Source organism: Hypomesus nipponensis, chromosome 19 (assembly GCF_054491055.1).
Source record: "Hypomesus nipponensis isolate SF chromosome 19, ASM5449105v1, whole genome shotgun sequence".
NCBI lineage: Eukaryota > Metazoa > Chordata > Actinopteri > Osmeriformes > Osmeridae > Hypomesus > Hypomesus nipponensis.
The window spans coordinates 6,689,879-6,834,057 of NC_140379.1; the positions used below are offsets into that span (position 1 = coordinate 6,689,879).

The 144,179-nt window shown below is 45.5% G+C and overlaps 3 protein-coding genes and 1 long non-coding RNA gene across 6 annotated transcripts; 3 read left to right on the plus strand and 1 right to left on the minus strand.

Annotated features, from left to right (window-relative positions):
- Positions 1-10,565: 10,565 nt before the first annotated feature.
- LOC146246720 (uncharacterized) lies at positions 10,566-13,003 on the minus strand. Its single transcript, XR_014732260.1, has 3 exons — positions 12,827-13,003; positions 12,411-12,538; positions 10,566-10,731 (listed from the first exon to the last, which is right to left on the minus strand). It is a non-coding gene; the product is annotated as an uncharacterized LOC146246720 (long non-coding RNA).
- On the plus strand, positions 12,572-22,768 carry aktip (akt interacting protein). Of its 3 annotated transcripts, none has more exons than XM_084682367.1 (10): positions 12,572-12,590; positions 17,371-17,495; positions 19,030-19,238; positions 19,333-19,397; positions 19,517-19,617; positions 19,949-20,037; positions 20,916-21,014; positions 21,096-21,203; positions 21,373-21,433; positions 21,638-22,768. In XM_084682367.1, the coding sequence occupies exons 2-10, from the start codon at positions 17,448-17,450 to the stop codon at positions 21,743-21,745; spliced, it is 888 nt and encodes a 295-aa protein (XP_084538493.1). In that variant the 5' UTR covers positions 12,572-12,590; positions 17,371-17,447; the 3' UTR covers positions 21,746-22,768. The 3 variants fall into 3 exon arrangements, with proteins under 3 accessions (XP_084538493.1, XP_084538491.1, XP_084538492.1); XM_084682365.1 differs by lacking the exon at positions 12,572-12,590 and adding an exon at positions 16,270-16,570 and having other exon boundaries at positions 17,368-17,495; XM_084682366.1 differs by lacking the exon at positions 12,572-12,590 and adding an exon at positions 16,270-16,570.
- A 626-nt stretch (positions 22,769-23,394) lies between these two features.
- On the plus strand, positions 23,395-77,001 carry chd9 (chromodomain helicase DNA binding protein 9). The gene is given in 40 exon segments (XM_084682363.1): positions 23,395-23,569; positions 26,547-28,216; positions 42,254-42,669; positions 50,275-50,386; positions 51,556-51,702; positions 51,939-52,007; positions 52,139-52,194; positions 52,348-52,465; positions 52,675-52,761; positions 53,091-53,228; positions 53,492-53,613; positions 54,920-55,163; positions 56,323-56,499; positions 56,610-56,753; positions 57,128-57,383; positions 58,276-58,486; positions 59,839-60,034; positions 60,181-60,372; positions 60,875-61,060; positions 61,238-61,348; positions 61,519-61,727; positions 61,889-62,088; positions 62,215-62,374; positions 64,461-64,550; positions 65,991-66,094; positions 66,214-66,331; positions 66,580-66,637; positions 66,833-66,881; positions 67,004-67,244; positions 67,366-67,571; positions 68,041-68,973; positions 69,159-69,322; positions 69,443-69,673; positions 70,560-70,737; positions 71,705-71,853; positions 72,055-72,285; positions 72,442-72,585; positions 72,682-72,786; positions 72,892-73,267; positions 73,270-77,001. Coding segments are annotated over 39 exon segments (9,069 nt in total). The 5' UTR covers positions 23,395-23,569; positions 26,547-26,665; the 3' UTR covers positions 73,860-77,001.
- A 1,534-nt stretch (positions 77,002-78,535) lies between these two features.
- LOC146246723 (retinoblastoma-like protein 2) lies at positions 78,536-84,530 on the plus strand. The gene is made up of 15 exons (XM_084682364.1): positions 78,536-78,765; positions 78,975-79,112; positions 79,307-79,416; positions 80,169-80,272; positions 80,445-80,582; positions 81,194-81,358; positions 81,548-81,638; positions 81,759-81,956; positions 82,138-82,328; positions 82,443-82,619; positions 82,803-82,871; positions 82,952-83,027; positions 83,385-83,530; positions 83,752-83,919; positions 84,232-84,530. Exons 2-15 carry the CDS (start codon positions 79,039-79,041, stop codon positions 84,454-84,456), a joined length of 1,932 nt encoding a protein of 643 aa, XP_084538490.1. The 5' UTR covers positions 78,536-78,765; positions 78,975-79,038; the 3' UTR covers positions 84,457-84,530.
- Positions 84,531-144,179: the final 59,649 nt, after the last annotated feature.

Here is a 144,179-nt window from a genome sequence, read left to right on the forward strand (position 1 = left end):
CCACCTTGGGGTTTATCACCCTTCTCTCTCTCTCTGTCTCTCTCTCTGTCTCTGTCTCTCTCTCTCTCCTTCTCTCTCCCTCTCTCTCTCTCTCTCTGTCCTTCTCTCTCCTTCTCTCTCTCTCTCTCTCTCTCTCTCTCTCTCTCTCTCTCTCTCTCTCTCTCTCTCTCTCTCTGTCTCTCTCTCTCTGTCTCTCTCTCTCTCTCTCTCTCTCTCTGTCTGTTTGTCTCTCTCTCTCTCTCTCTCTCTCTCTCTCTCTCTCTCTCTCTCTCTGTCTCTCTTATTCTCTCTCATCCAGGGGGTGTCTGTGCTGTGTTAGAGGGCCTAATTAGACATGTCTTGGTGGTGTGATTCAGGTTGAGCAGAATATTATCTTTAATAAAAATGAGATTTACCAGAACGGACGCCCGCAGTGGAATGAATCTAGGCACAAGGTTCACCCATGACTGTACGCAATAAGACCGTATGATTGGGCCTGGTGGGAGATGGAAATTTTGGTAATTCAGTCAAATCCACCTCTTATTGGGTCTTAGCTGAAACATTTTGTGGATTTTGGCAACGTATTGAGTCGCATTATTCTGCATGTTGGACGATTTATTTGGGTAAAATTTGAATATAATCATAATCTGGACATCCTGGACGTCCTTCACTGGGATCACAATCATTCATATTGAATGTTTCAGTTAAAAGGCCCATGTACAACTAAACGCCATTGCAGTGTTCAGATGTCCATTGTCTCCTACGAGTGTGCAATTCTGAGACACTGAGGTTCCTTGCTATGGCCAGAACATCTGTTTTCTACTGTCTCATCAGAAGTAACACAGACTGTGTTTGTTTGTGTGTGTGTGAGTGTGTGGGCATGTTGCAGGAGGTTAAATCACTGCTGTTGTCAGAGGCCGTGCCATGGTCAGGCCACACAGCATCATAATCAGCGCCTCCTGCTGCCAAAGAGCAGGCATTAAATCCCCTCCACCTCCCCTGCAATTGAGACTGTCACCGTCATTAACCTGGGCTGACATACCTGCAGGCCTCTCAGCCCACCGGCTTCCATCCCCACAGACAGCAACACACCACTCACCTGCTAGTGAGAGACACCTCCTTCCACATGACATACAGATCTGAGACTGTGCCTGTTTCTGTCACTGCTAGCAAGCTGGCTATCCGCGAGTCTCTCCCTGAGTCGGCTGCAGTACAGTGTAGTCCCAAGCTTCCCAAGGAGTTCTGCATGTGTGTTTTTGGTGGATAGTCTGATGGTCGGGTTTGTGTCATGAAGCTGTCGTGTGTGTGAAGCTGAATATATAACAACCACTGTCCTGCATCAGCACTGTGTGTCACTTATCGTGGCAAATAAAACGGAAGACTGTCCGTCATCCATTGTTTCCCAGCCAATATCCTCCACCATCCCACAAGGGCTTTTACGGACTGAACAAGGATGCTAAAAGAGAAGGTTTGTCCCTCCAGAGATCCTGTCCCCTGCTCCCTCTGGCCCACACGGCAGTCAGACGCACCACCAACACAACACCAGCTCACTGTATGGGTATATCCATTGACCTATCCCAGGGATGAAGATCAGCCGGCCTGGGGTTTCACCTGTGCAATTCAGACCCAAGGCTTTAGATTCACTGGCTTACTGCCACATTCATATCCTTGTGACTGGACGCTACCCTGTAGCCCTGCCGGTCACCGCACACGGCTCTGTTCCCTCTCAAACGGAGTTCTTTCTTTTTCTGTCAGTGAGAGATTAAAAAAAACAGCGTCGTTGCCTGGTCAGAGTGTGGACGGCGACACCCTTTTTAATGAAGGCTTGTACAGTAAAGTGTAACACATGATTTACTGACAGTGAGTTTATTTTATGGTGTTCCACTCCTGCCTGGGGCCTGATGAGGTGGCAGTGAACCGTGGGGGAAGGAGGGGGGGGCGGGGGGCGGGGGGGGGGGGGGGGCGTCTCCCGAGGCTGTGACAAGACATGGGTCTTGTCCTCTCTCTTTACCCCGACAATTATAAGCGATATTCTCCCATTCGTGTGATGGCTCTCTCATCTCCGGCAAGATATATTTATCGGAGGATAATTGGCCATTAAATCCTCACTTGACAACTGTGAAAATGCCACCCCAAGAGTAATCTGGCTGGCAGAAAATGACAACGGTTGGCAGAGCTGTAGACTGCTGGGAGTCACGTCCGGAGCGGATGGTGTGTGTGTGTGTGTCCTCACACATACACACACACGTACATTGGCATACAAACAAACACACACCACGTGCAACAGACCTGGTCATGCAAATTGAACCTGCTTCCAGCCGATCTGCTTTCCGGCCTGTGATATCTGAGAAAGAAACGGATGGATGTTGTCCTTATTTAAACACAGGCCTTTGTGCTTGGATTCGGACTGCAACATTTCCTATCGTTGTTTTCAGTGGAGAAAAGCTTTGATAGTTTTATCACAAGTACTCCATATTCAATTACTGATGTCGGCCGTTCTTTGACAGCCGTTATGTACAATTTGATTCCATTTAGCTTTGCGTTTGACTGACATAACTAGATCCTTATCAAGAGGTTCAAAGCATGCAAGCTTACCAGCGTTTCAGGGCTGTCGGGATCCCAGCCAAGGCATGTCAAAACACAAGTTTGTTGCTTTAAATTTTTGTCCCTTAGCCAGTCCAAACGCCTTGGCCATTGCTCAAGCAGCTAATGAAAATCAGACAGCAGATAGCTGTCATTATATACGCAAAAACAGAAAGAAAACAGAGCCTCAATATCATTCAAGTATGAGCCCCCTGGGTGAAACTTTCCTTTATCAATCTTGTTATCCTCATTCAAATTCATAACAGATTTTTGATTCCAGTAGTCATTTTCTCAAGTGGGGGAAGGGGACTACCAACAATGAAGCTTGCCGTTCCCTAAGAATGGCATGGCAGCATGTTGTTGGTGTTGCTCTTTATTCATATTTTCGATGAGAGCACAGCATTTTTGGGGGGGCTGACCATGTGGGAGTGTACATTCATCCTTTACAGAGATGCTCTTGAGCATCTGTCTTTCCTCTCTCATCCATTTATCTGGGGAACACATGTTGGAAATGGAAAATCTATCCAAAGATGTGTTTGTCAGTTCAGTGTTTGAGCTCCCAGTTTGCGACCCAGCCCCTGTTGGTTGGGCGTATGCTGACATCCAAACACTTGGCCCATGTCTCCATCCACCATTTTGACTCGACACAAAGGCACCTCCTTGATTGGTAGCTGTGCTGCTGTCTCTCCAGGGCAATGCAGTGGCTGTGGACAAGTCACAGGCTTTCAGACTAATTTAGCAATGGGGGGGGGGGGGTTGGTGAAGTTTTTCTGGTGTGTCCTCTGTCTGTTCAGATGTCACCGCTGTTGCACATCGAAGGGTCACTTAAGTCACAGCATCCCACTCAAACGTGTTTCTTGGAACACTCGGTCGGAGGCCCGTCAAGAGTTGAAAGCTTTCTCTGATATACAGTTGGGCTTGTAATCTGGAGATTGTCAGCGACAACGCATGAAGATGAAATAATAATAATCTTGCTAATAATGTGATTCAAAAAAAGGTATGGGATGGATGGGGGGGGGGGTCATATCTAAAAGCTCCAGACTCTGTTGTTTATTAATTCAGAGCGGTGTTTCCTTTTCACAATCCATGTTATAAAAAATTCCGACATTGTCTTGAGTGCAATACCATGTTGGAGTGAAAATGGGGCTGGGAAAACAGGTGAATGGGAGAGACCATCAACTGTTCACCAGGAAGAAAGAGACAGGGAGAGAAAGAGACAGAGGTATTTTTGTATTTTTGAATCTCTACCTGGTAACAACAGCCAAAATCGACCCACTCTACATTTTAACAGTTTGTCGAAGAGAGCTTTTGTTTGTTCCTTTTTTTTTCTTCTTTTCCTCTTCCACATCAGTCTTTTTCTCCCGAGACTTCCTTCCCTCCTCGCAAACAACAACTCCCTCCCAGTCGACTCTGTTTGATGGCCTACATTACATTCTGTGTACGTGGAGGTACAGCGGGTCTCTTACATGTTGTGTGTGCATAAAAATGTGGTGTAAATGACTCAAACAAAAGGAAAGAGCAGACGTTTGGGGAGGGAAATGAAAGCGTGTTCCGTTGTGGGGGACATGTTGCATCACGAGATGCTCAGTGTAGACTAAACATCGCCAGAGAGAGTTCATGTCATTGATGTTTTGCTGCGTGGGTGCGCCGCGTTTGCGGGAGCGCCGCTCGCGTCCCTCACACATGAAACGGCGCTAAAGCTCCTCCGGGACCTTGTCACTTCCCCCTCTGTTCCAGACGAGACAATGATCCTGTTTGAGCACCGTGAAACACAAGAGGCTGTCTCGCTGAAGGAGCATTGATCTCAAGGCACTGTCCCATCAGATGGGGAACTTTAAAACCTATCCAGAACATATCGACTCAATGACTCAGTAGAGTCTCATCTGGGCCCAGGGTGAGCATGGAGGGGAAAGGTTTGATGTTCAAGCATTGCACTGGTGCTGTGTAAGCCTTCCAGTCCGTATCAGACTAACATCATGCTCGCTTCTGGACAGCGTATATCCTTTTCAGCAGAAACACAAACTTCACATAGTAGGTTCACAAGTGCGGAACACCTACTTAATAGTGTTCCGCCGCAAGTTTGATTTCCCTATTCGTAGGCCCAGAGGGACTCTTGGAAAGTGTTGCTGGGGCACATCTGAGCTCTACCACCCCAGTGTTACACATCTCCCTGCTGTAGGACTGCTGTAATGTGCCACGCAAGTATCTGTTCGTTTCAAGTAAAACCTCACTTCTCAAAGAGTCGTCACAGGAATGAAGCCCTTGGTTCTCCTTCTGAAAACTAAAGGTTCTGGTGTTATCCGTGAAAGCGTCACTAAAGGAGAGCGCCAGTTAAGCCCCATTAGGAGCCTGTGTGCTGTGACGATCTCATTGGAAGTGCCGGATGAAAATTGCCTGGATTAATGCGTTAATCCACCTCTTTAAAATGCTAATGTCCATTTTATGCCCATTAAATCTCAGTGTGCGTTTTCTTTGATGCATGCAATTTCTATCAATTAAACACAGAGAAGAGAAACAGGCAGAAGGGAGATTAGTTCCCTTGCTCCAAGCATGAATTTCTCCATTTGGTTCCATATTTATCTTGAATAGGGAGAGGAGGGGGTGTTTAAAAAAACATGCCAGTATATGAACAAGGGCTGGGATATTAGAGCTCTCTGGGTTCCAAGAATGTGTGTGGCTTTCTAATGCAAAATATATTTCTCTGTTTCATCATATAATGTTCATAACATTGTGAGTGAACGTATGTTAGTCAAATTGGTTTGTTGCTGACTACAGCAATAGACCACCAGGTTTAATATTAAATGTCATGTAAAGTGACAAATTGATTTCAATGAAGTCTCATAATCAGTTATATGGTTTTACAGACTCAGTTTGTCATATTGTGGTACATAGTATCATGCAATTTCACAAGTAAATCTTTCTCAGGTTTTGAACGACTGTAATGAGGAAACTAAATATATACAATGTCAGAGTAGCTAAAAAGAAAAGGCTTTACCCAAATGGAAATGAACATTCGCAGGATGCAATGAATTCCAGACACATTTAAAGGTGCACAATTACGAGAAAATGATGTATGATTCAGAGGTATTATCCTATCATTGAAGAATCAATTTCCAGATTGTTCTGTGCCCTTTCTGCGGTCAGCACCACTAAGTCATGTATATTGATCATGCACCACACACACAAATGACTGAGCCGCTTCATGTGTCTGTTCAGAGCAGTCGTTGAGACAGGATAACCACGTGAATAGGAACGAATGGCGTGGTGGATCTTGTGGAATTTCCTGCCTCCACAGATGTAGGGATGACTTTCTGATGCCCTCGCTCTGTGCAGACCAGGAGTGACATGGCTGCTCCAATCACAGACTTGCAGTGTGGCTGGCCATAAACTGCTTCCAGATTTGTCACACATACACATGCACACACACAGACACACAGGCTCATTGTTCACAGTCAAAATGGTTCCAGTAAACTTGCATTTATCATGAGAGCGCTATTTTCGAGGTGGAACACTGAGAATGATTTATTGAGATATTTTGACTTCTCCCTCCCAGCAATCTCTGTCATAAGTAAAATACATTGCCGTAAAAGTAAAATGCATTTGGTGCAACATGGTATAACAACTTAAACCCATCTTTTATTTACTCTGGCATTCTGACATGCGTGAGTTCACGGTGTGCCGATGTTGTGTGTGTGTTTGTGCCTGAGTGTGTGTGTGTGTGTGTGTGTGTGTGTGGTGACTGACTGAGGCGTTATAACATGGTTTCCAACCAGATAAACTTGTGAAGGTAATTGCCCATTTAGCCTGTGGAAATGATTGAAGCCAAACCCACAGCTTTAATTGTTCCTTCTTATAAGAGCTCCCAAGTTGCTAGGCACCAAAAAGTCCTAACACCTTGCCAGTTGTTCGTTTAAGGGTTGCTGATATACCCCTGTAAGGCACACACTTACACAAACACACACACACACAGTTACCCCCCTCTAATGTTCATGTTAAAACAACTGGCCCCTCCACAGATGCAAACATTGCCTCCTCCACCAGACCATAAGCATATGTGGGCTCTTCAACAGGATGGGTCATTTATTAAAATCGACCTAATTTTCCATGATGTATTAAATCTCTGCCTCCATGATCGTGAGCCCATTTCATTGAGCGAATTAGGTGCCCACTGCTTCTGTGTGATCAGAGCCCCAGAAAATGAGTCCTGTGCTGGTATTAGACAGTGTTCACAGCCTGCTAATGGTCAGGAGATGGAATGGATTACCACGCTCTTCATTATCGTTCTCCGACAAAACTGAGCACCTAAATATGCGTGCATGGTCACAGCCATCTGTGAAGCAGCCCCAACACACACATTAGCAGTAGATGCCTCCTCAGATTACCATACACACTGTATTTATGACTGGATGGCGAAAGGCAGAAGGGAGTATAGCCGTGTTTTGATGGTTGTTGTCCATCAGCAGTGGTGAGTGTTGCCACTAATGTCTCTTACTGGCCAAATATCAAACTAGCTAATGACACGTGACTCTACAGATTGCTATTTTTCGATCCCCAGGAACCCTGGTACTATGGCAACATCCTCGGTGCCCACCTCAGCGGGAGCAATGCCCACGCGCTGCCCATGGCTGATCCCACAGGTGAGGCCTTGCTGGATGCAACTGACCGTTCATAAATGGTGGCACAGCACATCTTTCTTGGAATTGTTGTCTTTGTTTTCATGAGAACGCCTCATGGGAGGTGGCAGTGATTGAGACAGGTTTTTCTCAACTGGATGGAGAGTGGAGCAGTTGAAATAGACTGTGATCCTATCTTAATCTCAACCATGGCATTCTGAAGAAAAAACTAAACAATGTGCTGAATCGTTAGCCAAACAGAAAAGCATTTTTGTGGACTTCACATCCAGTTTATTTTCCAAAAACAGGCTAGAAGAGTGGATGGCTTAAAGCATGCCGTTTTCTGTTGCCAAACCACTCCAACCATTTGGCATAGGAGACAAACAAAGTCTAGTCATTGTCTTGTCGTTCTGCTTGTTTAGGATTGAAGCTAAATTAGCTGCCCCAGAGTTTTAGAATTCCTGGTCCAGTGGGACTGCATGCTCACCCATAGGCCAGGCCACCATTGGTTGTTATATAATTAGTCATTTCTGTTTCCCAGCAAACAGGAAGTCCTCAAAATCAGTGCAAGACAAGGAGAAAGAAGAAAAGTGTTGATCGGACTGGACAGCTCCACGCTGGGGTGGTTATCTGACATTTAGGACGTGTGTTCTCCCACTTATTTTCTGGTTGGATCCAGCAGAATCAGAAAGCCTGCCAAGCCCACAGCTACACTGTCATTCACGAGTTGATTTGCCTTGGTTGGTTTCTCTACTGAGACACAAATGCCATGCAATCCAGACTGGTCCAATACTAAACAGCCAATCACCCATGCTTGTCACAAACCGAGCAGTCACAGTGTTCCTAGCAGACTCTACTGTTAGCCATAGTAAGTACATTATGACAGTATCACATCATGGGCCAACTCCACTGTAATCTGGCCATTTCCACATTCAACAGAGGCCATATCTTAACACAATAGCTTTCAGTGCACAATGGTCCAGACACCACCACATCTAGCAATACTGTGTCTCAATGACGTACTTAAGCATTTGTCACAGAGCTCCACTGCAAGATTTTCCTCCAAGGGAGAGAAGACCATTATCTGCAGTATATACAAAAGTACAGGGGCTCCCAGTGGACATGAAGATGATTAAGGGCTAGATGTCATTTCTCATGCCTTACTATATCTCTCTAAATGACTCAATATCTCAGTGTTGCTTCTTCCATTCTCCTTGCTTCTTGAACCCCCTGCTTCTGTCTCATGAGAGGGCACAGGGACTGACAACCATGCATGGGTATTATCAGGTCCTGACCTCCGTCAGACACCAGTGCTTTGAGAAACAACCATGGAATGATAAAACTCGAGTGTAAGTCAATGTGACAATTTGAGCACATGTGGAAAACTATCAGCAAGTGCCGGACAGCCAAAAGCGAGTGGGCTTTGTGATGATGGGAAAGTATTAAAGGAATGCACACTTAAGAATCACACGCCCTTGGCTCCAGTCTGCCAAAACAATGTAGTTAACCCTGCTGGACATGGAGCCCGTCGTGCCTCATCTCCCCACTTACTCTGTGCTGTGTAAGACTGCTAGGCTTCCTGTCTAACACCATGCAAAATGACATTAGTATTCAACGAGACAGACAAACCATCAGGCTCAGGTTGCAGGCAGCACTCAGTGTTTGTGAGCATCAGATCTGAGACACAGCAACATCAATAAAGGATCTCATTTCGAGCCTCACACGAACAACTGTACTTCTTTCAACCTACACTGTGGGTATCAATTGTGCACTGAATAATAAAAGGCAATTATGTAGCTATACAAAGCCCGGCGGTAATGGGCCTTTGTTTTATTTTTGTACTTGAAATGAAGAGACATTCTGCGGCTGAGCGTGTGTTCTTTTTCTGGATGTGCCGGGTCATGCTCAGGACACACTCCACCACCAGCCTGCCTTTTATTGCGATCGTTGCCATCCAAATGAATTAGACGGCAGGCGCATGAAAAGGGAGCAGATCTGTGGAGACAATCCCACTAAAACCTTGAGGAAACAGAAGCAGGCTGCTCAGATTGTGTGTCCAGATTAATTATTCAGGCCTTGGCTTCTCTATCCAATGACCCCGGTAAAGAAGCACAAATTATTTAACATGCTGCCAGATTGGCGTTCAGTGTGGGGGCATGAAGTGACAGTTTCCCAGCGAGGTTTCAAAAGACGCATCATGTGATCCCTGCTCAGCCCGCACGCTGCATGATCGAGGGCCTCATGGGTATTCATGGGCAGAATATAGGGTACAAGGCTTTAGTTTCCATCTCAACCACTAGGCCACACAAGCCAAATGAGATAAGAAGGGTAAAATGTAAGCTTGTGTTGGCAATGGTGAGTGTCTGGGAACAGATGTAGGTGCAACTAAGCCAGCGACCTGTTCAATGTGAGATGACCTTTTTACTGAGTTCAGATGGTCGTGGGATGTTTAATGGGTGGCTCCACAGTTTTAAGAGGAGTCCTGTGTGGGTGTTTTCCACTGGAAAGATCTTCCGGGTTAACAAGAGTTTAAGAACACATAACTAAACTGTATGAGGGAAACTGAGCTCGTATAAAAATGTATTTTAAAATGTTTGATACAATTATCAGAGTGAAGGTGCCACCCTCATCTACAGTATCCACTAATTAAACATCAGGGGCATGTGGTTCTGTCTTGAGCTTTTATAACACCACATGTTGAAGCAGTTGGTGTCTATTAATGTAGATGGATCAGGATCCAGTCACTGGCCAGGGAGGCAAGAACTCTTGTCTTCGCCAATGATTCACCTATTCACACATTTAGCCACATTTGATTTTAATGGACTGAAGCGGGTAGTCAATCAATTACATCCTTCTAGTAACAGTCGATTTGGATGGATGACTGACCAAGCAATACTTTCCTGCTGTCTCAGTATTACTCACTGCTTCACAGCTATTTTCTCTGTGACACTGGTGACACTATGCCATTTCTGGAAACATAATAGTCACTGTATGCAGTTATTTCTGTGACACACCAACGTGACCCAAGATGTATGATTTCCACAGGCAGTCAAAAGGTGTGATAATTTCAGCATGTGCCCAAGAGAGAGAGCGAGAAAGAGAGAGAGACAGTGAAAAATACAGAGAGAGAGGTGTTGGAAGGAGAGTATGGAGGAGTCTGTTAGCCTTGATCTTGTTAGTGGTGATTGGGGTCTCTTAGACCTCACACTGGGCTGTGGGTGTAATTGCCTCTGGCAGGCAGGCGCGGGCGGCCCGTAACCGTGTGGAGAGGGGAGGAGAGTGCCATGCCTTTGTTTGTGGCAGTCACCACATGTCTGCCTGTGTGGCACCGCCGCAATCCTAGGCGCGGGGGCCTGGCTTCAGGGAGATGATCGTTATAGCACTGGTGTTGGCTTTTAAAAACGTTTTAATGGGAATGCATTTCACAGGCGAGAGCAGCGAGGTTTGGGAAACCAACATTACAGCGGCCGGGGCATGGGAGTTCAACGCAGAGCCAGGTGATCCATCAGTGGAGAAAGCCTGCCATCTGCTGGTGTTTCTGGACATAACAGAAGAGCTGTTGGAGAAACTCATCTCATAAACATCAGCATCTGTCCATTTGTATAAAGACAAACTCAGCATAAGAAGTTACAGTACAGTATTAGTTATCGTGTCAAATCTTCGTCGTCCTAATGATAGTGCCCTATAATTTGGTGGTAAACATCGAACGTATCCCGTGAAGATAAAAGGTAGTACATTTATGAAAGAAAATAGTGCAGCTGGAGCCTAACATTTTCTGTGGTAATATATTTATCTGAAAATAATGCAGAAGTTATTCTGTCTTTTTGATTGTGTCAAAGGGATTTTTTGGTCTGAAATCAAGGCACATGCATGTGCTCCATTTGTCTTTCCATAAATTGCACTTACACACAAACAGTGCACATGTCGTCTGTCGTGTAAACACGGTTGTAAAGTAATTACCAAAGATCCTTTCAACACATGACCTTTTCCGTTTACCTAAGGCACTTTGACGTTCTTTCTTAATGAATGAATTATGTAGTAGACTGTACGAATGAAAAGCATTTGCTGCCTAATGCGTTTGCCTCATACTCAAGAGTTGGCCTACCTTTAAGTGGATGTAGGGTAGTCCTGTTACGCCTGCGGTAAGTGTCTAGTTTAATTTAATTCAATAATCCCGATAAATGAAATAAATCCCTTTTGGGACATACATTTCTTGAGTAGTGAGATAATGAGAAATGAGGTTCACAGAGAAAAAATTAGGACATTATGGTTGATTGAGCTTTAACAAAAAGCAGAAATATTAATACTGAAATATTCTTTATGTTTATAATTTGCCTTTAATGAATGAACGCATCCATGTGGAAAACAATCAGAAACCAAAATGGATGACAATGATTGTCAAGCTTAGTGAGAAATGAATTAGCATTTTATTTCCACCCCCTATGCAAATTGTTTCACTTAAACTTTTTAAATGACATCTTGCGTTCTCACTTAACTAATTTGAATACGTTTGTAGATAAGAAATACAAGCATAGACTTAAAGACACAGTTAATACACTTTTATTTGATAGGGCTGTATTGATTCAGGTAAGATATTTTGAAAATTCAAAAAGAAAAATACATCTAAGAGAAACCATGTGTTTTTGTGCTAAAGTGTGATTTTTCCGTGTTCCTTAATATGAGTAATGTTTTTTAAATAAACATCGAAGCTTTTATTTATTGTTTGAACGCACATAAATTATGTTGGCTATCTAAAATGTTATAAAGAAGTAAAATACAAATGTTAATGGTTTAGGCTATAGAGGCCTATGTCCCTCTTCTTTGCAAGTACGATCAATCAACCGATAGTATGATTGATAAATCAAAGGATTTGATACTTGCTAGTGCAACAATGCACTACATTGACATTTTACCATAGGAGCTTAGCGTGCCTCGTGTTTGGGCCTTATGTTTATCCCTATAGCCTATGAGAGCAGCTTACTATTAAATTCGACAAAGCATCAGACAAAGGACCGTGCTTATAAATTTGTAAAATGTAGTGGTGATAATATAATTGAATTAGGCTATAATAAGAACGCCGCATCGGCCCTAGTAACCTGCTGTATCTACACTTAGTTGACAGTTATCTACTGTGTCAAACTAATCTCCTTTTAAACTATACCCTACATGGTGTCAATGAAGGTGATGCTTCCAATCTATGTTTTAAAAACCCTGACTATTTTTGCATAGACCTACCTATCCTTGTCTTAGGGCGCCCTCCAGTGATTCAAGCCGAGTTTTCAGAGATGATACCCAGCTGTGCATTCCAGGATTGAGTACACGTTTTGCGACTCCCCCTTTTCTCTGTCTCAACCTTTGACTGCCTGTGGATCATTCGGACACACCGTTGTTGGTGGCGGCATCATCATTTGCAAGGTAAAATTGAATAACGTGTCCTTGGACATCTGTTGTTGAGCCGACCCTCAAAGGTAATCACACTAATGGGTTGCTATGTGATCCACACAACCATAAATACAAATATATCTAAAGAGAGTTGCTCACGCCGACTTGTGTGCTAATCAATGGAGCAGTGGCATATGTTGATGAAGGTTTGGGAAGTGCCGAGTAAGATATACGTTAAGATCGATCGAAGCTTGGCAGTATGGACTCACCGTTCAATAAGTGACAGTCACGGCTCCACCGGGACCCAACAATTACGCACACGGACTGGCAGTCTTGGCAGTCCTGCGCAACCACACAAACACATGTCGGTCAATTTCTGCGTGACATTCACGCAGCATGCATTGACCGTGTGAGTCCATGGACAACGCTTTGATTCAAATACAGGTTACACGCTGACTTAAAATACACACAAGATGACGTTGACTTAAGTCACATTTTTAGGCAAAAGGGCTGCAATATATTTAAATAACATGTAAATGAACAGCACATGAATACACACAATGGTACTGTCTAAGAATAGGAACGCTCCTCTCCATTGAGATATCAACATATTTCCTTCAAGTGCAAAACAATCAACAGCTCTCTCATCACCAGTGAGAGTAGGACCTTCTTCAGATTCCTCAGAGACAATCTCCCTAATGTAATGCCCAGAGTGAATCGCAAATATTTTTTGTGGCTGGGCTTATAGGGAGCACAGAGAATGTCTGCATTGAGATCAGACCAAGCCAGGCTTTTTGGTGACTTCTGCAGCCGGGCAATATTCATAAATTTAATTTCCAATCCGCTTTCCTTTTATTAGTTTGGGTGTTATTAAATGAGATTGCTTCATCTTAATATATTTCCATGGCTAGGGAATGTGGCTGGGAGCTGATATTCAAATCCAATAACATGGCCTGTACTTAGTGCATGGCACTAATAAATGCCAGTGTGTTGATGCTTATGCAGACAGGGCTCATGGTGGAGTCGGAGCAGGCAATAATGCTGTGGATGTCATTCCGAGTTACAGGGCTGTCTCCCTCCACCCCCATGCTCTGCTCTGCGCTCCTCTGCATGTGTAAGCCCAGGTGACCAGGTAAAAAAGGAAGGTCTGTTGTCTAGTGAGGAAAGGAGATGGTGAGGAGATTAGAACGTGTTCCATAATACATTGACTGGACTAGATTAATTCTGGACAGTGTCTTTGACCTGTTACTGTTCACACGGAAACAAAAGATGTGCATCCAAAACTGACCTCCACAACCCTTTTGTTGGCATTGGTAAAAACAAGTCCGAAACTATAATTGTGTCTCTCTGTGTCAGTGGACATCTGTCTAGTTGTTCTGAGTTAAATTGGACATCAATACTGTCTTGCCGAGGGGAGAGACTATAACACTCTCCCTCACACAGCCATGTTGGGCTATTGGTTTGCTGCGTCCCTTTCTTGGCCCTGCAGGGTTAAAACATTGACATGCCTCTCCCTTTTCCCATTTTATCAGCCGAGCCAGACAACTGCTCGTGTAAAGGTTGCAGCTTAGGAAGCTTAGCAGTTTCAGAGAGTGACCTTTACTTTTATTATGAATATTTCTATTTCATTATTATTATATAGTGAAATCTATGCACATGATCAGCACAATGGATTTCTTTTTCATTAGTTGTGTAAAATGCCAGTCAGGAAGTGTAGGGTATCAGGGGTTGCACTCCAGATTACCCTCCTCGCTGCTCTCCCTGCTGGAGGGATCTGACAATTGGAATTAATATGCGTGGGGCTTTCTCCCTTCCGTTTGCTGGTTGAGGTTTGCTGGGTGACTTTATCAGCAGTAACATTATCGAGAGCTTTGCCAGGAGCTTCTTCATCATGCTCACATCCGAGCCTGCCCAACACTTGTCACTGTCAATCACAAGGTGATAATACACAGATGATTCTCTCATTTGGTTTAATAAAATCTGCAGGCTTATTTGAACTGCAGTCATTACAGCAAATAATTGCTGCATTGAGGTGTTGGCCAGGCCATAGCCTGAGGGATAAGACAAGACTATTGCTATATGAAGGATTTGAAGGAGTCTTTTTTTGCCTTTTCACTCCCCAGTTGCTCATATTCCTAAAATGAATATTGCATTTGAATCCATCTCTGGCTTTTCTTATTCAAACTAACATTGTTATTACTTATTATCTGGACGCGGAGTCATCCGTCCTCACTTTTTTATGTCTGTGCTGTCATAGCAGATTTCACCGGGGGCTGCCAATTGCAATTCTTAACTGTCATTTAAACAAAATTGCAGATCTGAATCGGCTGGTTTCAAACTCTCTGGAGGAATAGACTGACAGTAGATATAAATACGGAACATACTTCACCCAGAGTTCAAATTCAGGGTCCCGCTGTAGCCCACTTTGTTTGCAGGATGTACTGTACATATATTTGCAATGAATTTTTGAGGAAAACACAGATATACTGTGTGTCTCCAAACAAACTAAAGCTAACTATATGCACATTGAGCACATCTGGGTACAAGTTAATTGAAGATACACAATTTGAGGTGTCCTAATATGTGTATGATGAACAGCGTGAAGTTTCCAAATTTTACAGTTAGGCCTCGTGGTCCCTGACCTTTAGGGGGACAAAAAGAAAACGTCAATTTAGTTTATCAAGTTATCAAAGTTAGTTTAATTGTTAAAATGTAGGCTTTTCTGAAAGGCCAGTGATTGATGAGACAATAGTGAAGATGGAACAGGACACCTTACTGGCATGTTGTATCAGAATAAACACATTTGTTTGAGCTGCTTGATGGGCTCACAGTGACAGTGACCTTATAACTTCACCTTTTCATTTAGAAAATCAGCCTGAACATTTTCACCAGGATTATGATTGTTTAGCTTCAATAAGTGCTTTTGTAATTAAAAATGTAAATCCAATCTTCTATCAATTAATACTGAAATGTATGTGGCTGACCATGGAAGGTCACATTAATTGATAAGAAAAAAAACGACTGAAGGTATTCAGGGACATGACTGACTTATCTCAATGTCAATGAAGGCAAGGTTGTCACAAACTTGTTTGTGTTGATCTTTGATTTGTTTGTGTCAAAAGAGTCAGTGACCTTGCATTGTTGACTGCTTCAATCAAGAAACTGGACGTTAATTACCTTTCTCAGTGGAGTGTACGTGGGACAAAACAGAACACAGATGATAATAATTAAGTCAGTCATTTGTATTTCCTCTGAAACTCGGACCTGCCATTTCCTTCAATTAATTCAATCAGTGATGCATTAAATTAGTTTTTCTCCAGAATGATAATCAAGCGTTTTTGTCAAGAAATCAATCAATCAACAAATATCAAGGCCACTGAAGCATGGTTCACCATAAAGCAATAATGTGAAACAAACGAAAGGCTGATGATGCATTCCCCTTAATGGACTGGAGCTGTACGAGTTTGCTCTTATAACATTATTCCATATGACTAATACAAATTAAACTTAAATAATTAAATAACTGAGCCAGTGGAAGCCATTCAGTATATCTATAAAAAACGCATATTATCTAATATTTGACATTGTTTATAACCAGGAAATATTATCTTGATCCTAGTTTATAACCCTGAAACGAGGCTTAAACATAGACCTATTAGTGCTTTAAAACAAGACTTGAAAAGTCAAAGAATCATTCTCCAATTGGAACCGTAGGAAACGCCCATCATCATCATGTTAGATTGAATCCTGGTGGTTCGGCATTTGTTGTTCGTAAGAGATTACTTACTAGCTAGCCTAGCAAGCTACTAGCAATCTTCGGTAGATTCTATCTAAACAGCTGACCGATATTCAAAGAATGTCGGTGTCCCTGTAACCAGATCTGTTGTTTCTGACAGTGACTATACTTAACTGATTAATCATTTTATCAAGTTGGGCTGCAGACATCTAGTCTTAACAGCTCATCAAAAAATAAGACCTGATTTTATTTGCTGGCCGCTGCGCTGTCAAACAAGGTAAGTTTACAGCCAGCTAGCTAACGTTAGCATAATTTAGCTAGCTAGGAATGCAATGTTTTGCCACACAACAGCTGTCTTTTTCTCGCAGCAATGTTTTAATTGTCAGGCAGGGTGTTACGTTAACTTTTGTCCTAGGTACTAAGCTATACTAACGTTGTTGAGCTACTAACGTCAAGCTACCTAAGCTAGCTAGTGTATGTAGCTTGATAGCTAACTTGCGCTAACTGCAGTCGTCAACACAACCGACTGGGTGGTGCTAGCTAATGTCAATGTTGTTTTGCTTGTCAGCTAGGCTAGCTAGCTTATGTTACTTTGAAGCTTGCGGACTATTTGCATAGCAGTATATTTGTCTGTGCCCAAGATGGCAAAAGTCAATTTAATGTTAAATTCCACGCTATGTCTGTTTTGGTTTGAGCTGTTGCAATGCTGCTGAGGTAGTTTACGATTATCTGGCTGAGAAATTCCATACCATGGCCATTACTAGTTTCAAGGTTGCCATAGGGCTTACGTTTAATCAAAAGTTTGGCGTGTGAAATGGTTTATATGCGTCTCACGCCGATCAGGTGAGACTTGAGAGCCCTAGATGCAAACCTTTCCAAACTAGCTAATGAAATTATGGCATACTGTCCTGTAACTGGCAGATTGGCAGTTTTACATCAGAATCTGCACATGATGAAACGGCAGACTAGCTAGCCAGCTGTCCGTCAGCCTCAGGTTACACATTGTGTGTGTGTGTGTGTGTGTGTGCGTGTGTGTTTCACTTATCCAATCATTTGTTCTCCCAATCTAACCAGCAGAAACGACAACGGATGGCAGAGGTAACGCTTTTCGTGGGCCCGACATAGACGGACACCAATTTGGACTTTGATGAGTAATGAACCTAAATCCATTTTGGAGCATGTCTACCAATCCCGGTCGTAAGGTAAAATGACACCTGTGCTCATTCCATGAGTGGCTTTGTTACAACCCATTTTCACTGCTTGTTTGGAATGAGTTACACAACCTCAGTGTGGATTGATGAAGTGTATAGCTGTTTTAAACCTATTATTTGTCTTAAGTTTCCTAGGAATCTTGGAGGACTGGAATTTTTGTACTGATGTGTAGCCTTAACATTAAGGGGGTGGTGTGATTTCATGGCCTCTTTGGGCCTTTTCAACCATTCACAGCCAGTGACAGCCAGTATTATAATCATACTGATGAGAGTTATGGTTTAGTATACCATTACATTTAGGAGATCACAGGGGGGAGTCAGACTTGTGACTGTGAGATGATCACATGCAGAACTGGTGTAGAAGCAGCTTGTGGCATGTTCCTATCAGGAACGGCCACCAGCTATGGACCTGTTAGCAACCATGTGTGCTAGATCCCAATAGCTTGTGATTTGGCCTTAAAATGATTTGGCCTTAAAGGATATAGTTGAGCTGTGGTTAAAGAAAAGCCCCTGCTTTAGCTAACAAAGTTGTGGGAATTATTTAGGTCTTACCAGCCAAGGGACATTTAAATCAGACCTGTCAGTGGATCTGGAAACTGGTTGAGTATCGGTCTGTGCTGTGTCTACTATAACTAATCACTCTGCTATTCTTCATCTAACTGACAAAGCCTACCTGTACATAACTGAACTGTCTGACCTCCTCTGTCTCGCTACTGAACATTACATAAATAGGAGCTGACTGGCTAACCTTGTACTTAAATGGCCTGTTAAGGTTATGAAGATTGCTTAATCAATGCTAGTAAGGTACTACCTGCCTATATGGCTGTAAACACATTCCTGGTATTTTCCACTACTCAAAAGAAGGTGTGTCTCAAAAAAATGTTTAAGCGGAGCAACGGCTCTGCAATTAGCATGGGTGTGAGTACTCCCTGCCCAGTTCTCTACGAAGAGCTACTGTATGCTCATTGTACCCAGTAACTGCAAAGCATAGTGGTACATGTTTTGCTTTAAGGTCTTGCATTCCTGCTGTAGTTGCATTAGTCATATGGGGACATGCTTAGTAGTCCTGTGATGCATTCCTGGCTTCTATTCTGCTGTGAATCATCCCAACCTGCTTTGCAGGGGCCGGCGAATAGGATGTGAAGTGTATTTTAGAGTGCTGGCTGTCCCAGGCATGATCCAACGTCTGTGAAGGGAGGAAAGAGATCCCAGACGGTCACTGAAACCTGAGAAGTCGCAGCATATGGTCGTTGCCTCGGACAGTTTCTGCTGTCATACTGATGGTGTCTTATAGCAGGTTTCTGAACGTGGATCAGGGGTTGAGCATTACTAGGTTTCGTTTTGCATAGCCTACCTGGTTATCCAATAATGTTCTAAGGCACCTGCAGCTACCAGCTCGGATGTAATAGTTGACTTGTTCCTCCCCCCTTCCCCCCCCCCCCCTTTGCAAAAATGTTTCAGGTTTGTGTTGGACCGGCTGATGCCAAATAACAGACTGTCTGTTGCTCTGTGTGTGTCTGTTCAGAGATCTGATAGCGAGGAGCAGAGTGGTCAGGGCGAGCAGAGAGCCAGCCCCGCCCGGCCGCCCTTTGGAAAGAAGCAGCTGCCCGCCATCCCGAAGAACGCGGTCCCCATCACCAAGCCAGCCTCCCCTGTCGCCTCAGTCCAGGCAGCCAACGGCACACATGCCTCCTATGGCCCCTTCTACCTGGAGTACTCGCTGCTGGCTGAGTTGTAAGTACAGCCCCCCCCCAATCAGAATGGGTGCATGACCCACATTTTCCACAATCAATGTGACTTTGCCCATGTGTTTTTCTGTGGTTTGCAGCACGCTAGTGATCAAGCAGAAACTCCCAGGAATCTATGTACAGCCATCCTACAAATCAGCACTGAGTAAGAACCTCCTCTCCTATGTAGGCCTATACATAAGACGGCAAATGGCTTATGTCCCGTAGGAATGGAAGAATAAAAGGAAAGCATTCAGATTCATTGTTCATCCTCCTTGTCTCCAGTGTGGTTTGGGGTCATATTCATCAGACATGGCTTGTACCAGGACGGTGTCTTCAAATTCACTGTGTACATCCCAGACAACTACCCTGACGGGGAGTGTCCTGTGAGTATGCTCTTACTCAGTCACAGTATGTTTATCAATGGAGCTGAACGTGTCAGCTCAGTGGTAGGAACAATTGATTGCAGAGCAGAAGGCTGCAGGTCCAAATCTCCATCTGGACATCGCTTTGAAATTTAAATACAAATATGAAATCCGCTAAATGAATACGTTATTAGATAAACATTATTAACACTAAATAAACACACAAGGTCTCTATTTTGCTGCCGGTTTTTGAAGGAGGTCATGCATTGAGGAGGAAACCGGACCATGGAGTTGTTGTCAGAGAACCTCTGTATGTTTTGAATGATGATGATGACTTATTTCTGTATTTTAGAGAGTTGTCTTCGACATCCCAGTGTTCCACCCCCTAGTGGACCCAGTGTCAGGAGAGCTCGACGTCAGGAGAGCCTTCAACAAGTGGAGGTCTGGCCCATATGGTTTCTAAATTTGACACTTGGAATGTGTTGTGAATGAAGGCAATTGAGAGATTTTCCATCAGTGAAGACGTTTCCTCCATCCCAGCACATAGCCCCCAGTGCATAGCTCATCAGAATCAGAAAGGGTTTTAATTGCCATGAAAGTTTGCACAGACAAGGAATTTACTTTGGCAAGAAGGTGCATAGATTAAATGTATAGGAATCTTAAAACTTAAATACGTGGTCTTACTATACTAAAGGTTCAAAGTCTAACACTAAGGGGATTTGTATTTTTAAAACAAAATGTATATCAAATAAAATATAAAGTAGCCATTATTTACAATAAAAAAATACTAATGGTACAAAAGATACAAGTAGTGCAAATTACAATGTGACAAGGTGTCATTGTGCATTTTGTTATACGCTGTCAATGAGAAATGTCTGCTCTGAACGTATCTTAACAAGGCATCACATTGACCCTGTACTGACATACATAGAGAAGTGAGTGGTACAGTGTCTTTCCCTGAGAGGTGTGGCTGTATGAGTCATGAGTTATGACTGTCATGTGTATCTCACAAAGGCCCAGTGTTTACTGTGGCTCCCACTTTGCTCTGCCGTGCTCCTGGCCTGTTTGCTCAGCTGGACACAGCCCCTAGGCGCTCCCTGGGAGCTGGGGGGCCTCTGGCCCACATCAGCTTTGCACATGGAAATACCTGCAGTTTCTCACCAAATGCTGTAGCACACGTGGGACAGTAGTTTTGCTCTACATTGCTGTTGTTTTGAAGGGATCATCTTTTTGAATTTCCTGTATTTCAACAACAACACAATGTTTTTATTTTATTTTTATTTTTTAAGTTGTTAATTTATATGTCTCTCTTCCTGTAGACGCAATCACAACCACATCTGGCAAGTCCTGATGTACGCACGCACAGTATTCTACAAGATCAGCACCCTGGAGCCACTTAACCCAGAGGCTGCTGTGCTGTGAGTCCCTGGCTGTTCATCCCCTTTGTGCTCAGGGGCTGAACTCGGGTTGTTTATTAACACTCTTGAATGTGCTCTTAGGTATGACAAAGATGTGCAGCTGTTCAAAAGCAAGGTGGTAGACAGTGTGAAACTATGCAACAGTCACCTCTTCGACCAGCCGAAGATTGACGATCCGTATGCAATAAGGTTGTTGAATGTTCCCCGTGCCTTATGACACTGGCCACAGAGCACTGGAAATGCACAACCCTGTAAACATAAGTGTGATGACAATAAGAAACTTGTAAAATTGTTTTTTTTTAAAGCACCAAAAAAGTGTTTGTGTGATGGTCTGTGTTCTTTTGTGTTGTTTTCCCAGCTTCTCACCATGGAACCCAGCTGTCCATGACGAGGCAAAGGACCGGATGTTCACACACAAAGTGAGCATACAAAACAGGCACAGCAAGTAAAAACCCCAACACCTTTTTAAACCTGGACCTGTGGGACTCCTTCCTAGACTAGGTGTCAGTTTCCCTTCTGGCTCCCAGAAGGGTTGGCGTGAGCCAGCAAGGTTTTGATTGGTTGGGATTTGTGAGCTGTTTCCATGGTGCCAGCCAGTGTGTAATGTGTCTTTGTTGCCCTAGAGACGGCCTGAAGATCACCACAAGGGCCTGCAGGTGTCAGGACTGTCCTGGGTAAAGCCAGGAACCACACAGCCCTTCAGCAAAGATGACAACCCACCCCTAAGCTGAGCATGCAGTCCTGCCAAAAAGCCACTAGAGGGAGGCGCAGAGCAGAATACCATGCCACAGAATGCACCTCAGCTGATCATGCTAATTGGCGCTCTGAACCAGGTGGATGGACTCCATTTTTAACTCAACACTTGCTCAGCTTTATAAGCATTGTAGGCATCTGCTCAGATGGCTTCAGAACTAAAGAGTATTTATCTGTAAATGTAAAGCAACTACGACAACTGGATGTCTAGTAACACTATAGGCTGCAATGCAATCAAAGAGCTTTTTGATTTCTTTAGATCCTCGCACATGCATTGGGGTTGGTTATGATACCCTTTCAACGATAGTTGAATAAGAGCCAGAGAATAAGAATCTGCATTGATGAGAGTTGGGCTGTAATGTATGTATGGCCACAATTTTGTCTGTAGATTGATGACCACTTGTTAGTGTGTTTAGGACTGGTTATTATGGGACATTGGAATGTTATTGGAGTCCAGAGGTTGGGTGCAAAAGTCATAATTTCTTGTTTGACCACATTTATGTGTTGTCAAATTTAATTTGATTCAATTTTTATGTTTTTACTTATTTGGTTATCTACATTTTTCTATTTACTGTGTAAACTCTTGTCTTATAGTTCATAATATATATGTGATGCAGAGCAGGAATTTACGGTTTTAATTTAATTAAATAATCTCTTGTACTTTACTCATTTTAATTTGTTTTGAATATTATAAGCCTACCCTTAATTAGTTTATTGGTGTGATCTGTAAATAATGGATGCTGTGGAAATAGCTGAACTCGACAGGAATAATTTTCTTGCTGAAACTTGTCGGCTCTATACGCTGTGAATTCGGTAAAGGTATAGATTTTTTTTTTCTACTTCACATGTTGCCCTGTAGACTTTTGAACATGTGTAGGCCTACTTATTTTAACCCCCTAAAATCGAAGTCGTCATCAGTTTCTAAACGGCAGTGCTGTATTGGAAATGCGTGTTTGAAGGCTTTTCTGTCTGAAGACGAATAAACAGATTTATGCATATCCTATGGCCTTTCGTGTGCTTCATGTTAACAATGGAAGTTCTGGTTGACATATTTGAGGTTTACACTAGCTAAGTTATTTACTTCATAATGAGCCAAATGCCTGTTGTAAACTATATTTATGAATGTGTAGCCTACCTTTTAAAAAGGACCAAACCGATTATTTGACGAGTAAGGCGTCATTTTAAGCTAATATTTTCGTCTGTACTTCAACACAAGTTCCATTACGTAAAGTATTTGAATGGCTCCATGTATTTTGTGCCAGATGTTCTTCGTAGAAACGACCACGGTTCCACGTCAATACTAGTCTGAATGGAATGTGATGATAGGCCACCAGAGAGCGCCACATACTTGACAGCTGAAAGTAGTTCTCCCACTATCTCCCTCTCCTGTCAACACAGTATCCTGAGACTCAAAGACTACAGTCATAGAAGTAAAACCTCCGCGGATTGGCTTTAGCCCTTGCGCAGCCATCTTGTGTGTCCTGACGTTAAGACTACAGTTCTTTGCTATCTATAGACGTAAATGTTTCATGGGTAATGTTTTGAGGAAATATCAGTAAAATACATTTTATCTACAAGGAACCGGCTGGGAAATTGTCTCGAGACAATGAAACTTGGGCAAATTCTCAGCTGTCCAATCAGAAAGCAAGTAACTGATATGCAAATTGAGTCTTATCGTCGTCACGTCAGCATCGGTAGAGCCGCTGTGGTCGCCAGCAGCGGTGCAACTACATACAACTTCGCCGATATAAATCTCTCTTTATTATCTAAACTTTTCCGTCATTACATATTGGTCTAATATGGTAAGTACTTATCATTCTTTAAACAACTGATTCAACATTTTGCTTCCGAGGAGTAAGCCTAGCTGTCATTTTATGGATATAGAGACACTGAGCTCGGTCTGGCAGCCCAGCTGGTCACTACTGTGGCTGTGTGGGATTCCCAGTCGGACTCGGGCAAGTAGGCTACAAGCTAAGCGCTTTTACTCGAAAGAACACTAAAACACATGGCTTGGTTGGGTGTGTACCATTTTTAATGTATGCACTTAATGTATCTTTCACGTTGAGGTTTAATAAAGTTGAAATTATTGTAATAAGTACAAGGGTTTCGCTTTGTCGTTGTGGTGGTCGCGAATTGACAGCGACATGCTGTTTAGATGTTGCTGTGTGAGCGTGGCAAGCATCGTTATCTTTTCTTAACGCTTATTGTGCTTGTAAATTTGATTACGTGACACGTCGATAAAACGAAACTTCGTCTATAAACAGTGTCTTTTGTGATGGTTAATTTCTCGTCAATGGCTACCCAAGCCCATCCACCTCTGCCCTCCATATTCAACCAAGGCGTCACGACACCATTCAAGGGGCTTGGAAAGTAGTGATGTGGGAACACGTGTGCGATTCATGTCTTAAGCGGAACAATCTAGTAAAAAATCTTTTCCATGTTTTGCCAGTTTCAAGACGGACAAAGTTAAGGTTGACCGTTTCGTCTTCATCTTGCCACCTCTTAAAACGACTTGCTTGGGTAACACCAGTGGCGCTGGATTATCGCCTTCGGAGGTCAGGAGGAGCAGCAAGGCCGCACATTGCAACGAGATAGATGTCCAGGACAAGATAAACGCTAGCGAGGATGCTGCTGAACTCATAAGACTTATCTTGTCCAACGTCCCAGTTAGTTACTCTTGATGCATGGACAAGTAATGTACAGAATTCTATCAGCGTGTTTCACCCGTTTAGTTTCACTTGTCGTCTTGCTATTGATCGAAACACAACTTAATCTAGTTCGTCAGCGTCAATTTGCAAGCAAGAAAGTAGCGCGTGGATATAGCAATTTATATGCAAAATTATTATGATTCCTCAAGGATGCATTTACTTTATCATTAACGTGTTGAGATCAGGACAGCTAAACACAATTTAGAAAGTTAGCGTGTGTTGGGTTTTATAAATTGTATTTAATTTGTGTCTGTCCCCTTACGATTGCTCTTATCTCAGATTTGTGTTCATGGGTAATAGATCAGTCATCTGGACAACGCCTTTATATTTGTGTACATACTGTGGTGTTGAAGAAGCAAGGGTATAACGCTAGAGATCCATTTGTGGCCGTGCAAAGTCTTAGCTCATGATAAACAAAGAAGCTCGCTTGAGTAAGCAGGAAACCACAGAAACGAGGCTAATGCACGAGAGTTAGGATGGGACCTGTTGCATGTACTCAAAACTGTACGTTTTCGAGGTTTTCCTGGAGTAGCCTGACTTTTATAGTCTAATTATTTCGGTTAATTAAAAAACTGTCTGAAAATAGAATCCTTATTCATGGTTAAGTCAATTGTGGTGTGTTTTGCACTAGTCAAAATCATAGCTTTCATCCCAATCCATGATGAGGTAGGCTAAAGTTTGAGGGACATTATGAGGGACATAATGGCTGTATCATGCTGTAAACTAGGGAGTTTGTTTTCATTTGGCATTGCCATTCAATTCAATGGTCCAAGGCAAAACTGGGGAACATGCATGTGTTACTGTGCCAAAAAACACTTATCTGTCTTCAGCAAGAGGTTAGGTCAGTGTCACAAGAGATACTCCTGTCTGCAAATAATCATCCAATAGCAGAACTAGGAATTAGCTAAATAGCAAAGACATTTGCACTTCTATCCCCCTCAAGATCCATCTTCCTTTTTTAGAAATGTCCTTACACTCCTTTTAACTTGAGGTCACCAAGTCAAATGGGGACAACCTATGCACCCTCTCTCGTCAGTCAGAATACAAAATATGACAAACCAGCAATTATTCTTAGTTGTGAGTACAGTGCTGATAACTTGTACCCTATCGACTGACCATTTTGCAAATGTTGTGTAATCTCAGTCTGGGCGTTCTTGTTGGGTGCAGACCAAATGCCTGTGGACATAATTGGATAGATACAACCAATCAGAGCAACAAAACAGCATGTTGGTTGTTTACAAAAATGCCTCAAAAATTGCTTATATGTACAGTTATTGTATTAAACCCACCCCATATCAGATATACGGTTGTGATTGGCCCAGCACTTTCCTTGCCGGAAGAAAATCTGTTGGAATGGGAGGGTGTCCAGATATGCCAGAGCATATAAAGCATGAGCTCACAGATTCGTCTGGTTCCCCAGGCTAGGCCACCTGTAGCATGAGTTCTCGTCTCTGATATGTCGAGTGTGTGTGTGTGTGTGTGTTTGTAGTGAGTCAGCAGTGCTCAGCATGTCGTGACTGACCGGGGTGTTCTGTCATCTACTGGTTTGTGGTTTAAGGCTGCTTGGCTCGGTGCCTGTTAAAATGGCATCAGCTGTCTGCACCTCCCACACAGGATGCAAGAGCAGGCAGCTTCACACGACTGGGAGGATCAGTGGGCTCCAACAGAGGGAGGAGGCACCTGGCTGGTGGCTGGCAGTTGGCTTTGTTCAGCTGCTGCTTCACCACCACACATGTAGACGAGCTACCTGCTGCCAGAAATAATTGATGGTGCCAATTATCCCATTTCAGACTGACCTAACTGGCCATTACCAGGCTTTTCTGGAAGGCTCTGGTGCATCTAGACATTGGTTTGTTGTAGGTTGGGGTTATCAATTGCACAGTCATTCATCGGTACCTTTTTAGAATACTAATGAAAAAAGTTCCTGAACTCTATATACACATGTGAGCACAATAAAGAAACTCCATTTGAATTAATGACCCAGAAATATCCACAACTATGAAGCAGCTCAGTGTTTTCACTCTTCTCAAATCTAATTGAATGTTCCCCTTTCCCCCCCCCAAAAAAACAGGACCCTGTGTGATGGACTACCTGTAGCTCAGCAGCCTGTGTCGCTCCTCAGCACTAGCTAGGACCAAGCAGCAGTCTGAAGCAGGGGAGACAGGCACGTGTTCCACGACAGATCCCATCATGGACTTCTTTGATGACCCCAGCTTGTTTGTGGGAGGGCTGGAGGGGTTGGCTGAGGAGGGCTTCCCCCCAGGACCCTCGTTGGTGGATGAGCTGAACCTCAGCGCTGGCTTCGAACCCCTGCAGGTGGAGACTCTGGTCCCCGGGAAGCACCCCGGTATGCTCCCACCAACCCCTTCCACAGCCAACCCCCAGGCCATGCCCTATGGGCAGCAGATAGCTCACTATACTGCTATTAAGGCACAGAATCCTATGGCAATGCCTTTTCCTGGATCAGAGGGCCCAGTCGGAGGTGGTGGCATGATAGCCCAACAACATACTCAATACCATAGTGCCCCCATGAGCCAAGCTCCCCAGTCCAATGGGCTGTTCTCCAACAGCAGCCCCATGTGGGGCAACCAGGACCAGAATGGGAATCTTTACCACTCACATGCCCAGCAACAGCAGCAATTGCATCATCATCATCATCATCATCATCAACAACAGCAGCAGCAACTGCAAAACCAGCAGCATCACCTAAGACAGACACAGCAACACCACCCATGTCAACAAGTACCACCGCCACATCACCAACAAATGCAACAACGGCATCCACTACTCCTAAGCCAGCACCAGCAGCATTCTCTACCACAACACCACAACTTCCCCTTTCACCAGGGAAGCCTCACCCAAAGCCAGCAGTCAGTTCACCACAACCAGTTAACTATTGGGGGAGCTCATTTCCACCCCAGGCCTGTGACTAACACTGGATCTTTGCCCAAATCCTATGTGGAAACCCCCAATGCCTCTCTGGCTGGGGCTCCTCTACAGCAGCAGGGTGGATATCAAATGGCCCAGGGGGCTCAGGCCTTCCCTGGGTCAGGACAGGAGGACGCCAGCCTGTCCTTCTCCATGCAGTCCTCGTCCATGGGTCACACCCTGCCATCCTGCTCGGTCAGCTCAGCCACTGCCTACCCTTCGTCTCAGTACTCCTCTTTCCCAGGACAAGCCAACATGCCCAACCTGAGCCAGACCTTGTCTTCAGCCCCGGTGTCCATGACCACTGCCACCACAGCCCCTCACCCTTCCTCAGTGCCTGAGCTTTCCGCTGCTGGGTGTGAGTTTTCCACAGCTCCCGGTATGGGCCAGCCTCAGGTCTCTGTCAACCAGGCTGATGGGTGTCCCTTCCGGGGCATGCGCTGCACCAGACAGACCCATAGAAACTATGACTCCTCTGAGATGTTCGGGCAAGCTATGAGCTGCTACCCCAGCATAGCCAGCCAGCTGCCCCTGGAACAGGCCCAGAGCTGTGGCTCCGCTGGGGCTCCAGCTACCACCAGTAACGGCTATCAGTCCCTGGAGGACAACCTTCTTCCCGTGGAGGCCCGAGGAGGGGGCTTTGAGGGCCTGGAGGCCCCCGATCTGCTGGCTGACGAGCTTCTGCCCCAGCTGGAAGCGGCCCTCAGCCAGCAGGATGGCTCCAACTGCTCCTGGACCAACGGGAGCCCGGGCGGGGACGGCGACATGGAGGACAGGAACTCCCCAGCTATGGACCCCTATGAAGAAGAGCAGGTAAGCCAATCACGGCACACATTTGAATGAGATGTACTATTAAATTATTCTGGCCTCCCACAAGTGAACTGGGGCGTAAGTCAGGCTAGTTCAGTTGTTGAAGAGTGCCTCTTCAGGTCTGTCACCCTGGTAGAGAGATGTAAACACATTCCAATATAGGAATGATGAATGGGGAAATCATTTCTTTCTGCTAGCAGTATTTAAGATAAGAATATATAGTATTCACACGTAATCTTTGTATTTAACTATGGTACATGTTAGTCCTTTTCATTAGGATCAAATCAATCCCTTCAATTTCAATACCAATTCCATTTGACTCCCTTTTCAAACCAACATTTGCATAGGAAAGAGGAATTAGCATCTGAAATGGAATTAGCAGTTGAAATGCAATTGGCAGATTAAGAGAAATTAGTGTTTTCTGTACTGTATAGCCCAGGGCAGCAAGCCTTTGGCAGACTTGGAGTGGTAGAGAGGAGAGCGAGGTTGAGAGCTTTGACATGCTGTCCTGCATATCGTCTGGCGCCACCAGCCACCCATGTAATGTTTAACCAGCCCTGAAAGAGCACAAGCAGGTCTGTTGGAAACCAGCAATCAGAGGTGGAGAGTGGACAGGAGTGAAGTGGGGGTGTGGGGGAGGAGCCTCCTGTAAATGCTAATGATCCATCCAGCCTAGCCTCCCAGTTCTCAGACAGCAGGTAGGGCCTGATTAAGAGTGGCAGCAGTGTCTCCAGGACTTACTGTAAGCATACTTAGGGCTATATCAAGATGTGGGTCAGGCCAGCCTAGAGGCACTTGCGCACTGCATGGCTGGAGAGTGGGGGTGGTTGCTGCTGTTGTGGTTGCTATCGCAGATTTGTGTGTGCGTGCGTGTGAGTACCAGTCAGTGAAAGGGAGGGTAGAAGGATAGAGGCGGGGAGAGAGTGGGGGGGAGAGAGGGGCTGGGAGAGGGGGAAAGAGAGAGGGGGGGGGGGAGAGGGGGAGAGAGAGGGGGAGAGGGGGAGAGAGAGAGAGAGGGGGGGAGAGAGAGGGAGAGAGAGGGGGAGAGAGAGATAGGGATGAAGAACTGGAGAGCGAGTGCATTAGTTGGCTCTGACAGGCTGGAGGCGGTTTGAGGAGCTGAGCTGACCAGTAACGTAGCAGCGTCTGCAGACCTCCCTGGCCCCCCCAATGACGTATACCAGAGCCTCAGAAGCCAGAACCACCATCCAGCCTGTCAGTCTTCCTGCTCCAGGGCCCACTGCTCACACAGGAGAGTCCGTACTGGTCAACACACGCATGCGCGCGTGCACACACACACACACACACACACACACTGCTAGCAACAACTAACAAGGCCCACCGAGATCAGTATTGAGTACCCCCTACCAGCTCAGTGTTGTGCTCTAATGACACACAGGCTGGAACATCCTGTCTCTACAGCACACCACCGTTTAGGCTTTTTGGGTTGTTGTCGCTTTTATTTGTTTGCCAAGCCACACCCACTACAGAATGATGCAACCGGAAGGATCCCACTTGCCTATCCCCAGATGTTTGTAATTGAAACGGAGGAACGCTGAACACGAACGGTCGAACAAACGCCCCCCCCCCCCCCACCACCACCACCACCCCTTGTCTGTGTCAACATCCTGCCTCTTGTTGATGCTCATGGGCAGACCACACTATTCATGTGCACTGGTGTGTGAAGAGCTGACAGTCGGTGTGCTTGCTGAGCAGACAGGGCCACATCATTGGACACTGCCCACTCACACTCCCCTGCAGTGCATGGGGCTAATTAGGACTTCCGACTGTTAACGACGGGTGGATTGCCAGACTCGAGCCGATTCTCAAAGCCTCACGATCAATATTGTTTTGCTGTGGTCCTCATATCCAGGCACAAGAAGATTGCAATTTGCGGTAGATCTACAGCGTTGCTAGGTGCTTACAGCAAAGTTTAGTCCCACAGTTTGACATACCCATTTATCTTTTCAGTCATACTCAGTACTTTTATACTGAAATCTCCATTTCAACGAGCCTATATTGAAATGCCTTTTTCTACCAACCATGTCATATATTACAATGTTGTTCTTACTCCTTGCACACTGTCACAAAGATGGAGTGAGCGATGTGTGTTGTGGAGCATTAGAGATGGCCCTTCCTGTCCAAGCCCCGTCCCACAATGCTTTGCTGTGACACGGGCTGCTACCGTTCACACTTGCAGATGCAGGCTGACTTCTCTCAACAGAGACGCTTTGTTCAGTGAAGCCAAGCGATTCTTAACACTTGGGGACAGTATAACTGAAAACACAGTTTCGTTAAAATAATTTTACTTCCCACCAAATAATCTAGCATTTTAAATAAATGTTAACCCCATATTATATATGATGCCCAGCCTACTTTTAATCCATTTCCGAGATGCATCGGAAATAGTAGGCCTTTTTGTCGACTAACACTTTGCATGAGGAACAGTCTGTTTGACCAGGCCTACAATAAACGACATGAATTAATACGAAAGAACCATCATAATAGAATGGGCTCCTAACACCATGTGCTGCCACAGACTGTCTAGACTCGCACCAGGATTGGAGGAACACGTGATCGTGTGATGCAGCCGAAGCCCAGACGCTGATGGCTGAATAAGCTGATGTGCTGTGTACTGCAGGTGCCTCCTGCCTTCTGCCTGTACTGCTGGCTTAGTGTAGAACTCCCCCATCCTCTTCTCCCCTTCCCTTTCCACCACTCCGCTGGTGGGGCGAGGGGTGCATGTTTGTGAAGCCCGGGGTGTCTGGGGGCCCCCACTGAATTGCTGTCTTTGTTGCTTCCTGACCTTCCCCAGCAAGGTTTATATAACTCTCAGCCAGGCCGTGCCGCAGCCAGCCCTGAAACCTGACACCATGTCACTCTGCTGTGGGGGAGGGCCCCCCCCCTCCCCACCGCTGGGAAACCTGCCCTCTGTGTGGCCGCAAGATGATAGGCTGTCTCTCACACTCATACACCCTCCCTTTCGCTCTCGCTCTCTCTCTCTCGCTCTCTCTCTCTCTTGCTTTCTCTCGCTCTCTCTCGTTCTCTCTCTCTCTCGCTCTCTCTCGCTCTCTCTCTCTCGCTCTCGCTCGCTCTCTCTCGCTCTCGCTCTCGCTCTCTCTCGCTCTCGCTCTCTCTCTCGCTCTCTTGTGTGCTCCCAGCCTGTATCCGGCCTCATCTGCCTGTCAGTGTTGGAGGCTTGCCAGAAGGGGGCGGAGACAGTGCGGGTCAGAGGTGAAGAGGAAGCTTTTTAAAGCAGTCTTGGTGGCTGGCGGAAGGGGAGGGCTGCAGAAAGGAGAGGGGGGGGCGGGGGGGGGGGGGGGGGGGGTTGTAAGAGAGGGAGGGGTGAGTTGTACTTGGATTTAGACTGTGAGGAGCATGTGGGAACCCTTCCAGCCCAAACTGCACAGTAGGTATGAACAAAAAGCATTCTTTTTCTTCTGCTTTTCCCCCCCCTTCTTTATCTTTCTCCTTTGCTCTGTCTTTGTCTTGTCCGTTCACAAGGGATCACGTTGCTGTGACTTCTTTGGCCGAAGGTTGGTGTGTGTGTGTGTGTGTGGGGGGGAGTGCTTCTGGGAGTGTGTGTCCGTCCGCAGGCCTGTCGAGCGGTCAACGCAGGGTTTTGTGTGACTGGAATGCGAGGCTTTACGCTGGTGACTCGGCGTTACCTCCTAGAGCCCCTGTCAAGTTAACCTCTTGCGGACAAGAGCAAACTCAGCCACTGGCCGGCTGAAGATCGTGTCTCTGGGGACAATGAAGTGACGGGTTGGGAGGGACTATTTAATATAGGGCTGTCAATGAGAGGTACCGTGCCTGCTCAGAATAATCCTGGGATGTAAAAGAGGAGGAGGAAAAAAACGTAAAATTGAGCTTGCTTCATTTGTTTATACTTGGTTATTGTGCTTCAGTTTTCAAATTAGTTGGTGTTCAGTGTTTGCTTTGTCCGTAAAATGGCAGTTAGGCGATCGCATGAGTTACTGATTTGTATAAGTCGCTATGTGGCCGAGGAAACAGGTTTCTCTGGTAATTCAGTAGTAGTTGGGGAGAGTTACCAACTTTACTGGTTTCCATAGCAGCCAGTCAGGCGAGAGTTTGTGGAGAGTTTGTTTACAAAGATATAACTTCATGTCACAATATTCAAGTTCTGTGGAAAAAAAGGACAAACCTCGATAAAGAAATCAGGAATAAAGTTCAGTTGGAAACTTTGCAGTACCTGTTATACCAAAGTTACCATAATTGTAAAATGTTCTTCCAACAAATCAACTGAAGTTAATGTTTTAACATCTTAGAGGACTTGCAGTACAGAAGGAAACATGGCAATTGCTTTCCCAGAAATGATTTCCTAATTTCAGTCAGCTGATGGTTGACATTACTCTACACTGCTCGGCATTAGAAGATTGTAACAGCTAGTTGCGGGTTATAATGAGTGCACCAGGGCTACCTCATGCAATATTTCCTTTATTTTGGCCATCACCTTGACTCTCTTGGATGAGAGACTGCATGTGTCTTTCATGCTGTCATCGTGTACCCTGTGGTGACTTGCTCCCATGCATAGCCAGTGGAGGAACGGTGGGGGTGGTGGGGCTTAGCGATGGAGAGCGGAGAGACATCAAAGTTCTATGCAAACTGTCGTGACAACCAATCAGGGGAATGAATATTGGCTTCCCAATTTCTGCAACAATGTTCTTGTGCTCCCACTCCCAGCAAGCAAACACTCACCGCTAAGCATTACATTATTATGACATAGGCCTAATCATGATATGTTATTAATTGTTATAATTATGTGAATAATATATCTATTAGTCCGTCACATTGCATTTTGTCAGGATTGCCCATGCCTAGCCTCATTGTAGGCTAATTATTTGAACAAATTCCTAAACGTCTTGTTGCCATTTCCACTACATCACAAATAACAGTGGCCCATGCAAACATGGTCGCTCCAAACATCCTACCCCGTCTTCCTCCTTCAACACACAGCTTCTCATCATGCGTGACGAGAATGTCGCCTGCTAAACGGAAACACATTCACATGCGTTTTTTTAAATTTTTATCGAGCCATTGTCTCCTGTCAGCCCGTGCTCGCCTCGTGCTGAGGGAAACAGACGGCCGCCTCTTGTTCCTGGGACGAGTGCATGTTCCCATTCCGGTGCAGGTCTCTCCCTCTCTCTCCGCGCCGCTGCTGGACGTGGGCGTCCTCTTGTGACCCTGTCATTTCCCTGTCACCACCCACCTCGGCTCCCAACGCTCCCACAGATCCTGTCTCGGAGCTGCCTACGTGGCTGTGCCGCTGACGCGTGACACAGCCGGCGTGACACAGCCGGCGTGACACAGCCGGCGTGACACAGCCATCACCCAAGCAGGCCAGCTACCGGCTTATTGCATATCTCAACAACGGTTGGCCAACGAAAGTCATGGAATGGCATGTATTTTTAATTGTAATTTTTTTTGACCTTGACACCGGACTCAAAGTTGTCCAGACTTCATAGTATGGGAAGACTTCCTAAATGTTCTCAGGGTCCTCAAATAGAATGGACCATGATCTACCATGCAAGTACAACCACAGTAACTCTTGTTACTTGTCACTAATTGTTTGCCGGTGTGCCGTCACAATATAATTTATGTTCCAACATTCCGTCCATCCATCGTCGCTGTGGGATGCTGTAAATCGATTGTCAAATCAATTGTAAGCTATCAAATGCTCGTACAGTCTCTAACCAAGATGTGTCTGCATCCACAATGGTCTCTTCCCCACAGCTATGAAGCACGGCTCCTTGTGGGTGTTTGCGTCACGTTGTCTGGTGAGCCAGGCTAAGTAGTAGTGATGGAGGCCAATTTCTGACTGTCCTCAGCCTCCCTTCCTGCTCCTGTTTACAATGAGCATGCCTACTGTTTGTTTGTGTGTGTGTGTGTGTGTGTGGTGGCTCAGGCCCCTCCCCCCCTCTGTGCCCTCCAGAGCCTTCTCACAGGCACCTGTCTCCTGTTCTGGAGGAAGTGGAAATTAGAGCAGAAAAAACCCTGACTTCAACGCCCACCCCCCCCCAGGCTATCCAGCCCGCTCTGCACTTTCCCTCATTGTTGCTTTTCTCTTTCTCTTGTCTTCTCCCCCTCTCTCACACACACCCCTGTGTGGGGTGGGTCTGTGTGCCTGTACATGCTCTCTTTTTGTTGTTGTTGTTGTTGCAATGCTTCAATAATGAAGGAGCTGTAAAGGTCTGGCAGAAAAGCCCCCTGCCGCCCCCTCCCTGGTGGCTTAAGCTGCAGCCCCACAGGAACCCCCCCCCCCCCCCCCCCCCCACCCAGGGTCTGACTGCGCGTAGAAAATGGCGTCATCCTTGTGGCTCACCCATACAGTTCATCCTCTGTGCGGCAGTTCGGCTCGACAACGCCGCCTTGTCTCGGTCGTGACATGCTATCTCTGTCCCTATTTCAGCACAATCTGTCACAACACGAGAGAGGCCCGCCGCTGGAAGCCAGACTCGAATGAACCTGTCGGTCTGGCTGAGCAATGATGTGGCTGTGCTCCACTCTTACAGTCAGCCTGTGACTGTGGAGGAGGAGTCCTCCTTATAGATGGATGGGCTCCCCTCTTCTGTTTCTCTTACACACACACACCCACACACGCACACACTCTCCCACACACCCTGCTGCCTTGGCAAGCTCTTGAAATGCTCTCTTAAATCTACTTGAGTGACTGCCCTTTCTCTGAACACTGTCTTAAAATGGGACGGCCCAAAGGAAGGGTACTGCTGGACCCACCTCCCCTTTGCTCATTGGCCATTGATTCAGATTGACACGGAGCCAGGCCTATACCCTGCTCAGGACAACATTCCTTAGTAGCCTAACCTCTGAAGCTAGGCCAGGCCTATATACTGCAGTGCCTAATGGGATAATGAGTATCCTCAGCTAGCCAGACCTGCTACTTTAGACCACACAGCCCACAGTGACATGCGCTCCCAGGCAGCACAGAGCATGGCCTTGCACATTAGGCCACAGAGTGTTACTCAGGGTTTCTCATTTACGTACCAGCCTCCTGTTTATATGCCCTCTGACCTCCTGGTGGGTTTTTTTACGTAGCGGGGCTGAATCGCTTTAAACCCGACGACTGAAAATCCTCTCCAATGACCACAGACTGACCTCTTCCCTCTCCGCCACCCCCCTGCTGTCCAATGGGTTCTCTGAGATGACTCGACGCAAAGCACCCTCCTTTCCCTCTCGGTCCTAACCATAACCCCTCTTCTGTGCCCCCACTGAAATGAAAATGAAAATGGCCCACGATGTTTCTCTTCATTAAATGGAGTCAATTAGCAGAATGATTAGCTGTTATTAAACATGCGTCACAGGAAAGATAGTTTGAGGTGTGTTGGGGGGCCCCCTGCAGTGAAGACACATTTTCTGTCGCAGCCACAGCTATCCTTCTAGCGCCAACATGCTAATGGTTGCATTGGAGAGGAATTAACCTGCCAAGCTGTGTGCTCTGGCCCGGGCCGGAGAGCTTTCTAGCTGATTACTATAAATATCTCTGGACAGAGATGCGCGCACACATGCACATGCAGTGCTAGCACCCTCCTGTGTACGTGTGTAGATGGTTGTAAACCCCCCCCCCCCTCTCCTCCACCGCATGGTTGTCTGCAGCACGTGACAACATCTTGTCAGAGTTTGATCTTTTCCTTTGTTTAGCGACACAGCCCGGAACCTCCCCCGGAACCTGTGTCATCTCCATCCGCCCTTCCCCTAGCTCACCTCCCAGTGACACGGCCCAGCCTACAATGAGACATGCTGGCTAGACCTGTCCTCCGTGTCCCGCAGAGACAGCGGTGGCGTGCCGCCGCGGGGTCAGAGCGGGGCTGGGGTCAGCGTCGTAGTACTGGGTCTCTCACCAGAGCGAGTCACACCTCTGGTTACCCTCCCCCCTCCCCCCCCTCGTGTGAAGCATCATTACTGCCTGATGCTCTTTTTAATGGGTTCAGGAAGCATTGCTGTGCATCATGTCCCCTTTCATTTATCAGTCTCCCCCCTCCCCCCACCCACCCCCCTCCCCCCTTACTGCCGGGGGCCTAATTAGCGGGGCCTAATCTTTTTTTCCCCCCGGCTTGACAGCATAATCTATATTCCATTATCCAGGCCATAGGTTTGGGCTCTGGTTATGGTTGGGAGGGTGAGTGGTACACTGTTTTCGCACACAGAGCCCAATTGCACCATTCTTGGCAGCGGCACGCTTTCCAAAATGATTTTTAAGGAAGAAAAGGTGTGAATGGGTTTAGTCCATCGCCACATCTGAACTGCCTGAGAAAAGAAAGTCCCCACGTGCGTGAGGGTGTTGCTGTTTGAGAGTACGACTACATCACTGACTTTGTGCTTTGTCGTCATTGACTGTTTATTTGGGGGGGCGTCTTGCGTTGCCCGCTGGCTCTAATGTTTGCTCACAAGGTACACCGTGTTCACATCCTCGCTCCCTGACTCGTGCTTCAAACCGAAAAGCTGGAATTGCGACGCTTTTTGCTCGGTGTGAATGCTGGAGCAAGATGCTAGTTGGCTACAGACCTTGATGAACCGGTGCTTTTTAAAAAGCGCCCTCCAGCTGGGCGCCTGCCTGTGTGGCGTCTGCCTGTGTGCTCTACATCTCCCTAATGGTGCGCTAGTGGCGAGTCTCTCAGACTCGAGGTGGCAGATATGAGAGTGGCACACTAATACAGTGATGTGATGAGGTAATAATGGAGTCCTCAGAGACTGCCACCTGTGCCTCGGTCTCTGTGCGCCTCTGTCTCTCGTCCATTCTCCCTCTCTTTCATTCTCTCTCACGCGCTCCCCTTCTCACTCACGCATTTGCTCGCTGGTCCCCCCCCCCCTTAGAGGGGGAGACCACTCCCCCTCGCACAGATCTGCTCGGCCCAATTTGCATTTTAACTGTTGGGTTGCCAAGGAGTCACGGCTCGCTGGGCTATGTGACCACTCAAGCGTGTGTGTGCGTGTGCGTGCGCTGACTGTTCCCCTGTTGTCTCGCTGGCTTTCACGCACACACACACACACCTCCTTCTCACGGAAACAATACCGTGCGAGAGGCACACGCATCTAAAGAGCCTTTCTGTGTCTGGTTCTATGTGGGTGGGATTGAAGCTCCTCTGTACCTGTCCCCCTTGTCTGGCTCTGTGTCACTCCCTTTCTGTCACTGAATAGGCTGTGTCCCATTATGGAGAGGCCGCAGCCCGTTTTGAAAGGATGAAAGGATGACGGTCGCATCGTGGGCCGTCGCGGCCAGGTCGCGCTGTCCTAGTTTCGGTATTTGTACATCCAGCCTCCCTAAAACATGTCGATGGAACTGAGAATCGCTGTGATTGGACGATTCCCTGCAACAATGAGTTTTTTTTTTTTTTTTGCGACGCCGGTGCTGGCGTCGTAGCACGTGGTGCTTCGCGTAAGGAGCTGTGTGAAGCCTGCTGTATTAGCATGTGTCGTGTTCATACTACAGGGAGCCAGCCGGTGCATGCTGGGTTGCTTAGTTCCCTGCCCTTGCTCTCTCTCAACCCCCCTCCACTCCCCCTTCTCCTCCCCTCCCCTAAACACACACACACTCTCACACACACACACACGGTCCAAACTCCAAGGCCTAGTCTGTCAGCTGTTGACAAAATTGTTTGAAAGTTGCAGATGGGGGTGGTTGTAGAATTGTTCTACATAGCAGAAGCAGGGCTTTGCATTTGATCTAGTTTGTTGCTCAAGTATCAACACAAATGTCCCTCATTTTAGGCTAATAGTTAGCAGTGTATTGATTGAGATGTCATCGCTTTTGTTGAACCAAGTGATGCATAGGCCCTGGTTGTTGCTGTGTAATCCATTAATTTATGAAATGACATATGTCTATGGCTTCAATCTCCCCGTCCTTATCGCGTCGAGCACCTAGTGATCATATCAGTGGTTTGTGACAAACCTTGCACTCCTGCCAGACGGTGTGCCCTTGGTTAGCTACTTGATGTCCTGAAGCTTTATGTTCAAACTAGCAGCTTCCTCTTGACCCTTGTCCTCCTTAGCAGGCAGCTAGCTGAAGGCTGTAGATTCTACATGGTTGTCTCTGGAAACCAGAGAAGACTGTAGGTTGCTCTTGGGTTGGAAAGCGAGTTGGGTTGAAATTGCCCTTCTGTTTCCTACAAGCTGTGCAGTTTTTTTTTTTTTTTTTTTTTGCGACAGAGGTCATGCCTGTCTGTGCGGTGAGGAGTGTGTGTGTTTTATGTGTTCTAATTGGGTTCAGCGAGCTGTGTGTGTGTGTGTGTGTGTGAGGCAGGCGGCCCAGGTCGACCTTACCGTGCCCTGTGCCAGGCTCTAGGCCAGGCTGCGTGTGTGCCAGCACACTGGGACCATGTGCCAGCCGGTGCACATGGCCCCCTGCGTCACGTTTAGGTAGGCTGTGGGCCTCCTCTTTCCTCCCCTCCTCGGTCGCTAGGAGGAAGGGATATCTCAGCCAGTCCCGCCCTGGTCTCGCGCGAGCCACCAGCAGGAAGTACGGCTGGGTGGACAGCGTCTGTCTCCCTCCCTCCCTCACGGCTACTCACCAGAGTGTGTCTGAACTCCTGTGATGCTACTTCTCAGCGCCAGCTCGTGTGTGTGTGTGTGTGTGTGTGTGTGTGTGTGTGTGTGTGTGTGTGTGTGTGTGTGTGTGTGTGTGTGTGTGTGTGTGTGTGTGTGTGTGTGTGTGTGTGTGTGTGTGTGTGTGTGTGTGTGTGTGTGTGTGTGTGTGTGTGTGAGAAGGTGGCGGGGAAGGGACAGTGCTTGGGAATTTTGGCCACACGATGTTGGATCACATGTTTTTAGTTTGCTTCATATTTTTATTGTGAATTGCATCTAAGGGCTCATTTGTTTGTTTCATATGGATGATTCTAATGGCCTCTGTCTTATGTGCCGGCCACATCTCTAGCTGGGATATGGCAACATATGCAATGTAATTCTCTTTCCTTGTATGAAAATGCAGTACTTTTGGGGTTAAGTTGTGAAAGTTAATGTAATAACTGCTAGCACCATCTGCTGGCCTACTTCCTTACAAAGAGCCAAAGAGAGAGAGTGAGTGAGTGAGAGAGCGAGAGAGAGAGAGCGAGAGAAAAACGCGTCCGGATTTTAACGACATCTCTAATATTCATGCTGATGCATTTTGCTGCTTTGTGCTTTCATTTTCCACCGCTCTGCCGGAGACTCAAGCTCACCACACACGCCCCAGCCAGGGATAGGGGAGGGGAGCGAGGGAAGAGGAGGAGGAAAAAAAACAAGGGGAAAAAGGAAAACAACCAAGCGAGCAAGCCAACACAAAACCATTTTGTGTACCACAGAGTAGCCTACCTTAGCCTGAGGAAGAGCCGCAAAAAAAAGAGCGGAGAGACAAACGGAGCGAGGGAGAACGGAAAAGGAGCAAAGGGAGAGAGCGCGCGGCGGAGGGGAATCAATGAGAAGGGAGGAGAGAGGAGGCAGGAAGAGAGACTGACAACACGCGCGCGCGCCCGCACACACGGCACGGCTCAGGCGGACGGAGCCGAAGCAGGCGGTTAAGAGCAGAAGAATGAGAGCTTCCTGGACTGCCACGCACCTCCTCCACCGCCCACAGCGCTACTCCCACCGCTCCCAGTGAAGAGCCCCGGCTCCCATGCTCCTCCTGAGCCCTGCCCGCCGGGGGAGGAGGTGAAGGAGGCTCCGACACGCCACCGCCACTCCGCTGCCTGCCTGAGGAGGGCTGAGGGGGGGAGGGGGGACACGCAGCTCCAAGGAAGAGAAGACTGATCGTCGAGCGAGAGAGAGAGAGAGAGAGGGAGGGAGTGAGCGAGCGAGCGAGCAAGGGAGAGAGAAAAAACCCGGCGAAAGGGCAAGGCTTTTGTTAGCTGGTTTGAGAGGGGGAGGGAAAGGAAGAGAGAAAAAAAACATGTCTACAGTGAAGAGGCCAAGAGGAAGGGTAAGTGAGTCGCGCTGAGAGCCGGGAGGGAGGGAGGGAGGGAGGGAGGGGGAGGAGGGGCCGGCAGGAACTGAACAACCTCCTCTGCTACTGGCTCATGCTGCAGCCTCCACTGCCGCCATCTTGAACTCGTTGTTGCTTTTTTCCCCCTCTCCATACTCATTTGCTTAATGGTGCTAGGCCTTAAGGTGGCATGCTATGTTCCCTAGCTTTCTCTGCCTACGCTCATGTTATTCCTCTGTACTTCGATTCCTCTGGCTATGTGGTCCGATGCAGAGGGAGGGTGTGTGTGTGTTGTGAAAGTGTGTGTGTGTCACATGAGCTGGGAACATCATCATTCACTAGAGAGTTCATTGCGTGAAGGAGTGAGCGGGCTAGTCCAAACTGTTTCTATCCCCCCCTCTCTCTTTACCTTCAAGGGGCTGTGATAGAGCCTAGCATTTTTCATGGGAGCGTGCGGTGGGAGAGAGATTGAAATCACTGCAGTGCTGGCAGCCTGTAATTTCAGTTATTTATAGATGTATTACACAGCTGCAGTGCACTTGGTTTTGGTGCATTTCTCCACTCTCTCGCTCTCTTTCTCTCTCTCTCTCTCCGCTACCGACACTCACTTTTCATACAAGCTCTGGTTCCTGCTCTCACTCTTCTGTTCCCTCATTGCTTCATCCCCCTCGTGTTTCTTCCCCATCTTCCGCTCTTTTGCTTTAATTTCCCCCACCAATCCACCCCCCCCCCCAACTCTTTTTCACTTTGAACTTGAACGAGAACATTCCAGTGTGAAGCAATAATGTTCTCTCTAATAGCCTGAGCATAGCACACGTGTGAACCCATAATGCCGCTCTTGTGTATCTTCCAAACGAATTGCTATTTATCCCTCCCCCCTCCCCCCTCCCCCCTTGCTTTGTTTGTGTGGTTAAGTTCGAGATAATTCTCTTTTATATAGCAGTGTACGGAGCAACTGGCGATGGTGCTGCCATGGAGCCGTCCGCAACACGTTTAGATTAGGTCATCCTTTTCTAGGCTGTGGGCGCTAGCCTCATCAGAAGGGAAGCTTGCACTGTATAGGAATACATGCAGCCATGCATTATTCACGCATTATCACGTATCAGGCCGCCTTCATTATTCATGCGCGTTTGGCTCCACGTGCTCTGGCCCGTGGGCCCCCGTAGAAAGTATGTTTGGAGAAAAGGCAGCTTGGAGACGGAGTGGAAAAGTGAGTGACCAGCAGAAACAAGCCTGGCGCTTCAGCGCGTCTTCAAAGCGGAGACAGTAACGCAGCTTGCTGGGAGATGTTGGATGTAGCGGACAAAACAATGTGGTGTGTTACTGTAGCTGCTGCTTCTGGCCTTTTCTAAGAAGCCATGCTGTTTGTTAAAAGAGTTCTTATGAATATGATTCGGTGTAAAGTCTACTTCCTCTTTGATAATAAACCTTGTGCTTCCTTTATCTGTATGCCACAGTGCAATTTCAATCCTGGCCATTTCCTCCAAGGGAAATCTGATGAACAGTTACCAGCTTTTAGCTTAGCTTCATGACAACAAAAGGCCCCATTGCTCAAAGCACATTGCTTTGTCATTTTATTGCCCTCCCCACGTCACCAACCACAGCAACTGCTATAAAACTGGATTGTAAGATGGGAGTTTTTGCGCCTCTTTGACATACAATGTGCCAGAGGTCTTATTCCTTGGAAATATTCTTCAAGTCAGTGACGGTGTGTGTCAGTTATGTCAACGGGAAGATTCTTTCATTGGGGTATCGTAACAACTTCACATCAGTGGTGGTGAGATTAGTCTGGTGAAGAAGGTTATTCTGAGTTTATGCAAATCTGACAGAGAGAAGACTCAAGTTTCAGGAATTCTCTTTGGCTATTGGCTTCTGTATGGGAGAACATGACTGGCCAACAACCTGAAAAGGCATTTGTGTTGTATATTGACTTTGCTGGGAAACAATTTTAAAATCCGCGCCCCCCCCCCCCCCCCAGGACTTTCCACTTGCCTATTACTCAGATGTATTTACATTATTTAGCTATGCTGCATGACCTCACCTTCTTTGTGTTTGTGAGCCTTCATTCCAATTTATATTCTCACTCTCATTCTCAATGTGTTTTCCTCCAGCCTCGCAAGAACGCTAATGGTCCGAGCCAGGCCAGGGTCCTCAGCCCTCCGATGAAGAGCAGCTCCTCGTCCTCCTCCTCGTCCACGTCCTCCTACAGCTCCTCGTCTGAGAAGAGGTCCCAGCGGAAGCTGAGCCAGCAGCTTGCCCAGCAGCAGCAGCAGCAGCTTATGGAGGGCTCTGTGGAGGACAAGCAGGAGAAGGCCAACCGGATCATCCACGAGGCCATCGCCAAGGCCCGCCAGCGGGGGGAGAAGAACATCCCGCGGGTCATGAGCCCGGAGAGCTTCCCCAGCTCCTCGCAGCACCGGGGGCACCGCGAGAGGGAGCGAGGGGGCAAGTCCCGGCCCAAGGAGAAGGTGTCCAAGAAGGCGCGCATCGTGGCCTCGTCCAAACCCAAGCAGAAGGCCAAGATTGGGTAAGTAGCAACCTGACTGTCCCACAATTGGCAAATGTATCGTTTGGCAGTGAAGGAAGAGTGATTTGTTTTGTTGCATGTACTTCAAGGTCTTCATCTTAAACTAAGAGCTGCCAGGCCAGCTGGATCAATGTTTGTCTACATTGCTGCCACACTTTTCAAAGCCCCAGCTTCGCATTAAGAAGCCTATTTCCAGCATTCCAACAGGTCTGTTGGCTAGCTACTCCCAGTTCCCCACATCCCTGCCTGTCAACAAGATGGCAGCTCAAAGTTCAGCTTAATTTACGGCACGTTGTACTCAACAATAAACCAGCTACAGCCATGCGCACACAGACAGGGAGGAGCAACAATGGCTGCGTTTCGCATTGACTTCTCCGCCGATATGGATTTGCTTCTGAAGGACTGTTAGTGGGTTGAGGCATGTAGCGTCTATGTAAAGATAATCCTGCTCCCATCCCCCCCCACTTCTCTTCCTATGAGGCCGTGTAGTCAGTGGTAAGCCACACCCAGTGTGGGCTAATGAAAAATCTGCCGTTCCAAACCCGAGGGTGTATCACGGCATGTACTCGGCCAGGCAGGAATGCCAGGTCATTGGTGTTTGTTGGTTGGGAAGATGACCCGGAGAAGAAAAGACCGAAAATTTACACAATGGCACACAATATTGTCTGCCTGCTTCATGATTAATGATTTTATGAGCTTGGCTGCTGGAAAATGGCTGTTGCCGATAATGGATTCAGCTAGCTGTGTGTGTGTGTGTGTGTGTGTGTGTGTGTGTGGTGTGAGGGTGTTAATGTGGCAGTGGTGTGTGTGTGTGTGTGTGTGTGTGTGAGAAAGAGAGAATGTGTAAGGAGAGGTGGAGGAGATCAGGCTTCTGTCATGCTAAAGCTTCTATCTGGGGTTTAGTGCTGGTCTGCGTCAGTCTACATGGTTTATACAGGCTCAGACCTACACCCAGAAGAGATGAGAAATTACCCAGACTACACCACAGCTAGCTTACACAACAACAGGAACTAGCATCAGGTTACATTTATTGTTGGCCAAAGCCTGGGGCAGTGGACTTCTCACCATCATTAGAGTACCAAGTACGTTCTGCCAGTTTAGCATAGAAACTAGCTATACATAATAGCATGGCATAGCAAGGACCCTATCTATACATTAGCATATTTTAGCATGCAGTTTGCTTGGCTAGTATAGCTCAGAGGTTAAAGTGCTTTACGGCAGATCAACTATGCTGTTGAAAGCCCTTGCTAAACGAATACATCATTATTGCATTACTGTATTTTTCATAGTGGCATAATTTAGAATAGAGGCTAAATATACATGTACATTGTAGTATAGATTAGCAAAAGAGGCTAACTACACATTTGATTTGCATTTTAACACATTTGGCTAGCTGTACATTATAGTGTACGATTCTAGTGTACGATTATTGCCGTTGCTTAATTAAATATTGGGTCCTAAACCATATTCAATCTCACCATAGTTATTCTCAGACAGAGGTGTAATTCTGTTGAATAACACATTTCGATTAAAACATGTTCATCTCAAACCAGTCTTTTGATTGCAATGGACAGATCACACATTTGACTGAGTACATAACCTATTTTTTAACAATGCCCAACAGGGAAACTAGGCTATGTACAGGCAAGGGCGTCCACTGGTGTTTCAATGGCCTTTTCATGAAGATCGGCACGCCACACATTCCAAACATTTTGAGAAATCATTCAGTGTAATGAACTTTTAAGCTAGCTGTGTACGGTGGAATCAAGAGTAGCAATTTTTTATTTTTTTTAATCTTACTTTTAACATCTATACACTCCCTCCCTCCCAGTTACAATTTCACTATAGACCAGTGGTAGAGCTTTTAGTGTTAGGTTCAATGTGTTTAGTATGTAGTCAGTTTTAGAGTTACCTTTTATAGTATCAACAGGATACAGTAACACTTAAGGTCTGTCTTCCAGGGAGGCACGGTGGTCTGGTACTGTAACCCTGCCTTCTCCCTCATATTGACAGATAAGCCTCCGAGCCAGACAGCCTCATGTCGTGTGCGTTTGAGTGGGCGGTTTCTTTAAAGCCGGTGGTGAATTCGGTTTGCCCTCTGCGACAGTTAATGACACACCAGGGCCAGGGGCAGGGCGAGGGTTCAGGCCACACTTATACATGAAGGCGAAATAGAAGGGATCGAGAAATACATGGTGGTTTGCTTTGGCTTGCTCCTCTTCACACCAGACCTTCGACTGTTAGAGAGGGCCTGTGTTTACTAGAAGATGTTGGAGTTTGCCATGGCTGTTCTTTGGGTCCGGGAGGACCGAGGTGCTGTGTGGCTGTATTTGTGGATGGTTACTACGTTGGTGTGTTAGTATAGGCGCTACACTACTATGTGCAGTGAAGGTGGGGAAAGTGTGAGCGTGTGTGTTGAAGCGTGAGAGTGTGTATCTGTGTGTGGAATCACGCTGGTGGTGAAATATGTGGTGTCATGAAGACAGCATGAGATGAGTATATGATGAAAATCCTCTGGGGAGGTTTCTGTGTGTGTGTGTGTGTGTGTGTGCCATCGCCCAGGTTCTCCTCATGAAATATGAATGCTCAGCTCCGCTGCAGAGGCGCTAACCTTCCTCCCTCCATTACTCCTCCCTCCGTGATGGCACACCGGGTTGATGTGCGTGTTAGAAGGTGTATTGTTGTCTGTGTTGGTGTGCCAGTCTTGTGGAAGAGCAGGGGGTTTGTGCGAATGTGCGCGTGTGTCCAGGGACCAAGCATCTAATAGTGTTTTGAGGCAGCCACAGCCTGCAGGTGTGTGTGTGTGTGTGTGTGTTAGAGAGAGACCACCCCTTTGAGGGAAAGCTAAGACAAAAGGACAGGCTCTTTAGGGACACCCGCCCAGACAGTGTGTCTTCATCAGGTTGAGTTAAGTGTGCCCTCTGAAGGGTGAGGCCGAGGGCATTGCCAAGGGCCGTCTTATCGCAGCGCTCTCTGAGAATTATCCCTATGTATTTGTCCGAGCTCCCTGCAGATAAAACAACAACCAAACATTAAGAAACACCATGCTGATCAGACAAAAGCATATACAAATATTCCTCTCGCTCTCTTTCATTCTCCCCCATCCCCCTCTCCCAGCATTCTCCACATATTTCTACGGTGATCTGCGTTCTTCCTAACGTGCTTAGAGCTGCGACAAAAGGGCAAATATTTTTTTTTATTTGTATTTTTTTTTTTTTACATGCGGCCATGATCTGAATACTGGGCCAACAAACCATAATGCTGTGTACAGTGACATAAAATCAAACAAAATGGTGCCAGGGAGATCAATTACACGATAGAAAATGGGGCTTTGGGTCGAGCCTATATGCTGCAGCCTATAGCTTGTATCTCCATTCCAAGCTGCTACACACGGCTCCTATCTAATCCTTTTCACTCTCTAATTAGAAAAAAAGCCAGTCTTTTCCTTCATCAAGGTTTTTTTTTTTCTTTCTTTTTTTTCTTGTGTGTGTCTGTTTTAACCATGCATGCGTTTGTGTATGTGCCTTGGCTTGTGTGTTTCTTTGCGTGTGTGTGTTTTTTGTCTCGTGCATGCAAAGCCTAGCAGAAATGTAGATCAGTGCAGTGTATAATGTCTACTTTAGCAGGGATCCTGGCGGCGGTGCTGCTGCTGCTTGTGCAGGAGAGATTACAGCCCCATTCATATAGAGGAGGAGGTGTGTGTGGGGGGGGGGGGGTATTGGGCTAGCACCACTGCTGTCTCTCTAAGCCCCCACCCCAGGAGGTGCTCCACTCATTTAGCAACACGCTCTCTTTCTCCCTTGCTCTCCGTCTCTGTCTCTCTGTCTCTCTCTCTGTCTGTCTCTGTCTCTCTGTCTCTGTCTCTCTCTGTCTCTCTCTCTGTCTCTCTCTGTCTCTCTCTGTCTCTCTCGCTCTTCATTCAGGCACGCAGCTCTACTTAATCACACAATGATTTGGGGGTAATGACAGTGATGTGTGTGTACACAGCCACACACACCTTGTGGAGCGTGATATTTCAGGTTGCTAGCCAAGCCTCACAGGGAAGTTTGAACCACTATGCTCTGTTTTAACTGTGCCATGGCCCACAAAATGCCGACGCACTATGACTCTCTATCCCCTTTGGTGTATACACACACACGCACATCAGTGGGCCTCTGGCCAACTAGGACAGGGCAGCACTGGGGGGCTGGAGGATGGAAGCCGGGTTATTAGGCTGGATCTGAGTCTGGTAGCCAAGTAGTCCCAAAGATGGAGCCAGAGCCTTGAGGGGATGAATCACTGTAGCTCGCCCCTCGAGCTAGCCTCCTGCCTGTCAGGCCCCGCCCCACCGGGGGGCCTGACTCGCCAGCACGCAGGAGAAGAAGAGGATGCACAGCCACCAGGACTGGGAATCTAGTGTCTTATGTTCTCCCTTCCCCAAAAGCTTTTAAGTGAAAGGTCAAGGCTTTGTTTGTGTGGGCTGGTGTGCGTGCCTGTGTCGGTTGCTGCGTGTGACGTGTGTAGGGGTGGGCTGCGTGTCGCGGGTGAGGAGGGGGGGGGGGGTTGCTGCAGTGTGGGAGTCAGAGAGAGAGAGAGAGAGAGAGAGGTATTATTAAATAATGTGGCCGTGTGTTCGTAGTAGTGGCATTAAACCCTGGGTGGGCCTGTTGAGAGACGATCTGTGGTTTGACGAAAGGGGGGGGTTGTAAACCTCGGTGTCATGGGGGGAGGGGGGATGAGCTTCACGTGTGCGTCACACACCCCCCCCCTCGTCTCCTCCCATCATGCGCTCTACTCCCTCACCACGTCAGTGATGCACAGCTGTTTATTCATGCGGTCCCATTTCTGTCTGTCGATCTCACTCTATATCTCTGTGGATCTCTTAATCTATATCCATCACTCAATCCTCCGTGTGTCTATCCATCCAAATATTCTCCATCTATCCATCCTCCATCTCTCTGTCCATGTGTCATCTTTCGATCTATCTAATCGTCTTTTTGTCCACGTCACTCCATTTTCCCCTCAAATCAAGGATTGCTCACCACAGCATTCGTAGTTTCTCATCTTACCGTTTAATGTGACACCATGGCAGGAAGTGAAATGTTAGTATTTGTGGCTTGTGCCTTTTTAGCAGCCAATGCTAAAAAGGCGCCTTTTCTTAGCAGATAACAACCTTGTTATCAGTGGCGGTCTGACGACATGGGTCTCACACACTGCCAGGTCGCTACTCCAACACAGCAAACTGCTCCGCCATATAGTGTTCCCTCTGAACCTGTGAGAGTTTCAACCGCTCTGCACTGGATCATCACTCTTGGCATCCTCGCACAGCTGTTCTCGTCACGGCGACAGTCGCGCTCGCCAAAAGCGTTCGCAAGACGTGATGTCACACAGCCGCCGCCCACGCTGCCGACTTCGCTCCTGGGGGGGGGGGGGGGGGGGGGGGGGGGCGTTGCCTGGCAACCCCAAAGTGTCATTGTCGAGAGGATCGGCGAAGTGTAATATCATCCGGATCGTTTTGGAGGCGGAGACATGATTGAGACAGCCAAGCGGAACGGGAGTGCACACCCGCAGGAAGGCTCTGGTGCCCCGGCCAGGTGTTCGCCCGTCTAACAGAGCCAGCACCAGCATGCAGCCCTCTGGTTCTTTTTGTAAGAAGAGATGCCCCCATTGAGCACAGGGAGGGCACTGATGTGATAGGGTGGCCTATCATGATGGAGCAGACCCAGGCGCTGGCTTCTAACTGGGGCTGTGGTAAATGAATGTTGGCTGGCTGGCCCTGGAAGAGCTGGTTGGTTGGACAGGACTGACAGTGTCTGTGCTGGCTGGCTGGCTAGGCAGAGTTGCCAGAATGGCTGGTGTGTCAGCATTGCTGGGCATGCTGGTTGACCTGGCTGCCGGCCTGCCTGCCTGGCTTGCTGTCCTGGCCCCTCTGTTCAATCCCCCTCTGTGTTTCTGTGTCAGGGAGAGACTCACACCTTCACTTTGCTGAAGCAAAATGCCCACAGGGAAACTCAGCTCCACCAGAGAGATGGCAGTGTCACAGCAGAGTGTCTGTGTGTGTGTAATAGGAAGAGAAGGAGAGGGGGGAGAAAGAAGATACCGACTGTCTGCTTGCGTGCAAGCGTAGCAGCGAGTGTGTTTGAAACACAATCGAGCGAGTTAGACATTCTGTCCCTCTGGCTTCAGCTGGGAGGGAGGGGTGGGGTGGGGGTGGAGTGTTCCAGAACGTGATAAACTGTGGGGATGACGATAAGGAATAAGGCAGGAATGATTCAGTGTCTCCCACGTAGAGAAGACGGGCGCGGGCGGCCCTGGTCCCAGCCTTGTCAGCTCCTCCTGTTTGATCTGCAGCTGTGTGGGTGTCTGTCTCGCCCACACCTGCCTTTAGTGGAGGATTCCTCTGCCAACCCCTGCCCTCCTCCCCTACACACACACACACACACACACAGTCACTGACGTCACACATGTCCAGGCTGAGGATTCCACAGCTCGCTGAAGTGGAATTTGAGTTTTTGTCCCCACATGACGATTGTTGATCCGTTTGTTGGGTTTTTCTGCCTCCACTGACGAGAGGAGCCCCCCCCCCCACTGCGTCAGTGTCTCATGCGTTTGATGAGGGCTGTGGCTGCACAGGGGATCCAGAGTCTCTGGCTCGCTGCTGTTGAGACATTTCCATGTTTATGAGTTCACTGGGCTGTCAAGTGGAAGAGGGGGAGGGAGGGAGGGAGGGAGGAGGTTCAGTCGCTATCTCTCTCCCCTTGATCCTGTAAAATGGATGACAAATGGGGCAGTGCTTCATGTTGATGTGAGCATGGCAGACATGCACACACACACACACACACACATTGAGTGCTCAGATCAGAGGCCTATTGTATCACCTCCCAAGTGCACATCCTTGTAATTTGCAGGGAAATATGTTGAAAGAGGAAAGAGCCTTGAGTTGGAGGACTCCCTTCACCCAGCCTGCAGCCTCGCCTGAGCTCCCCAGTCCAAACGTGGTGGAGTGTTGTTGGCCTCATCACCCAACACACACAGAACAACACACACAGAACAACACACACAGAACAACACACACAGAACAACACACACAGAACAACACACACAGAACAACACACAGCCCTGGGGTTCCGAATCTGACAGCGTTGTTTAAGGCCTGATCACTTTGGAAGTACATTTGATGTTGACTTTAATTATCATATCTCTAGTTATTGAATCAGTCTCTCTGTTGGGTAGAAAACGTGTGTGCACATTTTATTATATGTGAAAGATATATATATATATCTATATATATATTTCTCACATATAATGAAGCCTAATCACTTTCTTGTGAAAGTAATGACAGTAATAACAGCTGTCTGGCTTAAGTGAGGCAGAAGAGCTCTCTGCTGTGCTTCCCTTCACGAGCAGGAGTGTACAGCACAGCATGCAACACTCTGGGGGTCATTTGATTTTTGCACAACAAGGACAATATTTATATTATCGCTCATCAATTATTCAAAGTTGCCTCACAGTTTCTATTAGTTCTGAACTGCATAAGAGCCTTGTGTGCCCCCCCCCCCCCCCCCCCGATCCTCTCCTCTCTAATTAACACTCGCATCATTCCGGCTTCTCTTCTTCTCTCTTCAGGAAAATCGTCATCAAGTTTGGGAAGAAGAAGAAACGAAAGCCCGCCTCTTCTGAGGAGGATGAGTCGGATGACGACCCTCCGGCACGCCGCTCGGCTAAAGACGACGACTCGGTAAGTGGCGCCTCCCCCTCCCCCCCCCCCCGGCCACCTTCCAACCCCCTGGGCAGTGGCACTCTGACTCTAATGAGGGGAGGTGTGCCCTGGTTGCTGCGGGTGTTAAGGTCCTGCTGAGCGGTCATGTCCCCAGGGCTCCGCAGTGTTCACGCCGCCACACTGCCACTAGACAATGGTTCACAGCTGCTCTATAGAGCAAAGCGCTCGCGGGTCAGGGGCAGGTCAGGGGTCGGCCATCTTGACAACGTGATATCTTAACTGGTGTTGGAGGCTGACAGACAGGACCTGAGGGGGGGATTACTGGGTCAGATGCTTGACTAAGAGGAGACGCAGCACAGGGATCAGCGATGCTTCATTTAGCCACAGAAAACATCGTCTTGGCCTTTTCTGCCTTGCATTGATAGGTGCAGTGGCCTCGTACCTATTCATATTCAGTCGTTCTACCTGAAATATCTACGGGAGCCATACAGGGACCAACCAGATGGAAGCAGGGAGGAAGTGATGCGTGTCTGAGGTTGAGCCGCACGACTGAGCGATCACCGTTCTGATTGACGGGTGATGAGGGATTTCTGGGGACGACCAGCTTCTCTATACCCCCCCCCCCCCCTGCCTTCCTGCCTGGGAGCTTATAATTACGCTCATTAAACGGCGCCCTGGACTTAATTAAGGCTGTCTGATGATGACTCATTTAGGATGATCTTGTGGAACTAGAAGTGGCGTGTCAGGCAGCTTGGAGGAATGTACTGTGTGTGTGTGTGTGTGTGGGGGGGGGGGGGGGGTCTGTTTAGCTGTGACACACAGTGTGTGTACGGTCAGCCCTCATCCACATCCTAATACATGCAGGCCATCCCAGTGACTTCCAGGGCTAATTGTACTGTCAACCATGGCTTCTAACAGGGCCTCACAGATGTGTCAAACATATGGAGCTAAGGCAACACGTTTCCCTGTCAACCACACAGAGAAGTCGAATTACAAGGTTGAACACGCTTCAGCATTGATGGAATGTATTTCATTTATACTTTTTTAAATTTTATTTTGAAATAAATAAACAACAAGAAATGAAAGAGGACCAGCTACTATCGCCCCAGGAATGAGTGTGAAAGCATCCTAGTCTAGGATCAGTGGTGATGTTGGGTCTGTCCTCTCTGTGGTTCTGCTCCGCGTAGAAGCGGCGTTCCAACCGCCAGGTCAAGAGGAAGAAGTATTCGGAGGAGCTGGAGGCCAGGGTGTCAGATGAGGAGGTCAAGGTCATTGTGAAAGCCAAGAAGACCAGCACTGCAGCACGGAAAGACCCCGGCATGCAGCTGTTTGTCGTGAGTTCTGCCTTGCCCTTCCCTCCCTCTCTGTCTCTCTCTGTCTCTCTCTCTTTCTCCTCTTTCTCCCACACACGTACAGACTAGCTAAGAGCATTGAATAAAACATTGTTTTCTTTCATCGTGTGCATCTCATATATATGCCGGAGACCGTATGAAACTTGAATGTGAAATACAAAGGACCAATGCTAGGGAATGTTTCATTATTGATATATTCTGTTTTCTTCTTGCCTCAGGAAAACCCCAGTGAGGAAGACGCTGCTGTTGTTGACAAAATCATGTCCTCCCGCACTGTGAAGAACGAGGTACAGTCGGCCGTTCCATTCCACGTAATGACACAGAGGGCTTTGAGGATCTGGACGTTTTCCATCAGCCCTCGCAGCCTCCCCATTTCCTTCTTAATGAAAATATGCGACGTCCCTCTATTCCCTTTCAGGTCTCTCCGGGGGTTTACGTGGAATCGGAGGAGTTCTTTGTCAAATACAAAAACTAGTAAGAGTCCTCCCCTCTTCTCCCATGCACGTGTCATACGCCCGTTAGCTTATTGTGTGCTGCGTACGCCCGGGCAGAGAGACAATTGGGACTGACTCCTCGTTAGTGGTGCTGCTGGTGTGTATGCCCTGGTTGACTGTGTCTCCCCCCCAGCTCCTACCTCCACTGTGAGTGGGCCACAGAGCAGCAGCTGGAGAAGGACAAGAGGATCCAGCAGAAGATCAAACGCTTCAAGATAAAACAGGCTCAGAGGGCACACTTCTTTGCAGATGTAAGGGCTCTGTCTGTGTGTGTGTGTGTGTGTGTGTCTGTGGGCGCGCGTGTGCTTGTCTGTATTTGTGTGTTCTCTTGTCTTTTTGTGTGTGTGTGTGTGTGTGGGGGTATGCTTGAATGCTTGAATGCAAATCGGCGCTGTTGGGATCCTGTTCCAGATGGTGCGAGGGTGGCCAGATTGATTATCTCTGTTCTTGTGCTTTTCAGATGGAGGAGGACCCCTTTAACCCTGACTATGTGGAGGTAGACCGAGTACTGGAGGTGTCCTATTGTGAAGACAAGGACACAGGAGAGGTAGGGCTGCTTCCCCTTCAGAGGAATGCCTTGAAACGGAGAGATGGGGCTGTCTTTGTGTGAAGCTGTGTGTGTGTGTGCGCTTATGCCTGTGGATGTGTGTGTGAGCTCGCGTAGCCGTGGTTGTGTGTAGTCGTCCTTGTGAGTGTCTGTGTGGGTGGTTCATCTTACCCTCCCCACTTACACACACACGCACACACACACAAACACACACACACACAAATCGCTCCCTAGCCCCTGTCGAGAGATTGTCTATCGGTGTAAGAAAATGAAAGGGCGGAGATGGGCTCTTTGTGTGGGCTGATAGCAAGTGTCTGCCGCTGCTGTAGGAGGTGGTGTACTACCTGGTGAAGTGGTGCTCCTTGGCCTATGAGGACAGTACGTGGGAGCTGAAGGGGGATGTGGAGCAGAGCAAGATAGAGGAGTTTGAGCTGCTGCAGGCAGCCAAGCCAGACTCCCGCAGGATGGTAAGACAGAGAGACCCCCTCCCCACCTCTGACACACAACCCCAGCTCAATCTTTCAGTTTTGCTCTCTGTTATTCTCTCTCTCTCTCTCCTGCTCTCTCTCTCTCCTGCTCTCTCTGTCTCTTGATCTATTTTTTGTCTCCTCTCCATCTCTCTTCCCTCTCATCTCTCTGCCCCTGGGGTTCTTTCTCTTTTCCATCCTTCTTTCACATCCTTCTTTCACATTTCACATTTTCTCCCCTCACCTCTCTCTCTCTCCATCAGGAGCGGCCCCCAGCCAGCCTGTGGAAGAAGAGGGAGCAGTCCAGGGAGTACAGGAACGGCAACAGCCTCAGGGACTACCAGCTGGAAGGAGTCAACTGGCTCCTCTTCAACTGGTACAACAGGTCAGCAGAACCCTGGGCCAGACACACACACACACACACACACACAAACACAGACACTAGGCGTCCAGGCAGGTCCAGGCCCTCTGGTAAAGAGCAGGGTTATCCCAGGCAGGTCTTCTGGTAAAGAGCAGTGTTATCCCAGGCAGGTCCTCTGGTAAAGAGCAGTGTTATCCCAGGCAGGTTCTCTGGTAAAGAGCAGTGTTATCCCAGGCAGGTCCTCTGGTAAAGAGCAGTGTTATCCCAGGCAGGTCCTCTGGTAAAGAGCAGTGTTATCCCAGGCAGGTCCTCTGGTAAAAAACAGTGTTATCCCAGGCAGGTCCTCTGGTAAAGAGCAGGGTTTTCCTGGCAGGTCCTCTGGTAAAGAGCAGGGTTTTCCTGGCAGGTCCTCTGGTAAAGAGCAGGGTTATCCTGGCAGGTCCTCTGGTAAGAGCAGGGTTATCCCAGGCAGGCCAGGCTGACTGGGGCCGTCCTGTCAGTTTGCTAAGTAGTGCAGAAGAGGAGCTGGTGGAGCTGGGAGCTGACAGCACGTCTGAGCCCACACACCAGCTCTGAGACGGGGACCAGGACTCTCCCAGCCTGCACTCTGGATGGGGTCAGCCCTGCTGGAGCTCCAACCACACACACACACACACAGGAAACACATGGCTTGACGAGGATTTTTATGGATGCCATACAGAGAGTCGGATCCGACTTCTATTTTGTTTTTGAGAACTGTCTGGTTTTTTGAAGAGGGAACGGTCTGGTTTGGTGGCGTAGCACATGTCTTCTGGTTGGGGAGAGATTGTGGTGGCGCAGTGGGAGATGTAGTCACTGAATAATGGATGGGCTTTCCTGTTGTCTGTTTGGAGCATGTTGTGATTTGCCTGAGTTAACATTAGTAGCCGGGCCCCTCTAGGGCTGGTGGAATAGTCCACAGAGATGTTCACTGCTCCAGCCACATCCTCCACTTCGTTCGTGTGAGTGTGTGTGCATGCGTGATGCTCGGGAATTAAGCGTCACACTGTATGTACAAAGACATTTATCAGAGCTGGAAATATAGCTTATGAGGCCAGTGGGAGCATCTGCACATTGCAATTAACGTCAAGTGAGAACACCCCCACCCACTGGACAAGCAGATAAATGGTCTGAGCCGTGTGCAGCAGTACTAATTCTGTCTACGGCAGATCCGCAACTTGGGAGTCACTCTCATGACTGCAAAGCTTTTAATAGCTGAGGAATTTTTCTATCTCTCTCTGCTCCCCACTTTCCTCTGCCCCCCCCCCCTCCCATCCTACCTCCCATCTCTCTGCCCCTCTCTCCCTGCCAGACGGAACTGTATCCTGGCAGACGAGATGGGCTTGGGGAAGACCATCCAGTCCATCACCTTCCTGGAGGAGATCTATCGCGTGGGCATCCGGGGCCCCTTCCTCATCATCGCCCCGCTGTCCACCATCGCCAACTGGGAGCGCGAGTTCCGCACCTGGACGTTCCTCAACATCATCGTCTACCACGGCAGCGGGGTCAGCCGGCAGATGCTGCAGCAGTACGAGATGTACTTCAGGGACGCGCAGGTGAGACACCACCGGGAAAAACACACACACACACACAATGTCTATTTCTCACTGTCTTCTCACTCACACACACACATGCTCTCTCTCTTTCTCTCTGACATAAACACACACACATTATTGGGCAGACCCCGTGTGCGCCCCAATCCTACATCCTCCTAGTGTGATCAACCAAAACGTGACTCCTACTGATGAATCTGATAGCTGGGGGGGTGTGATCAGTGGATTAGAAGTCTAGACAATGAACACACTCAGTGGGAGAAGACTGCACACGACCAGACTAACATGGGAAAGATGGCCGCCTTAAATACCAGCATGCACTAGGGACTATGGCACCGCCTTAAATACCAGCCTGCACTAGGGACTATGGCACCGCCTTAAATACCAGCCTGCACTAGGGACTATGGCACCGCCTTAAATACCAGCCTGCACTAGGGACTATTGTTCCGCCTTAAACACCAGCATGCACTAGGGACTATTGCTCTGCCTTAAATACCAGCATGCATTAGGACTATTGCTCCGCCTTAAATACCAGCATGCACTAGGACTATTGCTCCACCTTAAATACCAGCATGCACTAGGGACTATGGCACCGCCTTAAATACCAGCCTGCACTAGGGACTATGGCACCGCTTTAAACAACAGCATGCACTAGGGACTATTGCTCCACCTTAAATACCAGCATGCACTAGTACTGTTGCGCCAGGTGGGCACACTCGAGGAGGGAGGTTTGAAGGGTGGCACATGTCAGTTTGGTTGGCCCCCGGGCACAAGCGTTTGTGCGTGGGATGCAGCGTGACAGTGGCAGTTGTGAGATGTTAGCATGCAGATGTACTGTAGGAGGGATGAGCCACCAGCAGGCTGTCTGACGAGACAAGCTGGGATGTCACCACCGCCCCCTGGGCCTCATCCTGACAGCGCAGATCAGACCTGCTTCAAACGACCGCACTGCTCTTGGGAAATCACAGGCGCACACACACACACACACACACACCCTTTGATAAGTTGACACAGTCTACTGTTTTATCAAATATCTATCTTATTTTGTTCCTGTCATGATATAATATCTTAGTATTTCCTGATAAATGGCCTCCGGCAGACCCACAGTGCTACTAGGGCCGTATTGATCCCTGCGGTGTGTCTCTGCACCTCCTCCCTCCAGGGTCGAGCGCTGCGCGGCGCCTACAGGTTCCAGGCGGTCATCACCACCTTCGAGATGATCCTGGGCGGTTGCCCCGAGCTCAACGCCATCGAGTGGCGCTGCGTCATCATCGACGAGGCCCACCGCCTCAAGAACAAGAACTGCAAGCTGTTAGAGGGCTTCAAGCTCATGAACCTGGTACGGAAGCCCTGGGGGAACAAACACAGGAGCGTTGTGATTCGCACACGAACAACGTTTCCAGCTGAGTTGACGTTTTTTGGGGGGCTTTCCTTGTGGTTGTGGTGCAGGAACATAAGGTCCTGCTGACGGGAACTCCCCTGCAGAACACTGTGGAGGAGCTTTTCAGCCTGCTGCACTTCCTGGAGCCCTTACGATTCCCCTCCGAGAACACCTTCATGCAGGAGTTTGGAGACCTCAAGACTGAGGAGCAGGTATGAGGCCTCGGCACCGAGCTGGAAATACGTTGTACTGTACTTTTCGACATCAGGAGAGACAAATTAGTTGTTGCATGCTATCAAGGGACTCATCCCCCACCCCCCCATCACCACACCTGGTGTTAGCACAACGAGGGGATCGAAATAGACTTGATAAAAATGAGAGCGGACAGTACAATCATGCTTTCTCAACTAGGTCATCCTGACATTTTGCTTACTTAGGCAGGGACACACACACACACACACACACAGAAACCCGGCTGATGATCAAACCCCCTTTTTTTTATTGATCATCAATGACTACCCTCTTTCCATTTGCCAAACATGTAAAACACAGTTTGAACAACTGTGTGCGCGTGTGTGTGTTTCAGGTCCAGAAGCTGCAGGCCATCCTGAAGCCCATGATGCTGCGCCGCCTGAAGGAGGACGTGGAGAAGAAGCTGGCCCCCAAGGAGGAGACCATCATCGAGGTGGAGCTCACCAACATCCAGAAGAAGTACTACCGCGCCATCCTGGAGAAGAACTTCTCCTTCCTGGCTAAAGGAGCGGGCCAGGCCAACGTGCCTAACCTGGTCAACACCATGATGGAGCTGAGGAAGTGCTGCAACCATCCCTACCTCATCAAAGGTAGCTCGTAGTGATGACCAAGGCTGAGGGCTAGTTTGAACGCTGCCCCGTCAGGGGCGAGAGCGGATGGCCGTGCGAGCGACGCTCGTGTGACGAGGCCTTTGTCGAAGGGACGTGACGCGACGTGCGCGGCTACAGCATTGCCAACTCTTTGGCTGCCTCGCGTCGGCGGCAAGGTTATTTCCTGCTGAAGTCTGGGTGTGACAATACCTCCCTATGTGTATGTGTAGGAAACGGGGAGCCAGCGTGTGGCTAAGCTCCTTCTCACACCTGGTAAAGAGGATGTGTATGTTGAAAAGCCTAGGGGGGGAATTAGCAGAGCTGAGTATCTCATTCCTCTCTCTCTCTCTCTCTCTCTCTCTCTCTCTCTCTCTCTCTGTCTCTCTGTCTCTCTGTCTCTCTGTCTCTGTCTCTGTCTCTGTCTCTCTCTGTCTCTCTCTGTCTCTCTCTGTCTCTCTCTGTCTCTCTCTGTCTCTCTCTGTCTCTCTCTCTCTCTCTCTCTCTCTCTCTCTCTGTGTCTCTCTCTCTCTCTCTGTGTCTCTCTCTCTCTCTCTGTGTGTGTCTCTCTCTCTCTCTCTCTCTCTCTCTCTGTGTCTCTCTCTCTCTCTCTGTGTGTCTCTCTCTCTCTCTGTGTCTCTCTCTGTCTCTCTCTCTCTCTCTCTCTCTCCCTCTCTCTCTCTCTCTCTCCCTCTCCCTCTCCCTCCATAACTCCATAACTCCAGTCCAAGCACTGCTCCGACTAATCCAGTGTAGTTCTGTAACATCTTACAGAACACTGGGGGTGCTGTACCCCGTGATGTTAAGTTCATTTGGTTTTAATGCGATCCAAAAAGGGAGAAGGCCCATATCAAGCATAAACACCAACCACTGATCTGCAACCGTGTTGTCTCAGGGGCCGAGGAGAAGATCCTGGAAGACTTCCGCGAGGTCTACAGCCCCGCAGCCATGGACTTCCCCCTGCAGGCCATGGTCCAGTCGGCCGGCAAACTGGTCCTCATAGACAAGCTCCTGCCCAAGATGAAGGCCGGGGGGCACAAGGTGCTCATCTTCTCCCAGATGGTCCGCTGCCTGGACATCCTGGAGGACTACCTCATCCAGAGAAGGTAACGGATGATGGCCAGGATCGGCCTGGGTCCCCCCCTCCACCACCCCTCCACCACCCCCACTCTCTCCGGTGAATCGCGGACACCCTCCAGCTTCAGTTGTCGTGTTTTTCACAGGCCCCCAAAAAAACAAAGAAGTCAGGCGTAACAAACGGACTGTGTTGCATCATTTCCCTATTTCTCAGATGTTCTCGGGTTGTTTCATGTTTTTTATCTGCTTCTGGCTGACCGCAGCTCAGCAAATGCTGACTCATTCTCCTTCCTGTCGCATCATTACGTTTGGTGGGGTTGAAAGGAAGCGCTGAATCTCTTAGCATGAGTCCTACCTAGTGAAAAAGAGTAGAGTTTAGCTGTGCAGCGCTGGCGAGAGCAGTGAGATCTTCAGGGCAGGCGAGCAAGCCAGGGTGCCAGCAGACTGTACCAAGATCCCCCTTCTCTCATTCACTGCCTTAATCCGCCTGGCTGAATGAGCTTCCTGTTTGCTGGCTAAATCAAAAGCATATTATCCACCCCGAGCTGCTGCTGCTTCTGCTGCTGCTGCTGCTGCTGCCGTGGGATGCCTGGCCTGTATATCTCTCTCCCGCTCTCTCTTTCCCTCTCTCACTCACACACACACACACACACACACACAGACTCTCCAGTCCCTACTCTCAGCTCCAGCCTCTCCCTGTCTTTTTTTTCCTTTTTTCTTTTGGCACTTAGAGCAGACCCCGAGCACCAGTGTAAACATGAAGCACAGAGCGTCCCAGAGCAGGGCTTAGCCAGGGTTCAGCGGCGGGTCACGGGGGCCCCTCTCGGGGCGCTCCCACATCAGACAGAAGGGTCTGCGGGAGGATGGAAGTGGGTCACCTTCCAGGAGAGCGGAGGCAGAACGAGCTGTGGGAGGGTGAGGGGAGGGGGAGCTGGGTGGAAGGAGGGGGGAGGCAGCCGTTCCTGGGAAAGTGATCAGTGCTCAGACCCTTCTGCTCTCTCTCTCGCTCAGAGATTGAGTTACGGTAAAGAAAGGCACAGGAAGCATACAAAGTTAATAAGACCAGAAAGGTGTTGGGGCGGGAGGGGGAACAGCAGTAGCAAAAAGCATTATTACACTTCAGGGTATTCCCTCAGATTGTGTGTCAGATGGCTGACCGGTTAGGGAGTCAGAATATTAATCAGAAGGTTGTTGGTTTAATTCCCAGCCATGCCAGATTACGTTGTGTCCTTGGGCAAGGCACTTCACCCTACTTGCCTCGGGGGAATGTCCCTGTACTTACTGTAAGTCGCTCTGGATAAGAGCGTCTGCTAAATGACCAAATGTAATGTAAATGTGCGTGCTCACTAGCTTTCTGTGCGGTCCTTTTTTTTTTTTACAGGTACCTGTATGAGCGCATTGATGGCCGGGTGCGAGGCAACATGCGCCAGGCAGCCATCGACCGCTTCAGCAAGCCAGACTCGGACCGCTTTGTCTTCCTGCTGTGCACGCGTGCCGGCGGCCTGGGCATCAACCTAACGGCTGCCGACACTTGCATCATCTTCGACTCAGACTGGAACCCACAGAACGACCTGCAGGTAAGCCCGCACGCACACGCACTTACAGGACACGCGCACACACACACTTACAGGACACGTGCGCACACACACACACACACGTATACAATTGTTTGGAAATGGAGAAGAATGCGGCGGGTAAGCCTTGTATCGTTGACGTCCTTCAGGCCCAGGCTCGCTGCCACAGGATTGGTCAGAACAAGGCAGTGAAGGTCTACCGGCTGATCACTCGCAACTCGTACGAGAGGGAGATGTTTGACCGTGCCAGCCTCAAGCTGGGCCTGGACAAGGCTGTGCTGCAGAGCATGAGCGGCCGAGAAAACAGCCTGGGAGCGGCTGCTGCAGGAGGGGGAGGAGGGGTGAGTCGAATCAAGTCCACACACACACGCACACTCTCTGAAGAATGACCAGGGCTCTTCTACCTTCATCTGCGGCCCAGATTGAAGAGGGTGTCAGACAGGGTCACCATCACAGAGAAAGCTCAAATAACCCCTCCGATCACCCAAGTGCAAGGTGTGGAGGCGTAGTCTGGCTGTGTTCTCAGGGGGGGAGTTAAGGAGAGTAGCAGGCTTCACTGAGCCGCTTTCATCTGAGGAGAGGGGTCACAAACACTCTGGCAGGATCTGCATACTAACACTGGGAGTCAGTTGAGGTGGCGCCTCACCTTCAATATTTCAAAGATCCAAAACGTGATCAAGTTCAGCTGCAGTTCATCCCAGCCCAGCCTGTCTGCCTTGGCTCACTATGGTGGTGTGTGTGTGTGTTTGTGTATGCGAGCATCTTCATGGGCTCCCTGCGTTTGTGGCCCTGGCCGGGTCTGAAAAATGGTTGCAATATCCCTTTTCCCTCCCCCCTCTCCAGCCCGTGCAGCAGCAACTGTCCAAGAAGGAGATCGAAGACCTGCTGCGCAAGGGGGCCTACGGAGCCATCATGGATGAGGAGGACGAGGGGGCCAAGTTCTGTGAGGAGGACATCGACCAGATCCTCCAGAGAAGAACCAAGACCATCACCATCGAGTCGGAGGGTCGAGGGTCCACCTTCGCCAAGGTACACACACACCCTCTTCCCTTCTGTCTGATTCTGCTACCCCCCCCCCCATCTCCATCTCTGTCAGAAGCTTTCTGTATGCACACTAATGCTGCAGGAGGCTGGCCGTGGATACGAGGCGCAAGGAGCCAACAAATCTGATTACGGCAGCCTGATGTGATTTGATGTCTGTTCCAGGCCAGTTTCGTGGCGTCCGGAAACCGCACAGACATCTCTCTGGACGACCCCAATTTCTGGGATAAGTGGGCGAAAAAGGCCGAGATCGACCTGGACACGGTCAACGGGAGGGTGAGTCTTCCTCGGTTCCGTCACGCGGTCATGTCACCATAACGGGCTTTCGTTTTGTTTTACCGTCCGCTAATGGACCGGCTGTTCGGCGATTAGCGGAAAAGGGCGCTAACTGGCGCTAACGACCTGTTGATTGGTTTGTTTTGCCCCTCGTCGCCGTGGCGCTACAGAACAGCCTGGTGATCGACACCCCCCGCGTCAGGAAGCAGACGCGTCCCTTCAGCGCCACCAAGGACGAGCTGGCCGAGCTGTCGGAGGGCGACAGCGACAGCGACGACGGCGGCGCCGGCAAGCCCAAACTCCGCCGGCCGTACGACCGCCTCAACAGCTATGGCCGCACAGAGTGCTTCAGAGTGGAAAAGAACCTGCTCGTATACGGGTAAGAGACCCAGGCGAGCCGCACTTCCTCCTCCTCCAGTCAAGTGCAAGTGATTTCTCAACCTGGCTAAAAAGACCAGGGTGATCATGTTGTCCTGTGGCCACAGTACACGGTGACAAATGTTCTGGATTAAACTGCGTGTGTGTGTGTGTGTGGTCCAGGTGGGGCCGGTGGAAGGACATCCTTCTCCACGGGCGTTTTAAGAAGCAGTTGAGCGAACGCGACGTGGAGTCCATCTGCCGGGCGCTGCTGGCCTACTGCCTGGTGCACTACCGAGGAGACGACAAGATCAAGAGCTTCATGTGGGACCTGATCGCCCCCAGCGAGGACGGCCGCACCAAGGAGCTGCAGAACCACCTGGGTGAGAAGACCCAGAGAGAGAGAGAGAGAGAGACTTCCCCTCCTGAACGCGCTTCAAAACTGCCACAAGCGAACCAGGCCTGTCCTGGGGTTCCTAACCCCTCTCCATGTGCCGTGTTCCCCCCAGGCCTTTCTACCCCGGTGCCTCGTGGCCGGAAGGGCAAGAAGATGAAGACCCAGTCCAGCACCTTCGACATCCAGAAGGCCGAGTGGATCCGGAAGCACAACCCCGAGCACATGCTGCAGGATGACGGCTACAAGAAGCACCTGAAACACCACTGCAACAAGTAGGCCACGCCCCTCTCCCGCGCTGCGCTCCAGGTGGTCAACCTGGAGACAGTTTGATGGTTCTGTATTTCAAGTTTGGTTCGAATGAACCTCTTTTTTTGTTCTCCTCTGAGAGGGTGCATTGTGAACAGGCTTGTGTTGAGTTGGAGTTGGACGAGATAATGGACATTGTTTGGTTGGCTTGCTTTCCTTATGTCTTTATAAATTAGGTATTCAAAAAGGCAAGTGAAAGAGTGATTAACCCTACTTGTTGATGTTGTCTCTAATAGATTTTGAATGCATGTGTGTAATTACATGTTTTGCCATGGCAGAAGGTGGTCTCTGACCTCACAAAACATCGTAATTATGGAGAAATTGAAACATCTATTTATCTCTTTTTCAACCATTCCCCGAATCATTACACACAGTGTATCTGATCTCAGTGGGAGCTGATATGAGTCATAATGGGACTTTAACTATGCTAATGGTCATTATTGATCTTTTATATACAAGAAAGAGAGAGAGAGACGGTGAAAAGAAAAAAACTCAAAAAGATTGCAGACCGTAAAACATTTAGAGATATATAGCTGAAATGGAATCTGATGCTTTCTAAAGAGGCGCTTGTGTCTGCCGGTTTTGGACACAGAGACCCCGGGCTCCCACAGAACCTTCCTCATTGTTCCCCAGCCAGTAGTGCTGAAGCCAGGGATCGTCCGATGTGTGACACGCCGGCCAAACAGGGACACGCACTTTGCTGAGCACTGTGTTTTTTGGCCCCTGTGGATAGGAAGGTGACACCCTGTTTCTCTTTTTTTACTCGCCCACTGGGCAGCGTAGTCCAGTCAGGGCAGTGTAGTCCAGTCAGGGCAGTGTAGTCCAGTCAGGGCAGTGTAGTCCAGTCAGGGCAGTGTAGTCCAGTCAGGGCAGTGTAGTCCAGTCAGGGCAGTGTAGTCCAGTCAGGGCAGTGTAGTCCAGTCAGGGCAGTGTAGTCCAGTCGGTGGTACATGCCCAGTTTAATGATTGATGGCGCCGCTTACGTACAGTAGCACACACAAGTGTAGCGCTGGTGTGGTTCGAACTGGTTCTGTGTGTGTGTGTATGTCAGAGAGGGGGAGAGAGAGGGGGATAGAGAGAGAGAGCTGTGTGTGGTGCAGTGAGATCATCGTGTGAGACACACAAGGGGCTGAGAGTCTGAGACCGGCACACACACCCGTAAACACCCTGGCTGTCTGTCTGGGATATGGGGAGGAGACAGGAGGGGGGGGGGGGCAGGGAGAGTGATGTAGGGCCTTGCTGACAGCCACAGGAAACAGCAGCTGCTCCTGGGAGGCTGTAGGCCACAGAGGAGAGAGGAACAGAGAGGCGGGGGGGGGTGAGAGGGAGGGAGAGAGAGAGAGAGGGAGAGAGAGACAGCGACCTGTAGCCCTGCCTTTCCCCCAGGCCTCACACCGCCTCCAGACCACACCGCCCTGGTCGTGACACTCATACATCATCGCTGGCAGGCTTAGCACCCGCTCCTTCCTGCCTGGGTCACCAGGACAGACGGAATAAACAAACACCAGCCCAGACTTGGGAGCAGCTGGGTAGACACCCGGTCTGCCCGTCGTCCAAAAGGGAGACTAGAAGCTTCTTTCCGACCGTACCCAGACTGCGTGCGAGATATGGCCTCTCCAGCCTCACCACGCCCTGCTTCTGCCCGACCAGACTGTCCTAGCCCCCTGTGACCCAGGCACTGCCTCGTTAGCCCAGACAACACAGCACACGTCTCCATGGCTCCAGGACTCTGCCTCCCAGCAGAGGGACATGGCTGCCTGGGTACTCGTGTCTCAAGTGTGTGTGCTTTGTCGTGCCATGAGTTCATGGAAGAAATTGTCCCTAACAATATGGCATGGCAAAATGTCTGAAGAAAGGTTTACGTGTCTGTGATTGTTCGGACATGTACTTCAGGGTTTTGTGAGCTTTGAAGCTTGCGTGTGTGAGTGTGTGTGTGTGTGCGCCCGTCAAAAGGAGAGACGGATAGAGTTTGTGTGAGTGAAAGCCTTTTTGCCGTGTCAGCGTTAGCGCTGTGCCAGGCTTTGTTGTGACCAGCGTGCTGTCTGTGTGCAGGGTGCTGCTGCGGGTCAGAATGCTCTACTACCTGAAACAAGAGGTGATTGGAAGCGAGTCCCAGAACGTACTAGACGGCGTGGACTGCAGGTGAGTTGAACTTTCACCTCTTTTACAAAACACTAGAGGTTCTGTAGGCTGTTCAAAGCTGTTCTTAAAGCTTTGTGGACATGAGACCTAAACCGGCCAAGGAGGATTGCTGTGTTGTATTATTTCTGTATTTAGACTAGTTATATATCGGGATATAAACATTATTTCTGCTTTCTGGAATACTGTATAATTTGTATGTAATATAGTAATATAATATTTGTCTGTCAATATGACAGAGCCACACCAGGTACTGTTGGTGTTGCAAAATCAGGAAGCTCAAACTTCCATAGCTGTTATTTGTCTTCCCTGCCTGGCAATCTTGCTGAAACCGGGATGAATGGAATATTGCAGCATAATTCTGCTTCAGAAGTTCATCTGAAGGCGGATCTAAAGAATAGGCCAGCCTGCACTGTAGGTCGCCCCCTGCTGTTCAGAGGAGGATGAGCAGCTGCTCGCCACCTGTAGAATGATGCCACCGAAGCAGCTGCTGAGCGGAGGAGAGGAAAACCAGACAGGGTTTTATATTTTTTTGGGGGGGGGGGGAGCACGATCCTAAGTGAGATACTGCTTATTTAGAGCACAAGCTGAACACGATCCTAAGTGAGATACTGCTTATTTAGAGCACAAGCTGAACGATCCTAAGTGAGATACTGCTTATTTAGAGCACAAGCTGAACACGATCCTAAGTGAGATACTGCTTATTTAGAGCACAAGCTGAACGATCCTAAGTGAGATACTGCTTATTTAGAGCACAAGCTGAACACGATCCTAAGTGAGATACTGCTTATTTAGAGCACAAGCTGAACGATCCTAAGTGAGATACTGCTTATTTAGAGCACAAGCTGAACACGATCCTAAGTGAGATACTGCTTATTTAGAGCACAAGCTGAACGATCCTAAGTGAGATACTGCTTATTTAGAGCACAAGCTGAACACGATCCTAAGTGAGATACTGCTTATTTAGAGCACAAGCTGAACGATCCTAAGTGAGATACTGCTTATTTAGAGCACAAGCTGAACACGATCCTAAGTGAGATACTGCTTATTTAGAGCACAAGCTGAACGATCCTAAGTGAGATACTGCTTATTTAGAGCACAAGCTGAACACGATCCTAAGTGAGATACTGCTTATTTAGAGCACAAGCTGAACGATCCTAAGTGAGATACTGCTTATTTAGAGCACAAGCTGAACGATCCTAAGTGAGATACTGCTTATTTAGAGCACAAGCTGAACACGATCCTAAGTGAGATACTGCTTATTTAGAGCACAAGCTGAACACGATCCTAAGTGAGATACTGCTTATTTAGAGCACAAGCTGAACACGATCCTCCTCCACCTGTGGGCGAGGGTGAAGGAAAAACCAACGTTTCAAAGCTAGGTCACCGGCCCTGAGAACCACGTGCATGAGCAGTGTCTCCATCCGTGTTTCTGTCTCGCAGTGACATCAAGATCTGGGTGCCCGACCCGGACCACTCGGAGCAGCCCGCCCTGTGGTGGGACGTGACTGCTGACAAGTGTCTGCTGCTGGGAGTCTACAAGCACGGTGAGAGACCGGGGGAACCAGCCCCACCGCCTCACACTCCCCCCCCCACCCCCCAGTACGCGCCAGGCAGCTAAACTCCAGTGTTTGTTTTGCCCCCCCCACCCCCCACCTTCTCTCAGGTTATGAGAAGTACAACACGGTTCGAGCCGACCCCGCCCTCTGCTTCCTAGAGCGGGTTGGCCGGCCGGACGAGAAGGCCATCGCTGCCGAGCAGAGAGCCAACGACTTCATGGACGGGTACGCCTCACTAGACTGTCCAGTCGGCGCGGCAGCTGTCTTTACACTCACCCAGGGAGACCTCACTCACGTTTCCAGCCATCGCACTGAAACATTATCATGACTTTAGAAGCCATCTTGTCCAGAGAGATACATTGGTCTGTGCGGAGTTCGTGGAGTGGAGGGTGGTGGAGCTGTTTCTGTTCTGCCCCCACCCCCCCGTGTGGCCTCTGACTCTGCTGACTGGCGGTTGTTATCTGTGTGCACAGGGACGTGGATGACCCAGAATACAAGCCCGCGCCAGCCTTGCTGAAGGACGATATGGAGGTGAGGCCAGGGGCCTGGCAGCCCTGATAAGACCCCCCCTGTTATACCAGGCTGTTTACGTCATGAAAGCCTTCATGAAAATGAACCATAAGGACACTGGGAACTTTGCCATTTCAAAAATAAATGTGACCTATTGTTTAAAAATATAAATAATGTGATGTTTCTCGCTCGCTCGCTCGCTCGCTCTGTGTACAGGATGACGCCTCGTCTCCAGGAGATCTGGTCGTCACTGACAACGCTGGAGGTCAGTCGCTATGCAGCTCTGGGGTCTCCAGAACCCCCCAACAACCGTCATCCAGTCATCATCGGTCACATATATCTATTGAGCACCGTGTCCCAGACTGAGCTGTGTGTGTGTGTGTCCAGACGCAGCTCCAGCGGCGGAGGGGGACGCGCCCTACTGGCCCTCGCCGTCTGTGCTGACAGCCCGGCTGAGGCGGCTCATCACTGCCTCCCAGCGCTACACCAAGAGCAGACAGATCCTCCACATCCACCAGGCACAGGCCCAGCAGTCCATCACCATGCCCTCCACGCTCTTCCCCATGCCCCCCACCCTCAACGACACCCTCAACCCCAAGATGGCCGCCAAGATCGAGCGCCAGCAGAGGTGAGGAGATCCTTCCGTCATCCCCAGAGGGATCTTAAAACTAGGATTATGCCAAGTCATCGTCGCAGCCCGACTTTCATCCTCCATTCTTCCCCTCCCTCCTCCTTCTCTCCTCGCCCAGGTGGACCAGACGAGAGGAGGCCGACTTCTACCGCGTGGTCTCCACCTTCGGCGTGGTGTTCGATCCCGACCTGGGCCGCTTCGACTGGACCAAGTTTCGGGCCATGGCCCGGCTGCACAAGAAGACAGACGAGAGCCTGCAGAAGTACCTGTGGGCCTTCACGGCTATGTGCAGGAGGGTGTGTCGCCTGCCCCCCAGGGAGGGAGGTGAGGGATCTCTCCGTCTCACGCTCTCTCTCACACACACACACACACACTTTCACACGGTCATTCCTTCTGTCTCTCTCTTACATTCATGTTGTCTCTTACACTTGGAGAATCGAACCATTCCAAATGAAAGTTTCGAACATGCCTTATTCAGTGCTCTGTTGACAAAGTGAAGCCAGCTGCAGAATCAGGGAGGGGGACCAGGTTGATGATTAGTCAGCAAGTCAACAGTGGGTCAGCAGGGGTCAAAGCACAAGGTCACTCAAGATCCAACTTCATCTGGAGAGATAGTTCTCAGCTGTCCTTACACCCTTCATCTCTCTGTCTCTCTCTTGCTGTCTCTCTGTCTCTCTGTTGCTGTCTCTTTCTCTCTCTGTCTCTTGCTGTCTCTTTCTCTGTCTCTTTCTGTCTCTCTTACTCTCTCTCTTTCTCTCTGTCTCTGACTCTGTCTCTCTGTCTCTCTCTCCAGACTCGGCAGTAGACCCGTCTCTTTCCATCCAGCCAATCACTGAGGAGCGAGCGTCGCGGACCCTGTACAGGGTGGAGTTGCTGCGTCAGGTGAGGGAGCAGGTGCTCCGCCACCCCCTGCTGTACGAGCGCCTGGCCCTGTGCCAGATGGGCTCCGACCTGCCCGTGTGGTGGGCGCCCGGCTCCCACGACCGCGACCTGCTCATCGGCGCCGCAAAGCACGGCGTAAGCCGCACAGACTACCACATCCTCCGCGACCCCGAGCTCTGCTTCATGACGGCCCAGCGCAACTACAGCCAGAGCAAGCCCCCCTCCCACCACCCCCAGTCCCGCCCCCCCGCCACCCCACTCCTCCACCCCCAGTACCAGGCCAGCTCCGCCCGGGCCGCCTCCCCACTTACAAACACTCCCGCCCCGGCCCCCGGCCCGGCCCCTACCCAGAGGGACCCGGAGCTCCCCATGGTCGTGCCCAAGCAGGAGCCGGCCTCGGAGGGGGAGGAGAACGCGGAGGGGCCGGCGGAGAGGTGGAGCCCCCCGCCGGGCCCCGCCACCCCCACGGGCCTGGAGGAGAAGCCCGGTCTGGTGAACACGGAGAGCGAGAGGAAGATGGTGGCGGCCCGCACCAAGCCCCTCACACCCAACTCTGCTGAGCGGAAACAGAAGAAGGCCAGCAAGAGGAGCCGGCGGGAGGCCAGGAGGGCCGAGGCCGCCTCCGAGTCAGACTCGGACGGCTCCTCCTCCAGCTCCTCCTCGCACTCCTCCTCCTCGTCCTCCTCCTCGTCTTCATCCTCCTCCCGCTCCGGCTCCAGCTCCTCCTCCTCCTCTTCATCCTGCTCCTCAGGCTCCTCTTCCTCCTCTTCCTCCTCCTCCTCTTCCTCGGCAGACACTGAGAGCGAGGGAGAGGAGGGGCGAGCGAGGGAGAAGAAAATTAAGGGTGAGTGTCTCGTGTGGGTTGATTGATTGATTGCATTTCCTTGAATGGCTTTCCAATATGTTAGTGCCCTCTTGACCATACATTACTTTAAGACTAGGTTTACATCCTCCCGATGTTATTAATAATACAGAATAAAAGGTTTAGTGTAAAGTTGTAAGGTTTCCTATGCGTGTGCCTCTCTCCAGTGCCCACGGTGCCCAGTGTGAAGGGATTCGACGAGGACAGCGTGGCCTCGCTCCCCACCGCCCAGGACGAGCTGCAGGATAGCCACCCGGCGGAGAACGGCGTGAGCCACTCGTCCCAGCCCTTCCAGGGAGGCTACATGCTGGCCGCATCCTACTGGCCCAAGGTAAACCAGCGCCTCTGTTTCCACCATCGGCGGATCCACCCTGAATGGAGTCGACCTGGCTCGGGGTGGACACGCACGAGCCTGGCTGTGTGTGTGAGCTGTCCGTCCATCTGTGTGCAGGACCGCGTGATGATCAACCGTCTGGACAGCGTCTGCCAGGCCGTGCTGAAGGGCAAGTGGCCAGGGGCGCGGCGGGCCTACGAGGCCGGCGGGGCCGTGGCCTCCTTCTACACCACCAAGCTGCTGGACAACGCCAACAGCCTGTGCGAGGACCCCTCCACCTCGCCGCAGGGGTCAAAGGTGAAGAAGCATGTTGCAGAAAACAAGGAGTTCTCAGTCAGACTCAATGACGTATGTTGTTTTCCGTTTCTCCCCCCCCGCCCCCGCCCCCCCCCCCCCCCGCCCTCCTCCTCCGCCCAGTTGGACTTGCAACACCTCCACAACCTACCCCCGAACACAAAAGCTAATTGCGGTGTCCAGCATGTTTTTGGTTGGGGTTCTTGGTTTGCTGGGTCAGGCTGCTCCCCTACAGCACTGATTCATTCACTACCCACCCACTGCTGCTTCTTGAGTTCGGAGCGGCTCTTGGGCTGTAATTGGGGAGAGTGCAGAAACCCCATTCAAGCGAGGAGGGTAATCAGTCATGATTTGAAGGGTTCCCGTTCATAATCTGATTGATGCAGGGGGGGGGTGTCCGACTGTGGGCTTCCTCTAATTGGCCTGCAAACTGCTGATTTCTTTCAACACTAACTGCTTCCTACTCGTTCTCCTACAGTAGAGCTGCATCGCCATAGTGACATAATATTATGGGGTGTGACTGGCGCGTCAACCCCTCCCAAACATTCTGCTTCGCCATACAACCTGGGCCCCTTCCGCTCCAGGCTTCTTCCGGCCAGAGAGCGTGGGGGTTGAACCATGACGTGAAGACGCTGACAGCTGCTACCAGTTCATTTTGTTTTGGTCGAGCTCCCCAGTAACCTCCACATCTGACTTAATGTCTTCTCCAGCTGTAAGCCTGGGATTTTAGCCTTTCCATGCTGTGTGGTTCCCCCCTGCAGATACCTCTGGGCCCAGTACAGAGTCACTACACTGCTGGAGTTTAGTGAAGGGACCAAGCAAAGACCGAGCAGTGCAGTTCACTCCTTGTTTTTTCTTGAGTTCCTTCTTGAGAAGGGCAGAGTAGCCGTGGTCACGGCTGTGTCGCTCCGTGTGTGACTCCCTGTCTGTGTCCGTGCAGCAGGAGGGCGGTTTGAAGCTGACCTTCCAGAAGCAGGGTCTCCCCCTGAAGAGGCCCCTGGAGCCTGAGGAGGCCCCCCTGGGCCAGCAGCAGTACCTGGCCCGGCTCCACGACCTCCAGAGCGCCTCCGACACAGGCCTGGCTGACTTCACCAAGCCTCAGGCCAGCTTCCCTCACGGTACGCTCCCTGGCAGCAGCGTGCCGTCCTGTCTCCATGTCTGTAGCTACATTTCATATGCTTACCCTCCTTGTTCAGCCTTTCTTGTTGTTTCATTTCTGGGTTTTTGTAACCACTAGATGGCAGCAAAACCCCTTTAAACAGTGTCTTCAACCCTTTCACACATAGGGGTCACTAACAGTGGACAGCTACTCAAACCTCTGTTTCTTGTATATGCATGGGTTTTGGTGGTTTAGTTTCACATCAGCCACTCTAGTTCATGTGGCACTCATTTGACTTTATTCTACACTAGTTACCTGATCAACCAGCTAATTATTAGATTGTTGGAGCCCAAACCTACAGGCAGGTATCTCCCCAGGAGCAGGGTTGGAGGCCCCTGTTTTAGATGTTTCTCACACCTGATTCAAATGATTGAGTTGTTATCGAGCTCAGCATAAGCCTGATAACGACCATTCATTTGAATCAGGTGTGTTGGAGCAGGGGAAACATGCAGGGCAAGGATGTCCCTAAGGACTAAGGTTGAGAACCACTAGCCTACAAGATAGGAGACAGGAGACAGGATTACAATGTGGGTGGGAGAGAGGAGAAAAGAGTGTCAGTAAAAAGGGAGAGGGAAGAGGCTGAGGAATCAGAAGAGTCTTCAAATTTCATAGCATTTCATTGAGAAAGATGGTCAATTATGTGACACGGTAGTTTTAACAGCATAATATATGATTTTTATCATTGGTTTGGTTAATCCATATTTCTTCAGTTTCTTATTTCTTCACAACCCATGCTGTCCACCTGAGTGGACCAAAACTATTGTGTATAACAAATGTGTGTATAAAATAAGTAATGTTCAACTTCATTTTTGTATGCCTAAAGAGGACTAAAAACACATGGGAAAAAATCCAAACTAAGGTTGTCATAATTCATGCCAGACCTGTGTTCCTTATCCAATGTTGATGGTGTGGATGCTGTTTCCCAGAGCCTCCAGGCCTGGCCGGTCAGATGAGGCTGAACGGGGGGATGGACGGCCAGCCGGTGGTGAAGAGGAGGAGAGGCCGGAGGAAGAATGTGGAGGGAATGGACCTGCTCTTCATGAACAAGAACAGAGTCCCGCCTGTAGAGGAACGCGTAAGGACTCACCTCTCCTTTCCTCTTTTTGGGTTCTCCCTCTTTCCCAGTCAATACTCCCTCCCTCTCTCTCCCTCTGTACCTGGCTCCCTTTCCATGCAAGCAACTCTCGCTGTGGACTCTCTCAAACCCTTATATGCCAGCGTGTGCTCCAGCAGTTTGTAGCTGCTGACTGACAGGGGGGGTTGGTGTGTGTCTCAGGTGCCCCCAGCGTGGGGCGGGATGGCGCAAGCCGGCCTCCCTGGAGCCTCCGTGCCGGGGTACGGCCAGGGCGGGCCCCAGGCCCCAGTGGACATGGAGAGCAGGGTCCCCGTCATCAACCTGAAAGACGGGACGCGCCTCGCCGGAGACGACGCCCCCTCGAGGAAAGACCTGGAACAGTGGCTGAGGGAACACCCGGGCTTTGTGGCCGACACAGGGGCCTTCATCCCTGTGAGTCCCGTCCTCACCCTCCTCCTCCCCACCCTCTGATTCACCATCCCACCTTTCGGGGCTGAGAATGGGGAGCGCACCTGCTTCAGTGAGAGGGTGTTGTGGCCCTGCGAGGCCCCGTGCTCCAGCACTAACGCCCTAAACCTCCGTCCCCAGGGCGTCAATAAGATCCAGATGCAGTTCCAGGACGGGCGGCCCAAGCAGAAGAGGCACCGCTGCAGGAACCCCAACAAGATTGACGTCAACAGCCTGACGGGCGAGGAGAGGGTGCAGATCATCAACAGGAGAAACGCCCGCAAGGTGAGGGGGGAGGGGGTTGCCCAGCACCAGTGCCTGCTCTGGGTGCACGTTTTGGGGGCTTCTTTGTGACTCACCTCGTTCCTCCCCCTTTCGCAGGTGGGCGGTGCGTTCGCCCCGCCTCTGAAGGACCTGTGCCGGTTCCTCCAGGAGAATCCGGAGTACGGCGTTCCCCCCGAGTGGGCCGATGTGGTCAAGCAGTCGGTGAGTCTGCCAGCGCTGAAGCACCAGAGCCTCTGTAGGCCTCCAGCCTTGGTTTGATCCCCTCCAGTAAAGGTCTAACCCTGTCTTTCTCCTCCCAACCCCCAGGGCTACCTCCCAGAGAGCATGTTCGACCGCATCCTCACCGGACCCATCGTTCCAGAGGAGGTGAGCCGGCGCGGTCGGCGGCCCAAGAGCGCCCTGGCCAAGGCTGCGGCTGCGGCTAACAGCGGGGCAGCCGCCCTGGGTCTCAACCCCATGCTGGCCAACGGTCTCCTCTCCGGCATGGACCTCAACAGCCTGCAGGCCTTCCAGCAGAACCTCCAGAGCCTGCAGTCCTTGCAGCTCACCGCTGGCCTCATGGGCTTACCCCCTGACGCCAGCAACCTGGCCGCCAGCAACCTGGCCGCAATGTTTCCCATGATGCTCTCTGGCATGGCCGGACTCCCCAACCTGCTGGGAATGAGCGGGCTTCTGGGCAAGCCCCCCAGGATGGGACGGGGGGGTCAGAGGACAAGAAGAAGGGAGCAGCCAGCAGTAACAGTGGAGGAGGAGAGTCTTCGGCCTCCAAAGCCCCCTCGCAGAGCCCCGCCCACACCTCCGACACCAAAGGGGACAGGACAGAGGGGCAGAGCGGGGAGCATGCCTCCACCGGTGCCAGCGAGCCCTCCACCTCCTCTGCCACCACCCCACCAAGTGCTTCTGCTGCCGCGACAGCCTCCAGCCATCCACTGTCACTTAACCCCTTGTTACTCTCCAGTATGCTTTACCCAGGGATGCTTCTTACTCCAGGCCTTAACCTCCCAGCGTCCACCTCACAGCCACAGAGCACAAACACTGACCCCACCCCATCCCCTGGCCCCTCCCACTCACCACCCCAGGAGATGGAGCGACCGGAGGAGAGGGGCCAAGATGATGAAGATGATGATGAGGAGGAGGAGGAGGGAGAGGGGGAGGAGTCTGCAGAGCAGAAGGACAGTGGTGCAGAGGGGTCGGGGAAAGCAGAGTCATCTTCATCAGAGTCGGGGAGCTCCTCTTCATCGTCTGGTGACTCAGACTCCAGCGATGAAGACTGAGCCCATGAATATATAAATATAAATATATTTATGTATCTCCTAGAAATGTACACATATATATACATATATATGGATTTTCTTGCACTTACATTGTGATTTCTTTTCATGTAAATACAGAAAACTAACGCAAACGTGTAAGAACTGAAAGAAAGAAAGAAAAAGAAAAAAAAAGGAAAAAAAAAATGACCTAAAGGAACTGAAATAAAATTTCAGTGTTTGTTCAAAGGTACAATCTTGTTTTGAGAGGCATTTTGCATGTCAAACTTTAGTAGATTTCCGAACTTTGTGAACTTGTATAACACAATGATGTACAATTGCAACAAACGGAAAAAGAAATCAGACTGGCATTATTGTAATTATCATGTTGGGATTTAATTTTATTAAAAAAAAGAGGAAAAACATTGATGCTCCAGCTGAGCTGTACTATTAATATATTTTGGAGTTGGGAGGTTGAGAAGAACTTGACAAATATTTTGTTTGGATTCCTTTTGTAAATACAGGTTTCCTCACGCATATACTTTGCAGATCGTACTTTGGGAAAGTCAGCAATAACTCGGGCAGCTAATGAATGTCACTGAAGCTGTAGATTCCTTATGTCGGCCATATTCCACTGCACATCCCAACCAAGGCCCTTGTAGTATCCACAGCCTACCACTCAACACCCTGCAGTCACCATATCAAAGCGGACTCAAACGGATTAGATATGATTTTGTCTTCTGACAGTCAAAATCCCACAAATTAATTCTGAGGTCCACTTCAGTTTCTTTGTAGAATTGCTAGCACATTTTTCTTTTTTTAATACAGTACAAGTGTCTGCCCCATGAAGCATTTGTTAGGATGGAGTGCCAAAAGCTGCCCAAGTCTAATGAGGCAGAGATTTATTCAAATAAATCTGTGTTCATAATCACAATCAGGAAGAATGTTCTGACAATGTGAAAAGAAATGACATACTGGCATGTTTAACAGCATCTTACCTCAGCTTTGCTAACAGGATTGAGTTCACTGTTCAAACGGCCCATGTCCCTCTCTGTGGCTTGTGTCCTGTGTACGTGTTCCCACTGGAACTCTATGGGTACTCTTGAGAGCTTCCACTCGCTTTGGCTGTTTGCTTTCATTGGGTCGAATGTCTGCCTATTTGGGCTGGGTAAAGTCAACTTACAGTGGATTTAACCCAAACCAGTGTATGTGTGTATGAGCGAGGGAGGGATTAATGCACTGTGTTTCTGTTGTAAGGGAAGCGAGTTGTGAGTGTTAGACTGTATGATCCCCCTGACCGGGGGTCGCATGATTAGCTGCAACTGGGATGTTAACCGGACGGTACTGCCCCTTGCCGGAACGATCCGGCCGGGCGCTGTCACCCAGAGCACACGACACACTCCGTATCTCCAGGACGAGTGTGGAGGGGTCCCAGGCCGTGGGATAGGACCTTGCCTGCTGGGTTCAAGGTCCAGGAAAGGGTTGGCTGGTCTGTAGTATTATGTGCTCCTCTCATGACGACGCTAGCTGCCGGAGCAGTCTGTGGAGCTCCATCATGCCTCCTCTCCCCCCTCCCTCTCCCCCTCTTCAGCACCTGGCTCGGTTCCAGATGACTCTGTTTCTGGAAGCAGTTGGGTGATCTCTGTTTGTGTATCAGGAAACATGTTGGGGTTGTCTCTGTATCAATTAGTTTGCAGCAGAATATAATTTTACATGAAATGTAGTTTACACCTGACAACTGTGTCAGCATCGCTACGTCTTGCAGTGATGCGAAACATCAATTAAAGTATTTGGGCTGTATGGATATAGTGTAGGCTTTCCTTTTCCAGGCTTAATATCTACCTTCCAAACAAGATGTATTGCTGACTGTGGTCTTTGTATTCCAAGGGAATTCTCTGCTTCAGGTGTCTCTTTTTAACGTAATCGGCAAGTTTTACTGATCCACTGGTGAATGGAGCTGTAGAAACGTGTAGAAGTGACCTTACAATGTATCTCTGTTCCTCTTTCTTCTATTCCCCAGTATCTGATTAAACAGATAGCTTACATGTTCTTTATTTGATGTGGTGTGTTTGTTTATGATCACTACATGGTTAATCTGGGCTCAAAAGCTGTTGTTGCAAGACTGTTGGTACACATTGGACTGCTATACACATTTCAAAATAGTTGTTTGTTTTATTGTCAACATTAAAAAAAAATACATCAAATGGACCTGTGGTAAAGAAACACATTGAGCCAATGTCTGCCTCCATGTAGATGTCAGTGTTGTTGTACTGAACCTCTGCGTCAATGTTGAAGCCCACTGAGTCATGTCAAGACTGACAAAAACACTTATCTGACACAGCTTTGACATTAGGGTGCATTTCCCTCTCAGCCTATGATGTCCTTAAGTGATTTGTTTTGTATGTGTTGAGTGGTAGCCATCTTTGTTATGCCTGCTTTTACTCCAGGCAGAGAATTCAAAGAACACCCTTCACCTGTCTTTTTTTTATACTGCAAAAACACTTTCCCTTAAACTAACTGTGCCCTTAGGCAAACGCCCATACACTGCTGCTTCCTGGTTACTAATAATACTCACCCAACTATGATTGTTTTAGCAGGCTTTATATTTTAACTCAATAGGGAGATGGGTTGGTAGTTTACTGAGAGATGAGCCTGCATTTGCAGAAGACTGGAAACCTCTACATTATTGAGAACTAAGAGGTATCTAGGGAGAGGTAGGGAGAGTTAACAATGTGAGATTTAACTAAACCTTTTGTTCATGTGGTTTGATTTGGTATTTTGGTTACTTTTTAATATATTTCCCAATACATTGAAAGTGCTGGACTCAGCCACAAGGACATTACCACCAATATGCAAACACAGAATAAGACACCATACACTACTACATGAAAGTGAATTAGTTGCTGGATTGACAAGACTAGATTATTGCCTTTGTATTTTTTTGTTTCAAGCTTGATAATATCCTAAACGTCATCTTAAAGTCGATTTCTTGTTATTTTGTTGCAATATTTGCAAGTTGTGGTCTGTAGACAAATAATGCTTTATGTAGTGGAGGAAAGGTGTCTTAAGAAGTAATTTGTAATTTATTTGATTACTTTCTATGAAGTTCTATAGAGGAAATTGAGGTTTAATTATTTTTATTAAACATATTCTGACTATCCATTAAGACTGTCTTTGTCCATTCCATCGCTATGTAGCAATTACCTTCAAGTTCTTTGGAAATATCAAGAATAATTTTAAATTGCAAGTTCTACACCATAAATATGATGATTTGTGGTAGAACTGACCTCATAGTGAAAACTGTTATTAAAATATTAAAAAGTAGTAGGCCTACTTTATTTTTTCAATCAACCTGTAAACAATGCAGTGTCATCACATTACCTTGTGGTGGCGCTACTGCATGCCTTCTCTCCCGCCAGTGCCTCAGCCTTACATGGCCTCCCTTATCATAGCAACAAGTTGCCTATGACAAGTTGGGGCATGCCTGTGAGGCAAGTGGGTTTTTTCTACCTCCGACGCCACCAGTTCCTCAAACTAAAACGCCTTTCTTTCGCTGAAAATCAAGTAGCACCTAACACCAGCTGGCGTGTTTGACGTGCAGTCACAGTCGCTTCTAGGTGCGTAGCAATAGTGTGCAATGTGAACAAATTGACCATGTTAGTCTGCAATATTTATTTTTATTAGAAAAATATGACGCGCATAATACCACGCCCACCTGTGGTCCTTTGGCATCTGACAAAGTCCGAAGAAAAGAAGACAGGGGTGTAGAGAGACAGCGCAAGGGAGAGAAGAGGGAGAAGTAGCAACCCTTTTCAAGTCAGGACTTATCAAATCTTGATCCCGAAGCTTTAACCTACCACACTGCACTCACTCAAAACTGGTACTTGTAAGTACCTTCCTTAATTGCTAATTCATTATAGTACTTTTTCTTCCTCTGTCACTTTGTCTATGTCCATCTCTCTCTCTTGTCCTGTGTCTCTCTTTTACAGACTCTGTGATAGGTGTAGGATAACAAGGATACATGATGTTGAACCTGCCCTCTTGAGGTCTGTGATGTGGGATTACATCTTTTGAATATTGATTAAATATGAGATGATGTTTGTGTGTTTCTTTTGCTGTAGACAGACTATAATATGATTTGTGAATGACAAATCCAATCATGAGACCCTAAATGAAACCGAAAGGTATAGCCAGTGTAAGGCTACTCATTTTACTACTATCAAGCTGAATGGAAAATACGTAGACTGTGTTTATAGGCGAATGCATGTGTACCCTGTACTGAAAGTATTACTGCCAGGATTTAAACATGTGTTGTTTACCAATGCGCTGATTGAGCCAGCCCTTACAGCTGTGCTGCTTATAGTGTTTTAAATATTAGTGGGCAGCTGGCAAGTTTTAACAAACCCTTCCAATGTGTGGTCATCCACACTGTTGCAATAACAAAAATATATTGTAATCTATAGTATTCAAATGATAAATGTATATAAATAATGAGTTGTGCATACTCTGTTTGTGTATTTGCATGCTCCACATGTTGGGACTTCCGTACTATAAACATGAACGTCGTTGTCTATCTCAGACAGGATGGGGCGGAACCTACTTCCTTCCTGGTGGGAGATACAGCTTACTACTAAGCCAGCCATGATGTAATTACAACTATATGTGGCTGCTGCAAAATCTTTTCCAGGGGCCAGCCAAGGCTATGGCATAATGTTGGAGAGAGGGAGAGAGCTAGAAACACTCAAGTACAGAGAGAGAGATAGACAGACAAATGGCAAGAGAGACGCTATATTTAGCAACTCAGTGAGCTGTAGCACACAGGCACATGGCAAACAAGTTGCCGTTCAGACAACTTGTTGCTCCCAGTGATCTGGATGAATGAAGCTTCCTGGTCACACATTACTGGTACTTGAGTGAGAAAACCCTTTTGGTATGCAAGTATACATGTGGTGTCACTTTCTGTTTCCATGATCCAGCATCTTTTGTAAGAACCTCGTGCTAAATTCTCCTGGGCTTCTTTACCCTGAACCTGAGAGTTCTGGATAAAGTGGCCAATTAGGTGTTGTACCAACTTGTGCCATTTGAGTGTCTTGTAAAAAAATGTTTTTCATGTAACTCATGTTATGTACTTATGTTTAGGTACACTTGTTAACTCAACCAGAGAGACAGCTGCACAAGTGTTGGTGGCGGTCGGCCGGTTGCCATGGCAACACATCCGCAAGGCATGCTGGGGCCGAGGAGATTTGGCCCCAGTGTCAGCCTGACCAACATATTCAGGTTAGCAGCACGGGCTATGGATATGTGTGTGTGCCTGCGGGTGAGTGGTGTATGGATTACGTGTGTGTGTGGGAGGGGGGGGGGGGGGTCTTATCAGTCTTTCTTGATAATTGATGGATCGGTGGAAAAGGGGTCAGGTTTGTGGGGCCATAAGAGATTCCTTCTCATGGTTCCTCTCTGGCTCGTTCCCTCAGAACCTGTGCAAAAGATCCATCTGAGACGGTAGCCTCCAGACTGAGAAACATGGCGGACATCTTTATCCAGCACTTTGAGGAACCTCCTGAGAAGAGTGGCTTGGCCGCAGGTGGGTGCTCTCACGTGCTGCGTTACATCTGAGCAATGACATTATGATGTGTGTGTGTGTGTGTGTGCAGTGGTGGACTCGGGGGCAGGAGGTTAGTCGGTCACCCCCCCTGGTGCCCCCATGAAGGCAAAAGTGCCCTCTTGGATGCCCTTATGGTAGATTAAACATGATAAAGGGTCCTGTATGGTGACCCAGTGTGCAAGAAAACATGATAGAGTCCTTTCTATGGTGCCCTACCTGTGGAAAGAATGTGATGCAGTGCCCTCTGTGTGCCCTCCCAGTGGGAAAAAAAACATGCATCGTTTTTGGACTCAAACATAATAACAACATGAGTCTGACATATTATATTACATTAAGTTATTTTTTTGCACGCAAATAATTGAGAAAAAAATTGGGAGCGCGCATGCATTTACTATTGATGTCCCTGACTAAGCTGATATCAATCCTACGTCCCTGAATGTGCTGCATAACTTAATGAAGAAGGGAAAGGTCTGTTCCTTTGTTTGACAGTCCCGCTAAAGAACGTGAGAGAGAACTTGTGACTGGGGTTAGTTCGTCTAGGAAAGACATTTGAAGCTCAGAGTTAGAGATTATGAAGGCCCTGTAAAAGCAGAGCAGAGATGTTGTGTTGCTCTCTTCGTGAGGCCATCTGGTGATGTGTTAAGAACATTCTGGATGGCGGTGAGAAGGCTGATTGAGCTTCACTGTTGTGGTCGATGAAGAGACTGCTGCATTTTGTTTTCTGTTTGTAGACACTGCAGTCCAGTACTGCCGGGAGGCAGAGGCTCTCTACTATAGTATGCTGGAGGCCATCGTTACTGAAGAGAGAAAGAGGCTGGTTGACAAGGATCTGTCTGTGAGTCTGCTGCCCTCTGCTGTACACGACTGCATCTTCACAACACCCATTGACTTGACGTTATCCACTGACATCATATCAACTTATAGCCACTGGGGGGCAATGTTTGACCATGTGATGAAGTGAAATATATTGTTTCGCTGTTGATGACACATTTCTGTTTCTCTTTCAGTGCATTCTGGGGCATGACGTGTTCCAGCGTTCCCTAGTAGCCTGCTGTGTGGAGATGGTTATGTTCTCCCATCATTTCAGGGGTAGCTTCTGTCTGGTCATCAAGATCTTCGAGATTGCACCCTACGACTTTTACAAGGTGGCCTACTAGAGTACACCTCAAATGTGTGTGTGTGTGTGTGTGCGTGTGTGTAAGAGAGAGAGAGAGAGAGAGAGAGTCATGTGAGTTAGACTTAGAGTCTGCTGTTGTGTCTCTGTTGATGTAGTATAGACTGTATATGTATTTTGTGTAAAGTTCACATAAACATTCACTATATGTTGTATGCTGTTATAGCTGCAAAAGGAAAGCCAACACCACAAGCATGCGCATGGTTTTGGAATGGGATATCCAACAAGCTCATAGGTGTGATGGTCAGGCGTCCACATAGGTTTGGTTATGTAGTCTATACTGGTGCCATTGCTGTCCAATCTTTCCCACAGAATGTGATCATATTTGTCACGGTAGCCAGATGTTGTAAACATGTCCTAGTATCGGTTAGATGTGAGTGTAGATAGGGACTTCAACAAGTAATGCGATTGTGTGTGAGAAATGTATTTGCATTCATTTGAGCGCTAAGTAGTTTTTGGAGCTTTACATAAAATAAACTCATATTAGAGTCACGTTGGACTCATATTGTTATATTTGCCAAATATATTTAACTAAGAATATTATTATATTTAACTTGAATGTATCTGTTTTGGTACCTCGAGGTCATAGAGCTGATGCTGCGCTCTGAGGAGGCCTGGCCACCAGCTGTGCCCAAGCACCTGAAGTGGGTGGAGGAGCAGGTGTTGGAGGAACTGGCCTGGAGCAGACAGTCCCCTCTGTGGGACAGCATCAGGGCTGTCCAGGGCGACCTGCCCACCTGCCTGGAGGTGTGACGCTGCACTACACCAATACCTAACCCTATGAAACCGTCATTTTTCATTTATTGCCCATTAGCTGTCTACAGAGGCCTTTGCTGTATAACAAACCAACTAAGGTGGACCATGATAAAATACTGTGTGTATGCACTTGTGCAAGGTCCTCAACCTTGAAATGTCTTGGATCTGTGTTTGTTGCAGGTGACGCCCTCACAACACCTGGGCGATAGCACAAACGCTCCTAATGTCCTTCAAAGGACCACAGGTGACATTGTAACCCATAGAGACCCAGGTAGATACGGTCACATTGGATCTCATCAATGAACAAAAGAAAGTTGTCACAAAATATTAAATACATTGTGGTTGAGAGGGGAGCTAGTGATGTTGACTTTGGCTTCTTTGTCTTTCCAAGGGATCCCTGAATCTTCTACTGGTCTTTGTGATATGTACACTTCCCCCCCTGCTGGTTCAATAATGACCTCAGACCTTGCCACATCAGTTATAGAGCCACAATTGTCCTCTGTCATGGTTACGGGCCAGATAGTGGTCACTATGGCAGCAGCCACCGTCACTACGAACAATGGACAAAGTGTCACCATACCTGTCCAAGGTACTAAGTCCACACCCTCGGTGCTAAAGCTGCGTATTATGTTTAAGTAAATACCGTAGACAATGCATACTATAGAGTTTGTACAGCTATTTTTCTTTCAAACAGGGTACAGCAACAATTGAATATTTGAATTGAAAGAAGATTATCTTTGATTCCTTTCCTGGTGTCCTTTTTCTATCAGTGCATCTAGGGGGGCTGTTTTTAATGGGACAGCCCACTACCACACGGCAAGTACCCAGTAGTACCACACAGTCGCCCCAGGCCCAGGGCCTTGACTCGGCCCCAGCCCCAGTCCCATTCCCAGCCCCAGCTTTAGTCCCAAACACAAACAAACGTCATGGAGTGGGCTCGCTGTCTCTGTTCCTCCGAAAGGTACAGAAGTTCTTTAGAAAACCAAATGTACCTTCTGTTCTTTTCAGTCTGTATTTCAGTAATGTGTTCCTTGCATAACCAGACATGTTCCACGATCTACTCTGTCTATGTCAGGTCTACCTCCTGACCAGCAGGCGCTTGCAGAACGTCTGTCCCAAGCTGAAAATCTCAGACGAGCTGCGACTGAAGATCTGGACGTGTTTAGAGTATTCTCTGGTCCACTACTCTGAGCTGATGAAAGATCGCCACCTGAACGTTCTCCTCATGTGCGCCATCTTTATTATGGCCAAGGTACTGTCCTGTGGTTGGTTCCTGACTCTTGGTCACTAGCCTGGTTTATCGTAGCTTATGTTCTGGTGATTGACACAAACACATGCTGTGTTACAAGGCTGAGATTGAACTGTAGGGTAACATTTTTACAGTAGACTGCATTGCTGATGAAAGCTAACATAGCTTGCATTGCTCATTGTGCAGGTCTCCAAAGAAGACATTTCCTTCAAGCATATCATGAACATCTTCAATGTGCCTCATGCCAGCAAGAATGTAAGACTTGAGATTGATTTAAAGTATTTGCTCTCTGGTCTGGTGAAAGAGTCCAAGACTAAGTTGTCCTTTTTTCACAGACACCCAAAGGTGTTATGACTAAAGACACAAGCACTGGGACACAAAACTCTTCCAACAAAGCCAGAGATGAGTCCAGTAAGACACCCTATTACATTTACATTTAGCAAACCTTCTTATCCAGTAAGTACAGGGACATTCCCCCCCGAGGCAAGTAGGGTGAAGTGCCTTGCCCAAGGACACAACATCATTTAGCACGGTGGGGAATCGATCCGGCAACCTTCTGATTACTAGCCTGACTCCCTCACTGCACATCCATCTGACTCCCTCACCGCACAGCCATCTGACTTATTAAATACGCCCCCCCCCACACACACACAGACACAGATACATACATGCACACTGCAGTAAGAGGAGTCCTGGGATGTTTGAGTCACCATGTCCTACAGCAGACAGGCCTCACAATGACTTTTGCCTGTTTCCTGTCCACTGCAGAATCCAGCTGTGCTGGATCTGGGGTGTCCTCCAAACCAGAGCAGGGGGAGAGGAGGGCCCTTATCCACTTCTACAACACCATCTACAGCACACATATGTACAGTTTTGCTGTGCGCTACTCTCCAGAAGCACTGACCAGAGCAGGGGTAAGTTTGCAATGTATACAGCTCAACTGAATTGAGATTATATTAGCGATCAACAATACGAGTAACATACAGTACTACTGTAGTATTGCAGCATACCGTTGCAGTATACCATATGGCAGCATACCGGTACGTTAGATATTCTAACTTCATTGAGCAGTCATTGGGTATGAAATCCTGTAGTGAAAGATATGGACGTAGATTTGTCTTTGTTTTTTGTGCAGGTTAAAACCCCTCCCTATTCTCCATTCCCCACCCTGCCATCGAAATGTCCTCACAGGCTCCGCCTCCATCGCTCTTTCTACATCTCACCCCTCTACGCTGACAAACCCCACTCCCCACCCAGCCACGCCCGTAGGGCACTCTACTTTGTAAACAGGAGTTCCCCAGAGGTGGGAGTTTGGTACTATCTAAAATTACAACTAATGTCGTTCTGTTGTGTAATGTCAGAAACCTTTCTCAAATCTAACCGCACACTCAGTCATCCAACTGCATACATGCACGCTTTCCAGTTCCATTCTCTCTCACAAGATGGTGTACCTTCTTGTTGTTGAGTTGAAGAAATCACATAACAGCAGAGCATTCTCAACCACCTCAAACTGCTCATGAGCTTTTGATGTCATGCGCTGTGACATGAGCTTGTTCAGCTTATAGTGACTGGAACCATGCAGCTTGCTGATCAAATGATTCTCCCTGTCCGGCAGTGTCTGCATGAGATCAACAACATGGTCAAGACCGCCACCAGGAGGCGTCCTACAGCTGTAGAGGCTGGGGTGGAGGAGGATGAAGAGGATGGACGGCCCCCAATGAGGAGGCGCCGAGGGGGGCCCTCAGCCTTGCAGAGACGCCTGGCAGAGCTGGCTGATGAGCAGGCCCGGAGCAGAGCACAAAGCCACCTGGCCATTCCACCAAGCATTCCTCATGTCTGAACCATAAGACTCGCTAGTGAGCACTACTTACTGGAATTTGGACCCAAACATTACAATAAATACAATACAATATATCCCGTTAACCTTTCGAGGCAAACTTTTAGCGAAAGTAAAGCAGCGTTTATACACTTTCCAGCACTCCAAAACATTTGTTGTTCAAGCCTTATGAACTAATGAGGGGTTGGGTATTCTACGTCTGCCCATGTATCGGAACATCATCTTAATTTGAAGTATACGCTAATGAATCTGATTCTGCAATTCTGTCTTTTAACCGTACAACTGTTCCCTGGCTTTTTATTGCACTTACAGACACTGTGAACTTTTGGTTTTCCCTCAGAGAGATGTGAACTGGCATTGTTAGGAGCACTTTTTTTTCTGTTTCCTGAGTGGCGGAGCAGGTTGAGAAGATAGTAGCCACTATAGTGTTAATCATGCATTCTCAATTATTGTGTTTTCTGCTTTAGAACTGTTCCAGTGTATTTGCACTAAATTAACCCTTGTGTTATCTTCGGTTATTGTGACCCTTCGGTCATTGTGACCCCCCCCCCCCTCCCCCACGTGTTGCGACAACTTTACCTCATACAAAAATAAAGTGAAGCATTTTCTTTTAACCGTCGGGCTGTCTCACAGCCCCCCCCAGTGCGAAGGTTCAAAGAAAATGCTTTTAATTTATTTTTGTATTGGGTAAAGTTGTCGCAGCACGATGGGTCGTTGTGAACACACAACGACCCATCGTGGGTTTTACAGTCGTAGAATAAGAATGCTGACACTTGAACTGTGACAGCTGGTGTATACAGTATATTGGTACATTTGAATCAACTCTATTAATATAAAATACAAATGTGTGTTGCCTATATTTAAAGCCCAAGGAATTCCATACACATGCAAAAGTGTTGTCATATGTACTGTTGGTAATCATTTGTCAGGCTAAAAGTCTACCATATTACTCTGGTTATCAGCATCATAAATATACCATCAAATGCACCTCTACCCATTTCTGTGACTAACTACCAAAAATCCAAATCCATAGTGTGAAAAATGGTTGCTATGACAATGAAGTGATTGACAAACAATCCCCGCAGTGTTTATCAGTAACCATGCCCTGGCACGCCATGAGGTTAATTCTCAACCAATGTTGCTTGGCGAACGCATCATAATAAGCCACTGGGAGCCAATCAGCAGTGGTCTGCAAAGTAAAACCTGAGAGACCAGTACACAGGTAGCTGTGCTCAACTCAACAGGAAGTCCTGCAGTTACCATGGAGACCGAAGGGTTGGGGAGGGAGAGGAGTGTTTCAACAACAGTAATTGAGCTTTTAAGGTTAAGGACAGTGTGGAAGTACTTTATACGCCTTCAGACTTTCATCAACTCAACAGCCTCAGCAGAACTCAGCTTTTAATCAGTTTGCTTCCCACTGGGTGGGACTATGGGGTGCAGCTTGAGCAGGGGGGCAGAGGTGGTCGACCCTTCCAAAAAACCAGAGGAAAGACCAGGGTCAGCCACGTCCAACAAGGTGTCTGACTCAGAGGAAGATAACGGAACAAAAGAACAAGACAAAGAGGAGAAAGAAGAAGAATCAAGCTGAAGACGATATCCATCTTGACACCCTCCCAAACTTTCCTCAAAGTAAGACCTGACAGGATTTTGACTAAACACCTAACACAGTGCTTTGTGAAAAATGGGGAGAATTCAGATGAATGATATTTAGTTAGATGAACTACTTCACAAAAAAATGCATTCTTTATTCTGCTGTCAGTGGCACAAGGATGTTTTGTAATGACTTGGCCTTAAACAGGCAATTCATGACTCTTACCTTGACTCACTTTTATCCAATCACCTCTATAACTTCACTGTGTTGTCTACCAGTGTCTATTCGACATGACAAATGGTCTGTGTGAACACTGAGATTGGCTGTGTGTGTCTGTGTCAGTGTGTCTACAGATTGGTCTGTCCGTGGGTGAAGGAGAGCCTGTCAGCATGACAGGGCAATGCTGCACAACTGTCCATCAACTGGCCTCGCATGGTGTCATCTGGATCAGCCGCGCACACACACTCACACTCACACACACACACACACTGCACAGTGTGTACTATCCACACACACACACACACACTGCAGTGTTTGGATCAGCCAACCTCCAGCTTCTCTATATTTTACCAACCCCAGGTCAATGCCAAGATAGAATATCGTGATTTCAGGAGTCTTAAAACTATTTGGATTTAAATGACCACACAGTTGTTATTAACGTTTTATATTATTGTAGGCTACACATTTTCAGTAATAGCAGACTGTATAAAAGTAAATTTCATAGTTACAATAAAGTCATGAAGATTTGTTGCTTTGCTGCTTCATCCAGCTCACACCGTATTTATCCCACCCTCTAGTCACAGCCCTCTGAACCAAGTTAAGATTTTTTCTAATGCTTCGTATTTCTACAACATGTCATTGAAATTATTTTTTAAAGCCTGCATATTTCCAGAATAGTCTAGTGCGGCATTGTTTATTGTTTATTGTTAAAAGGATCCCCATTAGCTGTCACCAAAGTGGGACGAGCTAATCTTCCTGGGGTCCAGCAAAAAGAAAACAAATACAAATTACTTAACAATGATCATGTAAAAGCAGAACCTTGGTAGACATCATTATAAACATCACCAGAAATCACTTAGAACAAATCATTACAGCACTACATTTATTTAATAAATTAATACAGTAAATATGTACATTCCCTGCTCACTACTGTAAATGGTGCATTCTCAGATGGTACCTGAAAGAGACTTTGCTATTAATTTTACGTATATCCAATGGGCAAGTATTCCAATGATTGATGGCACATAAATAACTGTTTTCTTCAAAGCATTTGATTTTGGGCATGGTAACATCATCTGGCCATCATCAGCTGACCTAGTCAAATGAGAATGAACCTGATCACACCTAACAATTTGATTATATAAGAAAACTGGTTGAGAAAAAAAGACAGTGTTTCTGAAAAATGTAGTTGTACTGAAAACCAGCCTGTTCTCTACCGTTAACCATGAGAGTCGACGGTGCATACTAACAGTGTTTGTTGTTATGGGACAATGTAATACTAACCGGTAACTATGTAATACTAACCTAGCACCTCTGTTTTGGACAGTTTGTTATACAGCGGCGTGACTTTATTACCAGCTACGACATGTTTAACTTGCATAGAATGGTTTCTTAGTAGAATGGTTAACAGTTGACCACCAGGTGGCAGTCCAGCTCTGCCCACGCAGTTCTCTCTCACGCCACCAGGGAGCAGAAGTGATCCGTCAACACCAAGGAAATCTCTTGAGGCTGGCTCCATTTGCTGAAGACATTTATCTGAAATGTATGTTGTAAGTTTATTACCAGTTAGTGAATAGAGCTGGAGGGGAATAGCCATTTCACAAAGCCATATCGCAAATAGCCATCGCAGAGGCAGCGGGAAATTACATGAAAATATTACCATTACACAAATGGAAAGTGTGATTGAATAATGTGTTTGAGAAGATGAATGAAAAGCACTTTGTTGGAAAGCGTTGTGCTAAATAGGATTTTAATTTCAGATGCGGGATAAAAGAAGCACATTTTTGCCCCAATTTCATGGCCAATTGATTAGTGGGTCTATACCTGCAGAGTGAGGTACTCTTATCATCTCATTATCAGTTAATTAATATGCATGCACATATGCCAATTATCTATCCTCCGCCATTTAGCAGAAATGAGACATTGATGTTCTAATGGTGGCAGAGGTAGGAGAGGGGTAACTTGAGGCATGGTGAGTGACACTGTCTTCAATAATTGTAAGAGATGATTGGTTTACAGTCAGAGGAATCTGTCAGAAACGGATTATTTCAACGTCATCCAATGTAATCAACCATATTCTCCTCCAATGACCTGGCTATATTGTCGATGTTTCATCACCAGTGAACAACTGCTCAAGTGCTAGGCTACATTTAAAAGCAGAGGACACAAAACTGTATACAAAAAATACATTGAAAATGTAAGTATGGATGTGTAGTATTTGAAGGACACCTAGAGTGTGGAATACGCTATTAAAAGCTCTACTCTGACATGGTTTGGTCAGGCTTTGGGCTTGGCTATTAAAGGATCCAAGGCCACACCCACTAGAGCACAACCTGGGCGAGCAAAAAAATCATAATTCATTTATGTCCTGAGCTTAATGTTCCACTGTGCATATTGTATCGGTGAAATATGAAGCCCTCTGAAAACTAGCTGGATGCGTTTCATAATAAATGCCTCTTGCGGACTCATGAAATGCTCAATATCTGTAGTGTTAGGGCCTATCGAACTTTCTTTTGCTGTGTATCACATAAAACATGTTTCTATGTATTCACTTTTACATTTAATGTAGATTGACTTTATGTGATGTAGGTTGACTACGAACATACAAGTGAAATATTTCACTACAAGTATAAGAGAATTAAGGTAATATTGGGTTTACATTACAAATAAGGATGACAATAAGGGACAGTTTTACAGCACTGCAATCTCTGTGCTAGTTCTATGCCATTTGCTATGTATAAAGGTCTGTCACAAATAAGTATTCATATTATTTTCAGCAAGCTGCTCTTTAAAGATGTGTTCTTCACAGGGCTTCCTTTATGAATTTATGATCAGACGTGTGTGACAGAGAGAGTCTTTAATCTTACACTGGCCTTGAAGAGTGTCACTGATCTCCCAAGAACCACCAGCGACACTGATCACATCCACACCACGACGTTCGATACACCACAGTATCTGTTTAGCCTATGGGGGTTTATTTATTCCAATATAAAACCACCAGATATTCATAATTGCCTGTCAAAGCCATCTGGATTGAAGTGTCACCGTGGCCTTTGCAGTGCCTGTTCATAGTCATTTTGATTGAGCGCGTATAGAGAAAAAATGCTCTTTCGATGTAACCCTCGGAACACAATAGCGATTGCGATGAACTACAGAGCGTGCCTGAGAGGTCAGTTTTCAATTGAAGAGAAGTCAGACACTACATTTTATCCCTCCATAGTCAATCCGAAGCCACCACATACTGTCAAGAATGAAATATACATACAAATAAATGATTCTTCAGGAACGGCAACTTTTTTTTAAACAAACACTGTTTGGTCTGCATGGTGGATTGTGACTTCTTCTCATGGCATTTTACTTGTGAATACGTAAACAATTGTCAGCATATTCTAATGGAAATGATCTCAGTGTCAATATCACACTCTTTCCTTAGCCTCAAAACACCTCCATCTGTCTTGATAATTACTTGTCTTGTTCACCTTTTTGAATGGCATGTGTTTGCTTCCATCTCCTTCTTTCCTTCTTCAGAAAGTTGGGGTAAGAAACGATGGCCTTGAGGAGGACAAACAGAGCAACTGCCATTGGAAACACTTAAAAAGGTGATTGATTGGCTTTGATGTACTCCATTAGACGCCAAACTCTTCAATACACAATGCACAATGGGAACTTGCCAAAGTTTATTTGCTGAAAACATTTGAAGTTTCTCAGAAGCCCGCCAGCTTTGGCTAATAGAGCATGCAGACATGCCTCCTTGAACTACAGTACCCATAATGAATATCGCTGAACCTAAAGTCTTAGACGCTAATCAGATTTATCGAGAAATTAAGCTCATGTCTCAGGAGCAGATCTTCTGTAGGGTAGGGCAAGGTAAGGTATGATGATGTGACCCTCCTGCATAAGGAGAAGTTTTAAGGATGATGTAATTCTTCAACAGGCACTATGTACTAAGACAATATATACTTCTGTTCTTCCTGCAGATCAAAGCGTCACCTGCCCTGTACTGTACTCACAGAAGTCCTTCATGCACTGTTGTGATACAAGCCACTCTATAGTACAATGCTACGGTTAGTTGATAATGAGACAAGGAAGCATGAACTGACTTATTTTATTTTACCTGTTTGTTTTACCTGCCATTCTTATCATGGGGAGTGTGGACGAGGCAAACCTCATACAGTATTGTTTCTAAGAAGTCAGCTCTTGTTCCTGGTGTGGTGCTTCAAGGTGAGGGTGGGTGGGGGTGCAGCAGAAATGGGGCGGCATGACTGAATGGGCTCTGGCAGCTGTAGTGTAATCACCCTAAACCCACCGGCGGTCCAATACAAAAGCTACTGTGGCAGGTGGAACTATTCATCCCAGCCATTTGTTTTGCTAGTATGTATTGTGAGAGGGGAGGGGAAGAGAAGAAGAAGGGAGAGAGAGTCCTTTCAAAGCAAATGGAGAAAAATAGGAAAATGTAGTCGAAATGTCATTCATTCAGCGCTGGTGTCAGGGTGACCTTAAAGAGAATCATCTCACCCTTTTGTAAATGCAGACAAGTGGATTCTGCAAAATATCAAATTTGATAAGAAATAGGAGTCCATGTGAAAGCAGGTGTGTGGTTTCTTTGATGGTGGAGTGGACAGTTGATTCAAGGTGTAAGCTTCTATATAAATGGACAGTTATATTCTGCCCTCTGTTCTTCATTTGAATAAATACAATATAGCAGATATATTTGTGTAAGTGAGTTCCAAGAGCTCCTTGTTCAGCAGTCATGCCAGGTGTAGGGTAGCTAAAAGTATCTGGGCCCCTTTGTAACTATTGCTCATAGTCTTCTGTTTTGTAAGCTAACAGCTTCCTAGAGTTACCTATGAACACATTACACATTCATGGAATGAAAATACCGAATGTATAATGTATTGAATGTATGAATACCTTCATATGAATCACTGAGAGCTGTTGTTGTGTCACATGTGCCGTGAGGTTGTGTTATGACGTTTAAAATAGATGCAATTTAAAATGCATCTATGTTTCTTTGATGAGGCTTGACTTGGTGATTAGGAAAGAATACTAGGAGTATCATGGATATCCTATTCTTTCAGTATATCTCTTCAGAGTATTTTCCATGTACATTTTGCAGTACATCCGCTGCCAAACTAATCATCCCCAGTGTGATAATAATAATGTATTTCTGCTGTAGTGCACCCCCGAGTGTCTAGCCATGACAACTGTCCAAACATCTCTTAGTGGCATTGATGTTTGTCTCATGCATAAAAATGCATAATAGGCAGCAAACGGTGTTATTACTTGTTGAGTCATCACCAGCACCATAGCATTGCACGCTACATTAAAAACAGTGATGCTTCAATATGGTTGCTAATCCTCCCCCAGTTTTTTTACTGCTTAGGATATTCACATGTGTGGGTCTATTTACAGTCATTGTATCGTTATTTGTGTATTTGATTGTGCGTAGTTGATATGATTATCATTGGACCGGCATTGGATAGCTACCTCTGAGAAAGCATGTTTGTTTGTCTGCAGATCTCTGATAACAAGGCCGGTGTCTGTCATGATTGAGCGACCTGCAGTATCTGACCTCATCTCAGTGAAGATAATTAGAGGTGCTGTAGCCCAAATAGACTGAGAGGCTTTTGTCACTACTGAGACACAAAGCAACCAATGTTCTTTCCTTTGAGACCTCCCCATGAAGAATATACAGTATCAATTCTTAAACACCAATGTGAATGGGGGCTCTGGATACAGATGTGAATTTGCCCCCTCACTACATTTTCAGGAAGACATGTCATATTTCTTTTGTGAGTTTAGGCTTACAGGACCCACAGTATGCTTCTTCCCAATGGACAGATATGTCAGTTGTGAGTTATTTCATTTCTCAAAAAGATGTTTGACCACTGCAGAGGATTATGCTATTAATGCCCCATCATATATACCACAACTTGTCTCATGGCCCTCATCTCACACAACATCAGGAGTCAGAGACAGAGACATGGGCTCAATTCAAGTCCATTAAAAGTTACGTGCTGCTGAATAGCAGCTTGAGCCAAATTTTCCATTTACCCAGAATAGACATAGACTGTGTGATGTGGAATAAAAGGATACTTTATGCCTTGGATGTGTTCAAACTCGAATGCTGTATAATTGGCCATAAGGGTTACATTATGTATTTCCAGATTTGTTTTCCCATTTGATGTTTGAATTAGAAGAAATTGTATTTCAAGAACATCTTTGATGTAGGGTTGAATTAGATTTAAAGGCTAAGGATTTATGTTGCCTCTCAGAAATGATTGGTACACAGAACTGGACTCCATGCATATTTCATGGTGATTGCTTTCTTCTTGTCTAAGTCCATGCTGAGATCCATCCTGGCCTGTTTTGCATGGAGCTGCAAAATGATTCCTAATAGTCATTTGGAAACTATGTTAGTGTTTTAATTAGCTAGAAGGCCTTTAGCCAAACTACCCTCATGTTGTGGCTGTGATGCCTTGAGGAGAGCTTGTTGTAAAGTGCTGTAATTGCAGTGGCCTTAAAATCGCCCTCTGTAGGCTATGGTGCACTGCAATGGTTTGTGTGCTCATCGCTTATGGCTTTGGTTTCTTGAACATCAACAGATATGGCTTTAGATACACACTCATAAACATTACATCTGCTTGATTAGAGTATGTTCACGAAAAAGGGGCACTGTGTATTTTGTGCATGTGTGTGTAAATGTGTGTGTACATGTGTGTGCTAGGGAAATGTTCCAGTGTAGTTGTCCCTGGTCTGAAAGCCATGAGTGGCTTTCCAACAGCCACTTCCACCATAATTACACAACCATCATTAAAATGCTAATTCATTAAGCTCAAAGGGTAATTAAAAGGGTAATTAAAAAGTATTTGTTCCACTGGTCTACCTATGTGAGTACTGTGACCATGCCATATCCTGTCACCCTTTTGAGCGGCAAGATTGACTTCCTTCCTGGAGGTTCAGATAGGTGCAGTTCTGCTAGTATAGCAGGAAGACAAGCAGCTAGTATGCCAGTAGAACATACTAATACAAGTATCAGAAGAATAATGTACGTAGAGATACTGCATGGAGTACACCGTATATACACAGTAAATACAGTACATCCATACACACACACACACACACACTCACACACACATACATGTGCTGTACATTCTGTATATGCACCATGTTCACCAAGCTCATATCAGTTAAACTGGTCCAGGCGTAAAGAGATCAGATTTGAACTAGAACATATTGAAGTTAAATTCAATTGCTTTTGGGCTGAGAGGCAAACCAACTGTGACACCATCTGATGTAAATAGTCGTAGTTTGCGTGCGTACAGGGTATGACACACCGCCAAACTCTTCCCATGTGGTATCTTTTAATCCTACACAGTGGTTCTTTGTGATATCATAAACTATGGGCGCCCCGTTGAAAAGCAGCCCTGTTTATCCATTTAGAAAAGTCCACTGTCAATCCTGCCTGTGTTAATGAAAGTTAGTACAGATGGAAGCTCTAAAATGAGAAATGATGGATTCTCTCCAGCTTGCTGGGATGCTGCAGGCCCATTTGCTTTCAGGGTTGCTGAAGTGTCAGTGGTTTAATTTTATAGTGTATAGTTTTCCCTGATTTCCCACTGGAACGGAGCGCTGCCGGAGAATGCTGAACATCTGCTGCCACTCAGAGAGATACATATAAAAAACATCATTTCTATCAACGCTGCAGCAGAGTCAAGGAAGAGAGCCAAGCAGCCATTAAGATACCTGCCTCCTCTCTGTCTCATGTGGGCTCCTGGGGATTGGCAGTCTGAAACCCATTAAATTATACTCTGTTACCACAGCATTGGTAGCATTTGAAATAAGAGCCTCGAGGCAGTGCTGGAGAAGGTAGATTATCAAACAAAACAAGGGTTGGAAAAATCTGCCTTTTATTTTTTTAGGTTTCTGTTGGGTCTCAAGTGCTCATTTCTATAGTTTCTTGTAAAGTAATTTGCACACATTGCATGAATTAGACAAATTATTATTTATTTGAGTAGATGGGGCATGATTTGTATGCCGTATTGTTGGTCATAAATTGTAATTCACATTTCACTGTTCCTATTTCATTGTTCAAGAATTTGTAAGATCACTTTTTCGATCAACCACATGTGGTATTACAGCCTGTCCCTGGAACCACATAAGAAGCAATATTAGAAACAAAATACTATTCAGAGAAATAATTTCTATTCCAGTTCCGTAAACAACTTTAATCATGTCATTTCTCTGTAGTCAGATTGTGTTGCCAGGGTTTATTGCTTTTTGATTGTATTTCTTGATAGTTTTGTGTCTGTTTTTCCATTTGTTATTTATCTTATGTGCTTTGAGCGGAGTGTAATGTATTTCTTACTGCCGAGCAGAATTGAAGTCATTTGGTCTGTCATGTCTGCTCTCATTTCTTGCAAATCAGATGGAAAAGCCTGCAAGTCATTAGATGGGGATGAAGCAATAGACTGTGAAATGTAACGTAGACACATGGAGGATAGCAAACAATGACCTTCACTAGAAAGCAGAATAAAAATGAAGTCTGTCTATCTGTTGCATTATTTGCTCATTCCGTGGCTGAGTCCAAATAGCTGGCCCCTTACTGTAACCTTTGGAATCAATGTAGATTTGACCAAGAGCTGCCGTACTTGAGGTGTCCCCACTTTGGATCACAGGACTGTATACAGAACTGGCCAAATAGAATTTGGATTGGACTGTTATTCCTCACCACTAATCTCTCTCCACCTTCTAAACCCCCTCTTTTGGAGGTCCAGAGATGTGTTAGTAAATGTCAGATTGGTCATGCTGCACATAGGGAGAGGAAAGGGCGAAACAAACAGACAGCTGGTTCCAATTATGGTTTTACTAGGCGCTGATGGGCCAATAATTACGGGATTAGAGACGTGTAACTGCACACAGCTTTGGGTCCTGGTCTAAGAGCGAGCGAGGGAGGGCAGGAGAGAATGAGAGGGAAAGGCTGTGGCCAAGCCAAAAAGCTCACACAGTGATGTTTACACATTACTGCAATGGGCCTCTTAACGTCATCCGCTGCGTCGGTTGGCTGGCGAGTTGCTGAGACAGCCACGGTGGCTTTCGAGGTCTCTGTGCAGAGTGAGAAAGGCCATCAGGTCGCTAACACATGCCCAGGTGACTGCACAGAGGCACTTGGGGAGTGGGGGGGGCAGAGATGTGAGACAACTGCCAGCATTCTGCAGATAGGTAGTTGATCATTCGGCCTCTCCAAGACAGTCCGACTATTTGCAACCCTCAGTTCATCGTCGTATTCTCGCTCGCCTCAACAAAATTCTATACCGTTCCAATGCCAGGGCTTGATGGGGATGTGAATGTTCAAGGTTTGGCCCTGTCCGGGCAGGGTCTCTGACAGAATCCAGTCCCAATGTCTTTAGGGTGCTGATGTTCCAACAGGAGACAGAGAGCCGCTGGTCAGTGTCAGCCATGCTGTAGCTACCAGGCTACAATGGTGTCATATGGTGTTAACACTAGCCCACTCACAGGCCACAGGCACACATACAGAGGGGGCTGCCTGTACAATGAGTTTTCAGGAGCAGATCTACTGTCCACTCCACTCTAATCGCTCTAACCTGCTTTGTGTCCACCTCCCTGACCCCTGAAAATCCCCTCTCAATGTGTGTGTGTGTGTCTGAGGTCCAGAGTCTGATCACTGTTAGAGACCGCCTATGTGGGCAGGGAGATGGACAGACCAGTGACAGCCCCTCCAGCCTCATCAGTACCCCCCACCAATGTCTAAATCTGCTATCCTCTATCCCACCCCTCAGCCCCTCAGCCCCACAGCCTCTCTGCCTGAGGCCCCTGGTCCCAGCCCAGCCTTGTCCCCCTGGATCAGATCAGAAGGCCACAGAAGTGCAGCGTGTGTTCCAGCTCACGCTACTGTAGCTTGGAGAGGAACATATGGTTATTCTGACACACGTGGTGCAGGACACACATGCACACTGTAGCACATTTATGTGCTGTACACACACACACACACACACACACACCAACAGACACACTCCATATAAAACATTTACTGTAAAGTGAATCACCAGCTCTGCAGCAGAAGCAGCACATTCTCTTATCCCCTAAGCAACTGGAAAGGACACCGCAGCAATGCCATAGCAACCAACTGGATTAAATCCAACATAATATGTATTAGATTTGATTGAGTCAAAGCGCTGGCCACGATCTAATTAAAGCTAATGTGTTTATATTTGTGTTGTAGGCTGGTGATTGCAGTCTCGGTGGACTGGGAGAGAAAACGAACGCTGACATGATGAGGCCAGTGTTTTGGCTGCTCTGCGGCTCCCTGTAATTGAGGGCAGTGAGTTAGTTTGCCATGATCGCTCTGCTTTCCTTAAAATGAGAGGTGCTGGTTCACTGCCCCCCCCCCCCCCCCGTGATCTGGTTTTCATCAAGCTCTATTTTAAAGGGGCCAAATTTGTCCTCTCTACTCCTGGTTTGGACTGCTAAGCTTCGATTTCTGGTAATCTGAAATCCATCTGGTACGTTGGCCTTGGTGGTGTGGCTCTCATGTCTTATTCCATGTCAATTATATCTACATAGATACATACACATGTCAACTATGCTAATCTCAGTCGCTGTGTTACTAATGCAAGTGCTGTTTGATGTTTCCTTACGGTCATAAAGCACCCTTTTAGACAGTCTCTCTCCCATATCAGCAAAAAACTAGTAACGTTTTGCAAGGTAACTGGGGTATTTTTCTCCATTGTCTCCCTCACCTGTAAAACCTAGCTCTTCTTTATGGGCTTGTTACTGCCACAGGGTTACTTTGTTATTTATTAGCTGTCCACAGCGGATGGATACGTTTCTCTCTCTGCAATACATTTATAAATCCTGATTTCTACTCTGGCTCTATCAGAGATATCAGAAGAAAAAAAATCTATCCTGTGGTGCTCTTGGTGATTAAAGTTAATGAAAACAACCTGGTCTGTATTTGTGTCTACACAATTAAATTTTCAATTAAATATACATATTGCCCAATTTAGGGCATCTCTATTCTTCAAGACTTATTAGATAATTTCTAACTAAGGTATGGGTGCCAAGATACTTTCCCATAAGCACTATTTTCCTAGATAAATTAATACTTGAATAAAGATACATTAAAGACATTTAGATTGTGTTATTAGCTTCTAAAAGGTTAAGGGTGTGATCTTTTGACAGGGTACAACTTTTCCTGGCATAGAACATAATGTGTGTGTATGCACTGTGTGTGTGTTTGACTGCCATCTTAATGATAAAAAGGCTGTCTAATCTGCAATAGCACAGGATTATAGTTTATTTCCATAGCAACCCTCTCCTTGTTGTAAAGGGGTGAAATCCTTTCTGACGTGGAGCAGTTGTTTTATTTGATGCGTATTCATTTGATTCTGCCTATGCTCCAAGATAGCTGCACAGAAATAAGAGACATACAGTATTTTCTGATTGCTGGGGAATATCCTGTAGCGTCAGAACAGTTTCCCCTGATGGTTGTTTGATACTCATTCCATTCTATAGCCGAGTTCCTCTGGATTTGGACAAAGAGGCAGAGAAGAGAAGGAGAGGGAGTGAAGAAAAGAGAAGAGGTTTTTTTTGTGCACTCTCTGTTCTCTGCGATAATGAACGCTTTGTCAGGAAGAATCCATCAACGGTCACTGTGGGGGGAGCAGAATGTCAGGGAAAGTTATGGTTTGTTGGCTTTTAACCCACGTGGCCCTGCCCTGCAAAGTAATTGAAGTACAGAACATGTCATGTTGTTGTACTTCATCTATTTGTATAGCTGTCTGACTGAATGAATAGAAATATTGCTGTGGCAACCCAATGAACAACAAGTATGGTGTGTCTTTTTCTGACACCACTGCAGCCTTGCTCGTTTAAGTGTGGTGAGGAAAGAGAGATATACAAAAAAAGTACCCTACATTTTATAGACTGTAAATATTATATTAATCCCAAAACACGTGCACTAATCTTTTAGATGTGTGTTTACTACACATCTTCTCATGGGTGTACAGCTGTAGTCAAGGCTCAGACAATATACATTGTAAGTAGCACAGGCTTAACCACATAAACTACTCAGATCAGCAGCTGTCTTATTTCCTGAATCTTTTAGGGATTGAAAAATGATATTATAGCATGCTGCAGTGCATACACATTTTTCCAGATGTTGGTCAACAACTAGTAAAGTGAAGGAGTATAAAGGGGTATTCTTACTAAACACACCTCTGGCAAAGTGTGAAGCTTTATTTGCTAATCGGATAACAGAATCATCCTCTGTGGAACTCATTGACAGAGAAATGTGAGATAAGCCCAAACCCAGGTATAATTTGACACATGGATGGTCACTACACAAACAATTACAACAACTTTCACAAGCTTATCTAACCTTCACATTTAAGGCGATTCCTGTTTTTAAAACAGGAATTTACCAGGTTGCTGTTGATTTTCATCTTGTATAAAGAATTCAAACATATTATATTTTGCACTTGCCCACTTTGCCAGTGTTCATTTCTAAAGAGCCTGTGTCACATTCGCCACATAATGTGTACTAAAGAAAGAGACTTGAACTCTGAAAAGGTTTCCATTCGTTTGTTGTGTGCATCCCACAGTAGCTATGTTTTTCCACTCCACCCAGTTCATCAATAGAGAGTAAAAGCACAACTGGATTTATGTTTTAGGGGACACCAGCAGGACTCCTAGGAACATGGCTTGCCCTGCAGGAATTGACTAATCCTGCAAGTATCACATGTCCAGCACAACTTCTGCCATATGAGAATCCTAATCACCTGTACTGGAATACAACTTGTCCTACTACAAGGATCAACCAACCGGTACTCTTGCAGCAGGAAATGCTGCAGGAACCCATCTTTTCCTGTAGGATTTGTGTAATCCTGCAAGACTGTCTCAGGCCCTGTAGGACAGATATCATGTTGCTTTGCAGCATATTTAAATGTCCAACAGGACAGTAATAAGTCCTGTTGGATTCTTGTAAGACTTTAAAGTCCCACAGGATTCCTGAGTAGCACAATATGTATTATTTAATTCCTTTAAATGAAAGTAACAACAACAACAACAAAAGTAAAGAATGTCCTTCAACATTCAGGTTAATGTAAAATTCTGACATTGTAATCACAACAGTACCTCAGATATGTAAGATCGTGATTGAGTACATTCTGAAAAGGCAGGGATTCTTCAATAGATCTCCATTTGTGTCTGGCTAAATGACACGAGGATGGGGTAACCAGGGTTGGAGCTTGTTCTAATTGAAGGAGGCTGCCTGGGGTGTGTTGTGGTGCGTGGATGAACCTGCAATACGGATCCACTGTGAGGTGAGTGACTCCTCCGTGTAAGCAACAGGCTAGGATCCTCAAACTGATCAGCTCGTTTAGTTGTTCAAATGTGGCATCTCATTCCTGTTCCGAGGCCAGAAATAACTGTCAGTGTCAGTCCAGCTGGGAATGAGAAAGCCAGGCTCTTCTTTGAGCCGGGGGCTAACGTTTTATGTGAATAATGGGAGAATGTGTGAGGATTTATCTGCCTGCAATCCTATGTGCTGTTAGACTACCCTGCCCTACCAACACAAACACCTGGACTTTAACAGTTCATCGGGGTTAGTAGCGGTATTTATGTACCCTGGGAAGGGAAGAAAACAACCACATATTTCATAGCAACTTTAAAATGAGAGGACAAAAAAGGGAAAAAAACATGGGGTGACAGAATAGTGGTCTATCTTTGGAAAATGACAAGTCAAGGTCTGCAATGTCACACTATCAATGCTGTTTATGACCCAGTGTCCCCCATATTGTATGTTAAGTTTAGCACAATGATAAGATTCAAGTATTATGATTGGGCAAGGGAGTAAAAAAAATCTGCAATCTTGAGTAATTGTTCCCTGGAATGAAATTGATTCACACCCAACCGAGCATGAAATGACATTGGCAGATGACATTGCCTGTTGTGCTGTGACAGTGGCTGGAACACAACTCAGTTCTAATACAAATAATCAGCATCTTTACAGTGGCAAAGCGAGAAAAAAAGTGTTATATTTCTAAGCAATCATTACATACCAACTGCTCTTCCAAATGTGCCTGTTATGGGATGAATTAATCCTCAAATAGAACACTATGGGAATCTTGCGATTTGAATTCAGTTACAGAGAAAATTAAGTATTTCTCTTTTCAATTTGTAAGTGATTAAGAGGTTGATTATTTTTATTGTCTCATATGTTGTGAGGGAGCATTCATTTCCATCAAATCTATTTGTATTTTCGTTTCCGCCTGATTAGACAGAAAAAAATACAACTATTATGAAACACAATACAATCAAGTGTAAATGAGTTCTCTTTAACAAATAACTAATTCTCTCCCTTCAAATTCTTGTCACATGTAACCTACACAATCTTAAATATGCATGAAACTGCTGAAATGTTCACTAATTCCAAAGTGAGTATAACCATGTCTTTATTGACACCAATTTCCATAGAGCACCACCCAACATAGTTACACAATACTGGTAATCCAGTGGTTGGGGTTGTGGTGTAGAGTCGGCCATCTTGTGATCCTACTGGTTTGATTGCATGGTGAGAACAGTGCTCTCAGTCTGGCTCCCATACTGAACAACAATATTAGCTCAGTGGATCTCCGGAGGCATGGGACTACTCGACAAACAGACTGACCTCATTCTAAGGCCCCCTTGCCTGCCTTGCTGCTTGTCTCTGCTGCCACAGCCGGCCCGCTGAACTAACACTTACGACACAGTGGGCATTTGTCTGAGCGATGCTTCCCCTATTTTTCTTCTGTCCAACCAAAGGTCTGGGTAAATAGAAATGTTTGTTCAGAAGAGAGCCTGCCAGTTGATATAAATTATGCGGGTATAGATCATACACTGGTTCAGTGGAAATCAATAGGATTGATTGACTCTGTTGAAGAAAAAGAACAGTGGAAGATGCGTCCAAGCAACATGAACACAGATCACCTAATCAAATGAGCTGCATGAGGATCTCATCATTTTTTTTTTATTGAAATTATTGTATTTTTGTGTAGCCTATTTGTAGCCTATTTGTTCTGAGCAAACTTGTATCAGAGTTGCAGATCATACATAAACTGGGAAGGATTCTCAGATTATTGAAATTTACAACGTATCATATTGGCTAGCTCACAGGCCAAGATGACAGGCATCTGTATGCCAAAATCAAATCATCCTGATAGGATGTCCATGCTTCCTTGTTGATTAAAACGACTGAAAGCACACTTTCCTCACCCTCGGAGTAGAACATCTGCATATTTTTCAATAGATTCAGATGATAACATGCTCGCATTGGGCTGATTCCATGCTGGCACAGAGAGGGCGCCAAATGAAGACGCAGTGTCTGTTTTATCCCCCAGCAGGCATGCCTGTTCCCACGAGCCTTCAGTGCACTATCTCTATTGTCTCCCCGGGAAATTAGAAGGAGAGGGAATTAAGAACCAGGTTAATTAACAATGAGCTTAAATCTCAAATGCTAATCACTGCGATGTACTTGCAGTGCTCCATATTTGCAGTTTGTTCTGATGAGTGAGGGGGAGGAGAAGGATTGGAGTTAGGGAAAGGGTGCTTTAAACAATAGTTGAAGCTGATTAAGATGCTGACTATACGTTTATTCTCTTGCGTTACTCTGTTATGCATGAAGTCCAAGACACAAAAAGTGACTTTCAGGATGAAATACTAGGGTTTATTAAAGGCAGGGAGCGACAAGGAATAACTGTGGGGCCTGGTACAAGGTAACATTTGTCTGTGTGTCACTCAAATTGAGAGAAGCTGCCAAGCATATTTGGCTCTGTCAAACTTTGGCCCTAAATAATGGCAAATTACTGACCAGCCCAGTTTCTCCTGCAGGTCGAAACAGACTCGCCTAGCATGAATTCTACTGCACTTTGAGATTACCAGCCGGGGCTTGATTAGAGGTCCCATGTGGTACGCGTACAAAGATGTAATGCTCCTTATGGTACACACAGTGGAGATGGACTGTGGGAAGTATATCCATGTAGGCCCCAGGATGCACATGATTGTGCAGATATCCTGTGTGCATCTGTTTTATTGATGAAGCCATTACATTTAATCATTACAGAGGTTGATCATCATATGGTATTGCTGGTAGTGTGTGTATGTGTGTGTGTGTGTGTGTGTGTGTGTGTGTGTGTGTGTGTGTGTGTGTGTGCATACATGTTGTTTATCCTCCCCCAGTTTCATGTTTGTGGCAGGTGGGGGACAGAATCTGATATGACATGTTTAGTGTATGGCAAAGTGACCTTTCCCTGCACAATGAAAGCAAATCACATGAGATTAAAAGGGGAAAATGTCCCTGTCAGTCCAGGGGGTCTTAGTAGTTTACAGTATCAGATGAATAGAGATGACTGAACTGGACTGTGGCCTTTTTGTGTTTTTCCATTTAGGTGGATCTACAGTAGTCAGCCCCTGGGAAAGTTGCTGTCTTTTACTTCTCTTCCACTGTTCTCCAGACTGGTATCACTTGGTCTACCAGTTGGTCTACCAGAGCTCTCTCTCTCTCTCTATTCTCATATGTCTCTATCCTTCTCTCTCCCCCTCTTTCCTCCGGTGTGGGAAACCCTCCCAGGTCTGAGGAGGAAAACAAACACCTCTGAGAGGGTGGGCTGAGATAACATGAAAACAATTTAAGCCTGACCCGCGTTCTGTTGTGTGTTTAGCCTTTCACCGTGCTTGACAAATACAGTGGGGGATCCTTCTGACGAAAACACAGAGAGAACACAGTATGTTAATGAGGACAGACCAGCCTCCTTCCAGGTGACATTGGTTAAAGTTCAGCTGCTACAATGGGAGATGGGAGGCGTTCATCTGTGCTCATCAGTGTCGAATATCATTGTTGAACTGTTAATCATCACTCATCAGTCTCAGTCTTACAGTCTTAGGATGTTGACCGTCCATAAGCTCCCACAGCTTTTCTCTTTGCACTGCCCCTTTATTCACAGAACATTTTAAGCAGGAAAGGGAATCTGTATTGCACTGCATCTCAGAGTACTTTGCTCTGCTTGGAATAGGAGGACTTTAATAATGTGCCACCACCAAAAAAGTCTTGAGGACGAAATTGTCCTTTGTTTATCTCTATGGTGATAGTGGCTCAATTGTTGTATTTTTCCTCATCGTGTTTTCTCTATGTGTCTATTTTCTGCGAGCGCCCAGATACATGGGAAAATAGGAGCCTTTTTATCTCTGCTTTTATCTCCGGGCTTTGGCTCCAGCTGAGCTCTCAGCTGCTAAATCAAACCCTTAATTGACCCATATCTGACTGCTAAAAGCCTAATTAGGCAAAGTGTTTGTTGCATTTTGTGTACACTTATATAACTCTCCACTGGCGTTCATATAAGGGAACGAACAACACTCAGCCACACAGAATGGGGACCAGTGTAAGGAAGAAAACAACACAAAAAGAATCCCCTTGATGTTTGGCTGTGTTGTATGTAGCTGTGTGTGATAGGACTCTGGGGAACAGCCCTCAGATCCCACTGGGCATCACGGCGGGTGTGGGGCTGCAGTGCAGCGTGTAGAGACGGCCTCTCCTCTCTGGTAAGAAGCATGCTGATGAAGGACATTGATCTGAAGCTTTGTCCTTCAGCTCTTCTCTGGTTTCTCAATGCTCACGAGGTTCTGCTGCTAGATCCAGTCCCACCAGATGGTCCACTGTTCTGTATCTGTGGCTGTGTGGCATTGAGAACACATTGGAATGAACACCACACAACTTCTTCACCTCGCTTGCATACTGCAAAACCCCGAAATATGTTCTCCTTCTGGGGGCGACTTTGACGTTGACACTCTCCTTTTATTGCACAGTGAATACGGCAGCACCAATGTGAGATGTCTCCTGATCACAGTAGAAAAATCCCAGCCATGAGGAATTCATTTGGCAAAGATTCCTGGAACCCATTCCAAAGTCTTCCTTATGGCCCTTGTGCCATACGTGCTTGGAATAAGCCATGTGTGCTTCCAGTAGGCACCAACAGGGGGCACTGACACGTTACAAGACCCGTGCGATCCGTTCTGCTCGGCTGGCACACAGAGATGTTTGCAGTAATTTAGTTCCAGTGCCAATATATAAATAGGAATTCTGCTGTTAGCACAAAAGAGCGGGGGAAAAACATACTGCCGAGTGAATGTGAATTGCTCCCTAGCTCCCATTTCAACATCAAAGTAATCAAGGAAAACAAGCTTTTTTAATCGAAAGTATGCAATTAGAATAAAGCAGTGCTGTCCTGTGCTGCAGCCTGCCAAGGAAAAGGGACCAAAGAGAGAGGAAGAAAAAGAGACAGAGAGAGAAGGAGCGTGAGAGAGAGAGAGAGAGAGACAGAGAGAATGAGAAAGAAGGCAAGCAATCTGTGCAAGCACCCCTCTGCGAAATATAAACAGTTGAATCCCTCATATGATGCTGTTCAGCCAAATAAAGAAGTTTAAGATGGCTACATTAGGGTTGAGATGGCTGAGGTGACCATTCCTTTGGACCACAGCAGCAATGTCACTCGGTTAACAGAAACAGCAACAAAAAAAACTAAAACATGTCTCCTTGTTTACGTCCACAAGACTGTGACATAAACAATGTCGCTAGTGAATTACTCCACTGCAGAGGCCTCTCTTGTTTCCTCCCTCCCTCCATCCCTCCCTCAAAATATCTATAGGCATACCCCATGCTGTCTTATCCTATGTGATGTCAAAACAATGATAAACATTTGGCTGTCTATAGGAGAGCACTGGAAACGAGCCAGTCTGAATGGGCTGTTTTGTTTCAGGGAACAATGGCAGTACCAAAAGGAGCAAACAGCTGTGGTGTGGCCTGTGCTCACCAGAGACTGATGACAGTCAGGGGAGATAGTAGGGGAACTGTGTATGTTTTTCGTGTTGTACTTGCAGTGTGGCTCTACCACACGTATCAGGAATCATTTGATACCTCTGGCTGTTGAGTGAGGGCTGAGTGTGTCAGCTCTTCCACCGGGAAATCATTCTCTCTCTCTTTCTCTCTCTCTTTATTTCCCCTCTATCTTTCTCTCTATGACTCCTTTAAAACCGTTTTTGCAGCTACCACCAATGAAAGCAAGCAACTCTAGACCATTGTAGCATGTGTAGTACAGAGACAGCACAATGTACCAAATTCACTTTACACATGTTACACATGTTACACATGTGCTAGTCATTTTCATCAGATGTCTCCCTCTCTTTTTGGTCAAGTAAAGGATGAATACAAGAAAACACATTGAAGAGCCTTTTGTTGATGACTTGTGTACTATAGTGTGCTGGTCCACTCCACTAACAGAAATGGACTAAACAGCTGTCATTTCATATTGATTTCTCCCCATAACCCAGTGTAATAAACACTCTTGAGAAAGTCTCTGGTTTACTGGGGTGAGTGAGTGTGCAGTATGTATTTGTGTGTGTGTGTGAGTAATGAGTTTCCATCACGTCTGTGCAGTGTTGGCCTGGCATCTTCTCATCCTGTCAAGACATCACAATCCCCTGTAGGAGCCGTGTCCACGCTCCTCCCCCCCTCCCCGTGTGTGTGTCCATCATCACGGCTACAGCAGTTCATGTGTAGAGTACATCACCCCCCACTCGAACACACACAAACACACACACACCAGACCTGTGTCCAAATCCCTTTGCCCTTTGCCTTCATGCCAATCACCCCCCCACTGTCCACACACACGCACACACGCTTGTTCATTTGCACATGCATACACGCATGAGAACATCCATTCTGGACACACTCAGTACCAGGCCCACTGCAGGAAGTGTAGTTAGTCCATCACTCAGACCTGGCCTCTCTGCTGTTTTACAACCAGCCCCCCCCTGCTCCCCACTGGTCGCCCCCCCCCCCACACACACACCAATCCGTGTCACTCACTCACACTGAGCCATGACAAGGGGCCACAAGCGCTAATTAACTCGCCTCACCCAATTAGCTTCATGGTTCTGTGCATTGAAACCACCACAGTGTTTGGCTGACACCGACTGTTTTGGTAAACCAGTTCACAACCACAGTATCTTTAGATCTACTCTGTACAGTCCATCATGAGTATATGGTGTTTGATGAGTGTTTGAGTGCACTGTAACATGTTCGAATTAGAACCAGTGCAGGCAGGGGGCTAGAAGACGGAGCGTTGGGTTTGTTCCATATTCAATCCAAGCTGTTTGGAGATTGAGAAGAACAGAGAAGGCTTTTGATTTCGAAAGATCCTGAACACAGAACAGTAGAGATGTAGGCCATGCATGCTCCTCTTCTCTCCATCTCCAGCATCCCTGCTCTCCCTTATCCTAAACACACATCATCCCCCTTTTCTCTCCCGGAGTGGGGAGACCTCATTAAAACAGGTTAAGGCAACTCACTAATGGTTTCTCTCTGCGTTGATAACACTGGGTCACGTAATATTACACCCAGCGCTGTGCTCTCCCTCGTGCTATTTATCAGACATTATTAACACCCATGTATTGTCATCACACTGCCGTGATCAATGTTCTCGTGGCCCGGGTTAAGATGAGCAACCCTCGCCGTGTTAGGGTGACCTATGGGTTTGGGGGGCCGCGGTGGGGTGGGGTGGGATCTGACAGGAATACTTACGCCAGTTCTGCATCCAGTGGGGTTTTATCAATGGACAATGACGGCGACAATAGGTCATTTGACTCCATTTACATGAAGCAGGTCTGGAGTCAGGTCTCACAAACAGAGGAATGGTTGTTTGTCCTGTGGGTGTTGCTGAAAGTGAGAGAGCACTTGGAGGGGGGGGGGGGGGGGTAATTTAGTTCTTGTCATGTGGCTAGGTACTGCTGCATCATGGCAAGTAGAGAGAGGGCTTCACTGACACACAGTCAACTGCCTTGGACATTGTGACCCATCACCTAGCCTGTCAATGTGATCCAAGCCTTTTTGCACCACAAGTCCTGTTACTTGTGCATAACTGAGAGGTTTGTCTGAGAGGAGTGAATTTCAATGTCCTTATTTCTTCTCTGCTGTTACAAATACATGAAGGCCTTGGGCCAAGATCCAGTAGCCTCTCTGTGTCTGCTCTGAATACAGAGCGTGCCCTGGTAAATGAAATGCGGCCCCATGCTAGACTTTGGAAATCTTTCCTCAGTCATTGTCACTCAAAACATTGCATTGCCAAGCAGGCTTGCTGATGTGATTTAGCATAATCTGAATAATGCCATTCATGGAAATGTGCTGTGGTGATGAAATTTTAATAGAACTTGGGATAACACAACTGCTCCTCATTTACAATAACTATCACAGCTCAGAGTCCAAGGTCTCACTGGTGACTAGGCATGTTCTGGTACTGTACAATCAATGCTTTTTATTGGGAACTCTTAATTACTCAAGATGTTTCCACTGGCATTCACCCAAAACATGTTAATGAAAAGATTTTCTGCCGCGCCAACATTGAGAGCCAGTCTTACTATTTCACCCTGCCTTTAGGGATTGATGCTGACTAAAGTTGTGACACTGTCTTTTTACATTGCTGTTTGTAGAAGCCAAAATCAATATTTCAGCAGCCAGTGAGTGTGTTGCCTAGTTACATTTTTTATATGATCTGTAAGGTAAATAATTTATACGACTGGGAAAGTATGACTGGGAAAAGTAAATACAAGGTTGCCTGTTGTAGAAATGTCTGTATTATATATCAATCTGCTCAAGTCAAATCATTGACCCGACAAGTTAGACCTGTTTTAGCATTGCTACCAGTGCAGGAGCTGCAGTAAAACGTATTGGGTGCTTGTACAACACAAACCTGCCAGAGACTAAATCCTCCTTCGTATTCAAGGAGACTGCCTCTTCTTGTGTTGAGCTTGAACACATCCAAAGCAAGGCAAGCAAATAAAAACTCAAAGTTCTTGTTTTGACACAACTGGAGTCTTGTCCATCACTTACGACTGACATCTAACATATCATGTCTTTGAAAAAGGGAATAAGTTGTAGTGACATCCCATCCACATTGACATTCTATTCTCTGAAGTGTCGGGTTGTGAGCATTGAGGTACGTCGTTTGAAGTGGATAAGTACTTGGGTATTAAAAGTTGGGTCTGTACCCTGGGTCAGTTTATGTGTTTGAATTTGATACAATCTCTCCTCCAACCAGTATGGGTGTGTATAAGCCTCTCGGTTGCCTTGGTTTCCTCTGAGGTTACAACACCAATTAGTGTGCTGTTTCCTGACATCGGCCCATCAAAGCCGTGAGGAGCTTGCTTTTATTTCCCCCCACATCAAAGGCTATTATTCTTTCTTTTCTCCCTTCAAATCATCATCTACCCTCAGGATCTGTGCTACCCCCCTCCTCCCAACCCCCTCCTGCCCATCCACAGATTGTTTCTCAGCCCTGTTCATAATAGGACCGGCAATGCAACCAATGACAACAACAGAAAGTGCTGCTGGTAGTACTGTGGAGATGTCAAACAGTTTATTGTCTTTCCTTTATCTTGCCTTTGTCTTTGTCTTTGTACACTGATGCTTATTATTCTGCCACAATGTGTGAAGCGCTAACGTAAAGGCAGCAGCAGCAGCAGCTGCAGCCTGTCTGTCTGTCTGTCTGTCAATATGGCGGGGCGCACTTCTGCATCTCCCCATCTGACTGTATCAGCAGTACAGGTTTAAAAATGGATGATCTGTGTGCATTATGTATAATAATGTTTTAAATATAAGATATCTTGTGCTCCTTTGAGACAACCTACTGTACTGGCAAGCCTATCCTATTGATCTCAGTTAGGTTTGGATTTAAAATACCTGTGGAGAGATTGACATCGAGGTTGAGAAACAAAGAGAGAGTAAGAGAGAGAGAGAGAGAGAGAGAGAGAGAGAGAGAGAGAGAGAGAGAGAGAGAGAGAGAGAGAGAGAGAGAGAGAGGATATGGGGAACTGGATAGAGATTCACAAATCAGCAGATGTTACTGGAAACAAAATAAACTAGCAATCAGAGGACATTGAACAGTGTAAATACAGAGTGACGTTTCCTCATTACACACCTTGCAAGCATTCCAACACGTCTCTGAGATTGTTGCTGATGAGAGTCTGCATACATTACTGTTCCTGGGGTGTTAAAACCATTTGACACAGAGATCATAATTATCTCCCATCTCCTTTTTTGTCTCTCTCTCTCTCTCTCTCTCTCTCTCTCTCTCTCTCTCTCTCTCTCTCTCTCTCTCTCTCTCTCTCCCTCTCCCTCTCCCTCTCTCTCTCTCTCTCTCTCTCTCTCTCTCTCTCTCTCTCTCTCTCTCTCTCTCTCTCTCTTTCTCTCTCTCTGTCTCTCTCTGTCTCTGTCTCTCTCTCTCTCTCTCTCTCTCTCTTGTCTCTCTCTCTCTCACACTGTGTCACAGATATCAAAACAACTCTGTAGGCCTGGATCTGCTGAATTAAAAGTTGAGGGCAACAGAAAGAAGGGCTTTCTCACACAGTAAAGCTCATCCTGTCCTTGTATTTATATGAACCTAACCTGGCTCCCTTAAATGAATTTACTCAATGAATTAGATAGAACAGTGTGTGCAGTGTTGTTGGGAGAGCACAGAACTGCAGGACCAGGTCAATACTTCGCCCTTCACAGTGCTAGATCCAATCCCCTCTGCAGACCCTCAGAGTCCTTGCAGACAAATCATCCTACCCCTACACTGGTGGACGCTGTGAGATGATTGATCACTCCTTCTGATAGGTCTCTGAGGTTCCTGAGGGTCCTACCCCCTTCTCGTGCTAGGGCAGAGGGGGGCACCTCTACATGCAGTGCCTTGGCATGGTGTGCCAGGCAACGTCCCATTGAATCCCACTCCCTGTGCTGGTAGGGTTACTGTTTTTTCCTTGACAGCCCAGTATGGGGTGTGGATGATGACAGCTCAGATACTGCATGATAGAATGAGGGCTTCATGTAACAAAACACTGGGAGTAGATGCTCCTAGATGACCCCTTGCAGTGAAAACACTTGATCAAAAGGACAACAGGAAGATAATTCCTATTCCAATCGACATAACTGTGTGCACAAAACGGAGCCTGTATATTACAATGGACTGAGTGCTAGATTTACACCTCTAAAGTGATACAGACGCACAGCTGCGGTGTCTCTCACTTTCATACAAGCATTGACCTTTCTAAGAGAGGCTATAACCTAAGCTTCCAATTCCAGAATATACATATTAATAACAATCTTAAGGTCAGGAATTGATCATCTTTCGGTGAATGAGGTTCTTGAATTTAAAATGAAACTGTCATGGTGGAGCTACTCTCCTGGGTGACATAACGTTCCATGATGCATGTCAAAGGTCAAGGAATGCTGTCACTTCTGAATTAGAAAATGAAATATTCAATCATTTCCTGTATCTTATTAAGCTTCTCTCACGTACAGCATTTTAAAATGTTGTGTAGTATCAACTACATTCACTGCAGTCTAGCTGTTGACTGACTCATAAAAAAATATACATGTACTGTTAGCAATGCAGACTTTAGAAGTGTTTTGACTGTTTTATAAAGGTCAAACATGATTCTTGAACTCATTTTCCAATTGCCAATCCATGACCTTATCTCTATAATGAAGAGGAGTTATCTTATTGGAGAGCAGAGGAACACTGGCTATACTGTTGTAGTACATGTAATCGTATGGCAGTTGATGCACTGCCTCTTTATTACAGGACACAGCTACTTATTCCACACTGCAGGATACTTGACAACGAGGATATTGCTGACTATTTCTGTGGAACAATGGAGACCTTCGTTTTTGTACATTTGTAAGGATGAAATATGAATGAGAACAGTTAGACCTCTGGCTACTGTGAATATCGGTTCTCATAAAACTCTTATTTATTATTCTGCATTGCTCTTTAGATGTCTCAGCAGAGAGATTGGAGGGGGCGCATATCATGTGTACACATCCTGATTGGGTTATTGTGTTCCTCGTCTATGCCCTTTTTAGAACTAAATAAAAGGTATCTATTAGACAAATCAGATTTAGAGTTTTTATTAAGAAACTAACGCAAACCCATCTTGGTGATACTAGTCTTTTTGATTACAAAAGTCGACTACATTTCAGTGTAATTAAACTGATAAGATAAAAAGGGATAATATCAATAATTAACTGAAATCCAATAATTTAACTCATTTTCATACGAGCCTGAGAGGGCAGCCAACACATTCAAAGGGCTTCTATTTCCATGAAAGTTTCAAATCAGAGATGCTTGCTGATTAAATAAATAGAACAGCAATCAGTTCCAATTGCTGTTAAACCAAAAGTACATCACTCAACAAATTTGACTGAGATCCAGGCACTCATAGTCCCAAAAGTTGCATTTGAGATGATTAGCAGCAAACATCATTCAAAGTTTCTTTCTCACTGTATAAAGTACAGTAAGGTTACTGGGACATTTGACCAGCTTTAAAGAGGTCAACCTGAGCACAGCTGATGCCAGGAGTCTCTTATGTGTTAAGGAAATAGTTGGTCCTTCTCCCTAATGGTGTGGCATCACCATTATACCAACCCATGGTGCCCTGAAAGAATACCAATGAGATGCTGCAGGGTCCTTGAAGAAGCCCAGCTATAGACAGACAAACACAACCAATTAGAGGGCCCTCTTCTCTTCCAGTCATGCATTCACATGTGATTAGCAGCAGAGAAGCAATGCATCAGGCCCGGCCCAACACACAAAACAAACACTCCTCTGGGACCTTCTTTCTCTCATTTCCTTATTTATGTCAATTAAAAAGCTTTATTGTGATGTTAACCATGGGCCGTACAGAGGGGTGGGGAGGCCAGATTGGTTAGTGTGTTGTCTCTCTTGTCTCCTTCACAAATTCCCCAAGGTCCACAGGAGATTTTTTGTTTTTATTGAGTGATGGCCCGGACAAAAATTATCTGTTTATTTGGCTTCCTTGGAGACTCAGAAGTAAACTAAAAAAGCAAATTGTCCCCCTTTATTGTTGTGATCTCGGCTGCCCGGGGAGTGACAGGTGAACCCAAATGCAACACTCAGATGTTGATGGGGATATGGACCAGGTTTATTGTAGCCAAACAGAGGGTAATGATGGTGAGGTCCGTGGATTCCAGACAGGAGGAAGCAGGGTTGGAGCCGTAGGTGGTGGATGGTGGTGTCTGTAGCACACAGGGACAGAAACAAGGTTAGCATCTTCAAGGCGAGGCAAGGCAAGGCAAGGCAAATTCCTCATCCTAACAAAAATGTTGTCTCTACATTGTACTGTATATTAATACAATTACATAATACATTGATTTTCATGCCAGTCAACTATATTAATAATGTAAAAATTGCACAGGACAGAGTGATCATGTTGGGGGGGAGAGAGGGGGTGTGCTCAATGACAACCTTGTAGTTCATAAAGAGCTATTAGCCTCATCTGACTCTGCTAATTAACTAAGAAGATGGATGACAGGGGGAAAAAACATAACAGAAAAATCATGAAGTGTGACAGTGACATAGAGGGGTGGGAACAAAGAAGCCAGAGAACTGGGCTGCCAAGAGGCAGACGCTTCCTCTCACTCGCAGTCCTGCCATGCATAGCCTGCCTGACCCCAACAACTTACAGCTCTCCATTGGAAGAGACTGTATTCACTTTACTGGATTTGATTTGGTATATAAGCGTGTATGTAACTTTCTCCATTGTTACAGTATGTTCTAAAAAGAAATGCATCACCACCCATCTTCTACAGCAAGGGACATAGAAAGCAATGTATTTCAGTGACAGTTTCTACTAAATGCATTGCGTCTTTTTATCATCTAACAAAAGTATAAGATGGCTGGGCCTTCAAGATGAAAAGCACTAGGAAGGATGGATAACATTGAGGATACCATTCAAATGTGCTGTAAATGTTCTGCATTTATTTGAGTGAATGATAAAACTAACTGTGGCCCTCATTTCCCATGTGCTTTGCACTGTTCTCAGACAGTGACAAGTACTGGTCCAGGCATTGCACTAGGGCAGGTGACATCCGCTTATGTCATGATACCTGTATGACTCCACAACTTAAGTCACACAATGAGCTTGCCTGCTCACTTGACTCATTCCATTGTATCGGACGTGTCCCCAACATGTTACACTAATCTAATGAAATGTGCTTAGTATTGTTTGCACACTTTTACAAAAGGCTGTGGGTTTATTGCGGCCAGAACCAACAGAAGGCATGGCATAGGAGTCATGACAGGAATATTAAGTGATGCAGCCTGAGCTATATGGAATATAAATGAGGTTATTTTACACTGCAGAGCTTTGCAAACCGACGCAAAGACTTCTCTCTTTGTAATAAATCATTCCCATTCAGACAGCCATGCACTCTTAGGGCACTGTATAATACCATCTGCAACAGAGGGAGAAGAGTAAATTGGTTTACATGGCAAAAAAAGGTGCTGTGCTTTGGAATGGATGATATGATGATGAAAGATGGAATATATTTGACTTATTGACGATAATGAACTTGCGGAGAGAAGAATGTTGCATGGATGCTGTCGTGTGGGAGTAATATTAAAAAGGGGGAAACAGAGAGAAATCCCTGGCAAGCAGTAAATGTAGCCGAGTAAGATTTTCTGGAACAGCATTTTGGGTCCCTATCCACCCCTTACAATGAAACAACATAAAAATACAATCTCTGTGTGGGCAGTACTGAGAGATGCTTGTGTCAAGGTGAGATACATATTTAGTCAGCGAATCTGAGACCAGTAGATGAAGTGACCAGTAGATGAAGTGACCAGTAGATGAAGTTCCTCAACATACTGTGCCACTGTAGCATCATACAGTATTGTTAAAAGGCATACACCCAAACTAGAATAGCTTGTGTGTACCGCAGATATTCTCTGACATACTTCTGCTCTCAAACCCACTCAGGTTACTCAACCCTATCCACGGGTCCACAGGGGGGTGCAGCCAAGCGCTTTGTGCGCGAATAGGACAGCATGACTGAGGCTACAGCATGATCCAATATCATACAAGAGGTTGAAAAGAGAGAAAGGAGAAAACACGTTATTTTGTTGTTGCTGGAAAATTGAGAACTCTGCAGGATTGAACATTATGTCATCCATATTACAGCCGAACTAAACCTGGAGAGTTTATCCCCAACAGCATGGTTCCATGACCAGGAGGATGATGCCAAGCAGCATCAGGTGTGTGATTCAAGCACAGGTCACAAGCTATTGTATTAACTTGTTAAGGTATTTCCTGTCAAATGACATTACTCAGTAAACTCCTCATCAGTGTTTATTTTTTTTTACTATACCAGTATGGCAAGCCATCAAAAATATGTGCACAGAAATATATTGAGACCCTACAATATTAGACAAAGCACAACATGAGGTACAGTACTTGTGTCTGGGTGATTAGACACCTTGAATCGGTTGTTGGGGGATGTCTCCATGCTACATTCTGATTGGCCTTCAAAGATCTAGTGGACTGCACCAGGGGGATTCCACTACTTGCAATACCTCGGAGATGAAATTCACACCCATCTGCATGTGGGAAATGAAATAACCATCCAAAGTGTCTGCAACTGTTGAACAGGAGCCAAAATCATCTGAATTTACACAACTGGCAGTGCTAGGGATCAGTGCCTCATTATTCTCTCAGTGCTTGCACTGCCCATATCTCTCTACACACACGCATTGGCCTCAGACGGGGCCACGGACAGAGATATGACTGTGCCGCGCCACAGACTTCATTCTGATTAGATCATCTGCCTCGCCGGTTGTATTGTACTGTACTGACACTAGGATGAAATATGATTTTCAGGGTTATTGAGATTCAACCCTGTTTCATTGCATCATTATCTTTTTTGTGATGTTTGGACAGTACTTGTTGTCTGGCATAGTGTGACTAATAAAAATATAGGTAGGCCTTTGAGAGTCACATGTTTCCATTTTATCTGAGTCAAAAAGGTTTGGCTAACCATTAGCATATGACACTTGGATTAGCACAGGGTGTTATCATCAATGGACATAGACATTATTCTGTCCTTCAGTTAAACATTGATATTCATCAAGACAACATGGTGAGGATAAGTCAAACTAAATGAAGATATTATTGAGCGGTTTGGTCACTCATGTAGCTGAAGTCCCACAACACAGAACATTCTCAAGATATTTCTGTTAAAGATAGTTCCTCTCAGTATAACATTTTCTCAAAATCAATAGAAAATTGCTCCATTCCTCATACCATGTAAGGCTTTAGAGCAAAATAGGGCCATATCTCTTAGTAAGGGAATAAAACCTTTAATTTAGTCGGCTATAAAACCAAAGGGTTTAGAGAAAATGATTCTTTCCAGGACATTAATCATACAAATTTAATGGGTATCAAATATTTAATACAGTAGAATGTACAACTTGTATTACTATGACTTTCTTCAAATCGATCATGTAGGGGGAAAAAAATCCATAATTAAAATTATTCTAGCAAAGGCAAATCATTAGGATTTCTTTTCTTCCCACCCTTTAGTAAAATAAAATATGTACCCCACCAATGATGAACTGTGTATGCTATTAAAGGGAGAATGTAATTATTTCAGGGTTTTTTTAATAGAAATGAGTGCTTGATTATATTAGAAAAATATTTAAGTATGTTATTTTGAAGTATGTTATAGTATGAATGCTATGAAGCTCTGAAGTCCCATCTGTGTTCACATAGCCTGTCCTACTCAATGTGTTCTGTGTCTGGCAAAGTGATTTTTAGCCATTCATTTATCATTTTGTTTACTATTTCTCAGGAGACACAGTGCAAAATAGACACACAATGGAAACACAGAGTGTGGCTTCCAAACAGGGATAACCTAGTTGTTAGCGGTTAAGTCACATTGATGAGGTCACTTCAGAGAAACTGGTAGCAACTCTAAAGTAGTATAACCTGTCGAGGACCTGTTATTCCGTTGCTAAGAGTATCAGATAAACTGACATCACTTTCTCTCTCTCACTGTTATCTGGGTGAGTGATTTCTGATGGAAAGTATTCTAGTAGCTAGACCCAATCAGCCAAGCTCATGGCTAATCTGCCCTCTGCTCATACATTCTTTATGAACATTATATCCCTGCCCAGGTCTTGCCTGGCCAAATACAGAACGGCTAAGGTTCAAATCTATCCATACAATTTCAATGCAATGAGGTCCTGCTGGAAGGATTGCTACAGATTAAATATGGATAATGGACACGTAGGCATAATTTCGGTCTACATCATTGTCTTTTTCATCAGTGTCCATTAAAAGTCACCCTGCATTCAAGGGACATACCATATATCTAATTTCTACATTAGAGAATCCTCTTGAGGTGGAATATGTCAATCTTTGATTAATTTGACAACACCTTGTCTCCCAATCTGTGGTGGAACTCTGTTCCTCCACTTCTACCACCTCAGGCCCTGGGATGGGAACTGGGGTCAGTCCCTTTAGTATGCATTCCTCCATTCATCAACCCCCCATCTCTTTTCACTCTGTCTTTGATCACCTGGTGTTCTTCTGAGGCAAACACATCAAACAGAGAACCAGGCAAGGCTGTCATACAAGCTAGCAACTATTTTTATCTTTCCATGTGATTGATTTCATAAGCAGGATCAATACTTGTAAATAATGCATCACGTCTTGTGCCGGTGTTTTGGGATCTGAGCATCAGTGCCATTTCAAGACTTGAAAGAGTGGAACTATTCCAGCTAATGAGTGTGGACAGACTCCCTCACAATATGTGCAGTGCAGTATGGAAGGTATGAATTATTTAACAGCACTATAAAGGGTTCATACAAGAAGTGTATTATTAAACAGTTGCTTGTGTGTAAGAGTTAAGGCCACATTGAAATGTCCTTTGTAGCTGAGTGCTGGCTATATGTGACCTAGTATGAGCTACACAACAAGGAAACAATTATCGTAATAGCAGATGGCTATGGAACATTCAATTTTGTTCTCTGAAACATATCGAAACCGCATTATTATGAGCAACAACTGTGGATTGTAACTAGAAAAGGGGTATGTGTAGCATTGTGACCTGACCTCTGGTCAGAGACACAGACACTCTAGTGTCCCTAGTTTAAGCGTGGAGTGATACTGCGACAATCCTTCACTTGTGACATGTCTAATAGAGCCCTCAGTCTGCCCACTTTAAGCTGACATGTTCAATAAATCCCTATAGAGTTACCCATGATGGATATGAACTCTTATGTACTTGAGTTGTCTGTGAGCTGCTACAGTCACAGTTTTCCTTGTTGGTGTTGTTCTAATAAGTGTGAGGCAAAGTATTATACCTCCAGTCCTCCATGGTAGGGGTTCCCTGGAGGCTTGATTTCATCTTCCTTAAAAGGAACCATTAAGATGTAGTGACAGAGAAATGAATCCGTTCTAGTGGTGAGAACAGCTTCTCATCGGCAATCATTAGGTTAGCACTCCATAATCACTCTGTTCATGCTGTGTTCATCAGCCCGCTCTCTCCGATGGTGCGGCCGGGCGAGTGAGGCCACTATCGGCGAGCCAGGATGTGGAAATTGCTCCATAAAACAAAAGTAATGCCCAATAAAACAGGAGAGCAACTGGCATTTGCAACATAAAGCTGAGGGATTACCATGAAAGTACACGGTAAACATGCAGTTATTTCTCCAATGTTATCCAAATTGTAACCTTGCAATTTTGCCTGGATCCCAGTTTAGAGGCCTTGGAAGCTGTGTATTAAAATGAGGAATCGTGCGCTCAGATGAAATGCAGTTCAATAAAATACATGTTCATGTTAAAACTCCATGCTAGCAGGAGTGTCTAATTCTAAAGCGGTGCGGAGATGCAAAGGATCCTCGTGGTGTTTGTGGCGGTAAAGGAGTTTCACCAGCGGAACAATCTGTCTTCATTGAGCTCCTGACTTGATGAGGCAACCTGAAAGGTAATTAAGTTTGAAATGTTGCCTGAGCTCTACAGCCCACGCTTTGAGAGAGTAACAAGCTACAACAACAAAAAAGCAATCTTTAAGTTATGGTCTGTCATCCTGTGTTTGTTGACTGTCAGGAACTTGTAAATTCTATTTGATCCAGGTTCAACCTTAAAGGATTACAATTTCTTTGGGTTTTCGATAGTCTACACATGAATAAAACAATGCAATATTCTTCTGATATCAGAGATGGAAGAAAACCAAATAGTGTTAATAATCTCACTCAGCTCAAGCTCACTGATTACGTTTTTATTCTGTTTTCAACCATTCAAATTAATTGACAATATACTAAGTTGTCACTGTCAATTTCCCATGTTTTAATAAATGTTTCTCTTTTTAGAATGACGTGAAAACAGTGTTTGTTTGGCCTTTTTTTGCCATCAACAAGTGCAATTTAAAAAAAAATCAGTAAATAAATCATTTTGTTTAGAAAACAGATAAGTGCTCCAATGTGCATAATTCACACACATTTACATTATTCAAATGAAGCAAATGGCAACAATGAATTCTCCACTGGAATTTGGTTAGAGGTTGTTAAAGGTGGCTGCTTTTCAACATCTGTTGTGGAGCAAGCAGTTTGGTTAATACAAAACACGTCCAGCAAAGATAAAGGTATAACACAAAAAACTGAAAGCAACATGCAGTGATTTAATGTGCAACTGTACATAAATTGTTCTCCAAAAATATTCATAGGATGTTTTCTTTACAACATAATGAGTATGGTTCGCTTTTAAAACCTCCTATTTGTAAGAGTTGTGGATGAAATGGAATAGCAATGTGTTTATGTGTTACATGAGTGATGTTATATTAAAGCCGAGGCCCCAATCTATTCAAGAGCTTGTGCTGCCCTATCTTCACAATTGAGTTAGCTCTGTGCAATCGCTGTCTATTCAAGGGCTGAGAAATTGAGTTTCAAGCCTGAAGCAGTACCAGACTCATGGAAAAGAGAAAGAGAGAGACAGAGAGGGGAAAAAAGTTTTAAAATGACACAAGGTGTATGTATACATTGTAAAAACCTAGAGAGAGAAGCAACACTGTCCTTGAAGCCTAAAATGTCACTTTAGAAAGTTGGAGACAACCACAGGAAATCCTGTCTTCTCAGCTGATGGTTCCAGAACCAGTATAGTCTATTCTAAGTGAACAACTTAAGACTTAATTATTCCATTCCTCTCTATGGTCTCCAACCATTACTTGGTGTGTTAAAACTGTAAATGTATTTCTGTCCTCCTCCCCAAAAGCAACTCATTCATGGACAGACAATTTGGACATGCATGAAAAGGGAGTAACAGATTTACGTATGCTGCTATGAGCAATCAGAACTGAGATGAGGTCATGTTCAGACTGCCCATTGCATCTTTGTCATTTTAGAAATTATTATATGTAGACCATTTCACATACTGTAGGGGTCTGTTGTGGTACTGTTTTTCTAATGTTTTTAACTGATTTTATTTCTCTGGTTTTATTCACGGTCTGGACATCAGGATGACCCGTGATCACATTATACAACTGTGTGCTCCTGTTGTTTGAAGCTTTTTGGTGCAGGAGGACTGCGTCAGTGAGCCTCGCACAGATTTACTTTTGCCATTGTACTCTCAGTTTAATCTCCGTAAATCGGCCCTCTTTCTTTCCACTAGTTTGCACAGATTGGATAAACATTGTGATACAGAGCCAAATTTCCCAGAATTGTTTTCTCCTTCAGAGGCAAAATAAACTCTGGCTGTCAGAAATGACCCTCAATTTGGTTGCGTTGTCATTACGTCTGAATGGCTGGCCATATGCGTCCGCATGGCACTGGTTGTCTAAAGTGCCATATGCCATCAGTGAAAGCAGGCTGTTGCACTCATTTGAATAATATCTGTATCGCTAGCAGAGCACATGTTGGGAAATTCCATCAGCCTGGTAAAAGGCTTGTTTATCCACACAGAATTAGTATAAGTAACTGAGCTTACAAATTACATGATTGGGCCTGATTTAGTCAGACATCCATCTCCCTGAAACAATTGCTTTTTCTCATTAAGTTGATGGTGGATTTCTATGGACCTTATGTGATCTATTTTGCCAAATGGCTTTTCAGGTTGGTTGTGATCATTACACGGTATTTGTAATCTGTTGAGGTTAAGATTAGAGACCGCACCATAGCCCAATCAGATGCTAGAAAGGGGATGTCATGAAAAAGGTTAGGCCTACAGTGTCTGTGCTGCACTTCACTTTACTCAGAAGTTGACAGCAGAAAACGAATGAGTAAATAAATATATAAATAAATAAATAGATATTTGGTTTCCAAACACCCGTGGTTAATGGAAAAAGGTTCCAATCCATTCCACCTCAGGCCAATACAATCTAAGTCCCTGTCTGAGTTGATGCAGGGGTTAAAGATGGCTACCGGCAAGTCCACACCCTCATACGTGCAAACAAGGCTCTTTCTCAGAGGCACAAGGATGTTTTCCGCTTCCTCTGGGCTATAAAGGGACTGACTGAGTGTGTTTTATATGAATGTCTCAAGGTTGCTCTTCATTACTTCCTGGGCGGATGGACGTGCCGGCAGTGTGTTTACGCTGTATTTGGTTTTGTGGACTTCTAGAAATCAAACGGGAGTGTTCACAGGTCATTTGATAAAAGCCTGTTGAAGGTTTTGTTTATACAAGGCTTTAGACAAACTAGCATCCCCAAAGGTGCCCTACTTAGAGTGTGGCTAGTCTGGTTTGTTATATGTTTTAGATCTATTACTTTTATCACTTGTATTATTGTTTTTGTTGATTTTTTGTAAAGAACCTTGAGCTGCAATTCCTGTATGAAATGTGCTATATAAATAAAGTCTTACTTACTTACTTACTTGTTCTTTAAGTATGCAAACAAATCAAGAAAGCTGTTTTTGTATTGTTTGAGGAAGAAACTAAAATATAAATAAATCCCAGGGAAGAGAGAGAGAAAAGAATGCAGGGAAAAAAATTCTATTTAACAGTTTACCTGTGATATGCAGATAAGATTATCTTTGTTTATTTTGTTAAAGCTGCCATGACTAGTCCTGCATGCAAACTAATTTCAGTACATATCTGGTGTTAAATAGAAAAGTAAGTCACTGAAACTTGAATCACTGAAAAAAAGCTGTAGCAATAATGTTTCCACAGTACTACTGCTGTGGTTGTAGAGTCCTTAAAGTTAGGTTTGGCATGTTCTACACATTATGTTGTGTTCTGACATTGCAGAAGATAAATAATTCAAAAGGGATTGTGGTGTATTAAGATGAAGGTTTTGGTCAGGTAGACAGAGGTTTCTTGCCAGTCACGTCTCAAATAATATATGATAGAGCCACGAATGTCCATTGAGAATAGTTTTTTTAAAACAGAATATGAAAACATCGTGGGTTAAGGCTTTTTTGAAGAAACGACATGTACTCACAATAGACTGAGACAAGCGGACCTTTGGATTTGTTCAACCAGTTTGCATTGTACCCTGGTGCTGGGCAACACCTGACATTAATTGACAGGATCACTTTCGCCGTACTCAAGCCCTTCCTTTATCTTGGTCACATTAACTTGATGGTTTTTCCATTCATTTTGGTCCAAGTGTGACTAAGGTTTTGCTATCTTTTTGTGTAGTGCACATTCTGCTGGCAACAATAAGTGCAACTGATGAGAAACTTCTAGTAATTTCTACAATTTGTACACCAAATTGGATATACATAATGTGTGTAGTTTGGTATTTGATGGAAAAATAATATTGCTAACAAAGTTTATCACAATATTGACCGTCCATTGCTCAATACTAATTTGTGTGATGGACTTGGTATGGATGAAGGACAGCCCAGGCAAAACCCCAACTCAGGGTGACCTCTCCCCAGTCCTGTGTATTAAAGAGTCCCCCCCCACTCCCCTCCATTAGCCCAACAACACTTCCTACTTCTCTGCTGAATCTCAATTGAATCTGCTTCACTCCAGTACTCTCCATATCAACATCAATGCATTAGCTCCTCAAAGTCAATTGGGTCATGTAGCCTAACACAGGCCCACATTGATTTCCTTCACAGTGCCCTTATTTGGCCAGTGGTGATGTGCTCCTGGCTGACCTGGCAGCTGCTAAATGCTAAGGCCTCTTGTTAATTGAATTTCTGCTTGTCCCTCACTTTTCTTAGTTCTGGCTCTTTGCTGGCTATTAGGCTGAAAGTACAACTTGCAACTAAACTGAGAATCATACACACATCTTGCGGAATCAAGAAAGAGATTTATTTGGCAAGTACAATATGTACTGACAGGTTAGCCACTGTGTGCTTGAGTGCCTTGATTGTGTTTCAAGAGCCTCTGTTTGCTGTGTTGTGCCCCAGACTGGTACTCTAAACACGTCTAGATTACATCTCATAGTTATTGGTCCATGTTTGCCATCAAACATGTCAGTCAGTTCAGATTAATTCTCAAGGTCAAGCAATTCTGTAGCAATGCTGTGAAGTTCAAATGAACAAACCATCTCCAGAATAAAAAAATAACATACTTTAGCAGTAACCATGACTACAAATATGTACTGTGTGTGTAGCTTTCTCAAAATGTCAAGTGGCTAGGAAATGAACATACATGTGATATAGGCATTATTTGTCCTCAAAAGTCTGAAAAAAAAGTGGGGTGGGGGGGGGGGGGGGGGGTTCCTGCTGGGGGTTCCAGCAGGTTTGACCATGTTGGATGTGTGTCTTTAATTAGGTGGGGTCAGACTCAACCGATAAATTCTGAGAGGGAGGAGGAGCGGTTGCCATTGCTGTCATTAGGATAATCACTACTCTAAATGAGGTTTTGATGCAGTGTGTCCGACAGGTGTAGTGGCAAGATAGGGGAGGGGGGGAGGCTACGCCAAGCTGCTGCAGCTGTGTTTACACTCTTTGTCTGGAACAAAGGGCACTGTCATATCCTCCATGATTGATGCGGCTGCAGAAGAATAGTTAGAGCATATTTACATGACTCCCTGGTGAGGGAGGCCGACAGGAGCCGGGCCTCTCCTTGTCGGGCATTATTTGTCCTGCACACGCTGAGGAAGAAGTCTTGCCAAGCCGGTGTACAGTAGTCCAGCAACTCATCCAGTGCCGTTCCCCTGTGATGAAATCAGTTTACCTTTCCGACAATGATTCACTATATGGCCAAGGCAGCCAGACACTGCTGCTACCACGTCCTCGTCTATTCTCATCTACTGAGACTTTACCTAAATTGTACGATTGTGTGCAGCATGTCGCTTACTGTAAATTGTCATTTTTGAGCAGTGTAACCAAATGGCACCTCTTCCTTCATTCTGAAAGTACTCTTATAGATGATTTAGAGGACTCGGGGCAAGCAGACAGTGACATTTCAGACGTTCTCTTTTCTTGATCCTTTTGATCAAGACTCCTGGAGCAGCTCTGAGGTCCTATCTGCTCCAGGAGTCCTGGATGAGTCTCAGCATCCTGGACTGCTTTCAGGGACAATGGAGTGGAGAGGATATGTGCTGTTCTATAGACTGAATAATGAGGTTGTGTGCTTCAGAGAACGACCCTCCCCCCTGCCCCTGACAAAGACACCATCCCCCCACCTCACCACCTCCCCCAACCCTGCTTTGATGGAGACTGATATATGCATAGGCAAGGCTTTCATGGGGTGCCAAATGTGACAAGGATTGAAATGTGTCTCTACCCTTTTTTCAGTCACCCATTGCCTTCACTTTTGTGTTCATCACTTGTTATTGGGCATTGCTTCCCTGTGAAGAGTTAGTATAAGTGAAAGACTTAGAAGTGGGCTCAGACTGCAGTGAAATTAGCTAGATTACATTTCACCATCCCATGTGCTGCTCCCATTTTATAGATAAACCAACATTCTTGTCTTGTGTGTCCAAGCCGATCAATTTCGGTGATCCATAACAATCTGTAACCTTTTTCCCTCAAACGGGAGCAGTAGCTTAGCTGCTGCCCATAAAAGAGCATTCGTTCTGTTTTAATGGCTGCCAACCCACATATGGGAATATGATTCATGTAGAGCAGAGCATAGTTAAAACAGAACATTGTCTCTCCAGGCTTGAAATACCTTGGTCTTGACTAGAGCCTCCCATGGCTATAATTAGACGTCTGGAACTGAACTGAAGGTGAATCAATGTCTTAAAACATCTCGCTCCAGTGTCGTGTTCAAAGACTGTTTTCAAAAGGAGCACCTTAAGACACTCACTGTTATTGTTGAATTGGATAGTGAATTGGTGGATTTTTGTTTTATTTTATTTTGGGGGGCATTGCAATGCCCTCTTGTCTACATGTGTGTGTTCACCCCCCCCCCCCCACACACACACACACACACCCATTCACCCATTGGATTTCAAAAGTTTAAATCAAATGAAGAACCCTCCCTCTTGTGATGGGTCAAGGTTAGGCCTGAGGCTTTGAATAATAATCAAACTAATGACTTCCAGACCAAAATGAGAAAGACAGTTTGTGCAATTATATTTGCAACACTATCAATACTGGTGGATTTAAAAACTGCATTCAAACTTGGTCATACCTCAGTGTTTAATTTCAATGTCCATTTGGTGTCCTTAAAAAGCTGATTCAGTGTCATGGCTTCAATGCACAGAATTGAGAATATATCCATGCACCACTGCAACAAAAAAAAACGTAAGAAAATGTCTCTGAAGATAAATGTATACGTCCAATACCAAGACATACTTCCGATATATAGCCTGCCTGACACATATACTTGTATTACATTTTTGGCCTTCTCTCACTTTCAAATGATGTACATTTCTTGTATAAATGAAAGATTATTTACACATACATTTCCACAGCGTCAATATTTAGGATATTCATACATCAATCATAAGTTAGTACTACATATGACTAACTATTCTTTCAGGGAAAAGCATTGTACATGTAAATAAAAACTACGCCCAGTTGATCATCAGCATATTCATTTACATGATTGGTATGGAGGTTGAAGAGAGGGTGAAGGACTTTTTCTCTGGAGATTAATTCTCTACATTTAAACAAAACTCAAGGCAAGTCCACAAGGTAGACATGTTGATCAGCTGTTTAAAGGTACAGTTCAAGGAGTTTTAATTTACACTTTTTTCCAGTTTAGCTGTTGGCCTCAGGAGTAATCAAAATGCATTAAAGCTTATCTCTCATTATGAATACAATTCTTAATACAAATGAATGGAAGAAGAAAAATACCTACAGTACACCCTTGACAATCACGTTGATAAAAATTATTATCTGGGGAGTTTTTTTTTCTTTGTACATGAACTTGGATATTGACTTATGTTTGTCAAATAACTAGTGACTTTATATCGCACTGACAAAAACATAAGTTACTGCGACATATTTTCTTTGAGTCATCACCTGTCGAAAGTATCCTCCATAAGTTAAAAATTGCAAATAGCCTTGCCAATTTCTTTACAGACATGAATACTGTATGAGCCAAATTTGCTTCATGGATCTGCATGAATCTGTGATTAATACAAGAATAATGGATCTATAATGGAAATTAGCTTCTGAACATTCATGATCTGCCTCCCCATCTTTGTTCAAATACAAATGCTTCAGGCTCCAATTTTCATTTTCACTTTGAATAATGTGAATAATTGATTGAAAATTTCAGTTCAGAACAGACAGAACAAATAGTCAGGACTGAGTGAAATATTCTCTGACCTTGTTTTCCATGTAATTTCCAGATAAATACATCTGATGCAATCAAAGATTGATTCAAATGTAAATCAGCAATGTGCTGTGTTTCAAGTCAAATTGCCATTTGACTTCTCTAAACCACATGAAGCGCTCTCTTTCTGTAAGTGATACACACAGTACATGATCGTCAGAGATAACGTGAGTGGATCATCTCCAACTGTAGCACACATAATCAGGCCTTCTCTCCTGCTGTTCACCTCTAATGTGTGGAGAAAGATGCCTTTGAGGTGTATGTTTGAGGTGAAATTTATATTGTTGCTTTTACAGGAGAACCATAAAATCATGCACGAGATGTCACACACATGTAAGGTGATCTCAGATCCTGCAGAGAGAGAAGAAGGGGGAGGGGGGGCATGACGCTGATTATGAAGCAGAATTGCAATGAAAAAATCTGGAACCTTATTGAAACAGTGCAGTTCATCCTCGCACAAGCTCAAACTCCATGCCCATTTAACATCAAATGAAAAACCTGACATTTTCTGATGGACTGTGTTAAATGAAAGTCTTGATCCCTGAAACAATTCAATATCTCTCCTCAAGTAAATCCTTGTGCAGATATATTTTTATTTGAGCTATCTTTTACTCATTAAGGAAATGGCACAAATGGGAAAGACACTTCAAAGAAACGACTTCAATAACCAGAAAATGTTATTTTTAACAGTGTGATTGTTTGATTTACGAGCAAAATAATCCAAATAAGGAGTTGTTATTTATATTTAGGTAGTCTCATGTATTTGAAGGCTTCCACATCATCCTTTACTTCCAATAAAAAAAACTGCTTCAGATCCTCCCAAAGCAAGACCTGGAGGTTGGGCCCATGTATAGTTGTGTAACAACTCTCAGTGCAACAATTGGAGGTATGATTGGGGCACAGGTAACCTTAGGGGAGTGGTTGTACTAAATACACTAAAATAATATTCAGCCTACTCAGACTACACAAACTTAAATATGTGTGCTGAGTCTAGCAACAGCATTAACTTTGTTAGCATTGGCACTGCATGAAATACTATTTTCTCTTTTAAAACGTTTCGTTAATTCAACCCACATAGCCAACTATAACTTTATTTTTATGAACAGTACAGTAGTTACTACAAAAATAAATCATTGGGGTCTCACAATATGGATGTGAATTTAATAAAACTGTTCAGTAGGTCTGCTTCTCCTCAATCAACCCATCTGTTGCTGTTGGTATGTTGATATAGTGTACTGTTACTCCGGCACAACTAACAATGCCTGTCAGATGAGCTCTCCTGATTGATCAATGAGGAGCTTTCCTGATCCTGATGGTGAGCTTGATGGTCACACCCACCTCTTCAACAGGAAACTCACCACATGGAATCAGAGAAGAGAGAAGAAACAAACAGACCAGCTCCCAAAAGAGAGAGAGAGAGACACTAACAATCCTTTCAATAATTCACCAATTGCAAGGTCAGACACTGTAATTTCTGTTCTACATATTAAAATGCAACTTAACGTTAAATAACCTTTTGAGGTTTTCAGAGTTTGAGTTACAGTAAGTCTGTTTGGCTTAGCATGCTCCTGGGGCTGCATGGGATGTATTAGTAACAAACTCCCTTCACCATTACCTTCCTCATAATGTTATTGCACTTTTTATGAGATTGTTGACCTGACAGAGACCCAGTGGAATATGTGAAGCCTCCAGGGAGAAATGGCCTTGCATAAGCACTTTTCCCATTAGTACAGCACTGAAGGGCATCTGGGATCTATGCAGGTCCCTGACTACACATATACAATATATGCAGAGTTTTCAAGAGTAAGAGAACTGAATTAAATCTCATAGTTGTGAATCGGAACTAGGTATATTGCACAGAGAGTGGACTGCTCAATACGCATTGGGAGGTTGATAATTAGCTGAAAGCTATTTGTGTGTTGGCAGAGGAATGGACAAATGAACCAGTTTTTCTGCCCCCTCCACCCTCCCATTCCATTCCCTCATGGTTAATTGAACAGAATAGTTTAGCGTGCAATTAATTATGATGTGCAGCAATGATGTATGGCCCTGACAGGGCATTGTGGGTAATAAGAGGAGAGATTTATTTACTGGGATTGGGCAGGCTCTTCTCAGTCCTGTGAAATTAAACACTTTTTCAGATTCAAATTATGGAAGAAAATAGGGAGGAAATTGTGTTGGACGTGCACAAGCACACACAAAGACACACACACACAAACACGCTATACACACACATACACAAGGATATACACACACAAGGAATCAATGTTGTTCTTGTAGGGAAATTGTAAATGTAAAACGGCAGAAATGAATCATGCTAATGGCATGGCTGACAGTTGTGTTCAATATTATGATTTCAAACCCCTGAAAGATTGATTACATAACCTGCTCTTTATTTACTCGCTGGAAGAAAATGTATTGCCCTGCAGTGTTCTGGAAGAACACAGAGTTTAGGGAAAAGAGCACATTTCAAGTGTTTATGCCCAGAGTGAGAAAGAGACATAGTTTCTGGAATATTTTCTCGACTAACAAGAGGGTTGCAAGTAGCTCTCCATTACAGTAATTCAGAGGCAGAACAGGTGTGATATACAGTATTTGCACAGAGGACTACCAGTGTCTCCCCATAATGTCTAGATTTAGACAGCCTACTTCACAACATTCATGTGAACTGTGTTTGTTAGTTGATGATCTGCTGTACAGACATGGAGTGGCTGGACATCTCAATGGATGCAGATATTGTCATGGCAACTGTTGAAACAAGATAGCAAAGATAATATGCTGTTGATATAGTCAGACTAAAGTCCAAGGTGAACAAAGTCATGATGGTAGCATAACATATCATATAAGCCTTTTGTTGATTTAAAGTCCTATTGTTACATTGACAGCTATAAATAGATGGGTGAGCATTTAAATTGATTCACATATGTCTTTACACATGCACTGACTGAAGGGAAAGTTATTTAGTAAAAGCTGTGAGGAGCTGGGAATGTGTTGATTAGTCCTCTATTCTGATATTCTATTCTTCACACTTGTTAATATTCAGTCTCCGGTGTCAGTCCATGTATTTCTTTTTTTAAAGCAACTTGAGGTTGGAACACACTCCCCTTATAACAACACAAAGGAGCCTCGCCAGTTTTTTGTTTATTGTTACATGGATGGAACAAATCCCCTCTGTGTAAAGACTGATGTGGACATGGACAGGATGATTTTACTGTCGTCCTCCGGGTGCTGTTCCAACTCTGGCTGCCTGTTTTAAGAGCTTGTTTGTTTGGGGCACACATGGGCTGAAAGAGGGAATAAATGATATCTAGACATCAAGGGAGCCCAATAACTCTTCCCTAATTTCTCACAATTGGAAAATAAACTGAAAAAAGGATAACCGCAACAGTAAACACCCGTTTATGAAAACAGTTGAACATTGTTTTCCATGGGGATGTGCTCCTAATACCATCCAAACACCAGTTCCTAAATTAGGCAACAGATGTGCATGAAAATGAAAGTTCTTGGTTGGCTAAGGATTGTGCTTCATTCCAGTTACAGAGGATATCTTCATTGTACTTTAAGTATTTTGTGTCAAAAAATACCGGTGGGGGTGAGAATTTTTATGTATTACCTCATACAATAATTCAATTTGGGTTACTGTTGAACTGTGGGCTAACCATGTAATAGTTATTACTTGTATGTTTTTTTATTCCCCCAGTGTAGTGTGTCAGTGGAAAATACACTACATTCAACCCAAGGCCAGCGCGGAGTGTTAGAGCCCATCTGTTATCGATGCATAAAACATCAGTTAGCGCTGCTATTGACTCTCACACATACCATGGTGACAGCATTGTGAAGAGTAGATTAAGGTGAAATTCCTTGCCACCACTGTAAGTTCATTTGAATTCATACATCTCCCATCAGATATGTTCTTTTACAATTCCACCAGCACTCTGTTGTTAATGGAATGGTTTGGCATCAGATGAAGAAGGAATTTATTCATCTCATCAGAGATAGCTTTGCATCATACCTCTTACAAATGAAGTGCCGGCTGAAATGCGGCAGGGAAGAGTCAAAACAATCTGCAACCATCTGTTGTAGAATCCTGTATTATGATTGTTTAGCTGTGACTAACCAATGAATGAAAATATCTTGGAAAACAGCTTTAAGTAATGCAAACAGTGAACAGCCTGAATAAACATTTAGCTAGTCCTGCACATTTTGTAACCTTACAAATGTAATGTTCTATCAAATAATTGTAATCTGTCAAACTTTGAAGATATGCACCTTCATCACTGTCACAAAATTAAGGTCAGTAAGAGGACACTGTATAGGAAACATATAATTAGGGAATGTATTTATACAGTGACAAACTCTGCACTACGAATGGACTGGAATGGGTTGCAACATGTATAAAGAATCTGCAGACCTGTCTTCTACAATATTAACAATCAACCAATGTTTCCAGGATCTGAAATCCATTTCCTTTTGGGCATCAGTCTTGATTTTGGAGTTTTATGACCGATTAATGAGGTGAGGCTTTGTGATGCCGGTAGCCAGGCTGTTGCATGGGAACTTTTCAACCAGAGGCATAAAAGCCAAAACCCAAACTCAAGAACCGGGCTGAATTGATATGCTCCTAGGCTGGACTTTCATTTTACCCCCTTTCTGAGATTACACTAATTGTAAATCAAGCCTAATGATTAACTTGAACACTTTCCACAAGGTTCAGAGGCATATCAATTAACAGGCAGGCATAGTCTGAATGGAGAAAGTCTAATGAGATCCAATTGTACTGTTTGCCAAAGAAATATCATCAGTTGGTTTATATGTGTTCATGATTAATGTTTTATTCTTATTAAATTGACCAGGCTCATTATTAATCGAACACAAATGGAATACTGATACAGCACAATGTTTAATGAATCTGGGTGTTACAAGCAACCAAAGCTGTTAATATTCCCAGCATAAAATTTAATTCTCTTTTTTTTTCTTGCTCCTATTATCTTCGATTTGTACTCATCTTGAAACAAAGTTTTGATGACCATCTAATCGTAGAAGCACATTGTTTTGACTTTCATTATGCCTTTGGAGATCATACAAGAACTTGTCAGCGGCTGAATTTGTTTTCAGTAAGAGGAAACATTGATCAAAGGAAGAGGTTGAGAGTATTGTCATGAAGCTTGATTTGATCTCTTTTACATCTCTTGATTTGACTACATCTCTTTTCACCCTCACTTTCTTACGCTCTCTCCTTATTTATTTCTTTCTTTCTCTCTCTGCGCTCACTCTTTTTTCTCTTTCTCTTGATATGTGCAATGAAACACTTGATCTGGACGAAAATAAGACACCTGGTATTGTTTTGGGATTGGGAAGACCTTAGTCTCTATCACATACAAACACACCCTGGATTGAGTTCTTAGGGCAGCTTCCCTTTTTGCATCCTGTACATTTTCAATCCGTCTGGGCATCACCAAAAGCCACAAATGCAGAGGGACCATTCAGGGCGTGCACCAACATCGAACACACGTACATGGACACACACATATTCATGATATCTATGATGTGGGATGATAATTGGGGAGTGAAAGGGAACCAAAGCTAATACAAATCCAAACTCTGGTAATTTCTTGCAAAGGGAATATCAAAGCCATGTCTTTGCCAGTGGAGTGATTTAGATACAGTTGTCACAGGCAGCTGCTGGCTTAATCACATTGCAATATTTGTCAGTTGATCAGATGGGCTCTGATGAGCAGCCGTAGCTTAGCCATGTCATTATTAGATCCCCATTGTGATAAATGTTATTTATTGCTGTCAAGCAGCATTAATGTTTAATTCAGCTGTGTAAAATGGGCCAGGTACACACACACACACACACACACACAACCCAGGCGCTCACGGTCAGTTCGGACAAAGGGACTGTTGAACACCAGCCAGATGAACTTCATCGCCCCACGAAATAGAGAAGGGGAGGGGGTGAGGGGGGACAAGGGAAGGGGATAATGGACTAATTTGCATGTGTTTTAAATCTGTAATGAAGTAATATGATGTTTATCTTTTCTGAAGAGTTTAATTTCTGCTGGCCAGGACCCAGATCACACTGTGACAATACCAAACAGGGGAAAGTGGAATGAGTGTGTGTGAAAAAGAGAGAGAGCGCTAGATTGTTTTTGCGTGTGCTTGTGTGTGTGTGTTATAGTAGCAGATGTGCTGGGGTCTTTGGATAGAGTATGGGGGGGGGGGGGGGGGGCAAGAGGGGTGGAAGCTTGGGTCGGTTAGCATGCAACAATGTGGTTGAAGTGTGTATGGTTGTGTGTGTGTGTGTGTGTGTAATGGGGGTGGCACATGCTCAATGATTTATTCATCAAGATCTCTAAACAGCATCGGAGCCTTGTTGTTTGTTGACCCTCGATGGGAAGCATGCGAGACATCTATATCTCCCCTGATCCATCGATCGAGGTTCTTCTCCATTATCTCTCTCTGGGATCCTTTTGGGGGCATTGCCAGCTGAAATTTGCTTCTCAAAGAGCAGTGTGGCTGATCAGATGAGGGTACAGTGCGAAATAATAATCTGCAGTACCGGTACTTCTCCCTCAGTGATCAGTCCTGATACCAGACAGAACAGCCTTGTAACACATCTCACTGCAGAAAGATTGCATGAGGTCTGTGTTCCTGAAATAAAATCATGACATAAAAGGATACGATGCTAATCGTTATTCCCTAAGTAAAATCCTAATTTATTATATAACAGATTGCATTTGTATTCAGGCCATGGAGCCTGGGTGCAGAAATGTATTTATGAATACATCCATTTGTTTTGAATTTTTGGCAACATTTTATTCTTTCCTGTCCCTGACCTAATGGACACTAATGGGAAACTCAGGAAAGATGATGTGCAATTGCATGTCCTTTACAAAGAAATGGAGAAATGAAAATTATCAAAGGAAATGTATTGATTTAATAATGTCATTTCTTTGTTCTCTTATTATCAAATATTTATCAAATATTTACTTTGATAATGAACAGACTCCTTCACTGGCTGCTGTGTGGATCCTCCTTTGGCACTGAAAGCTATTTCAATTTGAAACCCAATCTTGAGAAGAATGGAAGCCCTCATACAATGTTTTTCTCTTTTTAAGTGCATTTTAAAGTGTATTTCCAATATTTTAATTGACAGTTACTTTAAGCAGGCACAATAGTTTTTTTTAATTTTTTTTCAGGAGAGAGCTGGTGGAAAAGATTAGCCTGGCTCTACCCTCCTACGTACTACAGCTCAATTTTCATTTTGCTCCTGTGCTAGGTCTGGGCTCGGTATATTAGTCAGTTTTTGATAGAAACATTTTTGGAAGTCCAATCAGCGAACAGAGGGAGTGGCTGAGAATAATGACGTTGATGTCGCGCCATAGTTTGAGAATAGTAATGGGGGCGGAGAAAGGTGCGAGCGAAGCCATTCGGTCTGTTGTGGCATGCCGCTGAATATCCAGAAGTTAGATCCGGAGCAAGAACAATCTTTGCTGAGTTTTGTTGATAGCCATGATGTTGTGACCCTCCTCCCCACAGGGTTCGGGAAAAATTTGATTTACTTGCTAGCTCCGTTAGTGGTGAAGAATTTGGCTAAGGCTAACGCTAGCGGTTATGGCAAATCCAGATTGGCTCTGGGCAGATCCAATAGTTTTCAACTTTCAACTCAAACAGACAAAAATATAATTTCAGCACCTGTGTTAAAACAGAAACTTCAGTGTTTTTAAAGCAATTGCCTAGAAAGCAACAGTGTGAACTCTCAGTGACAAGCTCGAGAAACAGAGCAAGAGGTCAGCTGATCAAGATGGCCCTAAGCCAAGATGGAAGCTTGGTTAACCATTTCATTAACAGTAGCAAAAAAAAATCCACTTTGACAGGACAGGAGAAGATGAGGGGCAGAGGAGAGCAGAGCAGGAGTAAAGGACGGCTTCAGCCTATTTCCAGCGAAACTGGTGAAAGGTGGTGGACATAATCTAAACAGCGAGGCCTATTTGTAACCAGGCTGCCAGCTATCTTTCTATCTGTAATTGAGAGCATGTAGCTCGAGTCAGAAGTGTATCAACAGTATAAAATGTTGTTAGCTTTCTATCTAACAGGCTCTGAAGGGAATTAATAGCTATCATCTAAGAGGAAAAGAGGCCTGAGACAGGCTCAAATGGGGTTCTAGTGACAATGAAAGATGTACACCCCAGAGTTATTGTTATTACGGTGTATGTGTGTTTGTACGTGTGATATTATGTTTTTGTTTGGGGAGGTTGAGTGTTAAGGAATAGATGTGTACCTTTGAGCTGACATGCCCAAGTGCATGTGTGCATTTTTAATAACATTCTACCAACTTGTTTTTGTATTTGTACATAAATCATCAATGTTATTGTCTCAGAAAAGAAATAAAAAACATTCAAATAGACTGTGTCTACTTTCAGACTATGATAATGCTGTAAGTATACTCAGCCTAGCACTACTCGGTCGCACAAAATAATCCAAGATACATTTCCTTGCTTATTTTCATTTTCTCTAGCCACAGACATTCAAATTCCCAATGCAGCTTGACACAACATCCCAGAGCTGACCTTGGAGAATGATAGCTAGGCACTCACTAGGCATGTTAGGGGGACCTGCAACAGATCCATGATAAACACACACTCCCCTCTTGTCAAGCCATTTGCTCTCTGCCTCTACCATGCACCCCCTTACTGTGATCCTGGAATGGACTGTGGTGGAGCCAAATCCCTGACACACATCAGCTTCTGACATAAGACCATGCGATTAGAACTGAACAGTCCATGTTTACCCCTCTACCTTATGGACCATGGCAGCTCAGTCTGGACTGATCCACTGACATCCAGTTCTTTCATGTTGGAAGTAGACACTTCAGTGCAGACGTTTGCCAGACTTTATGGAAATGGTACCATTTGCCTTGTTGTTGGGTTGTTGCATCAGATATTGGCTTACTTATTATGATGATGTAAGGATGAGTCCTTTTCCGGATTAAAGAAAAGCAGTACTCTCTGTCGCAGGGGAGTGTAATGTGTTAAAACATTTCCCAATTTCACTTGGGAACAAATAGTTGTTTTGCTAAGAGAGGAAGGAAACACTGTCTGCCATGCGCAGCGATTACTTGGTAAAGCTAAACAAATGGATTAGAATGTAGGAAATGTTGGCATTTCAGGCAAGTGAGTGCACAGTGTGCCCCAGGCATTTGGCTGTTTGATATAATGGGAATTTCAGTCTTGTCTTGTTTGCCTGGGAGCTGAACTACTTCAGTGCTCTGCTTGTGTGTGCTCTAATTACAGACAAGATTAGAGCGGGCAAATTAAACTGCTACCAGCCACTGTTTGTAATTGCTACAAGCAAATGTTTGTAATTATGAACAGATTGCTTTACTGTCGATAATTAAAACAACAACACAACTTACTTAATGACTGTTTGGAGATGGAATTCTAAAATTGACAAAGTAAGCACAGAAAATCATTTTTTCACCCCTCCCTTCTGTGTTCTCTGTTGTTCATCTATCTCTCCTCCTGTTTTTCTTCTTTCTTCCTAATTTTCCATGCTCCCTCGGTGCAGATCAAACAGCTTTGCTCCAATCAGAACAAAGAGAGAAAGACTGATGTAATTAATGTAACCTCGGCAGGCTTTTTCTTTACGGTTGAGTTCTGAACGTCCACTATTTCATCCTCAGTAATGACCGTTCACTGTCCACAAGGAAAGTGATACTCCGAGTTCTCGTTATTATTAGCTACAGAGACATGCTTGTAATCCCTCCACCTGTTGTTGGATACCTCAGATTTGTCATACGATATACAGTACAGTGTGAGAAATGAAGTCTCAATGTACAGTTTGTGCTTCAAACCCTTATGTGAAATCTAAAAGTCTGCTTTCACAATTTACCAATTCCATAATACTCAAAATAAATGGATGCATGTGCATTTGAGGCTGTATTGTGGCCAGGATGATAGTTTTCTGTGTTGGCTCTCAGCAGTGTGAAAGAGCAAGGTTGGCATGGTTTATCTGAACATAGAAAGGAGCCATACTGTTCTCTTTACAGCTCTCTGATCACATTCCATTATCAGAGATATTCATTATCCTTGTTCTCATCCTGGTGTCTGTGTGATTTTTATGTTCTAATAAGGCAGTCTAGATGTGATAACAGATGGCGCTTCATTTTGCCATGCCCCCATAGCAAAGATGCCATAAGTTGTGATGTGTTTGATTTTATTAGATATGAGATTTAACGCATACATGCTACATTACTGCAACAGCACTCTCATTTCTCATCTGCAGGAGAAAATGAAACTGTGATGAAATGTAATATAGTCTCCCTCAGGCGAAACTGGAGGGACTGGGAATTGCAGCACAATAAATCTAATGGATATTACAGCACTCACCCTGCTCTCTCTCTTTCTCCTCTCTCTCTCATTCTCCTTCTCTCAGTCTCTGTCTCTCTTTTTGTTTTTCTTTTGTTTTCGACCTCTTTTCTATCTCTCCTTTTTTCTTCCTCTCTCTCTTTTGTATGTATTAAATGTGTCTGTTTGTGCATGTCAGTGGGTTCGGCTTCTGTCAGACACACATTTGGTTAAAGAACCTGCACTAGCTTCCATGAAATGTACTTATATTAGCCATCAGATACATTTGACATATTCCTAATGGATTTCAATTACCAAGTCTGAACCTCAAAGCTAATGAACTTGATGGTTCTGCCACAGAACGTATTCTAAAAAGCATGACAATTTCACAACAGAAGATAACATCTACAGTTCATTATCTCAGCAATGCAAAAATAAATGGCTTTTATACAGTCAGGGTTGGCAGAGTGAAGGACGGCTTTGCTGGGAACACTTTATATCCCTTGATGGATTTGGTTTAACTAGCCACTTAGCCTGGTGTAGCTAGCTTTTGACAGGACACAGTAAGCATGGCAACAGGGAGGGCTCCCTAGGATAGGCTAGTTCAGTCTTTTTGAGTTAAAGGATAGTGACAGGGTTATCTCTTGCTAGGAGATGACAGTTTGTTTTGAATATTGTTGAGATGGCTGTTGTCAAAAAGGAAACTTGATTTTACTTGTCTGCTCTGACAAATGTGCAATAGTGATTTTGTCAGGTTTATAAATGTACATCCAACAACATAACAGACTGGGAAAACACCGTCCTAGTTCACGTGTTCTGCCTCTCTCCTGGGGGTCAAAGAGCATGACAACATCACATACAGCTCATGTTCTTCTCTCATGAATATGAAGATTTCAGAACCTAGTGTCTGTGTTGTCTGAACAGATGGTAGAACACCTACGCATCAACAGTCAATTGCTCTTTTGTTCTCTCAAATATTTATAGCTCACTCCTCCTTCACAATCTTTGCTGTCTTCTGTAGACGAAAAGCGACTTTGAGTCAAGCAAATTTCGAATCAAATGCATCATACTCATAAAAGACGGTTATTGCATAGTTAACATTCTTTCGATGTTCTGGACCACAGCACTATAAAGGCTTCGCCGATGGTTGAAAAAAATGAGTAATCTCTGAATCTTATAATACAGGGCTTAGATATTGTCCAAACAGTTCGTTGATTGACTAATGTCTTGGTCTGCCAGCTTGTCAAGATGAACCTGGCCTGTTTTCTGATCCATCTCTGTCAGATCGAGTCAGATGATCAAGACCCAAGCTAGACGTTCCCCGGAGACAAACACGTCCCTGTCATTTCTCACCTTTGCCCTTGTCAAAAAAGGCTTGTGCACGATCCCGGATGGGAAGTGACATCATCTGTTGCCTCAAACACCTCCTGGTTGCACATGATGGAGTTATTGTATTTGTTAAATTGAGTTTACCTGGAGTGCTTATTGTGAAAGCAAGAGGCAGGCAGAGCAAAAAAGAAAGTAGCCAATTGAAGTAAATGGATACATCTCAATTATGGCCTTCTCCATAAAAGTGCAAGTGAATTGCCAGGGGGATTATTATCATAGTGGATAGAAAGATCAATGGCTGTCCTCTGCTGGACGCGCCCTGAACACCAAATCCAAAAGCATAATGGGGCTCATAGCAGTGTGTATTAAGGTTCATGTATCATTAAGGCTTCTCCCTGCTGAAACTAAAGCAATTAATGATAGAAAGTAATCATTACAAACACAGCTGCAGATCCTTAATGGAAAATATCTCTCCCATTTGTAATTTACTGTCTTTCTGCATGAGCACAAAAGCATCAACGATGCCTTGTTTAGCGAGCGCCTGTCACCATGGCAACAGTGTTTGACAGACCCTTGTCAAATGAGTGTTCAATACCTCCCTGTTGAAGAGTCTCAGTCTTTGATCATTGCACACAAGGTCAATAGATGTTTCAAATGAGAACACAGAAAAAAAATTGACAGACAAAAATAAAAAGAGAGATCTATGACACAGCCAAAAGTGTTTGACCAAAGGTTGTACTCTGAATTCAATGTCCCTCCACTGTGTGTTGCTCTCACAAGATTTCTCATTCACTCACATCGGGGGTTGTTTAGTATTCACTCAGAAGAACTCATTGGCAATTAACGAGAGATGAACTAGAAATGCCCACATTTTTTGTCACTCATTATGTTTAGTAGTAGCTACGTAAAAATTGCAGTCGCTGGCTCTTACTATTCTTTAGAATCTGTTGGTTTTTTTTTGTCTATGATACATATTTCATTGGACATCTTCATTGATGCAATGATTACATCATTGATCTGACCCGTGTATTAGCGAAACAATTACCTTTTCCTGCACTTAACTTTATAGCCATTTTAAATCAGAGTGATGTCTTCTGGAAGCTTGATGAGAATGTCTAAGAGTCGCTTTAAATCTATTCTGACTGTCAGATTTGTAATGTATGTAAGTGAATCAACCTTCCCTATACAATATGTGTTCGACAAGTAGGTACAGTATACAATAGACATTCACATCATTAATACAAAACATTAAAAGAGTCAAATGAGGGTTAAACATATGCTGATAACATTGAAAGCCAGAAAGGCATGAGAATCTAAAACAGTACACACGTAGATACTGTAACACATGCACTTTCTATCATCTATAACTATACTTCCATCTGTTTTCTGAAAAAAATCTGTTTGCACACATGACATGCATTAACACACACACACCCAGACTGACTCTGTATTTCAGATTCTCATTATATTTCTAATATGCTCCATATTTTTACATCACTTCAAAGTTTGGTTGAGGGCATTTGGGTGCTCTCAAGCAGGAAAGCCCATCTGTGGCTGATATTAGAGCATGGCTCCCAACCTGTCAATGTCGCTGACAGCTGCAGTGCTAATTAGCCCAAAAGTCTTCACTTGATTTCTAGTTAACCTATTGCCGAGCATGGAGAGTACACCATCAAAGTAGTTTTATAAAAACAAATGCGTGTCAATGTCATCCCTGCGAATGAAATCTCATTAGCTTGACTTGTTTCCCCCATTTGTATTCAATGGACGTTGCTCCCATGTAGAGTTAGGAAACTATGATGAAGTGCAGGGCAATTTTCCATCTAGTATAATCTCCCCAAGGTCGTGTTAGTGGGAGCTGTGTGTCACAGCCTCCAGTGCCCAGCTGGATAATAAAATGACTGAGATGGAGAAGAGGCAGAGAGGAAATGCTACAGTCGGATGTTGGGGGAGATCGAGGGTTGTCCAGGAGGTTAGGCAGAGAATGGGGGCTGTTGTCTGGGAGGTTAGGGAGACATTGATGGTGTTGTTCAGGAGGTTAGGGGGAGATTGGTGAGTGTTTATATAAGCCGGGCTTGGGAAAAGCAAACCCAGATCCTAAATCTGAGGAGATGGTGGACACGAGGACACAGTCCTTCTGGTGTGGTCATGTAGCACCCAGATGGCTGGCTCCATGGGGCATACGGGACCACATGACGCAAGGAACAATAACATCAGACTGCAGGATCCCTATTCAAACCTGCCACTCACATTCCACTGATCCTGCTACAGTTTGTCCATCTGTACATGAATGACTTGAGTGAGATCACTGGTTTGTGAGTATCCATTGTGAAAATGTATTCTCTTTGTGTGTTCGACACTGATGATGCAATGTTGGTGAAATCCTAAATCAAACGATTGCGTTGCCATAATTTCAATGTTTTGTAGTCCCTTTAGTCTTCTTAAAGCCACCATTTGTTGTGAGAAGTCAAATGGGCTTTTGTATTTGATCAGCTTACATGTTGGCATTGTTACATACTATCCTTCTCTACTCTTTTCCAGTGCTCAGACAATAGAGACAGATTGTTGCATTTTGATAGCTTTGAATGAAGCCATGTATACAGGGGTCAGTCAAAGGCTGGTCTAATTGCAGAAATTCAAGTGTCTTCCATTTGAATAAAGACCAACAAAAAAGGCAATCAGTCTCTCTGATTGTGGGTTAAAGTTTGACACCTAAACTACATTTGAGTTGAAAAACTGTCTGGCTGGTAAATTGTGAAGTTGCACCGATAGACAAAAAGCATCTACATAAGGAAGGCCAGCACTGTTTTATTGTTGAATAGAAAATTGAAGAAAGAAAACTGATTTGACAAGTACAATGTATGCACTCTGAGGCATCTCAGATCCATAAATCAGATCCAACTAGAATAAAGCATGATTAGATAGAGCATGATTAATTTGGCAGAGATACATATCTTTGGTAATGCTGTTAAAAGATTGTGCAACTCAATTGTTTGGTTTTGTGTAGGTTCAAAACATTGATGAAGGAAACACCTTTGTAAAGTGGCGTATCATGCAGGAACACTGATCAGAAATCCAAGAAAAACTATTCCCCCTGTCATTGTCAGGCGAATTTTATGGTTTGCCATCACTTTCTGACAGTTTGCGTGCTTCGGACGCTTGTTCCAGAACTGTGAGGGTTTGAAGGCTGGATTACAATCACTCAAAAAGGAAAATGGTGGAACAAAGCTCTCAAAGGCCCTTTCATATGTCGTCGTCGTCCTCCCCCCCATTGAAAATTTGATGAATATTCTGTCTCTGGGCTTTTGAAGTATATGCTGACTGTGCAGGTCCGACCAAACGTCTATCGTTTGCGCCAACACCACTCACCCCCTGTCTTTGTTGTCCTTCTCATTGTGCATTGCTGACCCCATGCTTTTCTAAAGGACAACATCCCACACCTCCGATTACTGCCTCATTAGCTCTTCTGCTGGCTGTGAGGAGAGCTGCTGAGACTTGCTCACATCTCTTTTGCCAGAACTCCCACACCAAACTTTCACCAGAGGAGGGAATTGTTAAGGAGCCACTGGTGCACTCCCTTTCTCACCCTTATATCTTAATCTGAGGGTCAGAGAGCAGCATCGGGACTCTCATCTGTTTAGGCTCATTATCCTGCAGTTTTTATACACGATTGTCTCACCATTCTTTCCGACTATCAATCGTAAAGCCAAAGTTGACTCTGAAGTGAAGGGCTTAATGCAGGGATTTATTTAGCATGTGTTTGGCGTGCTTGAGCAAATTGCATTATAAACTACCGGCACATGATTAAAGAGATTGTGTAACGTGAAATGTCTGTGTATGTGAAACTGAATTCAAAATCCTGACTGGTATAATTTATACTATTGATAGCCTATATTATATCACTAACACATGGACACAGTTTGATAGGTCATAAAAAATAGTGCTTGGTTGTTTGTGGAAGAGGACCATTATTCATTGTGCATGTTGAGCAACAATAGTAGGCAATGTATTCATAGGTACATGTTGTAGAACAGATGTTAGCTACAAAAAAAAAACCTTGATTGAATTTCTTTCCTCATGCATCCACTGGGTCCAAAACAACTCTGGAAATGTTGCAGCAGATCAATTACCTTCATTTCCATGGTTATATACCCCTGTTTTATTATAAAAATGCCACTGTGTTTCATTTTTAATATATAGAAATAAAGTTATCATTTATTCAGCTCTCAAGCCTCGTGTGCTGAGCTTATCATTTCACTGTTGTTTGAATTTCTCTGAGCCAGGAGAAACAAATCTCTGTCTCTCTCTCTCTCTCTCTCCCTCTCTCTCTCTCTCTCTCTCTCTCTCTCTCTCTCTCCCTCTCTCTCTCTCTCCTCTCTCTCTCTCTCTCTCTCTGTCTCTCTCTCTCTCTTTCTCTCTCTCTCTCTCTCCTCTCTCTCTCTCTCTCTCTCTCTCTCTCCCTCTTCGTTACCCCCTTGTTCTTTCCTTCTTTTCCTGTCTCCCTTTTAACTTCCATGTTATTCATATAAATATGCAGAAAATGTTATAAGCTTTTATCATGTAATTCTCTGTGGTGTCACTGTTGCACTGTTTAGTGAGTGTGTGAAGGGGCAATAAAGGATACTCTAAAATGATCTTCTCTGCACACAAAAACTAAAACAAAAGAATATCCACAACACAGCCCCAAACATAAACATATATAGAGCGTGTAACAATAGAAATCTAGAGTATGGATTAGTGGCAGTAATGCTCGCACACCACATGCTTGCCATATATTTTATTGGACTCTGTTGTTTGGGAAACAATTGCATACTGGGTTATGTGCATGTTCATTTAATTAAGAGCTGTCTAGGAGTATTTCAAACAGAATCACATTGAATTGACAACAACACAGATTTATACACTGTTCAATACAATATATTATCTTCACTGATGTATATTGATTGGATTCTGACAGATGATCAAATAGAGCGCTATGGTTGTGTTCCCTACTAAAGGTCTGCTGAGAAAGATGGTTGTTTGAGAATACTCCTCTGTCTAGTTCTACTCCCCCTGTCCTCAGGAGAGGAAACTGTACTTCAAAGCCACTGAAACAACATACTAGCTACAGAACATTGTGAATAGACTTTCAAGACAGTTTTAATGAAAAATGTGAGCTAGTGTTCGCCACAACCATTTGCACAGCTTTGCCAAGTTGCGAAGTACCACAGTATGAGCACTGTCCGTCACTCTGACTAGCTTGTCACAGGTATCAGCCATCAATTTGAAGTTTTATCTGGAACCAAAACCGTTGTTGAGTCTACTGTTTCTACAGTTCAAAATTGTATTTCAAAGAGATGGATTACATGCCACAGTATCTGTTCAATTTGAAAGTACAGAATGCAGTACAGTATGTTCTCCTCAACACATTAGAAATGTTTATTGTCCAACCTGCCAATGAAACATGTTCATTATCAAAATATTCTCTCGTCATCCTCTGAGTATTAAGTCAACTGTATCAGTCTGTTACTCTATTAAAGAACTTAATGGAACTACGATGCATGATGCCTGACTGAACGATACAAATGCTCTTTAAAAGAAACTCATAAACATGTGTTCTTTCATCTTGTTTCTGTGTACAAGCAACTGAGTCAACAAACAGTATCTCAACATTATTGAAGGCATAATTAAACATGCTGGATTTGATTGCTGAGACATTAAGTTTGAAGTACACACAGTAAAAATGAAAGGTTGCCCAACCTAGTGTACAATTTTCACAAAGCCTTACATATAGCACTATACGTACAAACAAACACGGCAGAACTGACAAGTATTCACAAGGGAAATCCTGGGCTAATGTCAATCAACAGTAACACAAGACCATGTTAGAAAACATTACAGAAGTCAAATTGCCTTTCTTCCATTGTGACTGTTAAACTATTCTTGACAGCCTGTCCTACACTCTCAGGGTCTTTCACTGCTCCATCCGCCGTCTAAATCTATCAGATAAAAGCAGGAATATTTGGAGGTGTTGCTCTGAAAGAAACGGCTCTCTTTCTAATCCCTTTTTTTCCTAAAAGAATAAAAAATTGTCATGACCCTGTCATCATGTGTATGTGTGTGTGTGTGTGTCCCTTTTTTTCCTTGTTCCTGCGGTCATTTGCTGTGCCATTAGTGCTGAAAAGCTAACCAAACGTGAATTAAAGAGAACTAGCAGTGTGGTAGATGACCTGGATGTCGGTCATAAGGGTGGAGGCCAACGGTGGTGGTAGTGGTGGTGGGAGGAGGGGGAGAGGGGAGAGGGGTTGGTTGACAGGGCTGAATCTGGCCCAGGCCAGCGTGCAGCAACAGAGGGGGTTCTGTCATCAGGGGCCCCAGACAATGGACCCCTTTGCCGCTGATGCAGCTTGACATGTGAATGACATGCTGAATGGTTGGCATGGCAACAAATGTATTTGAATTTATGCATGCATATTCCGTTGTGATTTTTCTTTTTTCTTCTTCTTTTTTTCATGGCTAGGGAGATTTGACTAATGGTGTGGTGATTTTAAACATTGTACTGAACAGTGTGAGCTGCATAGGGAGCCTCTTTCTCCAAATTCACAGAGAATTATAGGCCAGCTTAATGCTAATACCTCAGAGAAAGAGCATTAGGCTAGCTAACACAGCCAGAGCCTGGGTCTAGCTACAGA

Excerpts from the sequence above, each read along its gene's own strand:
- aktip (XM_084682367.1), top strand. The coding sequence starts at position 17,448 with ATGAACCTAAATCCATTTTGGAGCATGTCTACCAATCCCGGTCGTAAG. Across the intron at positions 19,239-19,332 it reads TACTCGCTGCTGGCTGAGTT|CACGCTAGTGATCAAGCAGA; the intron begins GTAAGTACAGCC and ends TGTGGTTTGCAG. Across the intron at positions 21,204-21,372 it reads GACGATCCGTATGCAATAAG|CTTCTCACCATGGAACCCAG; the intron begins GTTGTTGAATGT and ends TTGTTTTCCCAG.
- LOC146246723 (XM_084682364.1), top strand. The coding sequence starts at position 79,039 with ATGGCAACACATCCGCAAGGCATGCTGGGGCCGAGGAGATTTGGCCCC. Across the intron at positions 79,417-80,168 it reads GAAGAGTGGCTTGGCCGCAG|ACACTGCAGTCCAGTACTGC; the intron begins GTGGGTGCTCTC and ends TTCTGTTTGTAG. Across the intron at positions 80,273-80,444 it reads TGGTTGACAAGGATCTGTCT|TGCATTCTGGGGCATGACGT; the intron begins GTGAGTCTGCTG and ends TTTCTCTTTCAG.